Source organism: Chamaea fasciata, unplaced genomic scaffold (assembly GCF_029207755.1).
Source record: "Chamaea fasciata isolate MVZ Bird 193981 ecotype frontalis unplaced genomic scaffold, bChaFas1.0.hap1 SCAF_8, whole genome shotgun sequence".
Lineage (NCBI taxonomy): Eukaryota > Metazoa > Chordata > Aves > Passeriformes > Sylviidae > Chamaea > Chamaea fasciata.
In genome coordinates, this window is record NW_027094093.1 from 29,887,211 (window position 1) to 30,031,389 (window position 144,179).

Sequence of the window (144,179 nt, forward strand, 5' to 3'; positions counted from 1 at the left end):
CCCATCTCTGCTGTCCTTCCCTGGCTCATATCCTTTCCTCCTCACCCTCTTGTGTATCAAACAAACAAACAAACAAATCAACCAACCAACAAAAAGTTTCTCCTCTGCATTTGACCCTTCAGAAAGTCAGAATCACAAAATCTTTTTGGTAACACTGTATCACCAGAACACAGCAGCCAGAGGGTCACAATCCTTTGCTCAAGCAGGAAACTGAGACTCTCCAGACCTCCCATGGTACTTACCCACGGCAGTGCTATTGTGGAGGGGACACAGGTGACTCCCCCCGTTTCAGCTGAGGGGACAACCAAGCCTCTGTCACTCAGGAGAGACACCTCTCTGCTCACAGCTGCAGTGAGCATCCTGCCCGCCCCAGGGGCCGCCCATAGAGGGAAGCAGCTCACAGCACTTTCTGTCCCGCACTCCCAAGGGTCTCTCAGGAGGCAGATGGAGAGTGACATCCTTAGGGAGATGCCCCTGTCCTAGGAAACACAGCTCAGGTGGGGAAGCAGGCGGGAGCCCTCCAGGCAGGAGCAGACAGGGACTCATGGCAGCAGCAAAGCGACTGCTTACAAAGACAACTGCTTTTACTGGTGACATACAAGTACGTTGTACTTGGATTTCACACCAAGGCCTGTGCTCCAAGTTTCCCAGCTCCCATTCCACTTGCTTCCTCTCTTTGCATTATTTCTAGAGCAGCCCTGTGTGGGGATTTTCATTACTGTGCCTCCCCTCACAGAGTTCTGCAGGCAAACACAAGACAGATGCATCAAGAATGGGCAGAACAGGAGGCACAAGGAAACGTGGATTAGAGCCCTGCCCTGCCAATTGTGTGACAAGCACAGGGATTTAAGACAACTTCCTTCTGTGTAATCCTTTAGGCAACATTAGAAAGTGTTTCTCAGTTCTTGAACCAAGATGAACAAAGGAATTTCAGTAGTCAGGAAGAGTGATACAGGAAGATATCCTGAGCTGCAGTGCTCTGGGACTGCAGCCTAGCTGTGCTGGCTCTGCTGTGTGTTTGGCCACAGCCAACACTTTCCTCAGGCTCACCTGCACAAGGAAAACTCCTCACTGTGGCTCGAGCTCCAAGATTTGCTCTGCGTCTGCCAAGGTAGTCCCTGCACACAGCTGCCAGGTTAACACTGCTTGGGCTGATGTGCCAGATACTGAAATAATGTATTACAAAAAGAGACTTCACAAAACTCTATCTTTCCATTGCAGTTGGCTCCATCACCCCTGCTACATTTCAGGAACAGACAACAGTAGCAACTAAAATGCACTGACAAGACAAGGTCTGCTGGTAATGGGAAAGGTCAGAGAGAGCACAAGCAGTGATAATCCACCCAGTAAAGCTTCCTGGGACAGAAGCAACAGGATCAGCAGATCAGATGATCCACGCAGGTAAACATTTTCATATAAAAGCATTTTGTTGAGATTAAGTTAAAATGTTCTTCCTACCTGCTACAATTCTCAAGGCAATAGTTTTTGATGTTTACTGGATAACTGGCAAAGTGGAACGAGTTACAGGAGTTAAATCTACACTGTAACTGGAAAAATGCACTTTGCAAGTGTGCTCTGTCACCCACACAGAATCAGCCATTAACTGGCTGGTTTCACCTTAAAAAGTTGAAAGGATAAGAGGAGGAGAAACCTTCACAGTTTGCTATGATCCCCAACTACACAGACCACATGCAATGCTTTCCTGGAAAGACAGAAGTAAAAGAAACAAAGTCATTGCAAATTACCCTTAATTTGCCTTTCACATAATTTCTGTCAAATAAGGCAAAATGTTTTCAAAAGCATCTTCTCTTTACTAGATAGAGACACACATGAAATTCAGACAGCTGACTTGTACCAAGCATCAAATTTTGGCCTTAGCACTATGTTCCTACCTAAAGGAGAAGCTGTGCACAATTCACCAAATTTTAAATCCAAATTTGGAGGCCACTTGAGAGCTAAGATGGACAAGAACCACTTTCAAGAAATCAAACAGCAGCTTTCAGAATAGGAAAGACAGTTTTTTTACAAAAAAAAAAACCCAACATAACAAAAATATCAAAGAGCAATTTTATTTATCTTGTTTGGCACAAAACTTACAAGAACTGTTTTGTTCCCTTCTTAAATTTTAGTACAACTATCAAGGAAAAAAAAAAGGCATACTAATACATTTAATGAGCTGTACAGCAAGTGACATGTGGAAAGAGGCACCAGAAAGATCTACCAAAAATCAAAGTGCATGAAAAATACCTACTCTGAGCGCCTCATGGTATTGTATTAAGGCACCACTCTTTTAGAAGGTTCACTGAATACTTCAAGTGTGCAACTTCTTGATTTGGAATGTGAGAGTCCTTCAGCCTGTATCAGAACTGGATACTGCAACCTCTGGATGGAACAACGTTTCTCCTTGTAGATATTAAAGGAAGAGACCGCTTTGTGCCCAACATCATCTCTCAGCCAGGCATGTCACTGTCATATGCTTTGAAAAAGCCAACACAGGTTATCAGAGTACCAGCACTTTACTTCAGAGTTTTAAGCTGTAGTGTGCACCAAACCTATGCGTTCTTTACAATGGTTTTATAGAAAAGAAAGGTTGAAGAGACAAAAGTAACATGGGACATCTCAGTAAATACATTTAGATAGTTTTATCAAAAAAACATTTAAGGACTTTCTGGAGTATCTCTTTAAAAAAAATCTGAATAGTGTTACAATCCAAAATAATTAAATACACTTTTCAACAGATTCTTACAAAGCTTCCTTCAGAACTAGAAATTAAGTCTGACAAATTCCACAAGACTTCAGGAACTTTCAGTGAGGATGTAGAAAAAGCCCAGTATTAGACAGTGGTAAGGGATTTTCATAATTGGAAACATTTAATGCAAATCCTGTAACTTCAAATCATGTTATACAGGTGTGTATATAGATACACACGCACACACACACACTCACACACAGTGAAACATCATTACAAGGGCCAAACAGACACCTTGGTTCATTGTGGGTTCTGCACATCGCTGCTCTGAAGTATGACAGAAGCTGCACCAGGTTTATTATTTCAGCACCTTCATTAAGAACTATTTAAGAACCAAACCACTTCAGTTACAAGGTGCCAGAGGCCAGATTCACAGCAAGTGTAAACAGGTTTCCAAACAACCAAAGAGAAGTTGCATCTGCTTCTTACCAGCTTTGACTTTGGTTTTTCTGCTCAGCTGGACCATCAGTCTCCTTTACTTGCAGGAAGAAGTTTAGTAAGAAATCAGTGCCCGTATCAAAACTGAAGTGGGAATCAGTAAATGCAGAATATTGTTATCAAACCACTGTACAACACCTCTACTGTAGAGAGTTTCAAACATCTCAGGAGTTTGAGACTGCTTAACCTGAACTCTGGAAAAACATATTTCTCTATGGACATGCAAAGGCATTTAAATATGAACTCTAGGCATTACAATATTTCATTTTTTGTCGTCTTATGGTGTAGACCTCGAGAATACAACTGTGTACCCCATTATAAAACCAAAGCACCCTTGAGCATTAAAAATTCTAAACAGCAAGGGTTGGAAAGAAGGGCATCTGGAAGTGATCTACACATTACAGAGCATGGTGTTTCACAAGTCTCTGAACAGTTTAGTTCATACTTTCTGGGATAACTTTCCCAATACCTTTGTCCCAATACAGAGCTGTAGTTTTCAGTAACTCTTTTACCCCTGCATTATTTGCTACCACATATAAAACACGCCACAGAAGTGGCAGTCAGGGCTAAACATTTAACAACATGTCCTTTTCATCCTTTATTAACAATTACATTTATTTCATGATTTGTATGTAAGTCATGTAGCAATATAACATTGGTGTTATACACTGTGCTTCCGTTCTCTGGCACTTGGAGGAGGAATTCATTTCCAGATAGTCACATCTTGCTGAAGCATTCCTTTGCATTTGTCCAAACCTGAATTCCCTTTTAAAAGAACAGTTAAAAATCAATAGGTGGGAATATACTCTATTTGCAAACCTTATCCACAACCTTCTTCAACAGAAAACTCTACAAAGAAGTCCCATAGAACTTCACAGAAGAAGGCAGAGACCACATCGAAATTGGACCACACTGTCTATTTTATATCTATATCTGTATTTTAACATCAACATGTCACTGAGTTCAAGTAGGATGGAGTATGTAGGAGGTTTTATGGTAGTGACTTCCCATATTCTGTGACTGCCATGCTCCCAGTTACTGACAGTCTGCATCTGTCCCCCTGCTGACAGGACAAATACACTGGGCCAGCCTTTCCCAAGCCACACATACCTTTTTGCACATGCTAATCTGCATAACAGCATAGCTTATAAGTGCCTCCTTCAAATCATGATTCTTCTGCTCTTTGAACCGTTCAATGTCAGCCCAGGCACTTTTCACAAAGTCTCTGAAATTTAAAGCAACGATTTCTGTTAGTAAGTGCTTTACATGTTCCATCCTCAGCTCTGGACACATAGCAGAGAAGCTGTGTATGACAGAGTGCTCTGTCTTTCAGTCAGGAAATCAAGTCCTGCAAATATTATGCACCCCTCAGTGTCCTCATTTTACAACTGGCACCACTACCTAATTCTCCACCTTCTTTTTGGGGTTTTTAATCTAGAGTTTCACAGGATACATTAGGATGTTTGTTTGGTTTGGTGTTCTTTTCCCAGGAAGCATCACTGCCATAGAACCAGCATAAGTCAGAATATACTTTTTTCCTTCAGATTCTGTTGGGGTAACTAATTATCTTTATGCCAACATTCAGTACACAACACTGCATGTTTCTTTTTCAGTTGTCAAGTCAGAATCTTCATCTCCTTAGTGTGAAAATTCACTTGTTTGTCAGGATGTGACACAGTCAAGTACAATAAACATTTACAATGCAAATTTAACTTGGACAATTCACTTCAGAAATTATTTTGTTGGTTTGGTGATGTGTAGTCAGGTCTCCTTAACTTAAGTGGAGGCATATATCTGTAATTCATACTTTCATTTGTGCTGGACTAGCATTCATTCTAAAATTGCTTCCAGAGCTACAAAAGCACATCTCAAATACATCTGCCAAGATTATTAAGATATTGCATTTACTGAGTGTCTTGTTGTTTTGAACTATTCATGAACTAGTCTTATCTTTCCAGCTCTAATGTTAACATATCAGGAGATACCACGTTTACCCCTCGTGTTATATGACATGCTTTGAGGAAATCCCATTGTTGTAAGAACGTTAGTTCCTATTTTTCATTTTTGCATACCTAAAGAAAATTTCATTAAAGCACCAAGAAGCAGTTACCCAAACACAACTCCCCAGACCTTCTAATCTCCTTCAAACACGAGTAAGGTGTTCCCCATATGAGAAGTTGTAGGATATGGGCTCAGCACCCTAACACACAAACCAAACTAAATACTGTATTTGAAGCAAATCAGCCTTTGAGTCTCAGCCTATTCAGCTGCAGACCTCCAAGCCCACCTGCTAAATATATTACTAGTGGAACATAAAAGCATGCAAGTCAGCCATTAGAGTGGGCTCAGTAACTGGGAAAGTCATCAGGTTTTACATAAGCCATACACTGAGACCAGAAGCTAACTGCATGTACTGCACTTTATTTCACAACTTGCAGCTGACAGGAGCTTTTATAGACAGCTCATAAACACCAAGAATATATTAAAAACACTTATAAAATGCAAACACCTTCAAGAGCATTCAGTCAAGGACTTTTGCTAAGACAAGCCCTGTGTTTTCTCTGAAACAGTCAAGTCCATTTACCTGCCCTCCAGATTTTTAGACTTCAGCTGCTCTTCTCCTTCCTGTATCTGCTCTTCTAGAACCTTTATCTTGGCTTCCCTCTGCTCAGGGGTTTCTTGCCCAAAGAGCTTGCTGGTCATCCCCTTCAGGGAGAAGGTTCTCACAGTCTACAAAAAACAAGGATACTCTCTCTAGGTTTGGCATGTCCTGAGCACAGCCACAGGACATCAGGTGACTTTTATTGGCATTTGTGCTTACTATTTGGCTTATTTTTTGCTTTATTTTTCATTTCCTTAATTGGTAAGTAGCTCTGATGACTCAGACTAAGCAAAGTAGGGAGGAGGTAATTTGATGTTCAAACACTTTAAGGCTGACAAGGGGGAACTTTCAGAGCAGCCTTCCTAGTGATGTAGGAAGAGAAGAAAAAGCCGTAAAGGCATTCCATAAGGAACATCAATAGATCCAAGAGCAACATCAAAAATTCTAAAACTGTCAGTTACCATTTTCAGATAATATTTCAGGTAATGTTATCTCCCATATAAAATGGACTAACACAGCATACCAATAACACCCACTGTTCAAAAGACAAAGGAAGTCTTTCAGAATTCCCAACATTTTCATCTTTAGGATAGAGCTGTCTACAGATAAAGTGTTATTCTGCTCCAGTCATACTTACTGCAAGCCTTTACTTGCTCTGTATTCAATAAAAGAAGTTTGGCATAAACAGCTTATGTCACCAAGAACCAAGTTACTTTAAACCTCACATGTCTCTAGCTCATATGATACCACTTCTCAAAAGCAGCAGCCAGCATGCTGGTGCCATTTAAATATCATTTTAAGTAACTTGGCTCAAGTAAAAAATAAATTCAGAAAGAGGCATCTTGGAGAAGAAAGTGGAAAAAGACTCACTCCTGTTGCCAGCTCCTCACACTGCTGTTTCTTAGATGTTAAGTCCTGTGCAGCCATTTCCAAATCATACTGCATTAGTTCATGCTTCCTGCAAACTGCCCTGGAAAGTAAGTAATGAAAGATCTGTCACAAAATACTTTGTTTTGCTACGTTTCCCTCCATTTACACTTTACAAATAGCATCATGTTTTGTTTGTTTTTGACGGGAAGCACCTGTAATTATTCATCTAGCCTAAAGTCAACAGCCCTATCACAGACTGCATAACTCTGCAAATGCCATAGTTAAGCAGGCTTGGATCAAAGTATAAAGTTCTTAGTACAACAGCATTCTGCTTCTCTTTTTAGATTCATTCCAAGATACACTCAGCAATACAACCCTACCACCTCCTTAAGGACACCACTGTAAAACAGTTTAATTCAAAATACATTACAGAAATATCACAGCTTTACAGAAATATCACAAAAGATACACGGAGATGGCACCTGTCACAGCAGCAATCTGCCATTTAATCATAAAATTCATCACATTTTCTTTCTTAGACAATGAAACAAGCAACTGCTTTTAGACTCATACAGTGCCTTTCATCTGGAAAAGAGGAGTTTCCTCTGGCCACCTGCAGTAACTCCCAGTCCTGTGTGGGCTGATGATGCTACATCCGTACTCCACAGCCGGATGCACACTCGTCTCCCAGGAGACGCTGCCAGTGCTCCAGGTTCCCACACAGCAGCCCTCGCACTCACCAACCCAATTCTCTACTGCACCTCTCCAAGAGGTTCAGATCCAACCCCTGCAATGCACAATAGCTTTAGGCAGAGACTTGCAGCATAAAGCAATCTGCTTTTGTGCCCATGCTTGTTAGGGATGACTGTCTGACAAAGACTAACGTAAAACAAAACAAAAAGTTGGTATTTAAATGCACAACACTGTGCAGCAGAAGAAACTTATACTGGGCACTTTGAAAGTTCCTGGAATTTGTAATGGTTGTAGCAGCTCTGTTTAGCCTATCTCATTCGAAAGCTGGAGCTTTCAGCACACTGGGGCATTATTACACCAAAAGCCAAGGAAACAGTGGAACCAGAGGAATAAACAGCATTTTCTTTCATAGTATACAGATTTTAACATTTCTGTCTTTTCGCTACTGATCAGATCAGTTCCAATTTGTGTTGCCACTCACATGGCAATCAAGTACAAGTAAGCAGAATAAGAAAGAAGAACATGGAGACTCCACAACACAGAAATTTCCCCTTCTCAGAGAACACAAGAGGATACCAGACTAAATTAAACATCAACATCACATTAGAGAAAAGGACCACAGTTAGTTTTTGAGCTCTAGACTTCTGTACATACCGTAGTGCTTCTGCATAGAAGAGGTATTCCTTCAGCTGATCTGCATAGTGCTCCTCTTCTTCCAGTATGTCATCAATAGAAGCTGCGTATCTAGTGAAAAACAGCCACAGTTCAATGGAAAGCTGATTAATTTAACCTTCAAGGATACACAGCCAGAAACAAGGGAGAACATCAGTTTGACAGAAACAGCTGTGACAAGCAGCAAAGAACCCTTCCAAAAAGGTTTTTTCTTTGTTTTTAATAAAACTCTGAATCAGCTAATGTCAACATTCCCATGGGCCCACTTCTTTGGTTGTTACAACAATGAATCTTTTGACAAGTACAAAACCTATCATAAGTCTCCTGCTGAAGATGAGACAGCTTTTCTTAGAGGGAAAAAAACCCTATTTATTTCTTTCTTCAGTGGACAGTCAACAGGCAGCACCAAGACAAAAAAAAAAAAAAAAAAAAAAAAAAAAAAAAAAAAAAAAAAAAAAAAGACATGGTGCAAAAGAAATCCTTCAAGGCTTAAAGCAGCAAGGGCCAGGAATGTGAACATCACACCTTCTGAAAAGCAGAGGCTGCTTTCGTGGCTTGTTATTCAGCCTGAGTACAAGACAACTCACAGGGGTGCCCTGAACACCACAAAATTAAGTCCCTTGAGCTCCTTCAAACTCTATAGCTTTGTCTACTGTGTAAATCAGATATGTTAATTCATAACAACTGAAGTTTAACCTTCCTTTTAGGAAGAAATCTGAAGTACAAGGGCTTGGACCAAATCTGCAGCTTTTGCATTTGGTAGTTTTGTTATTTAGGCTGATGTCTCCTACTGGCAAAAAGCACTTCATTTTTCTAGTTGATACTGCTTATTTGACAGCATTTAGTTCTTGCTGACCAAGGTGACTGTCTTGGATAGATTTGCAGGGACAGGCCTACAGCTGAGAGGTAACTGCACATCTCACTTGGCACAGCCACAGAAATCAGACTCCTCTTTAGCCTCAGGGCATGTGCCACTGGAGATAACCAGGATGAATGAGAGCCCACACAAATACCTTAATCTATTCTGCTAACTCAGTCTGGATTCTCAGCTATGTGGCAATCTCTCACACATCTGCAGGCTCTCTGAAGTGAGCATATGTCCATTCTTCTCTAGCAACCAGCACAACGTGACCCAAATGCTAATTATAGCACCCCTTGGCTTTCAAGATTCTGCAAAATCTTTGCATTTTTCCTTTTCTCCCTATGCCTCTCCAGTAATTGGCTCTGTGCAAGAAGTGGCAGAGTCTGAAGCTGAAAGAGAACCAGTAGCACGAATTTGGGAAGTCTGCAAGTATGATGAGTTGTTTTGATGCTCTGTGAAATCAAAGACATGGCACATCCAAGAAACGCCCTACCAAGGCTCTTGGTATGAATAAATATAACATACAAAGTGGTCAGCAACAGCAGAGCAGTTTAATTAGAAGAGATTAAAGAACAGGGAGAACAAGAAGTCATATTATGAATCAAAGTAAGAAATAAGTCAAAACTGCTGAAAAATACACTTTTTCTCAAAATACCCTGCAGCCACACAGGTCATAAATGGCTTACCCTATTTTAAGTTCTGCAATGCAATAATTTTAGTACAGTGGTTAGATTTCTCAGGGCAGCAGATGGACCACATTTCATTTTCAAGTAAGATCTAAGTTTAGAGCAGTGCTAGAGCTCATCTGTGGCAGAGCAACTCTCAGAAAAGAACCTCAATACCAACTAAAAAATCTCACCAAACAAAATCCTACCTTACCTAGACAGGTTTTTATAATGAGTTTGGTTTGGGGGAAAAAATGTGATAAGACAAACTACACTTCTGACTGCCTAAACTTAAACAAACTAGGGAAAGTGTTAAGGAGAAACACTGCAGTAAGTTCTAAAGGTACGTGACATGGTATCACTCTTCATGTAAGCTGTCAACTAAACCCCAGTTTTAGTTTAGACTGGTTCAATATATAATGACAGTCTAGTTGATACAGAGATAAAGGGTCACTCATTAATGGAATAAATGACAGAAGTCAAAGATCTGGCATTTTTTTCTTTCATCTTTTACATGCCAGTTATAGCCATTCACTCCAACTTTCTCAGCATATTCCGTCACTTCAGCAAGCCTCATCTTGTAATAAAACACATACCCAGAGAAACTTTCGGGTGTCTTCTCCAAACTTTTAGCAGTTATGGATCATACTAACCAATAACAACTCAAAAGCTTAAATAAACATCTACTAAAGACTACAGCATATGGGGTAGATAGAGAAAAATTAAACCAGTTTTGAAGTTTAACATCTATATTAGGCAACCTTCTAGAAGTAGCATTTTGTTGCAATAAATTCTGGCCTGATGTTGTGGGAATGGTAACTGAACTGGTAAGTTACATTTTAAAGAGACCATAGATATGAACCTTACTGCTAGGAGACCACACAGGCCACTGAGTGAGTTCCTGAACCTCACAACTGCTGCTTCTTGCTTAACGATCATCACTAAGGGATTACTGTTGTACAAGACTGCCAGAGAAGAGGAGATGACAATGAAAGATACCTCAGACTTCATGCAGTGAGTAAAATTACCCAGAACAGCAGTTACCTACTGCCATTGATTGGGATCTTTAGCCCTGTGTTACAGACAGAAATATTAAATATTACAAGAGGGTTCAGCCTCCTGACTGAGAAATGAGACAACCTTCTTTTAATTGGTTATGCATTTCCAGGTGTTTGATTTTGGTATGGTGCATCTGAACCACTGAAAACCTGCATGTGATTCCTTAACTCCACTATATCATACCAAGTTTTCACAATCTCTTCAATTCCTGCCTACTGCAGTAGGTACCTAACATTGTATTCCACCCCTACTTCAACTGTTCTTCTTCTGAAAGCAGAAGACATTCTCCATAGCTTTATTGTCACCAGATCCCTCTGCCTTGAAAATATGACAGCTTTTCTTGTATGGAAACCACCCCATTAGACAAAACACAGAACTGTGAATAAACTATTCAGAAGGGGTCAAATTCTTAAAGATTTGATAAAAGCAGAATTACTCTAAAGAAGCTAAGACCATGGCTCTTCAAACCCTTCAACTTGGCAAGACCAGTAACAATTAACCTGTTAACTTGACACCCCCAGTAACAGGCAGTAGTACATATCTAAATCTGCCCTACAAACTAAACCTGAGAACTTTATTTCCACAGGAATTACACTTTATTGGTAAAAATGTTGCATGAAGTGTCAAACACCTTCCATCTCTTGCTGGAGCTGTTACTTATCTGTTGTGTGGGATTACAGAAGTGGAATCAGAGTGGTAAGAAATGCTTTTTCACTTGCTATATGTGACTATCTGAAAAGCAGAAGCCATGAGCTTAGAATACAACTCCTGTGAGCACTCCCAAGTGCTAGACTCTTATTTTGAAGGCTGTGCTTCACACACTCTGCCAAATGACTAAAGATGCAAAGGGAGAGGATTCTTTATTATACCCAGTCAGTGTTTGTTTCAAGAATTCACTGGAGTTTTGGTGCCGATTAATTAAATTCCTTAACTCCCTGTAATTAAGTCCAAATCTGTGTACCATCTACTGCATGGTACAAACTGCTGCTATCAAAACCAAATGGATCTCATCAGGTCTGTAGTACATTAAAGCTGTATTCCACCGGTTTCTGGCATAGTAGCTTAAAAGAAAAACTGGAAGGATTCCAAACACTTCTACGATTTCAAAATAATAATAAAAAAAGAAACCCCTCTGGTTCTCCGGAGGCTTTTTGAGCTACTTAATACAGTATATGGATGCTAAAACTGTGCCTGCATCCAAGGCACAGAAACTCTGTATACTTAAAAACAATGCACTCCCAACTTTCTTGGTACTCATATGTACTTTGAGATTGAGGGAAAAGAGAGGAAAGAGGGAGAGTTCCACATCTGGCTTACATCAAACTATCAGATATTCAGTCAGTACTTACACATCCATGTGGTGGCCAGCACTCTGCAGCCCATCCCCCATCTCCTTCTCTATTGCACTCCACTCACTGTAGGAAAAACAAATGAGAAACAACATCACACATGAAGGGTAAGGGAAGTTAATAAGCTGCATCCTGTATATAGGTTCTTTCCAGGTGACACCTGAATGGAAATTGCCTCAATGTTAGACTTGGTCAAAGTGTTTTGTTTTTCTTTAAGGAACAGCACTGCCAATGCGACAAGGCCATTTATGGTACTCTGTAAAACAACTGTCCCTAAACTCATTGTCACACATATAGTTAGTTTGGGATGGGTTTTGAGCATAACCTTGTTTAAACACCTGAAACTCAATTTCAAACAAACAAAACCAAACCACAAAGCACTTAATATAACTGGGAGAAGGGACAATGCTAATGGTGAACTTTCTGAAATACATTTTTGGCTCACCAAGAATATACTAAGCTTTCTAGACTTACAAGATAGAAGATAGAAGACTGTCATTCCAAAAACCAAAGGGTGGGATTTGACTTTTATAAGCATTTTATTCTCCTGAAACTATCTGTTGTATATAGCTTTATGTTTTCATAGTAGACTCCTGTTTAACTCTATCCATAAAGAAAAATTCCGATTTGCAATTGTCTCAACTACCTATTCAGAGGTATTATTTAGATAAAAAAAGAAACAGAACCACAAAAAAGATAGCAAGAGACTTGTTCTGGACATCCTAGCATGTACGCTGCCATTTTAATTGTGTTCTCAGCTTTGAGAAACCTTATGAGAATTCTTAGTTACAAGAATTACATCCACAACTCTTTTTACAAGGAAAAAAGAGGTTCTCCTTATATTTCGCATAATTTATGTGTAATGCATCTATTCTGTCCTTCACTTTTTCATAAACATTCCACTCTGCTGATGTTGATATTTGTTTGTCTTTGGGTTATTACAGAACTACACCTAATTTCATTTTAAACCCCCAATGAGAAAGACCATCTGCAATCCATTAACCCAGAGAATTAAATTTAGCACTTGAACAGTGTGTAGAAGCAGGAGGTTTCCCTTAACCAGAAGTTTAGATTCTTGAATTCTCCAGTGAGATGGAAAACTTGAGCATGCAATTCCCTCATATAAATCAAAAAAAACGATTGGCAAATTTGCTTCTAAAAGCTACTAAAATTGGATATATATAATTGTTGATTTTTATCCATTAAAAGAACCTAGAAGCTTTTTCAGAGACAACTGCATGAAGAGCAGTGAGTTACTTTCTGAAGAAACAAAATGCCAATGCAGCAGCAGAAGGCCCAAAGATCTAGTACACAAAGTAAAAAGTTGTAGTCTTCCACTAGAGACTCAGCTCAGCAGATCTGGAGATCTCTGCATGCAGCACAGAAACCTCATTAGCACTGCAATACAGAGATTTTCTAGACAATGAAATGTTTCAGATACACTTTTCAAAAGCATAACAACACAACCGAGAAGTGCCCTTCTCTCTTTCCATAACTATTTATGTATTTAAAAACTAGATGAACTCTTACCTGAACACTCTTCCGTAGTTGCCATGGACTTTATAGACACCATAAAGCCGGTCTGCTACCCTCTAAAACATTTTAGAGACAGGTTTTGGTCATCAACATTAAGTGCAATTGCTTTGTGAAAACCCACATACCTACTCCAAGCTAAAGCCCTAATGTTCTTACACAGGTAAACAAGATTAGGCCTAAATCTAACATAAGCCACAACTGAAAGAAAAAAAAAAAACAAAAAACCAGTATCAACAGCATTAAGTGCTGGAAGACTGAAGTCACAATCAAGCCTATATTGAAAAGCAGAATTTCAAGTCAACCTTTGGAAGTGCTCATTGATGGGATATGTCTGTGGAGACCATAATCAAGTTCCATTCAGTTTTTGATAACCAAATATAAGGCGTTCTTCATCCAAATAATGCCAAATTTATGCACACACTTGTTTATTTAATTTATAGATGGCAAGTCAGAAGTCCATCTTGACATAAATACTGCAGGGAAACCTTCAGTAAAATTCTAACAAGTGACTTGATTTTTCCACCCAGCTGAGTGAACTGAGGGAAAGGAAATGAGCTATCCATTGCAGAACTCATTGCTTGAGCTAGAGGTCATTTCAGCTGTTTGGAGTGCCAGTACTTGCTACAGCCAGCACTACAATGCTGGCAAAACCTCAGAAGAAAAGACACGCGTACACTCTGAAATGTGAGTTGTAATCCAGATAATGCCCTTGGAATCGTGATGTTCCAAGGAATGAGAGTGAAGTTCTACAAGAACAACCATATTTATTATTATGTCTGTCACAGCAGTAGTAAAAAGGAAACATAAACAAATTGCCCAACAGATCTCGCACACAGAACCCTGAGAAAACAGGACTGTCTGTAGAACACCACTCTTGAGAGTGATTAATTCTCTCAAGAACCTGAGTTTAGCAGAGCAATCCATTACTGTGCTCTCTGCTGCACACGTCCACTGAAAATTAAATCCCTGTTGAACATACTAAAAAGAAGTATCATGCTCTCATTATAGGAATTGTAATTTCCTATTTCCTTTTTGTGTCTTTAAAAAAATAACAACCTTCCACTCTCAACCCATAGAGTATCTTAATGCATTACATAATTGTCGTCATCATTAGAAAGACTATTATTCATTGCAGATCAATGAACGAGCCAGAAAAATAAAACGCATACTGGGAAGCATAAAGGATTCATACTACAAGCTCAGGAAAACAATGTATTATATGTCTGACCAGAAAACTGTGTTTTGAGGCCCTTTCCAAACCAAACATGCAGCAAAAGCAACTTTGCTGAGAGAAGCAGACGCCTCGATCCCCTGTAAAACACCTCCCTGCGATACGTGACCATCACAGGACAGGGCAGATTAGCAACATGCACTGTCAAACCCAACCACCGTATCTGGAACTCCTTCCCCTCCCAAATCTGTACAAAGTCAGTGCCCTCACCTCTTGCTGTCTCCTGCTGCACACTCCGGAGACAGACTCCCTCAGGCAAAACTGCCCTTATTCTAGAACGCATATACCACTTCCCTTGACTAAACAAGAAATACTGCCTTATAAATAAATCATACTATTTGTCACGACACACATGGGAAATACTTACAGCTCTGACTCGCAGAAGGTGTGATATGACAGACTGCAGTTCATCGCTGTAGTGTTTTAGCTCAGTAAATCTCCTGGGAGCAGGAAACAGATAGTACATCATCAGCCATCATGAAAGCAAGCTTTCACAGCATGCACAACAGAGCCACAACCCTGAGGCCAGCAAGACGGAGCCTGCATTGTGTTGGAGTGGAATTAGCTGAAGACTCCTAAAGAAGTGACTGCTGAGTTTAATTTCCCTGAAGTGAACAAAAATCCCAACACTTGCATGACTGCTCCTTTTTTAAGTGCAAATGATGAAGGCTCAGATCGAATTAAGAGATAAAATTTTATGAAATAAGAGTAGTTAGCTGAAGTTATTACATGAGTGTTTTGTTGTTAGTTTTTTTTTTAAATAGGATTTATGGAAGTACGGGTTAGTGAATAGGAAAGCTTCTAACAAATACAAAGCCAAAATCTGGTGAAGCATATTTCTCAATAAAAGCACATTTACATTTCTGACTTGACAAAGACATTTTACTTTCAAGCTGCCTGTATCCAGTTTTGGGCACAGCTTTTCAGGGGTTCAAGGAAGCATTCACAGTTACATTTTCCCTAAGGCTAATCCGTACAGTAACTGTAACATGAAATCCTATTGAGATTTGTACCTGCACAGGAGCCACGTATGGCTGAAGGCCATCAAATCACTACATCTCAACCAGGTACCAGACAGGGAAGCCATTGCAAGTGACACGTGCACACTGCTGGCTTGTCACTTCTGGAGAAGAGGCATTTTATCAGCCAGACCAGCAAGGTTTCAGAAGCAATTTAAGCTGATACTTTTAGCTCTTGCTAATAACAAAGGTGAATCATTTGCCACAGCTTTGCTAGTGACAGGTAACCAATTAAACCACAGCAACAGCCTCTTGTGTACACATAAACCTTCCCTACTATACCCAACTCTAGCTCATGACCTACTTTTGATACACAAGAATGTATTTATTTCATCCAGATGGGAAGCCAGAAACTTTACCTAAATTACTAAACGATCTGAAAATAAACACAGAAGAATGCAACTAGAATTAAGGAACGGGAGACTGAAATTAGTGTTCCAGGTTGATGTTCAAGAATAAAAAAAACTTTATCCCTCCTCCCACCACAGGCACACAGTCAGGCTTTGTATTTCAGCATAGCTTGTACCCAAGAGGTCTTACTGAAATAAGTCGGGTCACTTGTTTTGGGTGACCAAGAATGAAATTCCAGGGTTTTTCATTTAACACTTCTTCCTCCCCTGCCAGGAAGTCTTCCCCTAAAATATTCCCATCCTTACATTCAGGAAGTAAAGTTTTATCATGACTTCTAGTATTTTTGATTTCCAAGAAGCATTTTTTATAGTATTATGACACACACAGGGTTAAAGTACATAAAAGGATTTAAAAGTTAGCAGAGAAACTGTATGGGGAAAAAGAAATGTAGTCACTGATCTGCACAGTGGGATTTAGAGAGCAATCTTTTCAGTTTACACTTTATAAAATATGCACCAGGGCTGCATGTCAGACAGCTGCAGACACGTACAGTGAAGATATTTGAAATAATTGAACTAAAAACAAAAGATTAAAAAGCATGCCTACAGCTCAGGAAGACTCCCTTTTCCACTCCAGAAATTTATAATGGAAAGTTTTATTTATCCTGTTTTGCCACTTAGGAATGCTGTACTCCCTGAAGGCAAGAGTCAGGAACTTAGGAGGACTTTCAGTATCCTGGTCTTCAGCAGCAATACATCTTCTCTCAGACCAATTCTTCCTCAATAAAAAAAAAATAATTTTTAAAAATTACTACTTCAGAATCAAGCTGCGTTCTATTTTGTCTCATAAAAGTATAAACCAAAGTGCTGGTATTTTTTCCCAGTCTTCTGTGAAGGCTGAAAATTTTGCAAATATAATTTTCAGCAAAAACTGTTTTTAAGAGACTGGTGGTGCTGCAGATCAGAAGTTTATTTCTCAAGTAGCTTAAGTCCTACTCATTGCTCATGTAAAAAAAAGAAAAGTTACATAATTATAAAGTGATTTCCAAACAGAGCTCAGTGAGGCACACAAAGGGATGTTTACTTTCCAGTGTATCCTAACAGCAGAAGTGTGAAACAAGACATAGTTTTGGCACTCAGTAACTGAGGCTTTTTTAACTAGCACTTTTCACTTGGTTTTTCTGGTTCTGCAACATTAGCAACAGACCAGATACTCAAATGAGCTATTAAATAGAACTTGAGACACAAATTAAGAACTGATTGTGTTTCACTGGTGTAGGAACACCGGCAGGTCTCACAAAAATATCTTTTACGATAGTGGCAAAGAAAAAAATTTCCTTTACAGTAGACAGCACATCAGTGTAAGTTATTTACTTTGTGCATTTTAGTCAGCAGTAATCCTCCCTCCATCAGGGCAGGCAGTGCCGTGGTCCTGTTTTGAGAAGAGAGATACTACAAGAACAGAACTGTTCACTAAAAAACAAGCCACTTGTCTGAATAACTAGATTAAAAACAAACAAACAAACAAACAAACCCCCAGAGAGCTACTTTTAAAAAAAAAACAAAAAAACCCCAAACAAAAAAAACCAACCACACCTTAGGAAAGGCTTTAGTATTTTCTAAAGAAATATTCCACCAAAACCCAAAAGCTGTAGTTTTGATTGAAGCCCAGAAAGAGAAAGGATGAGTGCCATGAGGCCAAATCACAGAGGACTGCAGGAGACACAAATTTACCTCTGAGTACCAGAATACCATATTTTTATCACCATTTAATTCCATCATTGAAACTATAAATTGCTTCCCACAGGAGAAGGTTCAGTTTCCAGTCTACATTTGACCTCGAAGAGCAGCCTTGTTTCAGCTGCATGAAACTCCTCATGTTGCCAAGCTGATGGGTGCAGCTCCATGGCAATCCTGACTGGGAGCTGCAGCTATTCCTCACCTGAACCTCTCCTGACCCAGGAGCCTGAAAGCCTACACTCCACACAGCAGTCACACCTCCTGTTTCAGCAAGGTGAGCTTGCTGAACCGCTTCACCAGCCAGCCACACAAAAGCACCAAAGGTAAAGCAGAGGGGCCAGGCATCACATTCCAGGCAGCCTCAAGCACAAGTGTGCTGGGCAGAGCAAGGCACAGTGCCTCCTGCTAGAGCCACACATGCTACAGCAAAAGGCAAACAAACCACAACTTCTGCTCAGTTATTTATTAAACAGTTTGTATCCCCAAGTGCAATTTGGAAGTTATGGAGCTGGCAGAATACAGCAGAAAACATGTGCCATCTCTCAAGTGCTGTGAAGGCTCTACCAAGGCACAAACACTGGAGGACTGTTTTTGCTACAGTCCCTTTCCTCATGTTTTCCTTGTATTAACCCTTTTCCTGCTTTTCAACAAGCTACTTCTCACAACAGCTTTGCTTTCTGAAACACTGTTACCTCAAAAGATAACAAGGATGCTCCTTAAACAGTGTTGTCCACCTGTGCCTACAGTCAGACTTCTGGCACTTTACTTGCTGTGAGAGCAGGAAAAGATAACTCCTACTGGCCACAGAGGAAGATGATTGAGGATGAAGCATTCAAACAAGGGACCATTTTCACCTGCAGATACAGAGAATTGCTGCCTTCCAATCTCATTCATGAATGTTATCCCTTATATTAAACCCTGGCTCAAAGCTTTCTGGCTGCTACAGAAGGCCCTAAAACCATGCACAATAAAAAAGGAGGGACTGGACCAAATCCCAGGTTAAGTCTATGAAGAGGTTCAGAAAGGTGTGTAGCCTCTAACACCCTTAATACAATACCCACAGATTCTATGGAAAAGACAACAGAAAGCAGTCAGGAACAGGGGCTCTCCCCACAGAGCATGTCCTCATGCCACTGCTGGATAGCAAGTACACCCAGAAGGGCACTTTGCACAGGTCTCCATGGCCCGTGGATGGCAAACAGCAACATCTCTTGGCCCCATCACTGCACACTGATGCTTCTAAACTACTGCACAAGTAGAAACTCCCATTTTACCATCACATCACCAAGGGTGTGATGAACCTCCCACTATATACACTGACAATTCTAAGCAGGTTTTCCATCCAGCAGATTGCTCTAGTGCCTGTCCCAGAGCTCTGTGAACTGCAACAGAGTTGAACTGACCTCTGGACTTCCAAAAGCATCTGTGAAAATTGGCAGCTTGGAGAGAACTATGAACTGCAACACCAGGGTGTGTGCATCCAGAGCTACACACTAGCAGACTTTTGGAAAGAACTACTATCAATCTGTATTCTGTTCATACTTGGAAAGATTTCTTGAAAACAAATATTTAAGAGGTTCTTTTTCAGTCTGGTTTTGGGGTTTTTTTTGTCCCTTCGTTTTAGTCTAGCTAAAATGAAATACTTGTTTTACATAAAGTGATGGATTTTTTCTGAATGCTTCCTGCTTCTGGAGGCAGGATTTATCAAATCTTTTCACACTACCTCTTTACTGGGCTTCTGCTAAGACTTGGAAGCGCAGAAAGATAATTTTTCTTTTCTGAATTTATTCTAACGAAATAGAATATTCTGTCACCTGAAGTTATAGTTGTAACTGAAAAGGGGAAAGGGAGGGAAGAAGGATGTGGAATCTTACTTGTCTGGGTTTTTCACTCTGAATGTTGCATTAAGAGCTTTTAATCTGGAATCTGCCTGAAAAAAGGGGAAAAAAAGCTTTGTTAATTTATAGCAATTAAATTTCAGTGACAAAAAAAATCTCAGCCTTCTGTCAGCACCATTACAAAAATGTCCTGCCTTCATGGCATATTTAAATCTTCAAACATTGAACAAGTTGACACCAGCTGCCCTGAATGCCAGATATTTTTAATAAAAAGTCAAAAAACAATGCTATTTTTGTGAATATGATGTAAACAGTAACCACTAAAATAAAGTTGGTATAATCCATGTCCCACAAAAATAGTTCCTTCTTAAAATGCTGCACAAATGATGGAGTTAAGATACACAACCTCACATTCTTTTTAGATGAAGCAATTAGGTAACTTAAGACCATATGGACAAGCTATTTTATATTTCTCAAACCAAATAAAACCAGTGGTAGAGTGACCTCTATATGCTCCTTTACTACCAGGAACAGTTCCCCAGTGAAATCAAAATCTTATATATGTTGTTCTCTTACTTTTTATGACTTGCTTTACAGAAAATATGTAATTTGTATATCAGAATAGAGCCCTTTTAATGCAATGTTCTTCTCTATAGTAGAGCATATATAAATCTCTGCAGAATAAAATTCAATACCTAATTAAAAAGGTAATTGACTGCTTTAGTTTTTGAGATGTTGGTTTACCAATTACTGCAACAGTAGTATTGAACATTTCTAAGGAGATGGAGGGGTTTTTTTCCAGTCTATTGAATATTAAACCATGCAATGAGTATTTACTCCTAATGAGACACCAACACAGATGAGAGATCCCAGCCTCATCCACGAGGTCCACATCACTACAACTCTTCATTCTTACAATGCATTTTACACACAGCACACTCAGGGCTCATCTACACTAAAGAAAAATGCCAGTTGAGGGTAAATGGCTGGAGTTTACTTTTGATCAAAGCATCCTTCTCTTCAGTAAAATGAAAATAAATCAGCACACCTTGCAAGGTGTATAGATTTCCTGTAGTGTACTCCTTTAGCTAACAGGCTGGGCCACAGCTGCAAGCAGTCAGTTACTTCAGCAGTACTTGTTAGTGTTGGTACATGACAAAAGAATATTTTGTGCCTTGTTACAGAAAACTCAGAGCTTGAAGAACTATTTTGAATTTATCAGTGAAGGGAACACAGTGTCTTCATAAAACAAGAACAGAGTCCATCCTCTGGAGGCCTTGTAATAGCCTCTACAGATAAAACAGGCACAGTCTGAGACCGTTCCACCTCCCACTACATTTGGGCTGAGCAGAAGATACCCCATCCATAGCCTAGTGAAAAGGAGGCTCAGGGGAAACCTTATTGCTCTGCACAATTACCTGAAAGGAGGCTGTAGTGAGGTGGAGGTTGGTCTCTTCTCCCACATAACAAGCAGTAGGACAAGAGGAACCAGCCTCAAGGTGCTTCAGGAGAAGTTCAGATTGGAGGCCAGGGAAAATTTCTTTACCAAAATGATTGCCAATCACGGGAGCAGTCTGCCCACAGAAGTGATGGAGTCACCATCCCTCGATGTGTTTAAAAGATATGTTGATGTGGCACCCAGGGGTATGGTTTAGTGGTGGACTGGTGGCAAAGTCACTAACTTTAGCTGTTGTTCCAAAGACCAAACCACCAAAAAAAAAGTATAGTCCACAACCCAAATGGTAAGGGAACAAAACCCTCCTGACTAAGACTGACTGACAATAGGAGAAAGCAGGCTCATTGTCACCACTGCATGTGACACTTCTCTAAGGATATCTTGCAAAGGAAAGAAAGACAAGGCAGCATGGGGAAGCATATCCCAGATAGCACAAGGACCACAAAACACTGCAGGAGCTCCAAGACCCAGACTTTATACTTATTCAGAGCACTTCTGAGGCTTATATGTATAGCCTTGCATCTCCACTGCCACACCACAACAAATCAATACACAAGCCAGTTACATTTTGGGTTGCTCACACACACCTGCAGGTACCTCACACATTCTCTCACAGTACAAACATCACTTAGATACACTGACCTTATCAGAGTCCTTCCCTCTGAGCAGCTATTTCCCAAAACCCTGTAATTTATGTTGAAACAGCAGGCACCAAAGCCATTTGAGTGTGTTGGGGCAGCAGGCACATCCAACAGCTTTACACTTGGAAAGGACAACTTCCTACCCTACAGTTACAGGGCAAGTTTTTGTCTTTTTGCCACAGGCACACGTAGTGCTCTGAAGGAAGAGTTAAGTAGGTTCATACAAGCACTGTCAGGCAGCCAGCATGACCCTGACAATGCTCAACCATTTCAGTGAGGCTATTTCCTTTTTGCCAGTTGCAGCACAGTAACTCTCACAAACCACTTTTGAGCATTTACACCAGAGTTAGGCTTCTACAGAAACATCTGTCCACCCTTAAAACTGATTTAAGAGTAACATGCCACAAGCATTTTAGAGATGAATCACCCATCAAATGAGGTACAGCTGAGGAGTTTTCAGAGAGTTAATGCCTACTATGATCTTATAATCATTTATGTAAACTAAAGAGAGATGGGAATTTTCTCTTTCCTACAGGAAGGGTTAAAATCCCAAGTGACAAATCCCTTAAATTAAAAATCCCTTAAAAATTAAGTGCTGGGGTTGGAAGGGAGGAAAGGCATGATTTAATGATACAGCTGGCAGAATAAACAAAGTCTCCAATATCAACATCCAGCTACAGCATGCTACACTGCATTAATACCTAATTTAAAGTTTAGCTAGAGAGTTCAAACCCTCTCAGAGAAAAAACACATCCTGCTCAAATGCAGCAGAGGCAGCAGAAACATAAACAAATGGTCTAATTTCAGTCTAAAACATGCACTGAATAGAGGTTTTCCTTCCAGTGTAGTGCTAAATATTGAGAGTTTATACTTCAGATGCGGAATAAAGGGAAGATTCTTTTTACCAGGCTTTTGAAAAAGTTATTTTTCTTTCCTAAGGAAACTGGAACTGTAAAAGGGAAAACATACACAATCAAACCTAGAGGGAAAACAATACTTGCTCATCTCTCATTTAATCTACAATGTGGTTTCAGGGAGGAGGATATTCTCAGCATTCTGCTGAGTTTTCTTCTATAAACACACCACTGTGTGCTCTCCTGAACAAACCCTGCCAGTACAAACTTTCTGAACTCCTATGAGTGTATGCAGCCTCAGAGCTTTACATTGTTTGCATTATGAATACTAGTAGTATGCAAACCCAACTGTGATGGAAGGGAATTATTGCCAACTTAAGTTATCAACAGTAAGTGTCAGTATCAAAGCCCCTTGGACACTGAGGATAAGAGCACCAGGGATTTTCTTTAGCTCTCACTATTTAGAATAATTCTTCATAATCCACCAAGTTTTCAGTTGTGATTTCATGAGAGCAGATCACATTACAATGAAACAAAAAGCTCAGTATTTGTCCCCATATAGTAATTCTTCCAGACACAGCCCAGCAATCTATCAGCTTCTCAGATTCTTGACCTGTACAGACACACGACCTCAGATCATTTATTCCTGCAAGTCTTCCCCTAGTTTACCCAGCCATGAACTTGCTGATGTCAGTGAGGATAGTATTACTTCAAGACACATTCTGTTAAACAGTTAAGGGGCACCAAATCCGTCTGTCTTAGTCCCTTTCACCAACTGCTGCGTGCAAAGAAGTCCTACGATTCAGAGCTCTTTGCTCACCTTTTTTTGACACCTTGCACCTCTTACCAGACTAAATCTGACACCCACCTTTAAAAATGCTAAACTAAACAGAAAACACAAAACCCCACTGCTGTGGCCTCAAGTTCATTACTTTTAAAGCTTATAAGGATCACACTTTTACATTACCAGCAGAATTACATGGGCACGTAACAAGCCTGCCAGAGAACTTAACTGCAATCCTACCTATCACATGCCAAGATCACGGGTTTTTTTTGTAATCACAAGTACCCATAAACCAATGCCTTTAACTCATTCTTACAGCAAACATCCTTTCATAAATTGCCTAAAACATTTGCTGGAATATGTCTGTGTCACAGCAATCACAAGACAATTACAGTAATTACCTTCAACTGAAATCCAGTCTCATTCACCATTTCTTTCCATCCACCTTCCTAAAAACACAGGAGAAGAATGTTCAGTTAGAGTGATTTAAGAATGCTTCAGCTTTTGCAAGTCCCTATAAGAGCCTATATCAAAGGAGCTTCTCCAGTATGCCTGGCTTCTGCCTCAGGTACCCTCCCCCTGTCTTCTCAAGAATCTGGGTTAAGAATAACCAATCATTATGTTGTGCTTAAATACTAATCTCCCCCCAGAAACCCTCTTCTCTCAATTACCTCAATCTATCAGCTGGGAGCATGAGCCACACTGCTTTGGCTAAAGAAAAGTAGCTAACATATTTTGCCTCTGCCAGCATCTCCAAGGACCTTTGCAGTTCAAGGCAGAGACCAGAGAGCATACAGGTGACAACAGTTTGCAGTGCACATGCCATCACCTGGCTCAGATGTACTGGCCAGTTTTTCACTGGTTTCAGCACCCACACATTGGTTAATTCACGTACTGTACCATGGCAAACACAGCTGCTCAGTCCAGTATTTGGGAATCTCTCAGCAAAGCACAGAAAAAAGAACTATCCAACACCTTCTAAAGTTGGAAGCTGCAGAATGCAATGCTGAAGAGCTGACAATGGGACCACAACTTTTGGGACAATGTATTGTAGTAGTTTTGCACCACGAGAGATGAATGGACCGTGATCCAAACCACAAGGCTAAAGAAACCAGGGATATCCAAAGAGTGAATGGGAAGTCACTGCTGTCCCTGCAGCCAGCAGTATAGCACGGTAACTAGTCCAGTTTTAGTCCTATGGAAGAGCTCCCAACCAACATGCATTCCCAATAGTCTGTTCCAAAGAGGTGGAAATTCTCTCTTAGAAGCCTTACAACTTGACTGGAAAAAAGTCATAAGGTAGATTAGAAGGGCAACTGTACAACTGCAGGCTGCTGTCAAGAAGCTTTTAGCTAGACAAGCCTTTTCCACCTCAAGTTTATCCACACGATCTTTTCTCCTGACATAGAACAAGTTACGGGTCAAACGGAAAAGATCAAAAGGACATTATCTTAATTAAACAATCACTAAATAATGTATTCAGAAGTAACTTTACTATACCTGCATTAAAAATGCATAAAAGATTTTGTCTTGGCAAAGAACAGGATGTGAAGCCACACGCAACAAGAAGTTTTCCAGACCAATTCTTCTTCTTTCCACAAAATCTGGATCCATATTATCTGCTGATAGCTTATGCCAAACAAAGTCAGCCTAGTTAAACAGAAGAGTGTCAACAGTAAATTAAAAAGCAAACAAAACAAAGCAAGCCACGGTTTCGGTTTCCTTACCCTTTTTTCTGGCAAAGGTGGAACAACAATATGTGGGTAGGTAACTGACAAATAATTCCTCAACAACTCAAATTCACTGTAACGTCGCCACAGGGACTCCACTGGGGCACACTGTCCCTCACTCTGGGACTCAACAGCTCTGAAAGATAAAGCAGCAAATTTGAACATTATTGAGCTACCACCTACTCCCTCAAAAACCACCAGCGCAATTAGACCAAAGGCCCCAAGAATAGTAGTGATTACTGCATGACTTGCCCATCACCTAAAGCAACCTTAATTAATTTCGCATCTACTTACTAATTTAAAAATATTTATAATTTCTGTCTCAACTCACTCAAATTTCTTCCTCGCTCAAATTTGCTAGTAATACAGGAAAAGTCAATGCATTTACACATCAAAAACAAACAGGTAGGTCACAATCAAGTAAAGAGACACACGTGGCTTAGTCCGCACCACTACAGAAATAGCCCTGTTTCTCTTGGAACAGTGAAAGGTTCAAAGTCAGCCAAATTTCATTAGTACCTGAAGGATAAAGAAGACTGTAAGAAGAAATTCACTATTCAGTGGGAAAGTCTTCACATCAGAGGATAAAAATTGTCTTGCATACAACAGTTGATAGTTACAAATACAACTTTAAAAATATTAAGATATTTTAAAGGGTATTTTCAGAAAAAGAGCAAATTTCAAAGTACTTCTGATTTTTTTTTTGTTCAAAGTGACACATTTTTATATTTAAGGAATAAAAATGTAACGAACTAGCTAGAGCAAGCAGGCACAAAATTGATGTGCCTAAAAAATCCGTTCAAGGCTTAAACCAAACATGACCTAGCTAGGTAATAAAGGATTTTATGTCACTGTAAAAGGAGAAATCATTGGATATTGTAGGACTGGAAAGTAATACAAAAACTTGATTAGAAAAAATATTTTTCATACAAGACATTCAAAGCAACAGTAATACTTTGCAATATCATAAAATAAGCATTGGGTAGTAACACTTTCAGCAGTTAACATATGCCAGAACAAACACAGAGAGAGAATTCACACAAGGCACTTAACAGAACACAGTGATGTCTATATCTACTTTATTCTTCATTAATGTGACTAATTAGCACACAAAGCACTGGCATAAACCTACATGGAACAGTATTGACTGTTGAGTTTGGAAGGGACCTCTGCATTTCTGTGATCCAATTCCCTTGCTCAAAGCAGGATGTTCTGAGCTACACCCAAGTGGGTTTTGAGTATCTCCAAGTACTGAGACCACCATCTTCACCACACTGAGCAATCCACTCCCATGTTTGACAAACCTCACTATAAACAGGTTTTCTTACTTTTACATGGAATTTCCCATGTTTGAATTTGTGGGCACTGCCTTTTGCCTTCTCTTGGCACCACAAAAGGAGTCTGACTCCAGCTTCTTTACCTCCCCATCAGGTACTGATCCATAACTGCTAAAATGAGCTGTCTCTTGCATATCACTCTCAGCCTCTCCCTGCAGGTCAGACAATCCAAGCCCATAATCATCCTCACAGCCCTTCACTGGACTTGCTTCAGTAAGTCCACATCCTTCTGGTGCTGGAGAACTCAGAACTGGGAACAATGAATTATGAACTACAAGTACTTACTCATTTGGTACTTAGTAGAAGAGAGTGCTACATTATTTTTTCCAGCAAAAGTCAGGCTTTACAGTTCTTAAATTCATAAGAATTTTCTGAATTTTTAGAACATCTAAGTAGCACACAAATTATTGATAATTTTTTAAGCTATTCTTAACCTACAAGGTCAGATTTCTCATGATCTTACTGAAAAACAAACAATCCCAGTCCAAAGCAATACCAAAATTATTTGATACATTTAAACAAAATACAAGGTGTTGCTATTTGTGAACTCTCACTAGAGAGGAACAGTCTTGCAATAGGGTTTGGTTTAGTTACATCTTAAGGCAGAATAATGTCATACAGAAGAATGTAAAAGATACAAAAAAAAAATTGTTCCACCTTACTAAGTTAAAAAGTATCTACCCATGCCTTGGGTAAAGGACATTTATTCCAGGTGACTGAATTTATAGGGAAAAAGAGACTTCACAAATAAGAAGAAATAGGGATAAATTCATAGTATACAACACAAACTGTTGCAGATTAAAACCATTTGAGAGCGACTCAAGAGAAAAAGGTGAGCACACTGCTGACAACCACTATTCACACTTCCAGCATCCCACAGAATTCTTCCCTATTAGAGTGTTTTAATTCAATGAAGCTGCACCTGCAAATACTGAGTTCTGAAGAGGGTAAGCTCAGCCCAGCCTGGACTGACAGGCTGTGCAGCATTCCTCCCCACACTAACTGCTGCACCATTTAAATATTACAAGAACACTTCAGCTCAAAGCAGATATCTAGTGATTGAACTATGGATGAGTAAGAGGCAAATTTGAATACATAAGTAATTGAGCTATTATGCTTCAAAAGATTAATTGTTTAGTCAAAAGCTGAAGGCACAAACATTACATTCCTAGAGGAGAAACTCCCAGCAGGGTTTGGTAAACAATCTGGCCATTCAAGACACTCACATAAAAGTACTTCAGAATTACAGATCCTTTTTATCTTCAGCTTCAGCAGCCTACCAACCAGCTGCACTGACTTACACCATGGGATTCAAGACTTCCACATGAGTTATTGCCAAACCTTAAGAAAGACTGCTACCATCAACACATGATAGCATTATGGGGACCCTGCCTGAGAACAGGCTGCACAAGCAAACATAAATAGGGAGACAAGAAAACCAGGTCAGGACTGCCCTGAGAACCCAGCCACATCCCAGGAGGACACATCTGTGCAGCAGACACAGATGCTGCTGTGCCAGCCTTCCGACAGGAAAATGGTCCACTGTAAATCATGCTTATAATGCTCTGTAATTGTTTGGCAGAGTCAATTAGGAAGTAGGAGTAGCAAAGGCCATGCTGAGCCTTAACTGAGAAAAAAAAAATAAAACCCCTTTCTGAATATGCCTGCTTATCAGCTTTGTATTTGCTACAATTAATAAGAACTCATCAGTTATTAAAAAGAAACAAAACACGGTAGTAACATCTCAGTCCATGCACATTAAGCAGAAAACTAAATATTAATCAAAATTTTTAAAAGGTCATTTGGGAGCATGACACTTCAGCAGGAAAGGACCACAGCTTTATGGAGAAGCCTAGTCCTACATCAGCACAAACCACTACCTCGTTACTTGAAGTTTTATGCCCACACAGGGCCTCAAGAACTCCAGGAGGAAGGAAGCAGAGTAGTTCACACCACTCACTGCATCTACCCTGCCCACACTGAAGACACTAAGGAAGTTTACTACATCTAAAGCCTACTGTCAATTTATTTTGACAATTCACATCTGTGGACAACAGCTAGGCTTCCCCTAGTCTCAGTTAATCAAGCTTTACAACCCTTGTGAGGGACACAAAAATCTCACACTATACCCTGAAGAAAAACGTTAAATTACTAGCAGAGAATCTTGAAGGTCAAACCTGCCTGTGCAGTTAATTCTTTCTTAACTAGACAGCATCTGATACCGTAGTGTGCGTTAAGCAGCCTGACATTATTCTAATCTCAGATCATACTTGTTTCCTTTATTTTAACATGCATTTATTCTCAGTGTCTCAGAAGTGCAAACAGTGCCTTTTACAGCTGCTTTTATCTTCATCAGGAGGGCACCTAAGTAGCAGCTAACAAAGGAGCCATGCTTCTTTAATTAATTGATTTGAATACATTTAAGATATTTTGAAATTATTAGTATCAGCTGCAGATTCCCCCTTAGACCAAGGCTTACAGTAAACCCCCAGGCTGTGCTCTCTAGAGCACACAATGCTGCAGAGTGGGTAAAGGAGGGGAGCAGCAAAGTTCTTTGCAAAGCTGTGGTGGGAAAGCACTGCACAGCCCTCAGTTATGAGCCCGTGTCAGCACCATGGCCTTTTAAATGAGGTAATAGGAGTTTAAAACTGCATGGATGGATTTAGGACAGGCAACCAAGATGAGAGATTTTTTTTTTTTAATCACACCACAAATGTCTCCACCTGGTTACATATGAGGTCATAAAATATCACCAATTACAAGAGCATTTCCTCCCCAGGAACACCATTTCAGAAAGGAAGTAGAAATCCACAAAGGTACTCATTACACTTAATACCTTCACTACCATCTAATTTTTTAGACCATGTTATGAACTCCCCCATTAAATGCAAGTATTGCAGACCAGTTTCAATTAAGATTATAATCACTTGTTGACATCGAGTCAAACTTCTCAATTTGTTTTGGTTTTAAAAACACAATATAATACTTGTACAGTCTTCAGGCAGGAAAACCATATGTTTCCCCTTTAAGTACACTTTTAACAATGCAAGTTATTCATCGAACAAACCAACCTGCCTGAAAAAATTAAAAAGACAAAATTGAAACCTTCAGCTTTTACATTTATAACTGATGTTATCATAACCAATTCAAAGATTACATTACTCCATGTCTCATTTATTTGCCTTAATTCAAAGTGTCAGTGTGAAAACTTTAGTCCATCTAATTAACCTCCTCTCACTTCCCATTTAAAACTAATTATCTTAAATGAGCCATTAAATAATTCTGAATGCAATAAAAAGACAAATGGCTGTGAAGCACTAAATCAGACAAGAAGGAAATACACAGGTTTATTTCCCTGTAAAAGCAATCACCTCTTCAATGGCACAAGCAGTAACTGTGCTTTCAACCTTCGACCTTTCAGCGTAAGAGAAGTGACACTTCCACTCCCTGCAGTGGGCAAGGTTCACTGCCTGTGCAGAGGAACACCATGTTAGAGGGAAGGGCAACTTTTCCCAACAGCTATTTAGAAATAGTCTCTGTATTTAGAAATACACCTCTGTATTTAGGCCTCTCAGATGGCTGATGTCTAATAATTGCTCATCTACCTGGCCATCCGTATGACAAGGAGGCATTTCTCTTGCCAGAAGATTTTTCACAGCCAGGTGACTCTTTGGTTTTTTTAATACTGTCACCCACTTTACTGTATTTAACTAAAACATACAATTTTCAGGAAGATGAAGGATCGATAGTATCAATCAAGTAAAAGCCAACAGAAAACTAAGTTCTCAAATTCTCTGTCTTCTTTCACCTCTCAACTACCCCCTGTTTAAAGCTCATGCTGAATTTAGACTTTTTCCCTCATACCTCCCTTGGAGTACTTTGGACAAGTCTTCCTGACCCCCATTGGCCAAAATCTGCCCTTTACTGCTCTATCAGAAGACAACACCCCTCTGTGGGCATCCATCCTGTGCCTCTTCTCAGGAAACCCATGCCTGGGCTTTTCACCTAGCCCAGTGTGAAACAGGAAACTTTGAGAAGGGTACTGAACGAAAAGTAACAAAGTTAAAATGTAAAAACTCCTGAAATCCCCCAATGCAGCACTGCTATCACTGAACTGTGGCCTGGCCAGCCACTGATTTCCAAGTTCATTTCTCACACAGAAACTTTCCTTAGAAGTTCTCACACTTTGGACAGGCAATCCAAGGTCTTAACAGAGAAGAAGATAACACACATATCAACTGAAGTAGTGGAAAAATTCCCAAATACTGAAAACAGAAATAAGACTAGTAACTTCCTAGCCATACCGCAGGAGTGAAAACAAAATAAAATGAGCTCCCTTGTCAAATTACTGCAAGAAGTGAAGACTAGTAGGGCTGGAAACCAGGGTTCTGCTATTAAGTGGTCAGATACCAGGCTGCACAAACTTGTGCTACTTTTTCCTAAAGCCAGAAACATTGAAAGCAGAGCAAAAAAAATACATGCTAGTCATGATATTGCTTGATCGGGAAGGCCAGCATAGAAATCTAATAGTCACAGGGATGAAAGAAAAGTGAACTAAATGGAAGCGTCCTACTACTACAGAAGAAATTGTTTACTTTAAAGGAGACCAGGAAAAAAAGGAATTCCCTGTATGTCCTACAATTAAAAGTGCAATACCACAGAGCACTTTAGAGATGCTCTGCATTCTGATTAACTTTCAGCTCTGTCAAGAAAAATAACAAATACAAAGCCAGGAGTCAGCCTCAGGAGTTTATTCTGAGTTCTTGTAGTTCTATGCAGACTCTGATATAAGACGCAGGTACCTAAAATTCTAACAAGCAAGTCTGGGTTTAAGTAAGATCCTGGATATTTGCCACTTCTATGCTGAGCACATCTCAAGAAGGAATATTTAGCTACACATCTCAAGAATTTGTACTTGCCTTAATGCCATTTCCCACAAATAGGTAGAAATGACCTCTGTTCTCACAGGGAGAATATAAAAATTGATTAATTTTTAAATAACTGTATCGTTTAACAGAAGCTGTGAAACAAACTGACACCATGACTAATTGCATGGAAACAGCTCATCATAAAAAAATTGAATGAGCTAATGTAGAAAGGTCTAAAGCAAGAAGATGCTTTCAGGAAGCACAACCCTTGGAATTTGCTGACACCCTGCAGTCTACAGCAATGGAGTTCGTCTCAAAGAAATATATCTACATCAAAGTGTAATTTCACATTAATAAAAAAATCAACAAAAGTCACACAAAAATATGAGTCTAGCAATAAATCTTCTCATTTAAAAAGTACGTAACACCATCACTTGCTTTTTGAAAACATTTTCACCAGCACCAGTGAAACTTATGTGTTAAAGGTTTAAGCACTCAACTCCTGTTCTATAACAAATATACCATGGTCATAATTGTATCCATCTTGTGTCTCTTATTCACCCAGATAGAATTCCTCAATTCAAACTGAAATTAAATCCTAGATAGCAGTAAAGGCAGAACCCCAGTTCACATACACATAATGCAACTATTATTAAGTGGTCTTCCCTTTATATTACTATAAACAGTTTTATTCTTCAGCTACAAAATATCTTATTACCCACAGACAAATTACTGTGAAGCCCACCTACAGCTACAGGCTCAGCAGGAAGCACATTTATTAGCCACCAATTATATTTTTGCAAGAAATTTTGCCTTCTCAGCAAAAGGAATAGAGAACCTATTTTATTAGAGATGTGACAAACCCACATTTGCAATTGCTCTGTGACAAACATGTAATTGGTCTTGGTATTTGCTGACCACAGAGTAAAATAAATTTTAATGAAAGAACACAATCTGGCCAGCAAAGTACAGTTTTGCAACTATGAAAGAACAACTGGGAAAGACCAGTGGGAGCAACTCTAAAGTAATGCAAGGATGACTGGAAAAGGAGATGCAGTCAGCATGTTCTGGGGCTGTGTAAATCTGCCCCCAGAGTACACTTCATATCACAGTTAGGCCCCAATGATTCCAATTTTCTTCTCTTTTCCTTCAGAAATATCATTACAATAAAAATAACACTACTTACGTGAAAAGGTGTGATCTTTAATATCAATACACTACAGAAGTATTTTTAAGCATCTGAGCAACTGTCAAAGAGCTACAATATTTGAAAAATACATGTCTATTTTGGATTTTGTTCTTTAAGTTTAGCAAAAATACAGTTAACTTAACCCAGCAGGCCTGCAGTCAGTGTGACTGGTGTGTCCATCAGCTAAACAAGCTAAGAAGCCTTTTAACTAGCAGATAGAAGGCTTATGTGACAGTATTTCAGTTTGAACTCTTCAGTGCCTTTGCAAAATGCAACTGCTTTGTTTCAGTAGGTTTTCTTTGTAGAGCAGACAATTCCAACGGCAAGGCCCAAAGGTTAAAACTAGTAATAGAAAGAAGAGCTAAACAAAACTCGTAACCAAGTCTAATTTTGAAATTCTTGCTTCAGCTGAGTAACATGATCCCACATAATAAGAGTCATCTGTTACTGTTTGGGAAGTAAGGATAAGTTAGAAGGGATTTTAAAGTTTTGCTCACTACTCAATACTTGAAGTTGTGTGTTTGTGGTACTGAGAATGTTTATCATACCAGTAGTATTAATCTTGTTAACACAAGAAGATTGAGAGCAGTAAGTTCCCCAGTGAAAGTTCAAGCTAGCATGAAGAAAGGAAATAGTTAACTAACTCTAACCCTTAAACCTTCTACAAGGAGTGTGTGGTAATCAGATCAAGCAAAACACTTCAAATATAAGCTGAGCAATAAATTTTGATCACATGACTTAAGTGTGGTCTTAATTTATCTTCTCTTTCTCATCATCTCAAGCCCGCCTAACAGTTACTTTGGACCTCTCTCACATATAATCTCACAAATACACGTATAAATTTGGCCATCTTATGTCCAAGAAATAACCAAGCAGTTGTTGACACCATTTTAATGCAGCAAATTTCAAACACACATCTTTCCACCTAGCTCCAAATGAAGAACTACAGTACATAGTTACACAAAACCAGCGCTAGTACTGAACTGGAGATCAGCTGCCAAATTTTCACAGGAAAAGATCCACCAGAGTGGGTTGTTAACCACATAACAAAGCACAAAACAGCTAAATCTTCTCATCAACTGTACCTGGTTATTTTTAGGGGTAGAAGGAGGGAAAATCTGTTTAGAATGGCACATCCATGTACTCCTGAGACTGAGCTCTCATCACCCACCTAGTCTCAATGAGGTAAGCAGTGTATGTTTCTTGTATGTTCATGGCATTCCTCCCAGTCCGTTTTTCAGCTTCTGAAACCGTGATTTCCATTTTCTTTGCCAAACAGTCTTCCATCTTTTTAGAAGAGGAAAATAAAGATTCATGTAACATTAACCACACAAGGCAAAGGCTACTAACCTTGCCTCCCTTTCTCCCACACCACATTTGTTCAAATAAGACAGGTCTCTCTGGGATAAAGGCTTTGACAGGGCTTTGCTTTATACCTATGTTCTGTATCACATTTGCAAGTGACAACTGGAAACCTGCTTTAGGGGGAAAACAGGTAAGTCAACAAATTGACAACTTCAGGCACCAAAACCCAACCTGAGCCAGGAGGATACAGAAATAAAAATACTGTTCTTTCCAGGTAACAAAGTAATCCTGCTTTTAAAAACAAACAAGCCTCAGTACTTTCTATCCAAACACTTCCCAACTACCAGCGAATTCCTCCTCAGGACACCCGGGACACATGTAGCCACCTCACCCCTTTCACAGGAAACAGAATATATCCGGACCAAGATGTTTTCTTTTAATCTCTCAGAGGAGGATCGTTATCTTTTACACTCTGGCCGCCAGAAATCAGTAAGGACCACACGCCCACCATGGAAAGGAAGAGCTGCACTGAGCGGGGAGGGGGAGTCACTTGTGAAATTAAGGGGGGAGGGGGAGACAAAAACATAATTGATAATAATAAACAATAATCTGACACCAGGGACGAGGACAGAGGGTGCACAAAGCTCTCTGACAGCGGCCAGGACGGGGCTGCAAAGAGTACTCCGCAGCTCAGAGGGTCACTCTGCAGAGCTCTGCCCCGTGCTGCACTGAGCAGGGCTCGGCCCCAGGCAGCAGAGGATGGGCTCGTCCCACCTGTAGCCCCTTCCCGCCGCGGCGGGCAGCGCTGGGCGAGCGCCCGGCCCCGGTGCCCCTCGAGCCCTGGCGCCCTCCCCGCCCGGCGCGGGCAGCGCGCTCAGGAAAGCCCGGTGCTCGCCCGGCGGAGCAGGCCGTGGGCCCGGGGAGGGGGACGCTGCTCCTCCGCCACCGCCCTCCGCACCCTCACCGCGGCCAAGGGCTGCTCCGGGAGCGGGACGGCGTCGTCGTCTTCTTCCTCGTCTTCTTCCTCTTCTTCTTCCTCCTCCTCTTCCTCCTCCTCCTCCTCCTCCTGCGGGCGGCTGTCGCTCGGCTCGGGCTCGGTGCTCTCCATGGGGATCGGGGGCTCGGCCGCGGCGCTGCGCGCAGGCGCTGAGCCGGGCTCCGGGCAAGCCCGTGGCCGGTCCTAGAGCCGCGCCGGGCCGGGGTGTGTCCGGGGGCCAGGGCGGAGGGCGGCGGCGAGGCCGGCCGGCCCCGCAGCCTCCGCCGCCGCCCGTGCCCGTGCAGGGGCTCGATCGGGGGTGCTGAGGAGACGTCCTGCCCACCCCGGTGCCCGAAAGGGCTCGTTCGTGCCCCTGTGCACGGACGCCCCTCGCTGTGACTGCGCCCCGCTCGCCCACAGGCAGCCTTGAGCCTCCTGTCCCTGTCTGGGACAAAGCTTCCCCCGGCCCCTCACCCGAGCTCTTACAGCCGTAAATGTTTATTTCTCAAATTTGTTTGTGTCCTTGTTCCCCTCTTAGTTCTCAGGTCACCAAAGAGTTTCTCGTGAACCTTTCCTGCTTGTTTCTTGGTTGGTTGGTTGGTTGGCTTTTTTTGACACCCTGTGTTGTAATAGCAAACAACAGACCTTAAACAAAAAGTAAATTCCATATTAATGGGAAATAGTTCAGATGTTTTCACATCTTTCGTCTACAGCAAGATTTGTCACTTTCCTTTATTGAATCTCTTTCAGCAGCCATTAACTTTCCCACAGGATGTTTGTTAGCGTTAGGCAGCTCGGGTTATTTTTTTAAAGCCCACCAGCCTGTTATTTCCCCACTCACCCCTTTAGTAGTAGTGAAGGACTCGGTCGTGCCGTATTCCCTTTGCCTCACCCTCCGTGCTGCCAACCTTTTCCATCAGCTCCCTCCCAACAGTGGCTGGACATCCAGAGCTGCGTTCTCCTGCCAACCACCTCTGCTGGGCAGCACCCAACGATGTCTCATCCTGCCACGCTTCCTCAGGAGGGATTGGAGTAGGTAAATTCTGCTAAGTTCAGCTCTGGGGAAGCCTTTGACGTTATTAAATGAAAGCCCCAGCAGTCCCATCTCTTCTCACTCAACAGGAACAAATTTCCCTGTGCATTTCTGTCATTCCCTGTCTGTCTTTTTTGGGAGACATTCAGGAATTCCAGCCTTCAGCCCCCACAGAACATCACACACGGTAGATTTATATATATATATATGCACACATCTTCACTGTTGGGTTTCTTCCCTCATGATCCCATGGTGCCTACACAGTCCCTGTGGGACTGGCAAACTGGATGGAGAGGTTCTTCCTACTTATTCCTCATTCTTCAAATACCATTTTGGACACTCAGTGTCATTGTTCCCTGTTTTAACATATCACATCAGCCCTTGAGATTTCCCATTCTTGCATCAGATTCATGCCCTTTGATTCAGGCACTACATTCTTTATTATTCTTATGTAGCTTTCTTTCTTTTCCTATTCTTTTCAAACTGAGGTTAAAGGCCACTTTGGAGGATTACAGAGTTGATATTATGGGTTTCTTTGCTTTGCTTTTTTCTGCTTTGTGTAGGAAATGGGATTTTTTTTTAGTGTTGACCAGAGATGAATTTGCATACATTTTTCATCCAAAAATTAATCTTTTTCTTTCAACAACAATTAAAATAAATCTCAAAATCCCCTTTGAAGACCCCATGAATTAATATTTGGCGTCTGGTTTCTATTCTGTTGTCTTCAATGTTTATTCAACTTTTTCCTCAGATTGTTTGAACTGATACCTCAATCTATCCTTTCCCACCCCTCCACCACTGTAGCTGTATGGAGTTTCCCAAGCTTCTCCTCAAAAGGCTTTCCTAAAACAAAAGTTTTTTACAAGTATGTGAACTGTGATTTGTCCTCTGAATAGGACTGATTTAAGATTTGTTTTCTAAACCCAAGGTCCAGTTTAGATGTAAAAGCACGATTGCACGTTGTAAGACACAGTCTGTTTTTCATTAAGCTATGGTTTTCTTGTGTTTACTCAAGATGTACATCAAGATACATACCTTGTATCAATTACACTTGCATTTGCAGCATGTGCATACTGAAATTTTTCTGATCCCTATCAGTTATATAATGGAAATATTTATGTGGAACTCATGCAGGATATCATGCTTTGTACTAAATGTTTTTATTATGGAAACAATATTATCAATAAAGTACAGTAATATACTGTAGGTCTAACATTCTATAATTTCAGAAACTGTTTTCACCTTTGAATTGTCTTCATTCTACTAAAAGATGTGGAGAAGAGTTAAACATTATATAGTTAAATGTAGGATGAGGGTAGTGATAGAAGTGCCTAAATCAAGATGATTGGGAGCCTGGGGAGCCCTCACATACATTACAGCCTGGAGAGTTCAGAGGAGAGTGAGATGTCTTGAAAAAACTGGTGTGCAATGAAGAGATCTTCCATAAACTCCAAAGCCTCCAGCAAAGTCCTCTTCCTGAGCCACGTTTCCCCACCTCAGCCTGCAAAGTGGGATAACAGTATTTTCTCAGACCACAGTGCTGCTCTCAGGAGAACTACAGGATTTGTGCTACTTTGGTCAAAATAAGCTGTAGTGCTTCCCCCCAACTAGATACAACCACTCATGCACCCAGGGTCTCCCTGGGCCCCCTCTTGTCAGGATGTGAGTCCAGTCTCCTGCAGGTTAATCTGACCAGGACACTCTCCTGCTCTTCAGCATCTTCACTAGGCAGCATGTCCCTTGTTCTTCAAGTTTAAGAAGGCAAACTCCACTCAACTTCCTACCTACAAGTCCCTTCAGTCTCTGAAGCTGTGCTGACTCCCATTACAGTCTCTGGAAAACAGGAAACTCCATCTTTTCTATTCTGTAAATCTCTTTGTTTTAATCCTACTGTTACACTGGATAAACTGCTTTTTGATTGAAGAAAGCTAAGCAAGATATATTATGTTATAAACTGCCTTCCTGGTGTTTTTTGTAATGTTACGTGTTTTTATTGGATCTTTCAACAGCCTGTGTTGCTCCAGCAAATAATACACCTTAAAAAAAAAAACAAAGCACACATTAATGGGAAATATTTCAGATATCTTCCCCTTTGTCACAACATTATTTATCAGTATCTTCATTTCGAGTTCTTCATCCTTCAACTTCTTAGAAGTAGTTAGATTTAAAAGATAATAAAACCACTGGCAGCAGCCATCGTGCTACTGAGAACCAGAATGAAAAGACCTAAATCAATGGCTCTGCTTTGCATCTATCCTGCAACACCCACAGCCTTTCAGTAACCTCAGGAAGAGAGAGTAAACCAGCCAATATTCCTGCTGACTATGTATCCTGTACAGGATCTGGCTGTGCTGGTGCTCGAAAGCAGGGAGGTTCAGGACAGAGTAGATTCACAGAGCAACACCCTGGAGCTGAGAATCCACCATCCACACCACATGTATTTTAGCTGATAATTTTTAGGGTGCCTCTAGCCCCCTCCCAGGGACTGGCCCTCCTTCACAACTTCCAGTTTAGCTGCTATTGAAAAAAAAAAACCCATGTGTTCCTGCCTAAGTACTGCCTCGTAACACAAGCCAAAGCAGGAAGGCCAGGAGTTTCTCTTCAAAAGCACATTCCTGATCCATGGTTCAGGCTCCTGGATCCTATCATAGTTTCACTACCAGTAATAATAATACAAAAATCATGAGTCAGGCTGTCAAACTGCTCCTACTTCCCTCTACAGACTAATTCCTCCAGAACTGAAGGTATTTGCTCTCCAGAGGCATCCAGCAGCTGAAGTGATGCCAGGTTGTGCTGCTGGTCTTCAGAGGCTGATCCTTACAGAAGACCCTGGCGTCTGTCTGCATGTGATATCCTTGGTGTGTGATGGATGCAGCAGAAAACAGTGCTTGCTTAGGATCCCTAAGAAAATAGAGAAGAGGAATTAATGTCAAGGAACTGTCAGTAAAATGCATGAGTAGCTGCTTTAGCATGGCAGAGTGCAGGCGGAAAAGCGGATGAATTCAGGCTCTTCATAGATATATTTCTATCATCTAATTATCTGAGTGAAATAAGTACTAAGGTGTGGGAAAATCAGCATTTTGTTAATTTTCCAGAGAAAGAGTAGAGATATGGGTGACTTTTGGGGTGGGGAAAATCATCCAATTTCACTCAGTCTGAAATTGGTAGCAATGGTTTCCATCCCTTTCTGCAACAGGATGTCTCAGTCCACAAATAAAAACAAGAAAACCAAAACTAATCCTCATTTTTGAAAGAATCTGTACAAACACATCAACAGTATGAATGAAAATGTATTGGAAGTGGCTTCAAAAGCAGCTCAAAGTAAGCCATGAGAAAACTTCAAAGAAAGAAAGCCAGATGATTTGTGACAGAATTGAAGAGAAAAATAAAACAACAAAGCAACTCAATAACATTGTAAATGGTAGAGATGGATAGACCTTAATCTTGATGCAGCTTTGGTCAAGGAACCTGTTACACACAGTCTGTGAGAAATTATAACTTAGGCCAGTGTTTCTGGACTGTACAAAGACTCCAGTAATAGACAGGCATCAGAAAAGTCATCATCAGGCATCAGTCAGGCATGAGAAAATGCAGTTATCCTGTGTGGCTACTGAAACGAGCATCAGCTGAGAGGGTGGAGCACAGGGAAGTCGGCAGGGCTAAGGAGAAGGGGTTGTGGCAAAGCAGACAAGGCCACTGTGCCCAAAGGAGGTATGGCTGTGCCCCTCAGGATGCAGTGCTGGCTTTGATTGACTCCTCATGCTATCAGATCATCAAAGGTTACCACACCACTGCTGGGACAAGCTGTAGCAGGAGAATGGAAAATGCCAAAGGTCATCATGGTGTTTTTCCTTAGGTGGTAGCAGGGACCACAAGCCATAGCACCACATCCAAGACCTCAAACATCAAAACCCTGTGAAACTGAGGCAGTGCAAGGTAATGAGAATTTTTTCCAGAGAGTGATGGGCACCCTCAGTGCCACCAGGCAATGACTTTTGAATTTAGTTGACACTCCCAGGACTGGAGCCAGTGTCCTTGTGAATGCAGCTGGATTGGATCCACACTGCAGGGTGCACATCTTTCTCAGGAAACTGTTGCTGATGGCACAGTGAAACCAAGGTTTTGCTTATACAATGCTGAAGTGATGGCATTTCTGGGGTTTAATTAACTGCCAGGACACTTGGGGGTAGTACAGTATGAGCACACAACATGAAAACAAATCCATGCTCACAGATTTGTTCTCATAAGTAGAATCTAACTCCTGATCCTATCAGCTAGATGTTTTCCTTAGACCTGTCTTTTATTACTTCAAGGTATAAAACAAATTCTCCTAACAACAAAGACACTCACGGACCTCATCTGAAGCCCAACATCACTATTGATGTAAACAGATTAAAAAAGAGCGATGCAGATGCAACGGATATTAGTCCAGTCATGTAATTTGCAAGCAATTGAGAGGGACAGAAGGATATGTCCTGATTGCACAAGTAAGCCTAACACCTTTTGCTGTAGTCAGTCATTTTAAACCCAGCACCCTGCTAGGCTCTCTGGGGCTGAGAAAGCATGTAGGAGGTCCAGAGAAGCTCAGGAGCATTGTCCCTTACATTAGCAATGTCCAGGTCATGGTTACATGGTTCCCTTCTCTCTCATGGTTCCCTTCTCTCTCTCCCTTCACATTCCCGGTCACATTAAGGTGATCTTCACCCCTGGCAATAATAACAGGTTTGACTCACCTGAGCCTGGCACATGTCCACCATGAGGTTACCCTGTCCAGGGGTATTTAGTGCCTATATTGGAGGCTTCAAATCTATTCCTTGATTGCTGAGCCTTGCCTCCCACAGTGGAAACCTAGGCTGTTTGAAACCCTCCTTTAAACATATGCTATATTGTTTCAGGTGTCCAAAGTTTTATTTTACTTCTCTAGTAAATATCTTCCAGCTCCTAAATGAGAACTTTGGGAAAACTGCTCCCACAATGCAACTTAAAAATCACCCTGCAGAGACCTTACGTTCCTCAGCTTAAATCCAGCCTTCAGTGTGTCTTGAGTTATGAGGCTGTCCAGACCACTAATAGAGAAGCAGGGGAATTTACACCGAAAGGAATAAACAAGCCAACAATAAAAATAACCATTTATCTCTTCTTCCTCCCCAGTGTCTTACTCAAAAGGTCACTGTGTTCTTTCATGGAAGCAAAGCTCTATAATGTGAGTTTAGGCACTTGAGGCTAAACTCCAGAGTACTCACTTTTTGCCAAGTAACTTTGGCGGATTTTTAGTTTGAATTTTTTCCTTGGATAGGGACTAAGAAATTACCAGGTTCTCCAGAACAGAGCTGGTAGTCAGGTCAGTGGGGCACATGCTGAGGGGACCCCAGTTGACATATCATCATGGCAGCTTGTTTTGCCAGGCAGAAGGTCTAACACCATCTAAAAATATGTATAACTGTTTAGGAAGAGCAGGACATGCATTACTCCCCAAAAGTTTCCTCTTGCAGAGCTTCCTGTAGATATCCAACTGCCTTGTAAAGATGCCATTACATGGGACAGCTACTGCCTTTGCTCTCATTTCAGTGAGATCTGGGCCCAAATCCCTCCATAGGATTATTCTGCAGACAGAACAAAGCATTTTATAGGGTTCAGTTTGGCTCAGAAGTTGTTTGGGATTGCCTGGAATTTTGGAAAATGCAGATCCTACAGCTCAGGGTCCCTGGCTGCAGTGATATTGTGCAGGCATCCTGCTGCCTTCCCAGCTTCTGCTGCTAAAAAAAATAATACCCCATGCTTCTCTTGCACTTCCAAATCATACAGCATGTTTTGTCAATGTCCACCATTGTTTAAAGCCCCTCTGGACTCCTGCTGGGGTCACTATTTCTCTCCAAGTTTCATAGGCAGCAGGGGTTTCTTCCTGGTTTTAAAGGGGGCTCCCATGGATCATGAATAACCTGTGATGTTGCTAACACAAGCCCTATCCAGTTGTCTTGTAACACACACAAGAGTTCACATCTGAAAATCCAACTGCAGCCTGAGAAATCCATGGGCATTTTGAAATGCTCTGAATGTGAGAGAGGAGAGTTGGCCGGTCACTCCAAGAAACCACCGTGCACAAAGCAGTTCCAATGTGAGCAGTTCCAATGTGTTTGCTGGAAAATAACATGTTTCTGAAAGTTTGCTGAACGTTTGCTCATTCTTAGTGCTCAGAGGCCATATTTGATCTGTGGTCATTTGGGCCAGGGATATGCAGGCATTTCCCCATGGAGGTCAGGCTGAGCTGTCTTGCATCTGGGCATCCTCAAGCAAGCCAGAGCAGACCAGGCTACCCTCTGCAGAGGCATGTGTGTGACACCATGGCATAGGAGACACAGTTTATGTTTATCTGCTGTGCCTGTACCCCATCTAACACCCCTCTTCTTCCTCTTTAAACACAGAAGAAGGGAAAAGAGATGCCATTATTTAACACCCTAACTGAATAATTTATTTAAATTGGCAGAACAAATTGATGCAAATTATCAGCAAGATGGGTACAAAAAAAGGGTCTTCAAGTCCAATGGAGGAACACATTCATGGTAATGAATACACACACAAGCATGCCTAGGTACACCACATATCCACCTCAAACTGATTAATGAACCAAAAACTGAATTGTAAAATGGGTACATAAAAAGCTGGAGATTCACTGGATTGTAAGACAGTGTATGCATTAAAATTGGTCAATGTATTCTCAGTAACTATAAAATATTATCTTATTTTTTGGCCACAAAAAGCCTTAATAACAACATCTCTTTCTTTGCCACACTCAAATACATTGATCCGAAGGTTTGGGGTAGATCATAGGGCAAGGGTTTGAGGATTATACTCCTCCTTTTGCCACTGATTGATTGTGTTAACAACCAAGGCAAATCAGAATTCTGCTACATTTCACAGCTTCCCTTTTGTAAGTGGGATAATATTTCCTACAAGTTTTTGCAGAGCAGTTCAAGATCTTGGGGAGAAAGCAGATATTTAAATGTTCTGTGTTATTATTTTAGGCCCCGATTCAGGAAAACATATAACTATATGTTTAAATCCTGCTGCTTTAATGGGTTACAAGCACCTATTTTAGGCTAAGCTCACACTGATGTGGTCTTTCTGAAAAAGCTGCCTTAAAATTTTTAATTATGCCTATTAAAAATATAGCCCATTGAAGCTTATTTAAAAGATAATTTCTAAAACAGAGGGGGAAAGTAGTGAATTAATGGCAGCTCAGCATATTGAGGCATTACCTTTCGTGCTTTTTTCAGATGAAAGACTCATGCAGGAGTACCCATGCCTTTTTGATTAGACGCATGCAGCAGGCTTTAGGTCCCCTTCAAAGATCCTTGGGCCGTATGGAGCCAGGAGCAGCTCCACATTGACATCGGGGAAAAAAAAAAAATCAAACTCTTTTTCTCAGAGCCTGACTTCTTCCCCCAGCTCCCCCCTCTCATATTTGTATATACTTCGAGAGGAGAGTCAGGCTTAGTTTTTTTCATAAACTGCAGTTCCTGGGCGGACCCCACGCACAGCTGGGCTTTAGCGGCTGGATCCGCCTTCCCGGCAAGCCTGAGCCGGGAGCCTCGCAAAGAGGGGCTCCGGGCTTGACAGCAGGAACGCAGGAGACTGGCTCCACCGAGGGAGGATGAGTTGGTCAACGCCGTGAAGCTGGGCTTCTGGCTGCCAGTGGGATCCAGAAATGGGGTACTGGAGGAGACCGGGTCTGCTTCCCTTACTGCTGCTCTCCTTGTGTGAGTAGAAAAATGTTTCTGGTCAGGCAATGTTAAGCAACGTTCTCAGAGAGGTTGTTTATTTTTCTTTCCTCCAGCAAAACAGCTAATCTTTGATTTCTCCCCTGACAACAATTAGCCTGAGGATTGGAAATAGCAGGGAGTTCAGTTGAATACTCTGCTACGACTGCATGAGCTGCGTATTTCTCTTATGGCGAGGGGCAAGCGATTGCTTGGTGGAAAGTGCAGTGTGCTCGCTTGGAGCAGCTCGCAGATGTCAGTGTTTACAGTGCAAAAATATATATAGGTCAGCATTACTTGTTGGAAGTTCTTATTTTATTGAGGGAGATTAAAAGCAACTGAAGTGCACCGCTGAACGATCTGGCTTCGACAGTGTCCAGATGTGGCGAAGTTTGCAGCTCAGAACTTTTATCAGCCCTGGTTTATGCGCAGAATTAATCGAACTATTAAAGAAGGAAAGAAGTGGGGAGAGGGGGAGGAGAAGTGTCTTTGCAACAACATCTGGTTATTCGGCAAACCTTTCCAGCACTTACGTAAAGATTTCTTTGTAATAAGTGCCCTGTTTCAGTTTTGATAGCACTTCTTCAATACTGTAGATAAAACCCTCCAGCAGCGCTTGAAAATGTGCCCATCCGTGGTTTAACTTTTTCTTGTTTATATCTTGATGATTGTTTCATAACAGGGAATGGATTTGTATATAAGTGAGTGTTATATACACATCTCCTAAGTATGTGTGTGTGTCTTTCTGTATATACAGAGTCTATGTATGTGTATACAGGCATATATCCCTACAAAGTACATATTTATATATTTGTGCGGACACTACTTTTTAAAGTGAACTCTTACAAACACAGACCTGTTGCCTTTGCTATAGAAATTTCAATGCAACTAAAATAACTTTTTGTTCAAAGTGATGAAGGAGGAGGATTATAACTCCAGTGTTTTTGCCTCCAAGTGAAATCACTGGGGGCAGGGATCTGTATCTGCATTCACTTTACATGGGTCCCCCTATCTACAAGACCAGGGAATAAAGAATGATCACTCAGTAATTTGTATGTAGGCAAACAAAACCATGGGTGCAACTGTTGTAACAGAGAGAACCAGATGGGGAGATTTAGGACATAGAATCTGGTTGGTTTTTCAAAAAGTTACAGAGATCTATAGTATTCATTTTTGTAGATAATACCCTAAAGTGTGGTTTGAAATGTAGGATGCTATACTGATAACATCCTACTAACTTAATTCCATTTGGAGCAAGAATTACTACAAGTTATTATTTAAAGCACAGTCTTGGGTTGTTTTTGGTAAGAAAGAAGACCACTAATTATCCTTCAGAAATACCTAATTTTGGAGTTATTTAACCTATGGTTTCCTTTTTCTGAAAGGCAAGGTTTTAATCTGAAAGAAGCCAAACCAAAACATATCACAATTACTAAGTTCATCTGAAAGGTTACGTGAGTGATATGATGACAAAATTTGCCTCTGCACAGGGTAAGAAAAATAAGCCAGGGCTTGCTCTCTGTGATTCAGCTCACCAGTGATAAATGTTTTCTAGGACTACATCCACTTCCTCTGCATTTAGTGTTAAGATTGACCCTACAGTCATTCTGAGAAAGTAAAAGTACCCAGGAAACCCACTTTGCATTGAGATCAAAAGAGAAGGGAAGAGCTAGTTCCCCAAATTCCCCAAATTGATAGAATATGCACATTCAGTTGTTCTTCAAGCAACAAATCACATCACTTATCCAGCTTCTCTTTATAGAGTGACAGTGCAGGCTTGGTGGCAGCAGCAACGTCCTCCCCTTTTAGCACAGAAATTTAAGACTTGCCATAGAGAACATGGCCCACACTGTGTCTCTGTTATCCCAGAATAACTCGAGCTGAGTGTTTGTAGGGACTTTGCTGCTGTTCCTAAGACTTTACCCCAGGGAAGCAGAGACCCCAGCCTGTGCTCCATGCTGCCTGTCTATGCCTTTGGTCCCCAACATGACTGAATGGCCATTACACAGCACATCTGACCATTTCAGTTCATATGCAGTGGAAAAAAGGGCTCCAGTCTGACAGAACACTGCAATTCAGCTACTGGATTTCCCTAATTCTCCATGGCAAGCCCTACCAAGGCTTCCAAATATCTACCTTTAAACTTTTCCTTGGTGGTAGTGTTTGCTGGAGGGCAGCAGTTTTACATGGCTCTCTCAGCAGAAGGTGAAGACAGGAGCTGTAGTTTCACCACTGCTAACACAAACTCTCACACAGGTGAGCAGAGAATCCTTCCAGAACAGAGAGCTGGTGCAGTCCTGGACCTGGACAAAAAAATATGAGGATCATTCAGAACTGGAAAACTGTCACCCAGGGAGGGAGCTGAAGGCTTTGGGTGTATTTAGGTTGGCCAGGAGAGAGCTGCGAGGTGAGCTGGCCATCTACAGCCAGATCCTGGGAAAACATTTTCTGGCAGAGGGCTTCCTCTTTTATGGAACAGAGATAAAACAAGATGTACACACTGGAAGCTAAAATGGGGCACTTCTGTGTTAGAGCACAATACAGTAAGGTTGTTCCAGCAGGTAGTTACTCAGGCTTGGGATGTGGATGTGGATATTTGCTGCTCAAAGCCTTCAAGACTGCAAGCCTACTGCTTGGAACTCTATAACCTAGACAGAAACTACAGACTTGATATCAAGATTACTGTGTTGTGCACATGGAAACACTCTGGCATTAAAAGTAGGAATTAGGAGTTTTCTTGCCCTGTTTTCTATTAATACTGGGAAATTATCCCTCATGCTCCATCTGTCAGGAGCAGGGCTCACATCCGGACAAACAGGCATGGGGCTGAGCTCAGTCTCGTCTCACAGAGTGGACAGCAAACCACCACAACCCTCTAACCTGTGGAGACAGCCTCAAGAACATGAGCTAAGTGTCACTGGTGTGACAACAGCTCTCAGGACTGTGAACAGCCACAGGAGCCTGGCAGAGTCTTTGTGCATCCAACCTCCCAAAGAGGATATGAAACTCCAAATCTGCCAAGGCACGTAGTAGCATTTACCAAGGGAGAGCAAGCTATACTGCTTGGGCTCTGGTGAGGTTCCAAAGAAAGAGAAAGAAGATTTTTGAAATTAGGTGAGGTTGCAGGTCTGCTACCCCAAGTCCAGAGCTCCCAGTTCTGGGGTTTAAGTTTGCTTCCCCATAACTCTGTCTCCTGCTAAAAATGCTGTTCCGCTAAAATATCCTGACATTTTTTGCCAGGTCTCCTGGGCACCCTTTGCCATGGTTGATGACTCTACAGAGAGTGCCTTTGAGGGGTTATCTCCTGGTAGATGGTGGCTTTCTGAAGTCACATTCTCTCTCCTGCTTGCACAAACTGTTCCCCCAGTGAGCCTCTTCAGCTAAATATATAGAGTGTATAGAATACATAAATCAGGACAGGGAGCTCCAGGGCTGTCAGAAAAGCATCTCTGGCTTTTGATCTGCTCAAGAGATCTCTGACCTATCCCAGGCTCCTTAGGAAGCTTGTTCAAGAAGTTGGCCTCTTATTTCTGAGATCACCAGAGCTAAAACCAGAGGTTGTAGTGCCACCAAAATGCCAGCCCACTCTTCAGGCAGGGGATCTATTGGGATTGCACCCCAACACCAATGCATGCAAAATTTAGGAACACTGGGTCAAACCTGAGCTGGTGAGAGGACAAGGGAAGGAAAAAGACAAAGGAAGAGTCACCCTCCATTTCACAGGCACTTGCAGAAAGGAGCTTTGCAGGTCCAAGGATGAGCCAGAGCAGCAGGGCAAACCTCTCCTCCTCCCAGGCTAAGCAGCATGTGGAGGTGGGCACTGCCCACCCCAGGACACAGGGCTGCAGGGCTGGTTATGACAATTTGTGTCAAGTGGCACCATGTTTTGCTCTCACATATATTTAAGACAGCCAAAACACCAAGGAAGAAATTACTACCCTCAAAAAGCTCTGAGGGGCTACCAGAGCCCCACACTGGGTCGATATAGGTAGCTGGGTTGGGAGCAGGCAGGGAATCCCACTGCCTGAAGGAGAAACTTACGCATCCTACCATGAGGCTAAATAAGAACAAAGCTGCAGCAAACTCTCCAGTTAGGAAATAAAAATGGATTACACAAAAAAAAAAAAAACACCCTGACAATGCAGAACTGGAGTGCTCTGCAATGTTGCAAGTGCCATGAGACTCAGCAAGGAAAGCAATGGCTTATTTTCAATTCACCTTTACACATCTCCAAATCTGATGCTATGGTTTCAGTTCTTGACGTGAATTAGATTAGCAGAAGGTTAAGAAGAGTGGCAGTGTACAGCTATGTGAGATGAACAAAAACTGTTATTTCCTCTCCCCTTGCATCTCTAGCTTTTCTCGGACTTGAGACAGGCTAGTGATCAGTAAAGCTGACCATCAGTAAAGCTCCACTCTGTATTTTAATAGGGGGCTTTGTGGAAAGAAGTACTTTTTGAAATATTCCGTAAAACTCGAACAAAAAACTTGAACAACCAACAGAAAACTGATGTTTACTGGTATTTTACTGGTGTTATCACTATTTAATGATGGCCACAAAGACATTTTTGTGTCCTAGTAGTAAATAAGTTCAGCCAGCTGCAATAGTGATACTCGTTACTCCCATTAGAGACAGAGATCTGGAATGATGCATTCACTGAATATGCAGAAAGCAAACACTGGCATTAAAAACAGGTGACTGGGGGCTTTTATTCTGAGAAAGAATTCCGCTCTGCTGCCTGTAGTCCACAGCTTCATATTGCTCTGTGATTTGCTCTGTCGAGTTTATTTCCTCAGGACATTGTTTTCCTCTCCCCTTAGTGATAACTCTGCAATAACATTTGCTTTCAGCCATGCTCCACAGTGTTGCAACTTGCCATAAACTAATGAACTCTCCCATAGACTGTCGTGTTTTCAAGGAAGGGCAACATCTGATCCTTTTATTAAAAAAAACAGTCCCACCAAGGAGACAAAATCAGCAGCTCCCACACACTCTGGCTTTTCACATCCCGAGTTCAGCGCTGTGTGCCAAGTGAAATCCTCATGCTGGAAGGGGCCTCCATGCAGAAGGAAGATAACACCACTGATGGCTGCCTGCCCTATCAAACCTACATTATGTCCATGCTGGACCCCAACTGTGGGATAACATTTCCTTAGGGATCTTCAGGGGGGAAGTGAATGAGTGGCTGAAAGCTGTCTTGGCCCTGCTTGCATGCACATCCCTGAATTCAGAGTCAGTTCTTGTGATCCTGCCTCTGGAAACGATCTGTAGTGTACATCAGAGTCATATTTCTTCTTCTTCAGTTGGTTAATCTTTTTGTTACATCCTATGTAAGGGTTGAAACTCTGCTGCCAGCTTCTGGTAACTGTCAAAATTTTAGGAGAAGTGGGAGAGCCTGCTTATCATGTAATCCCCTCAGCAGCCCATGTTCCTACCAATTATGTGGCTCCAAAACTTAACCTTTCATGGAACTGTTGCACTGCAGTGTTTTCCTTTCCATTGATAAGACAGGAACAAATGACAGCTGATTTATGCTACAGAAAATGCATTGTGGCATGTGGGCCATTAATGTGTCCAGCTGTGACCACAGCCTGCCAGGCTGTGCTGGACAGAGGGCTATGGCCCATGTGGGCTCTAGAAGCCCAAGGACATGCCTAAACCCAAGTGCTACCCTGGACTCCACAGGGTTACTTGGATTCAAGATTAATTTTTTTTAAGGACCTTATCACTATTTGAGCTCAGTGATTTGAAGCAATCAGCCTTAGATCAACTACAGCCTTGGAGCATGCTGTAGTTGGGGGGCTGAGGTGCAGTTCCAGCAGTGGCAGCTGCAGAGTGTCACTTTCCAGGGTCCTGTGCTCCAGTTCCACCTATGCCTCTCTCAAAGTAGCCCACAACTCTCAAAGTAGTTGAAGCAGCATCCTATTGGACATATTCTGCTGCAAGAAGACCTCTCACCTTTCCACACTGGGGATGGAGGTGTTCTCTTTAGCTCCATGTCAGTTACTCTCCACTGGACCCAAAACTCCCGTCTTTGTGCATAAATAAAGAGCTGTTGTCCTGCCTGTGCAGCACAGGATGGCAAGTCCTCAGGCCATGCCTTGGAGCTGCAGAGTCCAGGCCTCCAGGACCACCCCCTAATGCATGCCCTGCATTAAAAGCAGCACAGATGTGCTTGTGCCAGCAATGGGAACCAGCACAGCCATGGCAGTCAGCAAACAGGGCTGGTTTACTGCCCTGCTTTGGGGTCCAGGCAGGGCAGAGCCCTGAAGTGATCACCTGAGCTGACACTCACTGATGTCTGATATGGCCCCACTATCCAAATCTCTCCTAATCTCTTCAGTTCCTGCAACATCCCTGTGAAGATGTTACCTCTGGGAACAACACACTTACATCTTTGCATCTGGAAGGCCCAGAAGCATCTGAAGTTCATGGCCACTGATAGGGGCCTTTTCTTCAGATCAACAACGGAAACCCCTGGGATTTATGATACTGATCCCTTCTCCCGTCAGCCATCCCAAACCAGAATGCTTAGCTCTATCCTGCAGTGCCATAATTCACCATGCACCCCCATCAGAAAGATGTTGCCAATGTGGATTCATACCATGACCAGCAGGTGTGAAAATCCAGAGAAAACTTTCAGCACTTTTCCTGCAAAATCAGTAATTCAGGCTCCTTCCTAGAAACGGTTCTTGTGAGTGCCATGACTAAAAGTGCTTCTGGTGCATTTACAATGAACACTGGTACAGATATTTCTTTTAAAAGGTCCTTTGCTGTTTCCAGGTGGATTGTTTAATAAACTGCTGTCCATGCAGAATGAACGCCCGTGTCCCCCACGAGCGTTTGACTGAGTTTCCAGTCAATGCAGCTGGACCACGATGAGGAACATCTGTTTGATGTTGCTTGATAAAACATCCTGCCTTGGAGACTCTGAACACCAGCATCCAGCAAGGAAGAAACTGAATCAGCTGCTGTCTTGCTGCATAAAGCATTTTTTCCATACTAGATCTATGCCAAAATTAGCCCCAAGCAGTCCATGATAGCAAACAAGACCCTTCTTCTCTACAATGGAAGTGACACACCGACCCATAAGCTCAAGCAGTTGAATGAATCATCTTCTTCAAATAGACCCAGAGTACAAGCATCCACAGAAATAAGACCAATGGATCCCCTGGGATCTCAGTTCCAGTTCTCATCTCCCAGTTCCTGCCATGCTTTTAGTATGTCAAAAGGCACTCAGGGGAAGAAAATGCAGACATTCCTAGCAGAGGCAGAAGCTATTAGCTTGGGGGTGAGGTCTCAGCAAACATTTACTGTGGTTTTGTATATGTGTCCTATGCTCACCTGTTGTTAAAACAGCATCATCATGTCTGATCCTTGCTTTGAAGGTTGAGTCTCCCTGGAACTGTGTTGCAGGACTGCCCAGGGGCTGGGACTTGTGGGAACCTTTCTCCTTCTCCTGCAAGGGGGATCTCTTGAGAGGCATTGCAAAGACACAAGCTTCCAATTTTTCTATGTGCAAAGAAAAAACACTTCAGGCTCTGTCAACAGGACTCTTGGTTCCATTCCTGAAAAAAATTCCTTTCCAAAACCCTGGTTCCCCTGCCCTCCTGCCATGGCTCTCTTCTGCTTTAAAAAATGGAAAATATTCAATTTGAATTCAACCCTACTGGACATTGCATTTTGGTAAGTTAAAGCACAAGCTCCATAAAATATATTTGTTAACAGGTGAAGAAAGGCATGAAAGAAAAGTACATATCATCTATTTACACACTAAGCACGGGACACTTCAGGAGAAGGTGGAAAATTTTTAGCATCTGTAACCCAGGCTAGCCTCAAGTTCCCTCTGACAGAACAAATTAATTATGTTAGATCTGCCCCAAACGAGGGCACAATTCGACCCTACATAATAATTTTAGCAGACATAAAGAACTGGCAGGGCTGGAACAAGTTGATGACAGCATATGGATGGAGAGTTCACAGAACATCTCTGCCCCAGCAGCTTGTCACACAGTACCTTGCAAGCCCTTTTTCTCCTTGGGAATCAAAGTAATATGAATGCAAAATAATACAAACTGGTCAGTCATAGGAAGTCCAACCAGAGATGAAGAGCAGCAGCTCCAGTCCAATGTCTCTTTGTGGGCTCATCAAAGACCTTCTAGCAGATGGGAAACCAAATGTGTGCCAGGAATTTCAAACAGTCCTCAGGAAGTTCATCTAAATCATCAGTAGCCCATTTGCACTTAAAACAGAGCGAACCCTGTTGCCCAAATGTGACCCAGATAATGTTTCTGACGTGTTTACCTATTTCGATGGTATCCTTCAATTTCAATTCCATCTATTCACAGAGATCCAGGATTCATGCAGAGCCTGAAAAATATACAGAAAATTGAATTCCAGAGCATAATATGATAATAATGGTAAAAAAAACCCTGACTGCTGCACAGTAGTTTTACTTGAATGGCAGTAGTTTAGGCAAAGCAATGTCTGCTATCGACTGGCCGCTCATGTGTTTTTGCTACTTGGTTCATTGCTGCTGCTTTTTCTGTGTAAAAGGGGGTCTCATGACTGCTGCATCTGAGAATGAGCTGCAGAAGCTGCAGTTAATTGGGATATAGGATAGACTGTTGATGCCTCTGCAGAAACAAGAGCAACAAAAATGATGGCAATAGCAGAGTGGATTTAGTTGACTGTTGCATTCTGCCATTCAGCTCTCAGTCCTAGAAGTGCTCTAAAATCCTCAGCAATTTCTGCAGCAACTTGCAACAAGATAAGCTCAAACCACCCGTGCATGGCCAGGCAGGGACTCCTGCTCCCAGGCAGTGTGGGAGGTGGGAGAATGGACTCATTTTTAAGACAAGAATTCAGACAAAACTGGATCACTGCAAAGTGCTCTTCAAAGGGCTGAAATCTCGGAGCCCTCTGAAAACATGGCATGCAAATCCCCAATCATTAGAAGGCAACTTCCACTGGGGATGTGCCAGCTTAGCCCTCTGTAAACCCCACTGGCAGCCCACCTGCCCCAGGCCGTGATGTGCTGATAGTGCATTGCCTCACCCTGCAAGGACCCAGATAAGCAGAGGTGCTGGCAGAGCTGCTAAAATTACTTATGAACTGCTGAAACTCAGCATTTCCCCACCTCCTCAGACCCTGAATAAGTTGCTGTGCTTTTCATCTGACAAAGAGGAATGGCACGTTCCCCTCACATGCTGTCTGGGCTGGTGGGAGTTGCTGTGGCAGTGGGGCCATGCTGTGATGCTGGTGAAGGTGACCACACTGTATCCATGGTTTTCTCTTGGCTGACTCCTGGCTGTAGGGTTTTCTCCCCTCCCAGGCACTTCAGGCTGTTCTGCTGGCTTGGCTTGCTTTCTCTAGGCTTTTCCAATACAACACAACGTGGAAAGGACAGCAGAACACAGGAACAAGAGAGAAATGAGGACATAGGTGCAATGAAAGGGACTTGTTGCCAAACAAGGCTGCACCTTCAGACACAGGATGGCTGCAAAACTTGGTACGGGTTGTAGCTCCCCTCATGTGACATTCATAGCCCAGTGGCTGACAAATGCCTAAAGAGATAAGCACAGATATTACTAGGCAAACTCACGACTGCTTTTGTCTGCCAGGGAAGGTTTTGCCTGGCCTGCTCATGGCTCTGGAGGTACTGGTCATAATTACACAGTGACCAACAACATCCAGCAGGTAGGGAGTAAAAAAAACCCACTCTTAAGCTGCTGTCCTGAGCAATGTGAGGGATTCCCGTGCTAACCTTCTGTTCTAATCCTCAACCCTCCTTCGAGCCGTCTTTTCAAGGAAGGATGCAGAACATCCCTGCTCATCTCACATAGGTGTAGTGGTGACACCCACATGAAGCTGTGAGCTTGCCCATATGTCTGTCCCATCCTGCCCCTTCACCTCTCTCATCTGTCCCTGGATCACAGCTTGGTGTCATCTTTATGTTCAAATGCCAGCCCAACAATTGGCAAATGATGTTACGTGGTCCAGGAGCTCAGCCAGATCTAATACAGCATTTCAGTTTAATTGGACTTAGCTTCTTGCCCTGGTGAAGCAGGTGCTTGGCTGCCTCAGGGACTTACTGAAAAATGATGCAAATAACATGCAACCAGGTAACGCCCAACCACCAACTTTACTGATATTTCTGTGAAGTATGTCAGTGAAGTGGATCCAAAAATACACACATCATTTTCAAACATTGCTGAAAGCGTCAAAGACACTGAGAAAAAACAGACTAAATAGTGCAAAGCCACTACTGTTTTATCCATTCCATGTTCCCCCATCCTCAGCTCAATGTTTCTGAATGCAAACTGGTGTTAATGGGAAAGATGTTGTCCAAAGCAAGTGCTCCTTAAAGAGCTTGACTTCAGAGTCTGATGGTAGTATAGTTTTTGCCTCACTTGATATTTACAGTCCTGTCAAAGCTCACCAAGAGCAGAGCAGCTTCCTTCTCACATTGGGCTGGGTCCTGCTGGGCTTCAGGACCTCAGGACTGCATGGTTTACTTGTCTGGTTTTTCAAACTTTAATGCCAAACTTTTTTTGGTGAGTAATTTTCACATTTTGAGTTCCCCAGCTGAAAGACCAAAAAATAGGCAAGTGTTACACATTTCAAGGCACAGCAGAAATCAACAAAATTGCTTAAAAATATTTAAGTAAAATAAACTTCATCTTACTAATTTTTCCTCATAACGCACTGTCATGTTCTATGTGCAATTTTTCCATAACTCTTTTCTAATGGGTTGCATGAGAGCTTGGATGCAAATTAACTGTGAGGAGATGGGAAAGATCCTCCAGGAATTGCTCTGCATGTGGAAATGAATTTCAGTTTAGCCACTTCAGAGCAACTTTTTTTGTTTACTTTCCACTGACATAAAATCAGCCACGATTGCATCGCATGCGGGATTGGTTAGCCGGTTACATAATGCTTAATAAATCCAAGAGAAATAATATAAAACACATCACCCAGTCTGGGAAGATTGACAGTAACTCAGTCAGTGTCACCAACCTGCCCGAGCCAGGCATCAGTGAAGCATCTGATCCAATGCTGGTGGGGATGCAGGGTTGTGCTGTTGCATGAAAAATGTGATTAAGAAAAATGCTTGTGGCACGTGTGGAGGCCTTGAAGACAGACAGATTGTGTGTGATGGTAAGGGTCTATCAAGAAGCAGAGCTCACACCCCTGCAGGGAGGGCAGCTCACCCCGTCCTGCGAGGCAAGGCAGGCACGTGCTCTCACGCCCAGCTCCAGCTGGATCTGCTGCTGTGTAAGGTATTACCTCACCCCAATAATGTTCCTCCAAGTACTTCGTAAAATCATAACGGCCCTGTAAACAAAAAGAGCAAGATTAGGTGATTAATTATTTACCACAGATTATTTCTGCAGTGGCGTGTGGAGGAGAGAGAGAACCTTTCACTGGTGGTCCCCGGGGAGTGGGAAGGAAGGGGCGTGACCCAGGACGGGGCTGCCAGGCTAAACACAAAACGGTGGTACTGATTTAAACCCAAAAAAGGGGGGAAGGGGGCGTGTAGGAAGACTGAAGGTACCTCTGGCCCTGCGGTGCCAGCACTCCGGCTCTCCCAGGAAAGCTGTCCAGCCCACGAGTGGTTTGCTCCAGGCACACATCGCTGCTCTGCCTGGGGCAGCTCTTGGCCTCCTTTCCCACATTTCCCTGCTTGCTCTGCTCCCCCGCTTTGCTTCTAGTCCCAGAGGAGACCTGCTGATGCCTTCACCCACGCCGTGGCTAACTTCCAAGAGAGGAAAAGCTAGGGATGAAGGGGTTAATTACTACAGGCGCAGCACAAGCCAAGCCTGTAAGTGACTCCCTATTGCTATTTCGAAAAGAGGCTGCCTGGAAAGGGAAAGGAAAAAAAAAAAGAGAGAGAGAGAGGTTTACTTTACAACCATCATTATTTCATCTGCAGAGTTTATACAATGGAAAATAAAAGCCAGGGTACACGAAGTCAAATCATTTCTGTTTCATTAATGGTATGGAAATCGTTTTGTTTTTATAGGAGAAAAACAAATGTGAACTTGATGTGTGTGTGTGTGTGTGTGTGTGTGTGTGTGTGTGTGTGTGTGTGTGTGAGCATGCAACTCCCTTCATTGCAAAGGGCAGAGCAGTGAAATCCAGAAATAAAAAATGACTCAGAGGCCGTAGGACCTATGAGTCAGTTGAGCTGTTGTTGTTTTTAAACACAAGCGAGAGCACAATATGGCAAATAATTGAGCCTGCAGCCCCCCGGCACAGGCATCCCCACTGGCCCGGCCGTCCCGCAGCACAGGCTGCCCCTCGCCAGCCCCCAGTGCTGGACACCCGGGCCCGGCATCCCGACCCCCAGGGACACAGAGGGCTGGAGCAGGGCTGTCCCAGCAGCAGCAGCAGCTTTGCGGGTCTGAAAGTGAAATCTGTGAGAGAAACTTGAGATCCGGTCAGAGTGGATGGAGGAGGCAAGTGGGTCCCAGGGCAGATGGAGGAGTGCAGGGCCAGGAGCACTCCCCTGTCCTCACCCAGACATCAGCTGACCGAAATCAAAGAGAAGCTGCTCCGGCCAAATTTTTCTTGCCGAGTGCGAGGCATCTCCTCACTGGTCCCTGGCATTCCACCGTGCCTGGCTGGCTTTGTTGGGGCACAGCCCTGGGGTACGTCAGTACAAAACATCCCCATGCCCCAAAAACAGAGTCATTGCACTGATACACAGAAAACATGTGAAAGGCACCCGAGAAATACCGGAGATTACCAAAGCAAAAGGACCGGCAGCAATCTGCAGAGCTTGTCGCTCCCCTGGGTGAAGTTAGATCATGATGTAATTTAAGCAGCTGAAAGAGACTGGAGAAGCCTGCTGGTATGATCCATACCCAGTTTACTTTGTAATGGGACTAAGCAGTATTTGCTAAACACTGTATTTAAAGGGATATTTTCACAAAGGAAAAGTAAGTGGTAGAGTAAGTCAGTTACCAGCCTGTTTGAAGAAGGTCCAAGCAAACCAGAAATGTATACTGCATGTCTTCCTGGCACTGGAAGAACTGGTGTCTAACACAATCAAAATCAGTCCTTTCCTATGCACCAGGAAAGATTTCTGGCTCATTCCTTGTTCCATACTGTACTCTGCCAAATGCAGTATTTATTATGTAGGACAATGTGGGACCACATACCTGAGGGTGGAGCCTGGGTTAGTCCCCTGATCCAAATGCAGCACTGATGCATTTCCTGGGAGAGCCAGTGGCTTGTGTCTTGCCGAGGCAAAAACTGGGATATAAAGTTTTTTCATCTCCATCTGGTCTGCTCCATCTCTCCTATGAAGATAAAGATGCAGTGTAAAACACATGGATGGAGAAGAGCAACCTGACACTAAAAACCTCTTTGGTTCAGCAGCTGAAAGCAGCACCAGACCCCATGACTGGAGAACAGGAGTCTGCTGGAGGAAACTGAGTTGCATCCAAAATAGAATACAGCACTTTGAGGTCTGGGTTCTGGGGAGATTCTGCAGCACAGCAGGATGCTGCAACAAGATCAGGGCGCTTTTCGACAGGTCAGATCTAGCTCAAACTGACTGCAAGAAATCTGGGATCACTGTTACACAGGTCATGCTGAACAACTTCCATGGGAACTTCTGACCTTGCACAGAACCTCCTGGAAATCAGGGCATAGGAATTACCCTGATGCCCATCTGTGGCACTGGTTGTTGCATCATGGAGGAGGCAGCTCAGGAGTAACCTGGTGATGGGGAACACCTGGTGCTCTTACATGGGTCAGCGAGAGAGCAGAGCCCATCGGCTCTGCTGTTGGATTAATGTTGGAAACAAAGTACTGCATATGAAAGGGAAGGAATTTGTTTGTTCTCATAATAATTTTATGAGAGGCCCTGTTATTGCGTACTTGTGTCATTAACCACGGATAAAAGTCCAAATCAGATCCTAAACTTGGCAGCAGATGCAGGACTCACCAGACTCACCATGGAGCCAAGGCTCACCCAGGTGGGAAAGCAGGTCCCAGTGCAGGTGGTGTTTCCATCAGGGCACCAATCTGGGGGTTTCCAGGAATAACAGGACTGCAGGGTTGAGTTAGAGCTGCTCCCCAGTCCCATGTTTAAGTGCACTGCTTAGAGAAAGCAAAGAGTAGCTTAACTAATCTCCCTGGCCTTAGTGTCTTCCAGTGCAAAGCCTGGGGATTACAGGTTGACTGATCTGCATGGAAAAGATGATGCAGGGAGCTCCCAGAGCCACTACAGTAACAGCAAGCTGGACAGCCCTCTTTGACTGCTGAAATAGTCAAATGGTCATCCTGGGGTGCTTGAAGATACGTGGAAAAGAGGGGATAGACCTCACTGCAGAGTGTTTCTGACCTAAAAATTATCAATTTTTCTTTGTCCTTGAGAAATACAAGCAACATAAAGACAATTATCACTGCAAGACAGAGCATGATCTGTAGGTCCTATAATGGAGGTCCTGTGCAGCAAAAGCCTTGGTCCCCTTCCACCTTGGGAAGGGGTGAGCTGGGAACAGGGATAAGTGTCCTAGCGTCTCAGTCCAAACACATTCCTTTCAGTTCATCTTGCTGTTTAGCTGTCCCAAAGCAGCATGTCAGGGAGAATACTTGAGAACTGAAAGTGTTCATTCTGCCCCTCAGTGAAAATGCATTTCCTGCCCTTGTCTGGGCTATGAGCTGCTTTCTCCTTGCCTGTAACAAATGTGCTGTGCCTGCGCCACCAAGCACCCCCGGCTTGCTCCTTAGTGGTTCCTGTTCCTTGGGAACCACAGTCTGGGGTAAACTGGAGCCAGAGTTAGGTGCTGGATAACCCACCTGCTCTCTGGGGCTGCAGTGGTAGGGGGGGCTCACAAAATCCCCCTCCACATTCTTACAGGTGAAGTCCCTGCTGGCAGAAAGCTCATCTGCTCCGGGTGGCTGCTTCTGAGACTGCTGTAATGGGACTGGGGTGAAATTCTCTCAGAGAGCTGTTTTCAATGACTCTTGTATGGGGAAGAGGGTGGGTTATTGACTACAGCAGTTGTTTCCATAGGCTTTGCAGGTGGCCAAGCAGAGGTTGTGGATGCCCTGTGGGTGATGAGAGGCTGGACGGCTGCCTTGACACACAGGAAAAAATATCCTGGTGTCCTTGGGTGGTGGTATCACCCCTGCTGCTATTGCAGGAGAGACACAGGCACTTCTGGCATCATTTTTCCTTTATTCCCTGACTTGAAAATCCCCTCATATTCTCTCAGTAACCTCTCTGGGGTCCCAGTTATAGATAGCAGAAGATTTGATCCTGCTCTTGTGCACAGGAGAACAAGCCTTCCTATTGATGGGAAGCCAAGCTCGCTGTGAGCCCACCTATCGGTGACTTCAAACCATCTTTCCAACTGTCGTTCCACAACAACTTTGACTAACTGTACTATTTATTGGCTCACATCACATCCTTATGGCTTCAATTTATTTTTGGAAAACTCAGCCCACATTTAATTAGTTTATAGTTTGTTCCAAGTTTTGCTTATCCAGCTTTTTTTTTCCTGACTTTTTTTTTTTTTTGAAGTTTGTATTTTGATGTTTAGCATTTGCCTTGGCAACATCTGGAACCCGTTTATGGAAGTGTATTGTTACTTTTACTGCTTGTGCAGCTTTATTAAATCATCCGACTATTAATATTGAAAGTGTTCATCTGGGTCTAATCAGGGCCAAGATGAGTGATGTGGCAGTTAAATTGTACCTACGAGCTAATGGTTCAAGGACACACAGTCCTGAAGAGCCTTGCAGTGGGCTTTGTGCTCTTCTTTTTAGCTTCCTAGGACAAGAAGGACGTGGAGGGGAGAAAAAAGAGATATTCCTGCTCTGACCTTTCTTGCAGAGCAGATAACAGAATCACAGCCTGAGTTAGTTTAGAACAATTTGTCTCCAAAGAATTTTGCCTGTTACTGCTGTATTTCTGGATCTTATTTCCATTTTTAACTCTTTCATCTGTCCTGGCTTCCCCTCTGCACAGCACAGCCAAGCCAAGATCCCCACCACATGCAGCAGTGCATCACTGGAAAGTCTGACATTCTGCTCTGAGATCTCAAGCAAACCCTAGGTATCAATAAGTAAATAACATACCTGGTGGGTATAAATATATAAATAACCAACCTCATCCAGCACCAGCAACATCCACAACCTGTCCTTTTGTAACTCCTCTGCAGAACCTCCAGGTATCCCTGGGGAGATGATGTTGAGCCAATCCCACACCAAGCCTGCTGCGAGCACAGCACCAGCTGTGGATGGATTGAGCTGAAGGAGTGAAAGAGGAACTATGGCAGTGACACCACCAGAGCACAGGCCTGGTTGTGGTAGGGCTTGGGTTTGGGGTGAGAAACCAGTTTACCTTCAATCCTCTGTTCCCATGAAATTATGCAAATGGAGTTTGTAGGGTGCGGTGGCTGTCGCTGTAGGTTGAAGGCTGCACACAAATGCTGGGCTTGATTTCTGTTCCACACCCAAAACCCTCATCCTCCAGTGGAGTTTTGCCTCAGATTCTGCAAGCCCTGCTGTGGCAGAGCAAGGCAGGGAGGTGAGGGTAGCTCATGCTGGCTGCAGGTGCTTCAAATCCCAGCTGAAGCCATGGTAGCTAACCCTTGAATCGATGTGGGTAACTGGATCTCTTGAGGTCACCCATAAAATCCCAGGGTGCCCCAATAGGGCCAGAGCAGCCTCATGGATGGAGGAGTTGCTGAGCAAGAGGTTGCGGGCAACATCTTCACCTACCCTGCTCCCTGCTCCCCGCTCCCCCAAAACCTAGCACAACACAATCCCTGCTGAGTTGCATTTTAAGCCTGGCATGGGTCATTTAAACTAAAATTTCCTCCTTCCAGTCTTCAGATGCAACAGGCTTTTCCTCTGCACCCAGGTTTTCCCTCCATCATTAACCTTGGCCCTATATACAAGGCCATGGGAGCTTGTAAATGGTTTATTTCTGTGTGGGAGCCTTCCAGCAGTTCTTTATGACTGTCGCAGGGAGGGGGGTCTGGGCTGGTGAGGGAAGCAGAGCAGGCACGTGGGATGCTGTCAGAGCAGGCTGCATGCCCTGGATTTGGGAGCAGAGAAGTTAAAAACCCCTTTTCGCTGCTGGGAGAGAATATGCATTGGAAAGGGTCCATGGGCTCAGCTGTGGAACACAGACAGGTCACAGATGTGACCACCAGGAATGCAGGAGTTCCTGTATGTTGCTGGCAGACCTGGGGGTGCCCATGGCTGTGCTGGATCAGCAGGGCCCTGCTTGCAGGGGCTGAGGCTCCCCAAGCCATAGGCAGGGATTTTGCAATTTTTTTTTTCTTCAAACTTACAGCTGGTGATGGAAAACTCTGAGGGCTGTGGCAGCACAGCAAATTATGAATGTCCTTTCCATAGGGGCTGGGAGCACCCAGCACTGCTGGTTTAAGGACACGGCAGCCAGAGAATCATGGATGACCAAAACCTTAAAAAATTAGCCACTGTAGTTCAGATTCATACCTGAACACTTTAGAGTGCATATATCTAAGTGAAAAAAAAAAAAAGTATAAATACATATTTCTACATAAGCCACTCGGTGGCTTTTTTTTTTTTTTTAAGACACTTAGCAGCCTTAAGACAGGAAGTTTAAATTTAGCTGGGATTTCTCCCTTAACCAAGCATGGTTCATGCACCCTTTCTATAAAAATAGAGATAATGTTATGCCTGTGAGATACAGGCCGAGCAGCTCCCCACAGGCAGCAGTTATTCCTGCTGCTGTGGCAGATCTGAGGCTCCGGGGGCAGGAGAGCATCCCGTGCTGGAATGGGCACAGCGGGCAATGGAGCCCCAGATCCTGGGAAGTCTCAGCCACAGATACTTGGGGAGTGGGGAGCAAACACATTTCCCAGCTTGGCCTCATTGAACAGGAAGGGGGAGGACGAGAAGACAGCAGGAGAGGAGGGAGCTGTCCCAGCCTGGCCGTACATCCCTCCCCAGCACCTCTCTTCCTGCCGAGAGGGGAATAAATGAAGTCTTCAGGCATACAGAGACACGGAGATCTCCCTTTTCCAACACCGAATGTACTCGGGATGAGGGGAAATGTTAATTTGAGCCTAGGTTGTAAAGGAAGAAGTAAATTTCCCCTTGATGATAAATGGTGGGGGAAAAGCAGAGGGAAAACGTGATTCTCTGCGGTTTCCCAGGCTTTCGTTCGGCGGGACCTGCCGGCAGCGTTCTCCCATCTCCTCGAGGCTTTGGGATAACACAAAGCACAATTGACTGGGCAACGGAGAGCAAAACAAAAGCTTTAAACAAAATGCATGGAGAAATGAGGTCAGCTGGGGCTCCTTCTCCCCTGGCTGTGTGACTCGCCGGGAATGGCCGTGGTTTTTCCCCGCTGAGGGCGAGCACGGCCGCGCTGACCTGCAGCCCCTCTCTGCCCGCAGCCTGCAGCGCCGGCGCCCGCCGCAGCCTCAAGACCAACCTGTGCAAGTGGTGCGACTCCACACCTCCAGCCTGCGAGGACAAGGTGTGCTACAGCAACTGCAACCTCAACTCCTACTGCGAGGACCCCTACGAGATCTGTGTGGCGATATGGTAAGAGGAAATTCCCTCCCCAGGGGGAGGCAGGGGGGAAGAAGGGGTTCATGTGTGTACCTCTGTGCTTGTGTTATTGCCTGTTGCAGTAATCCAGGACTTTCTCTTCCTCTTTCCTTGACTCCATTATAATTAAAATTACAATGCACAGTAAAAAAAAAAAAAAAAAAAAAAAAAAAAAAAAAAAAAAAATCAACTGGTCTGCCCTGTAAATAGTACCAGTTTGTTTTCTAAATAAATTAAGCTTTTGAGTGCCTGACACAAAGCTTGGCAAGTTTGCTGCAGGACCTATAAACTCCCATAAACCTCTGAATTTAACTTTACAAGCTGAACCCACGGGCAAACCAGCAACTCTGACCTCCAAACCTATGATGTCCTCTTGCATCAGGCAGGTGAAACCTCAGTTCACATGCAGGGGTGCAGCCAAGGTCAGTCCCCATCCAGCACATGGACATCTGAGCTGGCACCACACTGGGGTTAACCCACTGGGTTTAACCTACCCCTTTCCCATCCCCTGGAAAAAGTCCTTTTCTGCTCCTGCAAGAGGTGCCTGGACAGGAAACACAGTCTTGCATTTCAGGCCAAGCACACACTGCATGGTTTGGCCCGGAAGGGTGCCTCCCCCAGCTTTTTTGTCCCTGTGAGCAAAACTAAAAAAAAACATCCATTTTGGGTCTGCCCAGAGTGATTTTCCTCCACTTTCCCTTTTAATTTGGCTGCCAAAGTGAAAGCCAGCCAAGCACTTATCGCTAGGCTTTATCTCAACCTGCTAATTAGTGTGAATGCTGTATGCCAGCTTTCAGTAGGAGTTTGCCTCAAACTAATTGTTGCATTATGGACCTTTAAAAAGCAAAACACAACAAGGAACCCAAACAAACAAACAACAAAATCCACCCCCTGCCCCAAATTCCCCTGCACACACATGGAGAAGCCACCTTAAATCCTGGGTAGGCAATCCAGAGTGTTGCTGGGGTTTTCCCATTTACAGCTTACATGTACAGGAAAAAGCAAGGCCCCTGCAGCAGGAATCCCCATTCTAGGGAAGCAATCCCACTGCACAGGATGGAGGTGCACCCTGCATCGTGTATCAGATGGGGTGAGGTAGCTATGCAGTCAGAAATAACCTGCCAGCCCCTCCCAGCATCTCCTATCCCATTCTAAAATTCATTCAGAGAATAAAATCCCTGCAGGGAGGGCTCACCTCCGGGCCAGCCTTGCTGCTTGCTGCTCACTTGCAGAGGCACATGTGGATCATCCAAACTTGTCCTGAGTGGGTATCTCAGCCACAGCAGCAGCTTTGGCCTCATGTTCAGGTCCTCCAGGGGCCCAGCCTTGGCAGAAAGGATCTCACCCTCTTAGGACTCTTCGTCTGGGAGCTCCTCTGTCAAATTACCAGGTAGCCCCCAAAATGTGAGGAGTGCTGAAACTGGGGGACTTCACTAGGGAGACGGTGGTGAATTTAGGATCTTTTCTTGGCTTTTATGTCTGACTTCCCAGCTGACCTCAAAGACATTGTGAAATCTCTCCATACCTTCATCCCCCTGCTTTGCACCACCAGGTCAGGAGCTAGGGACTGTCCCTGGAAAAGTAATGAATGGTTGTCATTTCTTTTAATGCAACCAGGAGTAGTTGCAATGCTGCAGCCTCTCCAGGGCCAGTCATCCCCATCACCGGTCCTATAAGTACATGTGGATAGAATTGTACCAGAGCCACTGCAAACAAGTCATTCCCTACACAGCTTGAAAGAAACAATCTTAGAACCTGGTTTAGGGTGACGCAAAGGTGACACAAGGGCCAAACTGCCAGGCAAACACTGTGTCTGTTCATTTGTCACATGCAGGAGACAGGACAACGAGAGCATCAGGATCAGCACGCTCTGCCACAACCCCCAGCGCCCCATCGAAAACCTGATGGTGCCCAATTACAACACCTCACGCTGCATCATGAGCCACCAGCCCAGCGAGGACGGCATCATCTACATCTGTGGCTGTGTGGATGAGCAGGAGTGCAATGACAAACTCATCTTTGAAAACCACACCAATGGTGAGTGCTTTTGTTAATGTTATTTATGGGGGGAACATCTAGCACTGACAACAAATCCCTTGTATTTCCTGCAGAGTAGGAGATGCAATGGCAGAAGAGGCTCTTTTGCCACCTTCTTTGACATCGCTATACAAAATCAGTTAAAATCTCTACCCTGTTACTGAGTCCAACATTTTGTCTCTGGCCAAACCATTCTTCACAGCAATACCTCCAGCCTTTGTCTGCTGGAAACATCAGGTGATGGAAAATCCACCGTATCTCTCAGTGCCTTCAGCACAGGTTGAATCAACTGGGGAACCCAGGAGATGGTGTAAGCTGGTGTGAGTCAAAAGCTCTAAAAGCTTTAAATAAATCGCATCTGAGCAAATCCTGCCCCTGAACACACCCACATGGACTGCTGACAACCCTCATGGCTGTAACCTGAAGATGTGGAGATGCTGGGGCACAGGGCTGGGCACACAGGAATGCTTCCCCTGCTGCTCTCCTGGGAATTCCTGCAGCAGTGTTTCTTCTGGGAAGGGACAGCTGGAGCCACCTGAGTGCTGAGCACACACACGAGCGTGGCTTGGCACACTGCTGCACATGGCTGGAGATCCAATGGGAGCTGTAAATCCACAGGAGGGAAAACTTAGAGGCAGCTCATTTCTGTACCTCAGGGGGGTCATAGACCTTGGAAATATTTCCAACCAGAGCCTTTGAGGGCTTGTCTAAACCTCCCCAACTCCAAGTGGACCAGGTTTATCCATGTGTCCATCAAGAATCCAACCTGTAACAAAAGCAAAATAAAATGCTTCCAATTTTCCATAATCACAGAACAAGGAGATGCTGAAAATGAGCCTAAGCAGAATCTGCAAGCCAGTGGCATAGCTTTTCCTGCAACATAAGGAAAAAAGAAAAACATCACATGAAATGCAAATTCTCTGAACAAACAAGCCACTTTTATGGAGGCAAATAATGCTAAATCTGGCAGTTCTTTGCTGCTTCCCCAGCCAAACATAACAGGTACACACACTTCTAGGGAGAGATAGTCAGATCCCAAAGCTGATGCCAGGATATGTAATTTCACACAAAAATGACAACTGGCTCATTGGAAATGCCACCCCCAGCAAAGGCTCCATAACCAGCCTCCTCCTGTCAGCCAGTGTGGAAAGCCCTGGGAGTCAGAGCAAGACCACTGCAGGTCTTTAACAACTCTCTCCTCTTAGATATGGGCCAGCAACCAGCTTAGGCAAAGCCCAGGCTCACAGACCCCATTCTTTATATCCTTTTCTTCTGCTTTAAGGGATCATTTGCATTCTAAATATTAGCTCATGGTCATATTCAATGGTATTGACAATTCCTGAGCAGAGAAATATCTAGCAGAGACAAGCACTTCTCCAGCAGGTGTAGCAGGCAGATTTTCTTCTGTTTCTCGATTCCTTAAGCTCGGCTTTCAGGTCTGGGCTGCTGGGTGGTACTGCCCTCACACTAGGGGTGCAGAGGATTCCATCAGAGCTCAGTGACCATGTTAATGAACACACAGAGCCATCATTTCCAAAAGCTGTGCACACAGAAGCCCGGGTGAGACCTTGGGGAGATGCTGGGTAGGGTGGTGCATGGCAGGTCCTTTCCACCTGTGCTCCAGCTGAGGAAGCCCCTGGAGGTCCCCATCCCCTCAGCAGGGATGGATAGACCCATGCAGCAATGCTCAACAAGGTGTGGGTTTACAGACTTGTGGTTATTGCCAGAAGAACTACATCTGCTCTCCATAGAAGGGGTCTAAGCCCTGCTGCAACCCCAGTGTTTCAAAAGACTTCCATCAGGAAGGGGCATCCTCACAAAGGAATTTCCTCAAGTTGTGTTAACTTCCTCTTTTTGGGACTTGTGCATGCAACTCCCTTAAAAATATCTTCTTTCTTCAGAGTTTCAAAGATGGGATCCAAAGCATCGGTTAAATCCATTAAAGCAGTAGGTGATATCCAAGCCCAATACTTTCCAAAATAAACATATTCCTGAGTTAGTTATTGATTTATATCAGTTCGGGTTGATCTTGTGGTTTAAACCTGATGCCTATTTTAGAAACGCTTTCACAGCCTTGCAGAAATTAGCTGCAGCACATTTTTTTGAAATTTGCCAAGGAAAATAGCTAAATGCTTTGTTTTTCCAGAACCTGAATTATGATCTGCACACACTGAGGTCAAGCAGTGAGAGTTTTGCTTATGGAATGATTCTTATCCCTCTTCCCCTGGGTTATTATACTTGGCAGAAAAACCTCTGAGTAAGATTTCACTTGAATATCTCTACTGAAGTCAGCATGTTTATTCCAGGAATCATGAACATCAAAGGATCAGACAATTATATGTTGCGTGAGGGTTATGGCTTTGTGTGCGTGTCCTCCCCCTGACACACTGAAGGCCAACAGGGGGTTCAAAAGAAATAAAACAAACACAGCCATGCCTTGGCGATTGTTGGGGTTACTGCTGTAGCAGGCTGAGGAAGGAGATGCCAGCACTGGCCAACAAGTGCTGAAATGATGCTCCTGTGTGCTAATTATCCTGCAAAGCATCCCGGCACTCCCCTGGGCTGGGTGGTCCTGCACGCTGCCCACCCCCAGCATCCCTCTTAGCTCCACAGGGGTCCCGCAAAGCTTCAGCCCCAAGCCCTCTCAGAGAGTTGCTGTGTTCAAGCCTTGCCTCAGATTTATCATTGTTATTTCCAGCCACGCTCCCCTCGCCACAAGTGTAAGCAGCACCTGGGACCCCCCAAAAGCCCTTTGTAGTCTCTTGTGCCACACAGACCCATCCAAACGATTCTGGCCTGCGTCTTCTGTTGATAAATGGAGCTAAATTTGAGACCAAAACCGGTCAGTCCCCTTGCTAAGTGCCGACATCTGGGTTCTGTGTCGGGATGAGCCCTTGTGCGGCCCCGCAAAGGGCTGCGCTCCATTAACAGCTTTGCATATTTTCCTCCTCCGCGTGATGAAAACGAGCTGTGGCAGACCCGCAGCAGCAGCACCTCGCCTTTGCTTTCCTCCCCTCAGGCTACTCCATGCTGCAGAGCAAAGAGGTGATCCCGGTGGCTGCCATCAGCCTCCTGCCCCCGCTGCTGGTGGCGGTGATGATCACGGTGATATTTTACCTCTGCCGCACGCAGAAGCGACGCAAGAGAGCCAAGGCGTGGGGTGGGAAGCAGGGACAGCCCCCGGCGCTGCTGGAGCAGGGGAAGGCAGCCGAGCGGGAGGAGAAGCTGTCGGTGCTGATGGATGAGAGCCCAGCCGGCACCAGCCGTGCCAGCAGCCGCCCCGCGGAGCTGCTCCCCATCGAGCTGGACGAGATGGTGGGCAAAGGGCAGTTCGCGGAGGTGTGGAGGGCCAAGCTGAGCCACAGCCACTCGGGGCAGTACGAGACTGTGGCCGTGAAGATCTTCCCCTGCGAGGAATACTCCTCCTGGAAGAATGAGAGCCAGATCTTCACCGACACCAGCCTCAGGCACGACAGCGTCCTGCAGTTCCTCACTGCCGAGGACCGGGGCACGGGGCCCCGCCGGGAGTACTGGCTCATCACCGCCTACCACAGCCGGGGCAACCTCAAGGACTACCTCTCCCGCCATGTGCTGAGCTGGATGGACCTGCAGAAGATGGCTGGGTCCCTGGTGAGCGGGGTGGCCCACCTACACAGTGACTACACCGCCTGCGGCCGCCCGAAAATCCCCATCGCCCACCGCGACATCAAGAGCACAAACGTCCTGGTGAAGAACGAGCAGGAGTGTGTGCTCTGCGACTTCGGCATCGCCATACGCCTCGACCCCGCCCTGACAGTGGATGACTTTGCCAACAGCGGCCAGGCAAGTCTGACCCACCAACCTCTCCGGAGGAGCCTTTTCCCAGCCACCCCCATGTCCTGTGGCTGAAGTCCTCGCCCACCCCTGCTAATGTCTCTCTCCTCTCTGTGGCCAGGTGGGCACCGCCAGGTACATGGCCCCAGAGGTCCTGGAGTCCAGAGTGAACCTGGAAGATCTGGAGTCTTTCAAGCAGATGGATGTCTACTCCATGGCCCTTGTTTTGTGGGAAATGGCCTCCAGATGTGAAGTGGTAGGAGGTAGGAGCATTGCACCTGCTTTGTGTTGCTGTGTGCCTTTTTGCCCCCTTACTCCCACATCCCAGCTGATGGCACAAGACGTGACTTGGGGTGGCCCAGGTCCCTGCAGGGCTGCCAAGAGTTGGTGACAGATTCCCCTCCTCTGTGTGCTATGGCTTAAGCGGGGGTGGCTCAGTGGTCAAGGAGCAGGACAGGACCCCATGGGGACATCTGGTCCAGCCCCTGCTCAAAGCTGATGAGCTGCCAAGTCCCATGGAGCCTGTCCTGGTGATGCGAACAAACCAAGCAGGAAGAGCCAAAGCTGCCTCCCCCTCACCAACCATTTTTTCCTTCAGACAATACCAGAGAGCTTATGTTGCAATGAGGACTCACAAACCCCAGCCTCTGAAAGTAAGACATACCCTGTCACTTCCCAGAGCCACATCCTGGCGTCTACAACTGTGTGTAGCAAAACATTTCATTAACTCCCCTGGAGTTAGCCCATGCCTGCTGCAATGTACCTTCCTTCCCTATCCCACCTACTCACAATACAAGCCCATAGAACTGCAGGAACCCTCAACTCTTGGCCAGAAAGCTGCTCCAACTGCTCTGCAAGCCCCATGGTCTTGCAGCAGTGGGAGGCCCTTGCCAGGCTTGGATGCCCCTTTGTTCCCAAGCCAGCATTCCCAGGCCATCTCTCCCTGCTCATATCTCACCTGCATTCACGTCTGGGCAGGAGTTGGCAGAAATCAGTGTGGCCTCTCACCTCTGCCAACAGCCAGTTTCTCCTTGGTGTTCCACAATGTGGGGTTGCTCTACCAGAAAAGCCATTTCTCCTCTAACCCATTCCCTGCTTGTAGCAGAAATCTGGAGATTCTCATGTCACAGTCACCCCTCTCCCATCCCTCACCAGCACAGTCCTTTCTGCCTGCTCAAATTGTCTCGCCCAAAGACAAACCAAGTCCTTTGTATTGCATCTTTTGGGTTTGGGGAGGAGGTCAGATGGTTCCTCGGTGCTGTCTCTGAAAAGAACCTCTATGTGAAAACCCAGCACTACATTTCTGTGCTCAAATTCTCAATTGTTTCCAGATCTGGTTTTTTTTTTTTTTTTTGGAGACTATTAAAAACAAATCCATTCTCATCCAGTGGGCCATACCAAAACAAAGCAGGGAATGCATTAGAAACATTCTGTAATGTTCTGTTGCTTCCTTGCAGAGGTAAAGAATTATGAGCTGCCTTTTGGGTCAAAAGTCCAGGAGCAACCTTGTGTGGACACCATGAGGGACATCGTGCTGCATGGCAGAGGCCGGCCCGAGATCCCAAGCAGCTGGCTGGTCCACCAGGTAAGCTGGGAGCAGCTGGTTCAGAAAAGAGCAACACACATTGTCCTTCCTCACTAAACCAGCCTGGAAAATTAATTTTATAGTTAAAGGAAAAGTGGGCAGAACTCCTGGGATCTACTTTTAGCTCCACTGTGAATGGCTGGGCCCACACAAGTCACACTGGACTTATTTCCTCCTTGCACAAAGGCCACCAGCCACGGGCACAGCAGAATGTGTTGATCAATAGCCATGAAGCTGTGAATGGCAGGTGATGGGTTTCAGGTACCCTGAGGATATGCAAAATGGACCACTTCAGTGCAGCTCTTCTCATGAAACAGTAAATCACTGCAGTTCACCCCACTTCTCCCCTAAGCACCTTGTCTGGAAGGCTCAGGAAACACACTGTCCCTCACACACAGGTATCCACAGCAGGGACAGAGGGGAAGTGGGGCACATCCAGCCTTCTGCCTCCTTGGCTGTGGAGGTTTCAAGCTCAAAATTACCTTCAACGTGAGAGAAATTTCCATTACTACAAGGAAGACCAAACCAGGAAGCATCTCCTTCATGTGAAACACTCATGAAAAGTGAGTGAAGCTGAGAGCAGGGACTGAGCAAGGCTCAGGGCTTGTCAAGGGAAGTCTTTCACCAGCCTTCAGAGGGTCTGAAAGCAAAGCATGTCAGCACAGAGGGCATTACCCAGTGTTCTAGAACAGGAACATTTCAGCAGTGAAAAAATGTGCTCTGTTAAAACCACCCACAAGCACACCCAGAGCAACCAGCTAGAGAAACAGAGCTCCCTCCCGGCCCTGAAGAGTCCTCTGCCCCAGGCCATTGCTTTCTGCCACACACTGAGGACACTGAGGGGTAACAGGCATGCTGATCGTGACTTCCATATCTTACCTGACTTTGGTACTTCTTGAATTTCACGTCTCGTGGAAAAAGACCATCTGCTGATCAACACTCCCATTCACCAGAAAATCAAGCTCGAACATCAAGTCTGCTGGTTTTCAGAACCTTGCAGTGCTCAGTGCCTCATTTTGCAATATTCACCCGTAAAACACACCATCTCTGCTCCCACCCTGCCCTGCTGGCACACAGAGGTAGGCTTTGCTAAAAGAGAGAATTCCTTAACCTTAGGAGGCCACATGTTCCCTATACCGTCTCCTCTCAAAACCATGTTTGTCCAAAGACTCACAGCTGACCTGACTGCCCAAAACTGCAAACAGCATCAAATGAATCCATGGCTTCTGCAGGACCCCCAGGGAGTTTATCAGCCAGTTTCTGATTCAGCCAGTTTCAGAGTCCATTTCTGGAGCTCACCCAGCCTTTTTTGTTGACAAAGGCAAATACAGGAACTTCCATCAGCAGTGCCACATATTTGAAGCCTTTGAGTATTCATCTGAGACGTTCACCTCCCAGAGTCTCTGATAAACTTTGAAACTACAGAAAAAATACACAACGGCTTGCACTGTCAAAAATCACACTTTTGATAGAGTGTGAGCTTAACTGTGCTGTTCCCAGGGCTGAAGGGAGGCCGACTGCAGTACCCTCCCAGAAACAATGTTGCTGTAGTTGGGTTGGTGTAGCAGGCAAACAGAGCAAGGCTTATAAGGTGGGAACTTTTATTGGAGCATCTGATGGTCACTGAAGAAAAGCCACATCATGTTGCCGAAAGTTTTTCTCTGACTAATCTCTGCTGATCTAATAAACATCTTACAAGTGTGGCTTTACAGCATTTTCTAGGCATTTTGCAACCATTCTCCCTAGGATGAGGAATTGGGCAGCACCATCTGCTGGGAAGCAGCAGAAAACCACCGGTTTGTGCCACTCCGGGGGTCCAGGCTGGCTTCTCGTGGGAGGAAGTGCTGAGTGACACCTAGAAAGGGTGACAAGTCACTCATCTGAATGGGAGGCACCCATAGATGTTTCCACTAATGAAAATAAGTTTCCTGCAGAGCTCCAAATGCTACTTCCACGTTTCAACCATCAAGATTGCTCTCAGTCAAGTGAAGACCATGGTTTGATTTTCAGCAAGTGTCAGCACTAATTTCCCTGACAGGGCTGACTCACCCAATAGCAGCTTTAGGGCAACTGCTTGCAAGGCCCCACAACAAAGTCAGCTGAAAAAATTCATCCCCAGTTTCCAAGAAAACTTACAGACCCCTTAGGTCTGTGCTTCTACCTTGTTTCACACCCCAGCATATTAAAAAAAAAAAAAAAAAATGTTTTTAGGGTAGGTAAATTCCTGAACCTGGTTCAGAAAGCAGCTGAACAGACTGATGTACTGGCACAACCAGAGGCTGTTGCAGGACAGGAAGGAGCAGTGGAAGCTTAAGTCAATTATTGCCACTAAAAATACACTTGTACAACTCAGCATCCTTTGGAAACTTAGAAAAACAGATATCAAATATAAAATCCAAACTAAGCTCATTTTTTAAGCCAAACAAGATGCTTCAGTTATACCATTCAAAAGAGCATCATCACCACAAGGCAGACTGCAAATGAATGTTATGATGTCAGGGAAAAATAAGTACAGGAAATCTTGGATGTTCTGTTTGAGAACAGGATGACTTTAAAAGCTTCACCTAAGCTAGCTCACTTTTGCATGTAATCAATTACCCTCAAATCCTTTCAACTAAGCTAATAAATGAGTGACGTCAGAGGTGCTGAAACATACCATCTGTCAGTTTTGCTGTACAATCCTGTTCTCTCCAATCTGTGTCTATTATGGAAGATTTAGGACAATGAACCTTAGCAGTGAGCAGTGAGTTCTGAGTAAGGTACAGTAGGGCAGATGGAACTGATCCTACATCTCTGTAGGACTTGGATTTTCCTCCTGAGTGAGTCAATACGAAACTTTAGGGTTCTCTTAACTGCAAGTTAAGATATACATAAAACCCACTGAAAAACATGAAGCTTTATTTAGAATAATGATTTTTCCACTGTGTTCCAACTTTAGTTGACAATGATGCCAAGAGCAATAGCACATGATGGAATTACATAGGCCAGGGAAGGTTCAACATAGCTTCTGGTGCTAGCTGTGCTTCTAGCTAAAGAGGGGGAAAAGCACCAGCTGAATACTACCATTTATTTTGTCCCTAGGCCCAAAATATTGTGATTCTTTTCAGAGCCCTACCCAACTTGGAGGGGAAAAAAAAAAAAAAAAAAAAAAAAAAAGACAGCTTTCTGGGAGATGTAAGCAGTGTACCTGAGAGGAACTCCATATGCTCTGGAGTCAACTGGGAAGCACCTCAGGCCATCTCAACCAAAACACTGTTTTGTGATAAAAGAACAAGGTTCAGCTGCACACTGCAATGAGTGTTTGACAGAATGCCACAAAAACAAATCAGACTTAAGAAATTATTTCCAAACTTACCTTTGAAAACCACCTCCCTACCCCATCACCTCCCTCCAGGTGTAACAGGCAGGGCACAGCTCAAACTCAGAGGCCTGGGCTCAGCCAGCAGCCTAGACAGGTCACTGTCCACACCTCTCCTGTCCCTCCTGATTTTAGGATGCTCTGATCCAAACAGGCAAGGCTGAGACAGGAAATAAATAGGGGCTGAAAGGAAACAGGCTCTAAGTCTCACAGCCAACACAAGCCAGTTTCCAGGGAGCGTGGGGAATGTTTGGCAGCAGGTGCTGTGAGAGCTGAGGCTGCTGCTCTAACACAAGCAGTGCCAGTGGAAGCATCAGCACATCCACAGCTTACCAAGGCTGATTCCTCTTGTGCTTAAGCTTGGCCAAAAACAGCCTTTCTGCAGGAGGCTGTCAGAAGTGTGGTAAACCACTGAGACTGTGTTAGATCCCGTTCTTCCTGCCTTCCGCTCCTAATTTCAGCCCTTCTGACTGCAGGGAATGCGCTTCCTGTGCGACACCATCACGGAGTGCTGGGACCATGACCCCGAGGCGCGGCTCACCGCCCACTGCGTGGCTGAGCGCTTCAACCTGATGGCACAGATGGATTGTGATGACATCCTCAACAACAACATGGACAACGAAGCCAGCAAAACAGCTGCTCCAGGTGAGGAGCACCAGGACAGTGACGGCAGCAGAAACATTCAGTGACGCAGCAGGCAGAAGTCCTCATCATGAGGAACAAGAGGATATGGGGGAAGCATTTAACTCATGGGAGAAAAAAACCCTCACTGTTTTTCAAAACGGAACTAAGATCTAGTACATAAATTATTTATAAGATCGGTTTCCTCCCACAGATACAGTGAACTGTGGAATCAATATTTTGGTTAAAGTGAAACAGTATTATATGAGCTGACTTTGTACTTACTTAAAATGTATAATGATGCAAAGCATTCCTTTTATTGTTTTTTAAAATAATAATGTTTAATCTTTTATTAATATGCATCTGAATTCCATGTTTGTCTTTTTTAAGTCCTTCCATGTTGTCATACAAGTTTCTTTTCTAACTTATTCTGCAGTGATTAAAACCATTTTCCTCTTTTTCAGGGCCTACACACACACACACATAAAATCTGTTGTAGTAGGAAAAAAAGACATCATGAGATGTACTGCACCCTCTATGGAAGAAATGCTGACATCCAAGAAAATCACTCATGCAACATTGTGCAAAGATCCACAATAATCCAGTTTGTAAAAGCCTGATATGATGCAACTCCAACATACCTTTCCTCACTGGGGAATTCCTGGGTTAATTGATAGTTCAGGTGGGTGTGTGAAGCTTCTTTGAGAGAGAAAAAAGAAAGAAGTCACCAGTGCAGACATGGCTGCTTCACCCTAAAAGCTCTCTGTGCAAGCTATCTAGACAATCCTTCTCCCCATCAGACTAGTTTCCAGCCACCTGTAGCCAGATCTGTGCCACAGCAACAGCATCAACACATGGTGTTGGCCAATTCTTCTGGAAACTCTCACACCCTCCTGCTGGGTTACCCCACCTGGGGAAACACAATCAGACTGAACTGAGACCTTTGTTCCCAGGATCACCAGATCAACCCAGGCTGCCCCTATTCTGGAAAGCAATTAAGGAAAGGTAAGTCACACCTCACTCTGAACCCTGGTGCTACGCAAATCCCTCCGCCCTTGGGAGCAAAAAGCTCAGGTGCTCTGAAGCCCTGGAAGTCCATACCTGACACACAGAGGTGACTTGACCTACACAGAGGTGTATTTTTTGGGACAGCATCTGAGAGGAATACATTTCTTGCCACCACACAGCTGCGTGGATCAGCCCAGAAAGAGGGGAAGGGAGCAAACCATGCAACAGCCACAAGTTTTCTCCAGCAGAGGCTGCTCAATGTGGAGCAGGAAAGCAGATCTGCAGGACTGGTTTGGTTCTCTTAAGTGCTCGGGTATCACAGCACTAACTCATATAAAAACCTTTTCTTCTCTACCTATTGTTTCCACCTCCCTGGACTGTTTTTACAGCTGCTAAATTAAAAGCCTATTGTCTCTAAACACTTCAAAGAAGGACAGAAGGGGAATGAATTAGGTTGCACCAAATCTAAATAACAAAAAAAATTGCTTAGCTACCATTTATGCTATCTGCAACTGTGATCACACCTGTCATTCTCACTAATCTTCACCTGGCTGCTACCTCCTGACACCACAATTTTTCAAGTTAACCCTTTTCTCTTGAAGCACATCCTCCCCAGTTCCCCACAAATACACCTTTTCCAACCCACCCGACTTCAGCCTCATTTCTTTAATATATTAACCACTGCTCTAGCACAAGAGAAACAGAGCATGGGGCAGCTTTTCTGTCATGGAGATAAAAAACTACAGGAACACACCAAACTCCCCTCCAGGCTGTCCAATCTTTCCTTCTCATAGTATTTTGTGCAGAATTTCCAAACCAAGTTCTGCACCAAGTTGTTTGGACACACTGATGAATGTGTTCACTCGTTCTTCCAAGCTCAAAAGGATTTAAAAGACACTCTGACCTGTTCTTCCCACAGGTCACAGGGAAAGAGGGGGATCAGCCTGTGCAAACTAGACATTGAAGGCTGCACCTCTGATTCTGATGGCTGAAATCCAAATTCTCCTGGGGAGACAGTCTTCATCCTAGGCTGGACAGTTCATACTATAAATATGCTGAAAAACTTTATCTTTTCCCCTGCCCATGCCTAAAATCTTGAACAACCCAATTTGCATAGTGCATTTTTTTCCATGAAACACAAATCCATCAGGATTACACACCTGAATGCCTGTGTTAAACAGGGCTGACTTGTCACACTCTGTTTTCTATGAGCAGCAGCACGCTGCACAGCACCTCTAAAGACAGCCACTTATTCAAGATTCAAGATCTATTTATGATTCAGGGACCCTAAAACCAACCTGAGATCAATGAAAATTCTGCTCCTAACTTCCGTGAGGCCCAATCAAGCCAAGAAGACAGACGGTAACATAAGCCAATGTCCTATTTTGCCACATTCCCTGTTGGAACACACTGTGGTTCCAGCAAGTATCTACACAGGAAGCAGCACTGAGCCCTTCCCATTGCTCCAGAAGGTACAGGATGGAAACAACATCAGTTATGCAAGAGAATCAAATCTGGTCAGAGTTAAAAATACATCCATTACTCCGCAGGGTGTTTGCCACTCTCAGAAGAATCACAATTACAATTTAAGCTGGATATTCAGTGGCTAGATTTTTTTTTCTTTTTTTCAAATAGTTTTCAACTATGTCCTTTGTTTGTAGAAGCAGAAATTTGCATCCTAACTAAATCCATATCAGGAAGCATTCCAGTTCTGGTGATCACTTGAGCAAAGGAAGGGATTACCTTCTTTTCTTCCTAGAAACATCCCCATGGTAAAAGAAATCACTTCATGTATTGTATCAAAGTATTTCTTCAGCATTAGGTCTATTTTTACACAACAAAATTAGTAACAGCTTTCTTAGTGTGGAACCAACAAGCATACCAGATGAGGGAGGAAGAGAAATAACTTGACTAGTAGTGTTATATAAGGAACACAAATGGGTTTATGGTCAACGTGGGAGCTTTTCAGTCTCATTTACAGCCAACACCCTGACAAATCCCAAGTCAAAATTTTAAAGCTGAGTTTACTGACTGAGTTGTGAGTCTGTATTTTAGTTAGCCTAAGTTTGATCCCCGGAGTGTGCTCAGCTGAAAAATGTTTGGTTTTGCTCTGAACACTGCAATATTAAAAGCAGGGCCTTGCACCACAGCCTTTGCTGTTTGTTTAAAGCAAATGTGCCATGTGACATGGATAAAACTATCAAACCTATACAGTATTAATCTGTTTCTCTACCAGCCCCATTTTGGTGCAGGTACTGATGAACCATAGAAGAATTTCACACAATGCCACCACGATTCCTACCCCAAATCCTGGAACTGGCCAAGGAGCCAAATGTGCCACAGACCCAGAAACAAGGAGGAATTAATCCCACTATTTTATTTTTATTTTTATTTTTATTCCGGGTTAAACATGAAAATGCCCAATGGATATCCAAAATTATCACAACAGGATGGTTGTATAGAATATCACAAACAAGACAAGTAGGGCCTAAAACATTCCTCTGCTGGAGAATAGTTACCACTCAAGCACATACTGCCAAAATATCGCACTTTTGGGACCAAGGAAAGCCCAGACAGATCTCCAGCATGAAAGAAAACAACCACCTACTCCTTCCTGGTCATCTGATCTCTAGGAAAGCAGACAGAACAAATGAATCATTTTGTAGCTTTATTATCCCCCCCCCCTTCTCACAAACAGACTATGACTTGCATTGAGATCTCAGTGCATTTCACAGCAAAAAAAAAAAAAAAATGTACAAGAGGATCAAAACAGTTGTGCATAAACCCAACTTTTTTTTTTTTTTTGCATGATTTACAGTTTGTGTTGAAAGTTAACATGGTTATTTAAACCTTCTGATGCATTCTTACACTTGCATCTTCTCCATGGAAAACATCTTACCAGATCACACAGTTGTGAGTTCTCATGATGCTGGATCAGGTGCAGCCATTGCCATGGCTGGGAAGTGGCAGATAATGTTATATACACTGATTGGAAGACTACATCAGAAGAAAAAACAGATTAAGGCACCACTGTTGGAAAAATTAAGGTAGCTTGTAGTTACAACAATAACGAAAGCCATAGTAAGTACTATTCTTAATTGCCAGCAATTCTTAGACTTCAATAAAATAGTTATAAAAAGGAGAAAAAAAAAAAAAGGATGTTTGTACCTGAATACAGTTTCCTGATATCTGATTGTGTTTCAAATCAATACCCAGTCCTCAGCATAATCAGATGTTTGTTTGGGTTTTTTTATGGTAAGATGAAAAACCAGGACCTACAGTCCATGTATTCAAGGTCACATTTCACTCCTTTGTTCTGAACAACACCACAGGAGAAAAAACGAAACAACCCAAAGGACAGTTTGTAACACTGATACTTCATCTCTGAAACGATTAGATGGGCAGAGGAATTTTAATATAAAACTGTACGTTTTCTGTTCATTTTGAAAGCCTTAGTCCTCAGGAAGAGAAGTTGGAGGAGAAAAAACAGGCCAGATCTCATTATATTATAACTTGAGAAAAAACAGTCACTCAAAGCGATTTAATAAAATTAGAGCTGAAAAGTGTTCAAATTACTTTTCCAATTCAAGTCAATTATTTCAAGTATATTAAAACGTTTCAGAGGAAAAATTTCTCCATGGTTACACTTCTAATTGCTTTTATAAATCCATAAAAAAGAAAAGTAGTCTCTACGTACATCCCATATTCCTCCAATGCATGCACACGTTCTCTCCGGAGAAAAGGTCGTCACGATCCAGTTGTTTCTTAATACTGATTTCAGGGACATCTTCCAAACACCCTTCCAGTTTTTGCCAAGAAGGTTAATTACTGGGCATAAAAGCAGCAATTTTCTGTTGCTGTTGTCTACATGTGTACTGAGGAGGTTTCAGTGATTAAAGAGCTTGACACAGATTCCAAAAGAGTTCCTATGTCACTCTAAAATCCAACAGGTTCCTTCTTCTCTCAGGCAGCTTTTGCAATCAGATCTACTTAGAAGAATCTTACACAATGCAGATAAAATCTCTTGGATCATACAAAAAAACAAGTTGGTTGAATGTACCTGGCAGGTTTGTCTCTACAACTTGGATTTTTACCTTTTTGTTTCGTTTTTTTTTTAAATAGCTTTAAAGTGCCCTAGTATAGTTACTTCTTTATGCTCATTAAACTTGCACAATTACATAAAAAGGGGACACTCAGTGTGATTACTGTGTTCTGAGAGACAGAGGAAAAGGAGAGGAAAAATCAGAAAACTCATCTTAAAGCAGCTTTTTTCTAGTTACTGTCCGTTTGCTGAGTTTGTGCGGCAGAGACTGTTTTCCAGAGGGGTTTATGGTAAACCCAGCCATCTCCCTGCAATTTAAAGAGAAAGTATGGTTATCATATTAGACTGATGGCTGTGAACAGCAGAGGGACAGAGCTGGTACCTTTAACTCCACAGATTGAGGCACAGAGATCAGCAGTGCAGGCTGCTGATGCTGCTTCAGAACACGTGCAGGCTCCTGCCGAGCCACCGCGCTCTCTGGGAGTGGACTGCACTTGTAATTAACCCAGTCAAAAAGCCACTCTTCTCAACCATGTGATCCAAATTACTTTCAGAAGCCAAATAAACATCCAGCAGAGAGGCAGCTACCCAGGATTATCAGCTCTACTTCTACCCAAATGCTTACCCAGAAATGCAGTGCTCAGGATCACGTTTAAATGTTTTCTGAGTACATCTATATCCTGCACTAGCAACAGAATTTCATCTTTTGCAAATCTAACAATACAACTATCTAACTTTGAGCTAGTCGTACTAACACTGCTTTGGAGAACAAAAACCTTCATGGGAGCTAGTCCTGAACGTGACAAAATAAACCTGGAATATGTCCAAGAGAAAGAAACCTTTTAGCCTATGTTCCAAACCCTTACTAGATCACAATTATGGGAAGAGGAGGGGAATTACATTACTGCAGTGCAACAGATAAAGTTTTCACTGTAAGGAGAAACTAAACTACTACAGCATTAATTTTACTCAAGAACTCTCCTGTTGCAAAGGGCCCAGCAAAGGTCTCTACACAAGCAAGGTCTCACCACATGGATCACAAGAAAAGCCTATTTCAAAGTTAGCATACCAGCATGCCCCAATTCTTCTGGACAGGCTGCACCTCCCCTTGTTAAAACTCTTACTACCTTATTACTACTACTACTATTACTGAAGTACAGGTTAAGACACTAAATAAATAAGCCCTATCCAAAATCTAATGCAGAAGAACAAAAAAAGTGGTAAGTTAAGAATGAACTCAACTCCTTCTGGCTAACAGTACTATGTTGGGTACATAAACACACAACCTCAGCAAAATTAGTACTACTGATAATTTCCTTTGGGTATTTTTTCCATATGCCATTGAGGAAGTGCTTGGTAAAAGAAATGGGACCGGAAAACTGGACAACATTTTGATGCAAAATCCAAGCATTTACAAAGTGGAGAATGAAGTCACACCTTTACATGCTTAGGAATTCTTACGTCACCTTATTCCTATGGATCCCACAAAGCTGAACTATAAGATTTAAAGCCAAATACTCCATTCTGATAGGACACAGAACCATATGTGCCTCCTGCTTGCATAACAGTTCTGCTTCTACCTTCATCAATCGCAGATAGCTGCTTGGAAACTTACATCTTTAAGGAAGTATTTAGTACACCAAGGTGTTTCTGTTTCAGCACGATGTCTCTCTTCATTCCTCTGCCGTTCTTCCAGGGCTCGCTTGTGCTCTGTAGCCTTATCGATGTCTCCATCCCGCAGAGACTCTGTCACATGCTGCCACAGCCTCCTACAAAATAAACTGGTAACCTTACTGTTCCAAAGGCTTCCCAGCCAGCCACCTCAAACTGCAGGATCACCCTGGAACAGGAGCACTCTCTCCACTTACACATGACAAACCAGCCCCAGTCAGAGCATTGCAGTGCAGGTGAGGGCTCATGGCCAAGCCTTAGAGCTACACCAGCAAATGGGAGCAGTAGGAGAAGGGCTCTGAGGCTCTGGCAGTGCCAATCTAATGTCTGTTTGCAAACTCTTTAAAGCTGCTATTGGAAGTGTTATTCAACAAGCAGCTTCTTGTGAGGATGTCAGGAGCTGCTCTGTTGTGTAGCTGACGGGTAAAAACAAAACTAATAGGGAGATTCTGTTCTCTAGTAAGCACTTTGTGAACTCAGAAAACCCCCTCTGTTCATAAATAGGAGGCAAAATAAACAACCATGTGCCTGCACTAGGGTTTTGCACTTTATTTTTTTAATTCTTGATTTTTATTTTTAGAAAACATAAAAAAATCAGGATCAGGCTGCTAAGCAGTATCCACAAATACTATCTGCATTTGCAGATTTTCCTAAGGCACTCACCAGACTGCTTAGGACAAAAAGGGTCAAAGAAGAGCAAACACATACTCTACCTAGATTCAAAGGGGCCTTGCTTCTCCAGGGGCCGGACTCGTTTTCTTGTCACAGAGAGCTTTGTCAAGTCCACATATTTGGTCTCCCCATTGCTGTAGGTGAACTCAAGCACACTGTTCCACTCCCCCTGCACTCTGCACACCACCGTGTTTGTCATGTTCTGCTTCACTTCACCTGTGACTCTAGGAAAGAAATTTATTTTTAAAAAGCCATGACTGAAGAAACCTGAGGACTATTCCTTGCATAATCACTCAACCCTGAATGAGTTTGCAAACTTGTCACACTGCCTTGGAAAATGTTAGTTATTTGAATTGCATTTGTGTGAAGATGCTCAAAGAGCAAAGTGACTTTCATTCACTGCTCTAGTTCTCTTCATGTTACCCAGGAAACTCTGTTTTTGGCTTCAGCTTGTTTCAAGCCTCTTAAGGAAATTGAAAATGAAAAAGGAACTAACACAGACTGATTCACATAGAACAAGCAGTTGATCATTTCCACTTGAAGTATCACATCAGACTATAGTTCAGACTTAAAAAATAAAAACTAAACTTTCTATCAAGAATATATCTCACTACCTGCTGGCATTTCATCTGGCATCTTTACATTTCAACCTTCTCCTTATGTAGGTGGTCTCATTTTCTCATGTTGCTCACATAAGCAGCAGACACACAAAGGCAGAAAACAGGGTAGGAAACTGGGAATCAGGAGAACTGCTTTTGTTCCCTGTCTCTTCCACAGAAACCTCTGCCAATAAAAAGATGAGGAAAATGTCTTTTTGACATGCAGCATTTCATTCAAAGTGTTGCATAATGCTCAAGTATCATCATAATTACACACACTGATGCATATTTTTCTTCTCAACTTCAAGACCTGTACAAAGGCCTCCTGACACCCACTTCATCCTGGCCCAGTTTTTGAGCATTGCTTGGCAAGCAAATTGCCAGTCTCAAACAGAACTTTTCTCCTAGAAACAGAAATAAAAGGGTCTGTGCTCTGTGAAAACCAGACTTGAGACATTCTCACTTGTAAGCTGCTGCAGGATTCACAAAGGATACTATCCCTAGCTCAAGTTAAACTGCAGTTACCTGTACACAACCTCCCTAAAACTCACCACTTTCCAGCCCTCCTGCATTTCATCAGTGCTCACACAAAGCACAGGCTACATCTCCTTCTACACTCCATTGTGTGCAGCTGAGAACAGCTAACTTGCACACCACCAGCTTGCTCTGATGTCCTTTGAACAACTGCATCCCAGAGAGTGGAAAGCAGCACTTCTGTGCTCCCACCCTGCATGGTGCCACACTCAGAGGAAAAGGGAGCACAGGACACAAGTGCCACTTCGCTTCTTCCACACACACTGGACACTTCCCACTGTGCCTGCACCTACCCATCCTTCCCAATCCTAGCATCAAAATAGAGAAATTTATCTCTCAAGCAATGAAATGAGTATCACAGGTCAGACCTTCCAGCACAGAGACACAGGATGCCAGTCAAAGCAGACCTGCAGGGAATCTCCAGGGCAAGGGGGGAAAGCTCATAGCCAGCCCACAGCAGGAGACAGCTGCCAGGACTTCTGTCACGCCATAGTCCAGCAGCTCAAACCTAAATTAACCTCATGAGAAATATCTTTAAAAACCCAGACTGATAAACATACGCTGTTCACACAGTTTTCCATTATAAAAATTTAAGATTTGTTGAAAAAAAATCATGAGCAATAAAAGCACATTTACAATATGTTTTTTGTTGAAGTTAAGAAGCACCCACAATTACTGAAAACAGCAGACAGAGCCACTGACAAGTAAGCAACCTTAAGTTTGTGCTGCTTCTCCTGTGACTTCCACACCTCACCAAAGCTATTACACATGGTGGAGTCCCTGTCCTCCTCCCAAGAGATCTCTGAAAAGCCTGAACCCACAGGATGCCAGAGATCAGCCTGGTCAGACTCTGCAGTTACCTCTTCACAACTCTAACAGCTTGATTTTTCCCAAGTGTTGTGTGGTAACAAGACAATATTGACATCCAATATTTTAATCTCAATCTCAAAATTACTGCCTCTGCTCAGATGAAAGTAAACAAAGTTACATCACTCACTACTGAGGTGCAGTATTGACATGCTCCAATAAACTCTCATTACCTGTATTTCTCCAGGTTGCATTGCTCTGACACACAACCACTGCCAGCACTGCAGACCATAGTATCTGCCTGAACCTGCACTAGTGATAAAAAACTGCTGGCAATTATTTGTAATCTTGGCATGACTGATCGGTGTCTAGCTGTCCATTATCATTATCCTCTGTTTCATCCAGCTAAAGAGGTACAGGACCAAGAAGCCATCATCCAGCTGAGGTCTAACAACACAGGTCACTCTACAAAAGAATCTATACCATTGCCATAGCAACTCCTGTGTGCTCTGAGTAACCATGACAACACTGCTGCTCCCCATCAAGAGATTCTTTTGGCAATGTCCAATCATCACCATGTCAAATTTTCAATAGTTACAGCGCTTTGAACAGATCTCTCTTTAAAAAGCCTCTACATCTGTGACTAACTTCAGAGAGACAAATAACAAAACAGTTTCCAAATTAAATCACCGAAGTAAAAACTACATCCTCTTACGACACAAGAGTAGCTATTGCAAAGTGAGCCATGGGAAAAACCCCAAATGATGTGTCACTTTCAAATTGCACCAAGTGAAACAGAACTACGTGTAAGCTTCAGTTCTCCGAAAGTGAGATCAATCTCACTTCAAACAAACAAAATGTTCTCACCGATGCAATTTGCCACCGTAGAAGGGCTTGGTGTGAAAGTTAATACTTGCAGAATACCCAGTTTTTGCACAGTTAATGTTGACTTTTCCTCCCAGCTCTACCCAAGGAACAGTTAAAATTGAGCGGGCATATGCGCAGGGCAGAGAGAAGGTGTATTCTTCCCCATGTTCCAAGAGATGTAAGACACCTGTGTGAAGAAATGCAAGAATCTGTAAACCAGTACCATTTAAAAAAAAAGCCAAACAAGTTGTTGAAACAAATAGTCAGTACTACATTTGGCTACTTTTCCTCATAGCCCCTCACACAAAAAAAGAAAATTAAAAACTCACACAAGAGTGACATTTATTAGATTCTAGATACAAACATTTTCCTGGAAGTAGTAATTTGAGTAATGTGCCTTTAAGTTTCTTTTGGGAAAAGACATTTATCTCAATAATACTGTTGCATAAAGTACAATCCCATGCTATGCACATACTTTTCAGTAGTGCATATAAGGGCTGGTCACTCTCTTACTGATGGCTCTGGGGCACAGCAAGATATGACTTACGTTGACAAAAGGAAATAACAAATGAATTCCCTGAACTGCACATCCTGAGGAAGGCTAATACTCCTGCTTTCCTTTTCTATAATACACCTTACCCAATCTGAAGGCAGGTAGCAGAGACAATTCTCCTTACTGCACCTCTCTGTCAAGATAAACCCAACTCCTTCCTTACAGTAACTTTTGCAATAAATGTCAAGAATCTCATTAAATACTAGAATTCTTCTTTGGGTTTTAAGATTAGTGGGTTTGATTCCTATAAAGAAACCAAAAGCACAGGCTCTTCCTCTTGCCCTTACAAGAACACAGCACAACATCTAACTGCTGGTGTTTCTGGAGCACAGTACCCTGGAGTGTCTGACATCAGCATAAACAACATGGGAAATTCTGAAAAAAAGCTATGATTTGAGAAAGGCCCTACAAGAGACATCAGCTTCAGAAATTACCTGTACAGCCAAAGATGTGCCTTTCACATACCCTGTCATTCCCTTGGTCATTCCCTCGTCCAGAGTGTAGTTTATATGCAAATACCTGGAATCCCCAGGTACTGGACAAAATACACAGTGGACACAGAGTGGGAGAGGCTGTCTCATCTTGTGCAGTAAATATTAATAACTAAAGGAAAATTACAATTGGAGGGCAGTTACCCTTCTCTCTCCCTAAAGGATCCAATTTTTCCAGTTAAAGAAAATCAAAAGGTGCAGAGGAAGATTAAGTGCAATACAGAGAAATGCAACAACACTTCTATTTAAAAAATGTCTGATGCAAATTAATTCATAAATATCAGTTTGCATCACAGTAACTGACCTTTGGCTTAAAAATCAGTAATTTATTTCCAAATATAATCCTGATTTTTGGCAAAGCATAAACCTTTCTATTTTTTCCTCTCATATGAAAATTTGCTGTTTACAAAGACAACTTGTATCTTTTGAATATAACATCAAAACTGCTATCAAATTAATATTAAAATTTTTAATATTAAAATATTTAAAATTAGATTTTAACAAACTTCTAAAATGAACAAAGCACAGAATTTAAACTTACCCTCGCCAACCATCGTCACTCCTATTGACATTCCTAGGAATTTGCTTTTTGTCCAGACGTGGGCGTTGACACACATGTTCTTCTCCACACACTCAGCATAAAACCCTGAGACAGGAGGATGGTGGGACACTTGCTCAGCTACGAATTTCACCGTGTAATAGTCCGGCTCTGCTTGGCCATCCGGATCTTTAGGCAGAGTTCCTTGCTCCGAGGGGGAGTGAGCAGAGGAGTTGGTGCCAGCATCGGCGGCCACGCTGCTCTTGGGCATCCTCCAGGAGCAGTGGAAGGTCTCCCCGATGATGGGGTTGTAGGGTTTCTTGGCAATGGCTCCCTTGCGGCCCTCGTGGAAGGAGGTGAGGTAATATTCCACGAAGCGGATCATCCTCTCCTCGGGGCTGCTGCCGCTCGTGATGGCGATGAAGAGATCGGGGTGCGACATGAAGTCCGCATACATCTCCAGCAGCGACCGCTTCTCCAGAATGAAGGTGGGAAGAACAACCTGAAGAGAAAAGAAAAGCCATAAGGCACTAATAAGGAAAACAGAGACAGGCATTTTATAAGAGGAGTCCTTGGGAGGAGGATTCTGTCCTGTTTGGGACACTGCACTTCCAGAGTGCACTTTTTTTGTTCCTCTTGTAAGATGTGAGCAAAATACAGTGATCAGAAGTTCCAGGAAAACAATTTAAGAGAAGAAAAAAGCCCAATGAGTACTAGTGGGACTAAAGAGATTGAAAGGGACTGAGCATCAGGTAAAAAACTCGAAAACATGAAAGAACTGCAAAGAGATAATGTGTCCCATATACCTGTGAAGGAGAAAAGAAGCATGAAGGAACTCAAACTACAGAAAAGAAGGTTCAGAGCAGAAGTTAGGAAAGGTATGGTCTAATGGAGAGGAAAGCTGGGAAGCTATGCCAGCTCTGGACAGCTAGCAGAATCTCTCTCCACACAGCAACTAGGACAAGCATCTATGAGAAGCAGCATAGGATGCGTTGACCCTGCACCTCTGAGCAGAGGTACCTGATACTTTCACAGTTACATTCAACACCATAAAAACTAGCAATCGTGTCCTTCCTGAGCCAAGGGCAACCCCCTAAAGTGAAACCCCCCTCACATAGCTAAACTCACATAACTGACATAATTGTTACAAACAGCAACACAGAGTATCTCAACCATGGGATCAAGACAATCCATTTAAATCAGCGGCATTCAAAGAGAAAAAGCACAGACATAAAACCTAAGAGACATTCAAGTTAAACTGAATACACATGCCATGTTGTTGTAACACCAGCCTTGAGTATTAGGTGTCTTTTCACTTCAGTACCCTGATGTTGAGTACAATTCTAACAACTTCATTACCTGTTTTGAAGTCAGGTTTGTCCATTTCAGCGTTTTGTCTCCTCTGAAATAAACACAATTCTCCCCCCACAGCCAAAAGTCACAACTGGGAGATAGGCTCAACACTTGGTTCCAGCTAAGAGAAAAAGATATCCTAAATCCAATCTTCAATGTAAGTGCAAGACTGACTCGCTCAGCTCCTCCTTAAGCAGCAGGGGTTTAAGTCTGACCCACCGACAGGGCCTGTTCACACCATCTTTATTTTCCCTCTCAAGTTGTAAAACATAAGCTGCACAATACAAGTGTTTCTAGGGGCTGTGTAGCTAGCGCTCAAAAAACATAGGTTTAAAAAAACAATAATCCATAATTGCAAGAGAGTTTTCCTCATACCACGTCACTGTAAAACCCATTTTTTCATTTCAAAGTGCCTAGTGCTTATGGCAAGAAGTCTTTACAGGAATGAATTGAACATAAGCTGGTAGCAGCCTGATTTTCCCAGATTTGCTGCCCAAGTTGTCTAATAGCACCTGAGTGTTAATTTTTCCAAGCTGCTTGCTTTTGAGATCTGCACTCAAGTGTTAAATCCAGTTCTCTCCAGTATAACTTTATTCTTGCCTGCTTGTGAGCAAACACAGAAATGGGAATAGGAAAGAGGCTTAAACAGGCATCTAAAGATAGATAAGAGGGAGCCAAAAGAAAATTTCTTTTCAGAAGCAGCATGGACACTGGTGTACGGTTATACAAATTGTGTGGAAAAGCATTATCAAGATAGAAAAGAGATCATGGAAAGAAAGCAGAAAGAAAAATATGAGAAGGCTGTAGAAAACAGCAGGAAAAGACTAAGGTTCAAACACTGGAAAGAAAACAGTCCATTACAGGAAAGGCAATAAAAACACAGTAGAAAACACAAAACAAAGGTAATAGAAAAGATAGAATCAGCACATTTCACCCAAACCTGTCTCAATCTGATTGGGACCAGAAGTTGCCACTGGCCACTTTCGTACTAAACTCAATACTGTTCATTACAAGAGTTGAGTTTTAAATGATACTTCACTTTTACTGCAGACAGTCTTCACACATCAGTTACTTACTCTTGTTAAGTCCATGCCAAGTTTCAGCTGAGACAAAAGATGCAAGATAACACTGCGCTGCTCTTCCACTGCTCCTAGATCATCTTCTTTATCATCACAGATATCCTCTAGCTCCTCATCTGGATTTATTTCTTCAGGTTCCTGGAATAAGAGCCATAAACTTAGCTCAAAGATGTAACTGGCCAGACAGTAATCAAAAAGGACTTCATATTGTATTTAACTGTCCACGTGTGAAAAAAGACTAAATAAACACCTGCAGAGAGCTACACAATGGAATTTACTCCCAAGATAAACATCAGCTGAAGAATTTGAACGGATATAAAGATAACTCAGTGCAGATTCCATCTGGAGGATTCAGGCTCAGATTTCTCACCCTCTCTCACATGGGTGATGGAAAAAAAGAAAAAAAGCTTAAAAGAAATTCCTGTAAGTTTTGTGCACTCACAGAACGTCAAGCATGTAACACATAGACAGAAACAGCAAAACAAAAGCTAGCAGCAATTCCAACCACTTCAATAAGCCCCTCCACACTACGTCAGCCTTTCCAGTACTGCTGTCGCTACTCCAAAGGCTGTATCAGACTGTAGTTCCGAGTTCCATGACTACTGTCATGTCTACAAGCTGTGCTTCACAAGCATTATCACGTTGCTGTGAGGGCAAATACCTAACAGTGAAAGAAAAAAGTAACTTGGTGTAGTTTCAATACAATAACAAAACCCCCCACACACGGAACTGCAGGTGCAGGTGTCTGTGTAGCTGAAGCAGACAGACTAGAAATTATATCTGCACCGTTTTAACAACCACCACAGGGCAAGCAGAAAGTCAAAAACTTCAGGCAGGAGGGATGGTGGCATTCCTAGGGCTCTGAGTTGCATCCTCCTGGGGCAAACAGCTGGAGGGAGGCAGGTGCAGAGGGGAGAGGCACTGAATGCCACGGGAAGGCAGCAATATGCCTCTGCCTAAGCAAAGCCCTCTGTCCTGGAGCAGCTGCCCTGGCTCAAGGCAGATTTACAAACATTCAACCACCAAAACCAGGGACCAAACCCCCACACTGAGCTGAAATCCTGATGACAAGTGCAGCATCACAGAGGTGACTCCTTTCCAAGGATGTTATGCTGTTCTGCTCCCAGAAACAAGGGAGCTGAAAATACTTACGGGGATTGATAACACCAGTCATACCTCACATACATTAAGTACTCAAAATGTGACTAACTTAATTACTCAAAGGAAGGAATTAAGTGATTTTGTTGAAAGCTCCCAGTTTTGTTTCATCTTTTCTTTTTTATAACTTAGTAGTAACTACTCTGACCCATTTAAGAATCAATAAACGATAGCAATTGAAAAAAATCCTTTCCATTTCAATTTTTCTCTAAGACAGACCAGTGCTATTGCAGAGACATAAAACAGCACATTATCTTTTCACAGTTACACAGTCTCAGGCAAACAACTGTGTGAAACCAACTAGCATAAAGAGGATGTAATTATGATTTTCTAGCTTAGTTAGGAAAACATGCTCTTCATCATAATCCCTGCTGGTTTTTTACTTGTGTTTTGCAATTCAAATCCATTTTGTCAGTTATAATGATACAGACTGTAGCTGCAAATGATACAGACTGTAACTGTATTTCAAATGCATTAAGCCACCCTGCAGTCAAATGATGAGACTTGTTCAGATTAAAAAAAAAAAAACAGATGCAACAAGACCTAGAAAAGAAAGGGAGATGTAATAGCTGAAGACCAGCAATTTCATCTTTTGTCTGCTTAGGCAATTCTTCTTGGGCCTATTTTGAGTGTGTCATGAATTTCAGTTAAGCAGCATTCCCTTGTATTTTATCTAAAACAAGTAAATAATGAAGTTCAAAAAACCTATTTCAATGCCTTGCATTACCACCCCAATTGGCTCTCTCCACTAGACAGCAAAATACATAAAGCAGCAAAAATTTGTTGAATAAACAAGGCAGAGAGTTTCATTTACTGAACTGTCCTCACTCCTCCTCCTCCACTGCTAACCAAAAGTATGAGAATAACTGTCCTTAAATAATTTTCACATAATACGATTGAAACATTCCCAGGTATTCCTCCGAATAATTCCCCGCAGAAATGGGATGTCACATTACCTTACCCTTGTTAGCTGGCAGGGCTCTGCAATGGACTGCTCTTCTCTGACAGATGCTGGCTTGTTTATCTCTGCTGGGAAATTCTGAGCTGCTCCATTTTTGAAGTGGTTTGCCAGGGAGATCTTCGGTTCCAACCAACTGATTGTCGTTCCTGAAGCAAAGGAAAGTTTGCGCTGAAGCTTGCTCATCCTCTGTGAGGTCAGTGAATAGCAGTTTCCAACAAAAGAACTGTTTTTTATGGAATAAGCTGAAAGCAGCCAATTCCTCCTGCAGCCAATGCCTCCAGCAGCCACTAAACAAAGGTGGTGCAATGAGACACCACCTTCAGTGATCATTAGCACAAACACTGGGATTGGTAAACTGTAATACATGCAACTTGGACTGGAGAAACTAGTTGGTGTCATGAAAGGTGTAATCAGACACTACAGGAGGAGCCCAGTATCATGGGAATGTTAAGCAGCCCTTCCACGTTTCTTTAACTGGTACTAAAATAAAAAATTTAAAAAAAAAAAACAAACAAACCCAGCTTTCCACATAACAGCTTCTAAAACCCAGCTCTGTTCTAGACTAAAAAGACCTAAGGCAGAAGTTTTGTTGCCACTCTTTTCTCTGAAGAGGGTGCTTATCTTTTCTCAGCTGCAGAGAAGGCAGGCACACACTGCTGAATAAATAATAGATTTCTCTCTCAAAAAAAGAAAAATCAAAAAACAAACAAAAAAAAACCCAAAAACCAAAAACAAAACAAAAACCAAAAAACCCCCAAACAAACAAGACAACAACAAAAACCAAAACAAACAAACAAACAAACAAAAACGCTGCAGGGTTTGGAAAGCTATTACCCATCTGATGATTCCAGCATCTCTAGTTACTCCCAGTTAATTTATCAGAACGGGTCGGGTTCCTCATTAATAATACAAATGTTCCATTCTTTTTCAAAGGGTAATAAGTGTACGGGTTCAGTAAACTGATTCCAATCAGTTTTTACTGAAGAATACACAAACTGACAAACCATCTTGGCTGGGTTGCAAACATAGAAATTATTAGGAAACCTAAATTTCTACCACCAGATAGGAGTTCCCTGTGCTATACCATGACACCTATTCTACAGTGTCTGTTGTCTCTTCCCATATGATACACAATCCTTTATTTCCAGACCCCTGCTACCTGCAACTAGGTCACATCCTCAACCAAAACAGGCAGAGTAAGCTTAATTCAAATAAACAGTGGAATTTCCACCAGGAACATACTGGGGCAGGAAAAATGTCCAGCTTTGCTATTAAGACAAGATAACTTTTCCACAGCCAGGTAGCTTATTTCCATCATCCATTACTCACTAATCCACTACATCATAAGAAACAAGAATTCCTGACCACACTAAATTAAAGCTATTTAAACAGAAGCTCCAAAGAAGTAAAAAGAAAAGATGCTCAGAATATTGCTGTCACACCTTTTTGAAAAGCTTGTATTAAAAACCTCTCCATGACATCTGCTTTCTAAGCTGTAACTTTCAATACAATAATCTCTAACTGCAAGTTCTAGGCTGCATTTCATCCACACTCACTGCCTCTGTACTAGCTTGAATTTACCCAACAGCCTCCCTTCAATATTTTCTATCAGCTACACCTAAAATAACCCTATTTATTACATTTTCTGTTTAATTTTTGCTGTTAAGAGGGTATTTTTGAAAGATTTGTGCTACCAGCTGTGTTTTAACCTTTGTGAATGGACAAGATACCACCTTAAGAATTCTCTTCCACTGGAAAAGCATATACAAATCTGCACTTAGCTATTTTGCATAGGCACAAGCCATTCTCCTTACTTGTGACATCCTCCTCCCCTAGAGTCTTCACCAATTTCTTTTTAAACAGTTGTCAGCACTTCCTCTCTGGTACAGTGCAGACCTCTTGAGTTTTCACTTCCTACATTTTTCTTCAAGAGCTGCAAATTGTTGCTGCACACCACTTGTGACTGGAATTTAGGAAAAGTTGATAGGTGAAATAGGTTTCTTGTTCACCTTTAAGTTTGTGATTCAGAATATACTTCGTTGTGTTAGGGCAATATTTTCAGTCTTCTGATTGTTCTGGAGGTTTTTTTGTTCATTGGGGTTTTTTGTTTTTTTGTCATCTAACCACCTATAGCAAACTGGCATTCTTACATTATTTCTAATCCTTGGTTTTTAAGCCTGCCTCCACCAGTTGAACCAGAAGTATCCCTCCTTAGTGAAGAGGAGAAATCTATGCTAAATGGATTTAAAAAAAAAAAATTGAAAAGTTCTTGGCAATCCTTGAAAGGAACAAATCTATTCCAGTGTCTCGAGAAAGGCCACAGCAGGGGGGAGATGGAAGGCTGCAGACACACGCATTCTTTTAATGGTCTCTTTTTAACTCTGGCCCCAGTAATGCATCATCCAATCTGCTGATCCTCTCTTCTCCATCCATCTCCCCAGGATATCACCAGAAATCTTCAAGATTTGGACATGCTCAAGCAGTATTTTTAGATTTGGCCATAACAGGCAGATACCAACTGAATAGAAGTCAGTGAGTTAAGCTTTTCCCTGCATGGTTTAAAAACTAACAACCTGCAACGCCATTTGTCAAAAAACCCCCAAACCAAAACTATCTTCTTAAGTTATTACAGTGGTGCTCATTGGACCCTACTTATGTCCCCAGATACAAGTCAAAAAATTATTTTAGTAGTGCATATGTGAAAATGCCAAAACAAAAATACTTCAGATATGCATCTCCCACAGTTATGCATCAACAGTCAAAAAATTCACAGAGAATAGGAAGAGTTCTTCCAGCATAACCTCAGAGTTCAGACAAATATCTCAAGAGTTGCCATCCAGTTTTTTGTGTTTAAAATGAAATATTGAACTGAAATACAGCAAAAAATTTAATTCAATCCATTCACATATTCTCTTTTAATGCCTCCGGTGATTTCAGAATCACAAACACTTTTTATATAGTTTTAATAATTTTATATAACATTTTTTCATCTTGGAAGCTAAATTAATTACAGCTCTGAAATAATATGCCCTGGCAAAGCAGGCACCACAAATATGAGTGGAATACAGGACAGATAAGGAGAGAGACAAAATGTGTACTTTGTGAGAGAGAGACAAGTGTGTACTCTGTTACACACTATATCTACTGATCTGTTGTGCAAGAAAAGCATTTGAAAATCCTATAAACCTCACAAAAAGCCACAAAGTAAACACGTGAAAAAAGACACAATAAGATGCAGAAGAATTTACAAACAACCATGACCACATTCAGTTCCATACACTGCACAAGAATCAGGTAGAACAATTCCACTAAGCTCTTACTTGCATAGAAGTGATCAATTGTGCAGATGTGGCAACATATTTGTCTGCTGCCTGTGAATGCACATATTCCACACTCATGAGCAGGCTGGGGGGGGGGGGAGGGGGTGTTTGTTTTTTGGGGTGGTCAGTTGTTTATTAAAAGGGATGTTCTATTTTTCTCAACCTTTAAGCAATTTTCATTGCTTACAAGTCCATTCTGGCCTCAGAATAGAATACAACACTTGTCTTTAGACCATGGTTGAGACTAAGGTGGTAATTCAAAACAAGAATAATGACATTTAAGCAGTATTAGTAACAACCAGTGCAAATTCAGTGTTTTGTATTTTAATGCTTAATTGGAAATGGAAGCTACACACAAGTAAATACTTATAATAGGTATTCAGTGTGCAAAAAAAGAATTAAAAGAGCGTGACATTTGACAGAACTGTAATGGACACCACATATCCTAGAATCTGCAGTCCCATATAATTCCCCCTCCACTATTACAGTTATATCCCAAAGGCAGCCTTTGTGTTGGGGTGCCTTATATGTAGTTTATTCTGCTGTGAGATGTTGTACAACAATTAGATGTTACATTTATCCAGCTGCTGCCACAGACTCCCTGATGGAATAAATGATTTAAAAAATATATAGCCAACCTGCACAGAGTTCCACCCAACACAAACAAGTTGGGATCTGGAAAAATTCACAAGAAAGCAGACAGTCAGCAGTTTCCTTTGCCCATGTTCTAGTGGAACTAACATTTTTGCAAGAAGGAAGGGATTTGTATTTGTTACAGAGTTCTGCTCTCTGTGAGCACCTATACCCACCTGCTGGTAAGGATCCCTTTTGTTGAGAAGCATGTTGTAACTGGAGAATATGGAAACAGTCATTTAAGCAGTTCATGGTTGCCATGGAAGTTGCTTTGAGCATCAATAGGTCCTGATCCAAGGATGTAAGGTGACCAGAGGCAGGAAGGCATTCTATGCTCCTGATCAAGTCTCTCTGCTGGCCCTCAGCCTGAGACATCATCTGTCAAACAAAACAGCCACTTATCAGGTGGCAGAAGTGCTGTGTGATACCTGTTCAGATGTGCACACAGAGGATCCCAAATGGTTTCAGGACAATAACAGAACTACAAGGTAACAAATATATGTAACATTAACTGTACTTTTTTTTTTCTTGACTATGAGAACTACTACTACTACTACTACAGAGTCATTAAATGCATGATGAATCTATTCACAAAAATATATGGCACTTTATTAACAAGCAAAAGAATACTGAAGTGACTTAAAAAAAAAGGCAAAGAGGAATTTGAACAAAACACTTGTTGCAGTAAATATCAAACACTTTCTTGCCTAGCTGATAGGGATGGGGATGAGGGGGGAATTGCAGGATTACAAATACATAAAAAATATAAAGTCTAAAATCCTAAGGCATCACCCACATGCACTCTGTGTGAGAAGTAATTAAGCTCTGTGCTCTGCATAGCCTGGAACAGGATCTACTGTATGTGGGTACCAAGATTTTTTCACTCTGTACAATCAGAGGTGTAGTACTTTAACAGAGAACCTGTATTCCTCATTTTGGTTCAAACCATAAAGGATTTTCATTCATTGTCTGCACTGACACCACATAGATTATCACTATCTCAGCATTTACTTTGCAGGAAGGGAAGAAAAGCCAGCAGGATTTTCACCTTAATTCTGTGTTCAAATTGCAGCTGTCCTGCTGTCCTTGTTCCCCTTTCTCTCTCCCAAGCTCCTTTCTTCCTTCACACATAGCTCCACACCCCTAAATCACAGAATCTGCAACAGCACATCTGCCCACATGAGGTACAAGGGGCAAAGCACATCAGCCATCAAGCAGCACTTTCTTCTTGATACTCACAGAAACAAAATACTGACTTTGAATCACAGGGATGAAAGCAAATTCCTACACATGCTTGTCCCTTTTCTGGGGAGGAACAACAATCAGCATCCATGTAACTGGCCAGCACTACTCTGCAATCATTGTGTGTTCTGGTAGTGAAAGTAAATGCAAGGACAGATTTAGCAGAGCAGCAGCAGAATTTTTTTTAAAAAAATCTTTAAAGAAACATGCATTTAACTGCTATGGCACTAGGTAGGCACTTTTTCACTCCAATTATTTAATTCCTAATCTTAGCAGTATCTGACTGACTTTTTTTTTTTTTTTTCCAGTATTACTACCTGCAATCCCTTCCAGGAACTGCTTTTATGCAATACTTAAGGAACATGCATTTATCCAAGTTTATAGTATGTGATCTTTGGAACTTTCAAGGGCTTGGCTCCACAGCATGTGAAGGTGTGAATTTACAGAGCGTTGGTTATAAGTGACATTAACTGTGCAGAGTCAGCCTTAGCATATACCAAGAGCAACAGGGCAGAAAGCTACTAAAACATTTAGTTAGAGATAGCCTTGCCTATGCAAACACACCAGCTGCTATCACAACATGTGTCTCATTTCTCTCCAGTCACAAATGTGATAAAAGCCTTTGTGTGCAGTTCTTCTCCAACTTTGAAAAAGTGTGTTGGCTTAAAAAGAAGCCCCCACAAAAACCTCACAGACAATTAGTTGACAAATCACCACAATCCTTCTGGTGACCTTTACTGTTAGTAATTCACCATGTGGTAGGCCCCAAGTACTTCATTCCAGGATCAGGCCAGACAATAGGACAAGCCATGCTATGCTTAGCTATGAAGTTCAAATAGGCACATCTTCCCTTTCAAAGAACACACTTTGAACAGTCCTAAGGTTTCTCCTAATTATACACTCAGCTTTGGGGGGAAAAAAAAAATAGTGCCAGGAGAAGAAAAGCACAGTAACTAAAAAATCCAAAATCCTGGGAAAATGCACAGGCTATTTTTTTCACTTTGCAAAGACACAGACACCTGCATTTAGTGCAAGTCAGCAAAAAGAGCTTCTTAAATCTCCTGCTTTGCACAGTAACCACGTCAGCATCATGACACACATTCAGCCAAGAACAAGGGGCAGTTAAAGGGAAAGGGGCTGACAAGGAGACCCAGGTATAGTGGAGTGCATGGGAAAATCAAAGAAGGTCACATGTAGCTGATTCTTTGAAAGAAGTTGCTCTTTCCACAGCTTTTTAAAATGATTTTCTAAGGGTTCAAGCTGTACCATACTCAGGGGTAACAGGCAAGTACCTGACTTTCAGTATTTTAATTATATTAAAAAAAAACCACCAAAACAACACCCCAGGCATTGTATCTAACAAGCATTTTAACTTGAAAAAGGCAAGCAAACTAACATTCAGAAGAGCCAGTACTACTGAGGATTCTTCCTCTGTACAGGTCAAAAGTTTTCAAGTTGATAAATAATCATGCTGTGCCACTAAACTCAGTAGTAATCAAAAGAGCATGAAGAGCTTCCTGTGCTCTTTGTAATGCCAGGAAAAGTCATTCCACTTTATCCCAATTACAGGATGCAAGCCACTGCTTCAGTGCTCCAGCTCACACATACTCCTCTTTCCTCCCTGAAATTTTGAATGCCATAATAGTGTTTGAAAATTCAAAAAGTGAAAAAGCCATTTCTGAAACATTTTTATTTTCCTGAGTACCTGGCAGCACTTCACACATCTCTGCATTAGCACTACAGGAGACTTTACTGCTCTAAGAGGATAAAAACAGGATGGCAGCAATTACCCTTTTGCAAGACATCTGCAAGAACAGTCTGCTGTGGGAAGAGATTCACAGACTCTAAGGTTTAAAGAGGCAGTCACCTTGTGTAAACTACTGAATAATTGCACCTTAGTACCCGATATAAATCAGGGCACAATGACAGCATGCCACACCAGTGAAAGTATCTGCAACACCCATTTACTGGACTTACCACAGTGCTCAGGCCACATATTTTAAGGTTAATGAGGCTCACAATACACAGCACTCTTCTATTCCAGATTGTCTAAGTTCAATTTCTAGCTATTCATGCTCCCTGTATCTTTAGTTGCTAAATCAAAAAGCCCTCCATTAGAAACTTATTTTTGCCAAGAAATGTATCACAGCACACTAATTACAGTTAAACATTAAAATACTTATTAACATCAATACTACCACTAAATAACACAGGTTGGCAATGTATTATCTTTAGAGAGGCAAGACCCACACCGGAAATATCCACAAGTTAAAATCAACCAGTAGTCAGTCTGTTCTGTCAGTCAAGATGGAAAGGTAATTATTTCTGGATTTTTCTCCCAAAATACACTACACCTGAACATATAGTGAAAAAAGCAGGTGTCTGAATTGCTCTCTGTTCAGTCACATCCATCCGTAGACAATTTGCCTAAATGATTCAGCCTACCAGAAAATGGTATTAGCATTCTGAAATACAATCATGACCATCTTCTCATTAATCATAAGAGATATAAGCACAGCTTAGTCAGTTCTTCTGTAGCTTGACATGGGAAGAAAAGTGTACAATAGGATCATAGCATGTGCTATTATATCCCTTACAGATATTCCCTTGTCACTTGTAGTGCTACAACTTGCAAGGATGAGAACATGGTTTTACCTTCAGCATCAGGATACTACTGCAGAGTACAAAAACCACAGAATATACACCATGTACTTTTACAATTAGCCAGGGCAAGTTACTTATTCTCACACAGCTGAGCAATAATAGCTTAGGACATGCTACTGACAATGCATCCAACTAAGAACAGCAGGTTTCTCCACGACCTTACAAATAACATCACAGCTCTCTCAAAAAACTGTAAGGGAATTTAAAGCATACAAACCTCTCTAACATCTACAAGGTGATCTGGCTGCATAATGGGAACTCTTTTTCCCGTTGGCAATCTGTGATGTCCAACATTGAAGAAGGAAACTGCATTTTGACTGGGTCTTCTCTGCACACCAGGAGAATTGGCACTTCCTTGGGATGCAAGAGAGAAGCTGCGAGATTTCAGAGGAGGGTTGTTCTAGTAAATAAATAAGCATATTGAGAAACATTTACAATTAATCCTAATAACCAGCAAATGTTCTAATGTGAAAAATACAGCAGAACAGTTTAATTTAACTTTTTTAAAGAGCAAGGAAAGATGGCAAAGCCCTAATAATGCTTTAGTAGCAATTGCTAAATATTTTCCACTGTCTGCTTCTAGCTGCCCTCTTTCATAGTCTAATTAAGCACAATCTGTGAAATAAGATTGATCAGTAAGTATCACTTCTGTGACTTGAAGATCAGTCCTTGATCTGCAACAGCACCAGAAATTGACTCCTAACAGATCCTGCAGGGATAGAGCTGACATTTAAAAGAATGGAATTTCATTTAGAGCTATTAATTCAACTTATTTCTTACAACAAAACCATCTACAAGATGCTGATTGTAACTTAAACAAAATTTTATTCAGGTATCAGAACAGGTGTTATGGCAATCAGGAGATTCTATGAAATATACTATGTGCACACCCACCAAATGGTTAGCAAATGGAAACAACAGTACTCAGATACAATGTTGAGGACTTTTTTCTCAAACATGGAATTCATCCTAAACTTATGTGTGGGCTGCTGAGTGGTTTTTAGAAAAAAAAGGGGTTAAAGAAAAAAAAAAAAAAAGAAAAAAAAAGTAATGTTCCCAAAATGGAAGGGCTTCAATAACACTGAAGTTGTATTTGCAACTACTTCTACCACCTGATTTTTGCCCATGAGAGCATCAGTCATACCTTTCCAATAGCTTCTGTGTGATGCTGTGTGCATATCTGGAGCCTGCTAACCCAATGCTGCCGCTCTTTAGCATCAGTAGCTAATAAAAGCAAACCAAAAGGATTCTGTTAAATGAAGACATTTCAAAGTATGGGCAAAATCAACTGCTTAATTCTTAAAAACCACAAGGCTAACAGTGCAAAGTAATTTATTTTTAATCTAAAACTCATTTGCCTGTAATAGCTATAACGTTAAGTCAAGTATATACTTTCTTCTTTCTTTATGCTATTCTTAGTGTTAGAAAATTAGTTTTAAAACACCAAAAACCATAACTGCCCTGACAAATATTGTAAACTAACAACATGAAACATATTCCAGGAACAGGAGTAAGGCACTCCAAATTAGAAAATTACAGCAAGTCTTCAAGGGAAGAAATACTCGAAGTTATTAGCCTAGGTTTCTGCAGCTTCAAAACAGCCAATAAAATCAGAGAATGGGCTTTTATAACCACCATAAGATGGCTAACAAACCAAATGTTAGGAACAATTAAATTCTCTGTGACCATCACCACAGTACTCCTACCTACAATGACTTAGAAAACTTTGAATCAGCACAATTTAAGCACACCATACATGAAGATTAAACCCCATTCTACATATATAAACTCTTCTGAAGGTCAAACCCAAACATTATGGAACTATCCATAAATACAGACCATTTCTAGCTGAACAGTGGGATGCAAGTTTAGCACATAATTTTCATGGCAGCACTTTACCGACCAGGTTCACTCGCTTTGGCCCTGCAGCCAAGCCCAGCCAAGCAGACCCAGGTGAGAGCCAGGACTGTCCTCTAGTGGAAGGATCCCCTGCCCAAGAATCCAGGTCCTACCTCTTAGTTTATACTGCTCCCCACTGGCAGCATTGACTGTGAAGGTGTGAGAGTCTTCATCACTGGGTGAAATGACAGCTCCAGCCAGCTGCAGGGTGCCTCTGGGCTTCAGATGCCTAGACTGCTCATTCACAAAGTACTCCAGCAGGCCAGCATCATTGTTTAACACAAAATACCTGCAAGGATAACAGAGCAAATACACCAAATAAAAACCAGCTCCTTTTTTTTTTTTTTTTTTTTTTTTTTTTGGTGCAGGTGGTAGTACTGGGGGAAGTCAATACTCTCCTTACAAGTTGGCACAGATGGGATTGGGACTATAAGACTTGTGTCAGAAAAACCCCTAAACATGTGAATTATGTCCCCAAGGTGGCACAAAAATTAATTTCTTGTCATTTTTTTTTTCTCAGAGCGCAGGAATAGAACAACATGCCCATAGAAGAACATTATTGCAAGATTTGGTGACTCAAAAATTATATCCTGAATCATTAAGGCTCAATACATTCATAAACTACAGACATTAAACATCCCGAGACAGATAGGAATTGAGATGCAAAACCATGAAACTGAAGCAATTCCAGATTTTTTTTTAATGGAACTGGACATTATGCTTCAACTTTCACTTGAGTTTAATACTGAGTATATTGACATGAGTCATTCCATGCCAGAGGCAGCAGAGGTGGCACAGTGTGGTTCATTAAGGACTTGTCTCTCCAATACTAATTTCACTGCACTGTGCTGCTCTAGGAACAGCATTAAACAAGAAACCTGACCAGAGAATTTCACCTGACACAGAAAATCAAGTTATTCCAGGGGAGACTACATCCTGGGGAAAGGGAAAAGCCTGCTTGAGTTTGAATTTACAGTAATGAAGTCTTAATTTTTTTAAGCATTATCTGGCACAAAGGCGAAGACTCGGCAAAAAACACACACAAAAAAAATTTAATGGAAAAGGAGAAAACCTAATGCTTTTTACACACACAAACATAGTTATAAGCCACTAAATGAGTTAACTGCTTTATATTGCCTATGCCTTTTTATATTCAGGCCTTAATACAAATATTATTCATCTACACATTATTAGCTTAATGTATATTGAGAAAAGCATTAGATTCTTGCATGAAGTTTGCCTACTAGAAAAAGGGAAATCTAAGTACTAAAAAAATTTGAAAGATGTTCATTTGCATGCTGCAGAGACCAACATTGCTAAAAAGCACCATGAAAGACTTACCGATATTGCCAACCAGTGACAAGATTGGTGTATTTCATTAAGTAGCCACAAATATTTTCCATGTGATCACTATCAAAAGAGAGAAAAACGCAATCAGACAATAGCAAACACATTTTAGACCCTCCCAGCTTCTGACCATCTTTCCTCCCAGGAGATGAATTTTATGTTCATTTTTAGAATGTCACTATCAATTTAATAAAGCTACACTTTAAAGATTTTCCAGCATTTTCCAGCCTTGTTCCTAAAATAGTCTCTTATGACAATTGAACCAGACTTGCCGAATTCCAAAAAATTTCAAACCATAATTAGCTGTGCCAATTCAACAGGCACTTCTAGACACCTTTTTACAAGTTTCAAGTAATTAAAAACTTTGTATCCATTCTGCTTCTGGTTCCTGCTCAAAGTACAAACTTTGTACTTTTGGAGTCCTGAACAAAATTAACTTTCACTAGCTTATTAACAGACCCCTGGATTGCAGAGAGATTAAACAGTGTGTAGCTATTCCTACACCAGTGTGATGTTATTAATCCCTGGTGTACAGCACCCTTTCCCCTACACAGTCATGCTCCTGAACAGATGTTCTACAGAACAAAACATGCATCCAAGTGCAGGTCACATCAATATTCTGAAACCTAAACCAGAAGGCAAAACACCCCCTCCTCTGGCCTGACAGGAAAATCCAGTAGTTTCTCCTTCGAAGATTTGACTTGAACACCTACCAAAAACGAGAATCCATCAAAGGCACCTGGCATGAAGACTTATTATCACTATAGGCAAAATACATTACCATTTCTGAAGATCAATTGCCCTAAATAAGGTTTACAAGTACCATGGCTACAAATTACTCACTTTAAGACCACAGTTTAAAGACTCACTCTATGCTGTACGTTCCCACAAATCTAGAAATGCCACCCCAATGCCCTCACTTCACAGAAGGGCATAATCCTACACTGAAGAACACACTCTTGATAGACAATTCGGGTCCAGCATGAGAAAAAGTTCCTATTATTACAAAGAAGAACTGAAGCAATGGCCCAAATATCAGACAGTATTTGCTTCTTCAAAAGAAATTTGTCTCTAATCTTATTTAAATTTTAAATTAAAATTTCTGTAGGTTATAGTATGTTGAAGACTAAATGAAACTATTCAGAGTCCAACCCATCTTGGTTGCTAAATGGACAAAGCAGCCCCATGTCAGCAGAAGGGAAAAAGTGGGTAAAACAGAACTATGAGAGCCAAGGGATCATCTCCATTAGTGGGTTTTGGTTGCAAACATAGTTGGGCTAAGTACTGGGGTAAATTCTAAATAACAGCTGAAGTTGCTGTCTACACCTCATTTATAGACAGTATTACCAGATTAATTAGAAATCTGACAATTTGATAAATACAACACGTTACACTGTTCCATCTTAAAGGAAGCCATTTAGGGTGACACTAATGAAAACAACCACAGAGTAGATCACTGCCATTCAGTGATACAACACAAGCCAAGAGATACAAGAATGTTTGTTTTTTGAAGAAAAAACCAAGTTGCTGATTTTAAAAAATGTTACTTTTAAAAGCAAAAATATGTGTTACTTTTAAAAGCAAAAATATGTGTCCTAGCTATTACAGAAGAAATCAGTATTGCAGTAATATCCTGTAATGGAGACCAGCCAGCAGGACTGTCTAGGAATTTAATTTCTAATAGCTCATTAAGTGGTACTACAGACAAAAATAAACCCAAGGAGAGCAGAGGGTGTCGTATATTTAAAATGTACAGAGAAGCTAAAGGAGACATAATCAAACCCATCCTCTGCAGCCGCCTCTCATTTGTTATTATTGGCATACAAGGGAAGTGCAGTTTAGACTTGCTCACTGTCCTAATTTAGCTGAAAATTATGAGATTGCATAGTCATAAAAATGCATGAGCTTGGGTTTTAATCATCTGAAAATTGTCCCTAGTCACAGCTAATTGTTTTTCAGCTCTAGTGAATGCAAGCTACACCCTTGCTTTTCAGTAAGACACTGTACATAGCCCTGCACATTCAGGCTACAGCCACTGCACCCCCAGCAACTGATGTGCCAAAATCACAGGTACCTTTAACAGAACCCAAGAAAAATCAGAAAGGTAAGTTCAGACTGCAGTGAATGCAGCAGGACTATGTGTATGACCTATGGAAGTCCATTTATCTGACAAGAGTAAATTAAATAGCTTTGATTAAAATCATTTGACCTCTGGGGTTTTTTTGGGTGTGACAGATATAATAACTGATTTTGTCACACAGCAAAAAGCACTGTAGAAGGGGGTGCAGCTCTTCTGGTGATGCAGTTCCACATCCAAAGACCATCACATTTTGCCATCATCTGCATGTGCCTTTCCACTTGGATTTCCACTTTGTCTAGACCAAAACATCTCCAAATGCCTCCTCTTCAATAATTTATATCTCTAACCTCATCAGTCCCAGAGGGTTCAGCTAAAAGACTTTGAAAACAGTGCCCCATGGAAGTCTGAGAAAGTGACTGAGAGCTAACATTTCAACATTTGAACTAAGGTTTATTTTTAAATAAGTGAAAATTATATACACTAAAGAAATCTAACCCCACTCTGCAAATTGCAATTCACAAAAAAAGTAAATTCTATAACTGTACATAAACCCATGACAGAACTACAGTTAACCTCCTAATCTTCTTCTGCATGTATGAATACAGAAAATGATTCTCAGTATTATTTATGAGCAAGGCCAGGGATTGTAACTAAAGCACTTCTTCAAGAATTTTAAGATCAGTGCCTCCACAGCAAGAGTTAAACCAAGATATTTGTTGCTGCTAAAGCAGTGATGTAAGGCAGTTAACATTAAAAAAAAAATACAGAAACACACCCAACCTGAAGAAAACCCAGTAACACTTCATTAGTATGGAACTGACAGCCAAGCTCTACAGAGCACTACAGAAAGTTTGTAAAATGGTAGACTTTGAGAACAAGAGGTTGAGGTTCAAGCACTGGCTCTGCTCACAGATAACCACAGTTCATAAAACATGAGTAAGCCCTTACTGTTGTTTCATTGGAAAAAGTGCAGGCAAAACCTGTCTCAAAGCCACCAGTGTACTTCAAAAGCCTCCAAAATTTCCAACATAGGGGCTTTTGACTTCTAGAAAACAGATTTCAAAAGTGAACTTGACACAAAACACTGAGCAACTTAACACTGACAGTGAGGCCTGGCTCCCTTGGGTTCTTTCCTGATTTTCAAAATCCCTTTGCATTCACACTGCTGCCTACGTGCACGTACATGTACCTATGGGTACGTGTGTCTTTCCACAGCCAAGATGCTGTCGTTGCTATTTAAAATGCTCACCATGGTCTCAGATTGTCAGAGGAATAGCAACAGCTCAGCAACAATGAGTCAACAATCCCTAAAGGCCCTATTTCTGTCGAAATTCACATGTCCTGTCAAAGAAAGGAAATGTTGCAACAGACAGATCACGGTCTTAAGGATATGAAAAAAATTGATTTTAGCTTTTGCTGGACTACTTAAAGTGAGGGTATTATACAAATCACAATCCAGAAAAAAAATCATGCAGAACACACGATACAACATCTGAACTCTAGCCCAGCAACATCTACCACCTCCCAAAACCTGGGGTTTTCTTCCCAAAGGCTGAACACCATCGAACTTGACTGCGCATTTATCACAATGTTTAAGTTTATAAATACTGTGAGATGGACTGAAACCGTCCATATAAGCAAATGACAGACGTCTGTGAACAATTACACGTCAGTTCATATTCTTCCCACAAAATTATCCCTCCCTTACATCAAAGATGTTTACCACAAGCCAGATTTCTACATATCTATGTGCTACTAAAAAAAAAAAAAAAAGAAAAAAAAAGGAATAAAAGATTTACAAAGAACCACTGTTAGCTTATTTATCCTTCTCTAGTTTTACTTGTCCTTTCCTAAGTTGCAGCAGCTGTGAGTGCCTTGCACGGTGGTCTCCTGTCTGGGGAAGAAAGAAGACAGTGACAATCAGGCCGAATTCCCCTGTATCCTGTTTACGTGCAGCACCCCAGCTCTGGATGCAGATTCTGAGGAACAGTAGTCCCAGAATGACGTCTTTCAGGAGCTTCTGCCAAGACACCCAGGCTCACACCTGACAAGTGCTGGGCCAAGATTTTCTCTGAGAAGCAGCAGCAACACAAAAGCTTTGCCAACCTGTTTTCATACCCCTCACGTGTAGGTTTCTGTGAAAGCCCCACAGAAAAAAAAAACAACTAGCAGTGGCACAAAAATTACATTCATCAGGAAAGCAGTTACAGAACAGCTCCAAGACTGCCCTTCAGATGATTTTAATTTTGCTGGGACCCAGACAGCACCACGTGGGATGCTTTGAGCAGCCAAGTCTCTGAAGACCCAACAGCTGTCTGAAGAGCAAACACAGCGGCCAAAGGCTTCCCCACTGACTTGCGTAAGGCCTGACTTCAGGCAGCAGCTGAGTATGCGTAGATTTGCTGCCAGGAGGAAGGATGACCAGGAGTCTGGAGCCCATGAAGGTGTCAGGGAAGGCTACCGAAGGGGGATCCAGCCTCCAGAGCTGCCACGACCACTGTTGTGACAGTGCCTTTGGACCCTGCCCAAAAGAAGATGCACCTTTCTACTGAGCTCACAGCAAGATGCAAACCCCCGGCAAAATGAGGATTGTGAGGATTGTAACAGTGCAAACCAATGAGTGATTTCAACTATACAGTTTGGAAAAAGCTGTGACTATCTTCACTGAACTTGTTCATCTCTGTTTGCCCACACGTTCACTGTTGGCAGTGGCTTGCTTTTTCCTCACTGGGCACTGCAAAGTGCTTATCTACAGTGCACTGATTCCCCTCTTCCTTACACGGAGGGGTAGGCAGTGGAGAAGAGAAAGAGGAAAATAAATCCAAACAGCTATGTCAGCATTGGACACTCCGGGCATATCTTCTGCAACTGCAAGAAACCACAGCCAAGTTAAGCACACTCCAATTCCACAGCCCTGTGGTGCAGGAGTAGGTTCCCCAGTAAAGCCAACAAGGTGAGGCAGAAGCATCAATCAATTACCTCGGCTTTCCCAAACAGCTTTTGGAAGAAGGGAAAAGAACTATCCTTGCTGTGCATCCCACCAGCAGTGCTCTATAGTCAGCTGTGAAGTGGCAGCAAAGCTCCTGCTCTTCAGCTCATGTGTTTGATTATTCAATTATAAATCTAAAAACCAAAAACAAGTGCAAGGAAAAGAGGTCCAACACCATGACAAGAACAGGATCAACAGCAGATCCTGAGGACACTTCAGAACAACACTTGGCTCCAAGTATGCCAGCAACGCACACCCCCTCATTACATCCAAATCTTCTCTTCACATGCACTCCTGTAAATCCTTAGGAGTACAGACAAGCATTGGAAGAGCAGCATGGTGTTGCCACAAAAAAAACCCTGTGGCAGAGCCAAAATGAGCCATCAGCTGTCCATGATTCCAGCCTCCCTCCCCCTGGGGTTGAGGGGCTCTCCCACAGCCTACCCTCCCCAACCCCTGCTCTCAACACAACAGTAGTTGTGTTCAAATTCTGCCAATACTAGTTCTCAAAGGGAATGATAACTCAAGCTACCGGGTTGTTTTTTTTTAAAAACCATCTTAACTAAATTTGTATTCCATTCTCCTCTTTAGAGCATTAACAGCACAGGTCAATTACACACAAATGAAACTACTGTAACTCTTTTGTAGTGTAGCAAGTAGAAGAAGAGAGACAATATTTTATTAATAAGTAGCAAAACACTGTTCTCACATAATGACTATAAAATTGATTATTTAACTCCTTTATAATTTACAGAGCTCTCTAGCTCTCACAATACATCTGCCTAGAAGAAATTGCAGTGACATGCAGCTCAGCAATTTGTCTCATACACAGGTGAACACCTCAAAGTCAGCAAGAACTCCACTCACGGACAATTTATTTGTGGATTTGCGTCAGCGGAACAGGACTGAAGCTGCACCCAAGAGTCAGTAGCCAACCCAGCAGATTTTGCTGCAATGATATCAGTGGAAAACAAACCGTAGATTTAGCTAACATCATTATAGAGCTGGAGCATACAGAAAACAAGCACCCCAAAAGGTCTGAACTCTCCCCTTTAATGCCTCGGAAGAGGTTGCCTGCAGCTTTGCTACCCATTTATGTTACCAGTTTACATCAGCACACCATAATGGACAGTTTCACACATTACTGCTAACAAAACCCAAAACTCTCTCAAAATCTAGTTTCAGAAAGCTCAAGCAGTTAACTTAAAGCTGCTCTGCCCAATGAACAGTACTGATATAAAATATACAAGGCAAGCACTGATGGAGGATGATCTTTGCAGTTTTGGACAATCTGCTGCCTGGGAAAGCAGTGGGTCCTGGTAAGGACTATCCACAGAGACTGGTGGAGCAAACCTCTGTATTGTTCAGTTATACTTTGGCACAGCCCAACACGGTTCAGCTTACTGCACATTCCATCCCAAGGCATTCTGCTCTCCTTCTAATCTAGTAGCTCTTATCCCACCAGAAATATGCAGATATGCCCTTGCAGTTTTGAGATTTAAGTATTTATGATTATGCATTTTTAAAAGATTATATTAACAATTACACATTGCCATTCTGGACTCAGCAGCAATAAAACACCGAAATGGAAACACACTGATCAGCTACCTCAGATGAGCCTCTTGCTTTGTAATTATTTTTGAAACATTATTTGCAACACTTCAGGTTAAATATTGAGGATAATAACTATTACCACCTTTCAAGTAATTAAAAACACACTTAAATCGGCTATTGTCAATTGATGTTATCTAAATATTCATAAACACAAGCAAAAGCCTGTGTGGACCACCAGACTCAAGAAGCAATGGCCAGTAGTTTAAAGTCTAGCTGGCAAACAATTAAAAGTGGTGCAATTCAGCAGCCCTGAATGACATCTTCTAACTTTGAAGCTTTGAGCAGGAGGCTGAGCAGGAGGATTAGAGATTCCCCAGAGGCCCATCTCAACCCAAATTCTTCTATAAATCTTGAACACAGAGAAACTAAGCAAAAACACCCTTACATTAAAATTGAGGCATAAGACACCAGGAAGATTTAAACTCTAAATAAGAAAGCACACACATTAACTACCTATGACTATGACCATATATTAAGAGAGCAGGACTACTTTCTTCTTTGGTGCTTTAAGGGAGCAGCGATTCCCAGATAAGGAATTATTCAAAAGTGCTCCTTTTCATCATGCAGTGAGTATGAGGTATTACTCATTTGGCACTCGTACTCTAATAATGAGCTCCCTTGTGGTTTTCTTGTGCTTGCTATGGACATTTATGAAGGAGTTGTGTACTGAACAGTTAGAGGACAAAAACATTATCATTCCATTTGGATACAGGGAACTGAGGCACAATGAATTTTCTGCCTCTCTACTTTTGAGACAGATGCAGTCCAATTTTTATTTTATTCATACATTCAAATCATGGGTTCTGCTTATTTCAGCTGCAACTGTGACCCTGCAAAAGTTTCACAAAATCAGAGCCAACTGTTCCAAAAACAGTCCTCCAAGAAAAAGAGAAACACAGTTAGTTTCACCAGGGAAAGCCAGTTTGAATAATATATGACTATTACCACAAAGGAAGTCAGAGCCAGGGTCAGAAACCAGCTCCTTTATACAGCATCCTGCAGTTCTGCCCGGCAGATCTCTCGCTTCCTGATACATCTCCATGCAGCGACAGTAAGCAACTTTCTCGGTGCATAACAGGCTCTTTGGGAAACTAATTTGACAATATCTACACATTAACCAAGATTTCAAATATTTCCAGCCTCACTGAAAACTCTAGAATTCACAAGCAAGAAAGCAAAAAAAGAAAAAATGTTTATCCACAGCAGAAAGGTCCAAAGCAGGCTGTCAAATACAAGATTGGCAGTTTAACATACACAAAGGAACAGCATTTCTCCCAGCCAGCTTCAGCCTGCCCTCCCCTCCCATTTCAGCATGAAACAAACAGAAGAGAAAATCTGAAAAGGTGTAAGCTTTGAAAGCACCCTAAGAAGAAAGCTGTCTGGCAGCATTGCCAGCAGGCAGCGATCCCCTACAAGAATTCATCAGGGCTGGCAGGTGATCAGAGGGCAAGTCAAGGCAAGGTCTGTAAGTAAACAGGGGTCACTGCACTTGTGCCTTCATTTTCACAGTATGATGAGTACAGCACAGGAACCTTCCCAGGATAACATAACAGCAGCAGCTGGTGCTTTCTGCTTCTGCATTAAGCAATGTGATTAGGTCAGGCACATGCAGTTTGTTTTTCATCTCCTCTCTGGGGAGAGAATGTGTGCGGCACAGCATGATGTTGATGTTGTACTCCACTTAATTAACTCTCTGCTACATAATTACATTAGAAAAGGTGAAGTTGAAAAATACTCTTTGCACTTAGTGAAGGATAGACATTTGTAACAGCCATTAACTCCTGCAGAAATCTATTTCACGGACGGCACAAATTATTTCATATTTAGACACTACTCAAAAACTGGTGCTTCTTCTTAATTCATCTTAATTTGAACTCCAAGTGAACATCCCACTGTGAACATCAGTACACTGGATGCCAGAAGCAACTCCCCCATGTGGCACCCTGTCTGTCCAACACAGAGAGGCTCTGAGAACCAAGAGAGGGACAGTGCTCTTGATGGTCACTCACTGAGGAGCCACAGGGCTGGAGAAGGAAACCCAGACCTTGTCACCTGGCTCAGGAATTGGGCCCACATTCCCTACTAGAACATCAGTCAACACAAAGCTCCTGTTTAAATTACCCAAACCTATTTTCCCGACTGTAATCACTTACTACCCCTCACACCAAGATTTACTTCTCTTTATTTATGACACATCTGCTCAAACACCATTTTTCCAAGTTTAAATACATTTATGAACATGAAGGGCTCACCTGCCTTTTGGGAAGTGCCTGGGGCTTTAGCAACTGTAAAATCAGTTTGGTAAAAGATGACCTTAACATTTTGAAAACATAAAATGCATCCTGAGATGGATGTAACTGGCTGATCATTTTTAACATGAGCTCCTTGTCTATTCTAATGAGCAAATTACATAAAGCGCAGAATTTCTAAATTAGTGTTAGGAGCATGATATACTCTTTAAGAAAAGAGTCAAATGAGGATAAAGAAATTCAGGCACCAGGTTTTTCAGCCAGTTTCCTCCAGCATATCAAACAAATGTGACAGTGTTCCTAACTTGATTTTTAGTAATAAAAAGGAACACACAAAATTGCAGAAATAAATTCTGAATTTCACAGCAACCACTTGAGAAAATCATCTCTTCAGCACTCCAAAACACACCTCAAAAAACCAGCAACAAGTCAGAAAGTGAGCAGCATGGACTTTCTGAAGGTCCTGCAGTGCTGAGGTATCTCCACACATCACCAGAAACAGAAGCAAGGAAGGTCAGGAGTCACTTTGACACAGGCTTGGCATCAGAGCCACCAGCCAACCCAAAAGATGCCAGTACATCATCTCCCTTGGGAGCTGGCACCTCAGTGTGACAGTGCCAGTACGTTCTTATAACAGTGTTATCCTGAGGAAGTGAGGTGACCCACAAGAGCAGGGGAAAATCAAAACAGCAGAGCCCTTGCCAGAACTCCTTCCTGGGAGTGACACCACAAAATTACAGCCTCTCTCCCTCTGCAGCTGTGCACCACAAAGAAGGGAGTTACAGTTATTGATTCCAGCAAATATACACAAATTCCACCTAGAATGGCAAAGAATTTTGTTTCAAGCAACGCAAAAAGAAAATCCAGAACAGGGGAGGTAGGTAATATAAAGGAAGCACTAGGGGTACCACTCTTAAAGAGAACTGTCCTAGGATGACACTAACATTTTCATGAAGGTTTGGGACATTTCTTCTACTCAGCAAGCAACAGGGAGCATAGCTTAAATTCTGGCCTGCTCTCAGGAGCCAGTTGATTAGGTCAGCTCACAGCACCCTACTGCAGCCTAAGCAAGGATTTGATGCCCAGACAAGAACAGAGGACCACCAAGGGAAAGGCTTGCAAATCTTGTTGAACATGAGCTGCCATCACCTCCTGTACCTGTTTCTACCAAGCTGGTTCCAGCTTTAAAGACCAAACAGATGAAATTTATCCTCCCAAGATCAATCACTTCTTGGAATGTGGCCAGAAACGCAGAGAAACTAGGAACACACAGTACATCTTGCAACTAAGATTGACATTGGGACACCCCCAACACAAGGACCAGTACTGTATCAGTTTCAAGACACTTCCCTTTACTAATGCTAATTAGACCATTTTTGCAAGATAGCACGACTAAAAATCAATTGCTTCCACAACCTACCTCAGTTTCACATGCTTTGCTTCTACGTGTTTGAAGTGCAAAGCATTGTTAGTCATCCTCAACAGCAACTGGATCAAACTTAGAAACGAGCATTGCCTTTAAAACACATTTCCTACTGGATGATTTTATGAAAAAGTGTTCGTGACCATCTCAAAATGCAGAATTAAAATATATTCAGTTGTTCCAGTTACCAGTTCTTCTGTTACATTGTCACATGCTGGCCTGCTCAAACACAGAAGACTGAATTGAGGTCAGAACCTGTTAACTCCCCTTTTTTAGTATTTATGAAGATGCCTGCATAGTATCAGCTGAAAAAACTCTAAAACCCACAAAAGACTGACAACCATTTCACGTGTTTAAAAATTGTTATCCATTTGCATTCAATACCAAAAAACATTTAGTGTTACACTTTGGCAAAACTCTCTCTCTGCTCTTCCTCTCACTCTCCTACTCCCACCCAAAGCCACATGGAGTAATTCTGCAAGAGAATCTGTCTTAACTTAATAAACAAGCAGAAGCCACCCAGCACGAGGAACCCTCTTACTGGCCATTGTCACATCTAGCAAGTAAAAAAAAAAAATACTATTAGTCTAGGAAGTTTACTCCTTGAAGCTACTTTCATCCAAATTGTTTTCTATACTGACAACTGGGAATAACCCTGCAGCACTCGGGTAAACTCTCAGAAACAACAAACAAAATGTAACTCACTTCCTTAATCAAAGAGCAAAAGACAATCTGTAGCATTTTATAACTATACATGGCTAAATCCATAGTGAACAGATCCTAAAACCATTTGAGAAATAAGGAACAAAGGCAGATATCTACAAAAATTCAAGCAGAAGTGAAAAAGCAAATAGGTTTTGAAATAAAACTTGTAAGCTTCAAAATCAGCAATCATTTGGGAAATTCATGAACATATTACCTGTATTTCTAATCACAGGGGAAGAAATGCTGGGAATATTTTAATAGCAGAATTGATCTATGTATCTGAGAGTAGAACCACTACAAAAAATGTAAGAGGACAGCACATTAGCATGTCTCCAACCAGGAAAGACAATCTTGTTTCTCTAGTCAACCACAGTGCTTTGAACATTTCATTTTGTAGATAAATAAGAACCAGTGATTGCCGCTCACTTCTCTCAAAATTATCTGAAAGCCCCTCAAATCAGGCTGATAGGACTCGTTACACTTCTCTGGCACGTGTTCTGATCAGGTCTCCATTCAGCTCATACACAGAGATTCTGGTCTCAGGTTGTGAAACTTTTATGTTATTTGAATGACTACAAATCACATGCCACAGAAGCACCAGCCCAACCTGTCTCCTTTCTCACACTCTTGTTCACTTAACCCAGAGCAAGGCAAAAACCAAATGAAGATGGTCATAAGGTAAGGCAGAATTGCTGAGTGCAAGTAATTCTTTGTATGGGTGAGGCTACACTTATTTCACAGCTTGGTTACTGCTGAAAATAAAGAAAATATTACAATCTTAAACTACTTTATCAAGTAAACTTTTAATAATCTGAAGTTATACAGAAGTCTTAGCTCCTGGTAATTTTTTCTCTAAATGAAGACAGGGTTAAAGAATTTAGTGTGCAGCACAGCCTCTGAGGCTCTTTATCTACTTCAGCGCAAGTTAACACTCAGACTGTTCCTGACCCCAGTGAGGAAAATGAAGCCAATGGTTGGTCCTTCTCAGACACACTCTGACGTGATCATATATTCACAAGAAAAACAAGATCATTTCCTGTCAGATGGCTAGGAGAGCAGCTTCTAAAGAATTCTTAACTTCTATTAAGTAAAAAAATAAATTAATACCTGAATGAATGAATGAATAAATAAATAATCCTCCTAGCCACAGAAGAAACCGATCCAATACAAATTTCAGAAGAGGCACTGCTGTACTGGCTGCCTAAACTCACCAATTCACAGCCTACAAGCAGGAAGTTTGACAGGAGATTCAGCTGTATCTCCACATCACCTGAAGCGTCTGGCAGTCTCCAGCTGTCACTTCTTCACTATGATAAATATCTGATCTAACTCTATCACAGCAATTTAAAAATCTCCCTATTATTCCCCTACAGAAATATAAAGTCAGACTTCCTGCTTCACTTTTTATTTTCTATATGTTCAAATTACGCCACGGATGTGTGACCTTGCACCTCTTTTGAGAGATTCAGTTTTCATTATTTCAGGTTGCAGCAATCTTGGAGGATTATTTTTTATCCATAGCCTTAATTCCCCACTTGGAGCATTTGAGTATCAAGGACCTGTTGTTCCACTGTCTGACAACTCTGTCTTGACCAGATGCTTCACCAAACAGAGAGCTAAACCTCTGCATCAGACGTGGTCTATTGACAGCAAATACTTCAGGATCCTACTCCTGCCAATCTGTGAGACCACATATTGCTCAAACTCGGTGTTATGAAAGTAAAAGACCAAACTTCCAGCAAAAGTTCCCAGAAAATCTGTTTCTAAAACCCACACATTAGACACTGATTTATCACTGGGGAGTCTGTCTTTTGTCAAATACATTTTAGCACAGAAGTAATTCACAAAATGAAGACTAAGCTACAGCATCTCGTTCAGGAGGGCTTTCTAGGGAGACAGGGGGAAAGGTGATATTTTGAGGGTAATTAGATATAGAAACAAATGTAGGAGTAAATAATTGATTCCAAACAGAGCAGAGATTAACAGTGAGGTATCTCAAGTGTCCACAATAATTGAATTAATACACTAAATTTCTCCAAATGATCTAGAATGAAAACCAAAAAAAGACAGTGGTAGCTACAAGGAAAAAGAAGGACAGCGCCCACTCAGAGCTGTCAAGCCACCACAATGGCTAACACTCAGGGTCAGTTCAATTTTTGTCATACAAGCCATAGCACTGAAAGAAGAAACACAACAATTGGATGGATAATTTTAAAAAGTGGAATTTCACTGTACAGTGGCCACCATCACAAACACAGTATAACTAAGAAGACATCCAGGCAAATCAGACATCTCCTCCCTTCCACTGCCTCCAGTTCCACATAAAAATATAAAATATTTCCATTTTGATTGTGTAAACTAATTCCTGTGTTTCACAGTGAAACATGGCTAGAAAGTGTGTACTTGGTTACAACAGCAATTTTCATTAGAAAATTCAGTTCTACTTGAATCCCGAGTTTAAAAAGCAACTGGAAACAGTGGTTAAAACAGCCAATAGCTATTGACAATTAGCTTTCCTGACTTAACAGCCTGAAATATTCACCCTGAAATCATCACTTCTCTTTCCGGCACTAGTCGTCAGAAAAGTAAAACACCCATGACCCAGATTCTCAGCGGTGACCGCGCTGTTCACTCCCATTAAAAGCACCAGGGCGCTCCGTGCCTGCACATCCCGGGCCCGGGATATCTCCTCTCCCCTGTCCCTCCGTCCGCCTGGAGCACGCTCCGGCTCTGCGGTCTCCACACGCAGGAAACAGCAAGCCAGTCCATCTGGGCTGGCAGATGACGGCTCTGGAGAGTCTCCATTTGAAGGAGAAGTGTGCAAACTTCACGGAACAGCAGCATTTTCAACAGCAACATGGCAGGACTCCAGCCAAGGAGGAGAGACCCGGGAGCAGGGATTCGGAAATCTCCCGAGTGATGCTGTAGAGCCCGCCACCAGCGTGTGAGTGGGAATGTGTTCAAACAGAAAGCACAGCAGAAAAAAAGCATATGGAAAGCCTCAAGTCTCCCCAACACACAGGCAAATAATTCAAACTAATGCCGTGTGCTCAGCTTCTCCGGCTTTCTCTGCTCCTTTCCGCTGACTCGCCGAACCTGAGTAATCACGGCGATTTATGCTAAGCACAGCCGTTCTTAAAACAAGTTAGATAAGACTGAAACTCCGTGCACACACAGTTTTGCCACCAGTAACTAACAGAAAGCATCAATAAAAAAATTAATGACTGCCATTAAGTTCTTTAAAAAGATCTAAAACCCGGCACAAAGTTCGACTCTTTTTTTTTTTTTTTTTTTTTTTTTTTTGGGACGGCTGGAACGCGGCGAAGCGCCTCCAACAACTTTAAACAGGTCTCCACTTTCTATGAGGGGAAAAGAGGATCTGAAAGGCAGGAGCACAGGGACATCATCCCCCGGCAGCTCTGTGCTGATGGAGAACGGGAGCCGCCCGCCCGCCCGCGGGCACCACAGCGACGGTGGGGACAGGGACAGAGGGAGCCGCGTCCCCCGTGCCGCACCCCGCCGGTGCCGGGGGGGTTCCAGCGCTGCCGCAGCCGGGGCAGCCACGCCGCCCACCCGCGCTGGGGCAGCTCCGGGCCCGCCGCCCCTCACCGCGCCTCACGCCCACCTGTACTGCCAGCCCTTGTTGGCGCCGCGGGCGCCGCCGCTCCTGCCGCCGCCGCTCTGCCCCGCCGCCGCCGGCAGCGGCTCCGTCTTGCCCTCGCCCTCCGGCCCCTTCATGGCCGCCGCCGGGTCCGCGCCCTGCATGGCGCCGCGGCTCCCGTCCCTCAGCGGCGCCCCCGGCCCCGGCGCACGGAGCGAGCCCGCCCCATGCGGGCTGCGATGGCGGCGGCCGCCGGCACCCCCGCGCCCCGCTCGGCTGGGCCGGGCTGGCCGCGCTGGGCTGGCCGGGCTCCCGCACGGCCGCGCCGGGATGGGCGATCCCGCCCTAGCGCGGCCTCACCCGGCCCGGCCCCGCCGCCCCTTCCGGGTCAGCGCCGCCGCCATCTTTAGTGCGGGCAGCGCTCGCAAACCTTCGGAATCGCCTGAAACTCGCGTGTCACGTGAAAAAGGGGAGATTTTCCTCAAAGCGTTGATAGTTGATTGGGCTGTCAGCGCTCTGGGAGGACTCGCTTTAACAGGTTACGGAATAACGATAAAATTGTGGCGGGTTAAGGGTCGAGGATTGCCGGTGGTGGTACCTGACTGCAAAAACGTGCTCAAAGCAGCACGCGAATTCAAAGTAACATACTAACAAGCTCTAATCCCTAACGAAAGTTCGGTCGAGATAATCATTCAGCGCTCACAGAGTACGGTTCTTTAGCCTATAGGCGTCCCTGAGGGGGAGAAGGCAGGTTCACCCACAGACTGACCCCAGAAGTTACAATGGAGCCCTCCCTAACTTCTCTCAATTTCTTAATTCACATACTTCCATATTTTTCTATTCCTATCTCATATAATTTTCACACTATTTCTTCACATTCAGGTGGAGCTTGAGTGACTTAAGTCACACATCTCACTGAGGGGTGCTCATACCTTTGGGTGGGCATCAGGATAGCACCAGCAATAACCTTTGGATGGAGATATATATGTTTTGGTCCCAGGAGGGTGATTTTGCCACAGATACTGATTTAGCAGTGGGATATCTTCCTTTATGTCCCTTGGTTTTCAGCTGGAAAATACCACTGAGTTCCCTCCTCTGCAAGGGTCCTGACACTTGCAAGGGTTTTAACTTTGCCTGGCCGCAGTGTCTCCACTCCCCTCCACCCTCTGTTTAGTCCTCCTTGGATTGTGTGTGGGAGGTCAGGGATGCTCACCACATTCCATCCAGGGAGCAGCAACCATATTTTCCACTATAATTTCCATACAGTTATCTTCTTACCTCCAGTCATCTTCCCACATAAGAGCTACAGGAATTCTTCACGCAAAATAAGAGCGGGCTGACAGGAGTGAGGGATCCAAGCTGTGCCATACACAAGAAGGGTTGTGACAGCTGGGATCTTGCTTGAGACCCACAGAGCAGGGTCAAACCCAGCACTTCATGCACTGAGCAATGCCATGACATGGCCTTGAGAGGAAACACGTTTTTTCTTCCTGTTTTTCCTCCAATTGCTGCATTTTTCTTTCATGGAATGGTAGCATATCTAACTGGGAAAGATTGGTCTGGCTCTGTGAAATCTTTCAGGCCAGGCATGGCTTTTTGCCAGCTATAGCTTCACTGACTACAGCTGCATTATTTCTTAAAATCAGGGGCAGAGGATCCTCATTCTGATTTTAATCAATCTGCATATGAAGAGGAGGAAGGCAGAATCAGACATGACTGTGGTTAGTGAGGCCAATCCTCCTCTCATCTGAACTCCCTTCTCCGCTCTCCAGCTCTTATTATACACTTACAGTACTATAAACAACCATGTTGCAAAAGATGCTAAAAATTCCCTATGTGGGAATCATACATAGAAGCAAAAATTTAAAGGAGAACATATTTCAGACAAATAGTTTATTTACTTACTGCACCCCTCTAGTAGCAGCCTTTTACTTACCCCATGAAAGCTGCCCTGGCCTTCCTACCTCCTACCAGCATGTTTCAACTTTCCCAGTGACATTCAAAATGCCTTTGCCATTGGCCAGCAAATTATGATGGCACATTATGAGTATTGTGTCTTTAAAATATATTTATAAACTTTAACCTGGTTCTAAATTACCACATATCCCTCCCTCCCTGCCAAGCACACACACAGTCTCCTCCAGAAAAAAAGAAAAAGAAGACTTAAAAAGATTTTAAAAAAGAAGTCTTTTTTTCCTGGGAACCTACAGGTGAGCAGACCAGCAGAGTAACATTGCCTATCAAATAAAATTTTGGCCAGGACTGCACTCTTCTTGCCTTCCAAACACATTACCTCCTGCTCTGCCAATCCCTTGAAACTTTAATTGAAAATACATAATTTCAAGGTATCATAATGTATGCCAAGAACCCTGAAATGTTCCTGGGAAAACTTGAAGCGAAAGCAACTCGGGCAAGAGTTCCACTTGTGTGTTTTATTTCCCCCCTGCTCAAGGACAACCAGTCCCAGCAGAGGCACTGCTTCACCCGTGCCTGACCTATGCAACCATCACAGGTGGTCAGTATGATGTTCCTCCACACAGAACGTTTCCAACACCAGACAGGCCAGCTATCCTTAGTGCGTATGTCTGCAGCCCCTCAGGATTTGGTCCCTGAGCATGGGAAACTCAGGTTTGCTTCTCCTATGCATTTGCTTTTATATCTTAAAAATGTGCTGCATGTGCAGTACCAGAGGCTCTCGTAAGATGGCATTGATAAAATGCTGAATAGCACAAAAAGGCTGACAGCTAAACCACATTTGCTAAGAGCTTACACAGTTTGAGCTGCCTTTTCTCTTTAGTTTAGGATGTTACTAACTATAACTTGTGCTCAGTTCACTGCTCTCAGTCTCCTTCCCCGGTTAAAATTTAGTGGCTCAAAATAACCTGGATGCTACCCTGGTGAGTCCTGGGGCTCCAGCCTGCAGCCTGTCCAAGCCTCACCACTGCCTGGGGATTCCTGGGTCTGGAGGAGGAGATGAGGAAGAGCTGCAGATCTGGAGGAGGAACACGTGAATGGGATAACAAATGTTTATTGACATTTGTCAAATCGAATCCTTGGAGGCCCAAATATGACTACTAGCTGAAGGAGGTTGTATTTTTTCATAGCTCAAGCAAATTTCCCACAACTTACCTTTCTGTTAATTTCAGGAAACTGACCAGGATCTGATCAACACTAAAACAACTGTTGTTTATTTCTTTCAAAGTTTATAGTCTGGCTATGTATAGAATCATAGAATGGTCTGTCTTAGAAGCAACCTTAAAGATATCTTATTCCACCACACTTCCATGGGCAAGAACACTTTCCATTAGATCAGATTGCTCAGAAATCCATCCAACCCGGCCTTGGACACTTTCAGGGATGGGGCATCCACAGCTTCTCTGGGCAACCTGTGCCTGTGCCTCACTACTCCCTCAGTCAAGAATTTCTTCTAATATCTAATCTAAACCTATTCTCTTTCAGTTTAAAACCACTTAACATGCTTAGCATTTCTTCAGATGAGTATTGTGTCTTCAGCGCAGCAAGGTTCAAAGAGTAAACGCTCTGAATTTCAGCACAGTTTTCATCACCTGCATGCTTAAAATAAAAGTGGAAAATAAATTTTTTAAAATATATTTAATGATACAAATTTTTTATCACTCTCTTGTTGGTCTAATTCAAGATTTTTTTTTTTTCTCCTGGCTTAGTATCTTATGATGAGACCAAGTTTAACAGTCTTAAGTCTGCATCTGCCTCTGGTAGCTGGCCCTCAGAAGACAAATATATTACTGCTCCTGTCTGCTAAGGGAACTACATCCTCTACAGGCGTACGGGGGAATAGCATCAGTCCGGGAAAAGGAAAGCCAGAAGTGCAGCCTGTCTTTACTGCACGAGAAGTGCAACTTTTCATAATCATTGCTGAACCGGGGGAGCTTCCTGGCGATGAGAAAATGACAGAAAATTAATGTCACTGATGGAGCTTCATATTGGCACATTTTAATCGTACAATTGTTCTTGAGGTTAAATTCTTCCTCAAGGCAACTGATACTGTATTAATAGCCCGGGAAACAATGTTTCTGGTCTCTTCCAGATAATAAACAGGAAAGAACTTCCTATTCTTACTAAGTATAAACGATATCCACCTACTACAACTGTAGATTCCATGACACAAGAACAAGAAAGGAAATTTGGTTAAAATAAACAGCCTTTCTCCTTCAACACATTGAATACATGGCTAGTATTCTCCTGACTGTAGGTGAAAATGGTCAGTAAGGTCAGGTAAATGTAACACAAACTTTTTCACCCACCAGAGTACTTCACACTGTGAATATATTTTGACAGAATGTCTTAATTCTGGAGCTTTAGAGGCGTGACTGAGTCCCTGGGTCTCTGGTTTTGCTGTTTAACATGTGTGAAGCACTGGCTCCTGCTTTGAACAGTTATTCATCAGATCTTCTGTAGTCTTAAGGAGTCAAAATCTTTTTTAATCACTGTCAGTCATCCCTAATTTCCTTGCTGTTCTCTCAGTCCCTCCCTATGTGTCATATCCTGTTGTAATTCAGGTCCAGCTGAAAGCAGCACACTCACACATGACAGCAGCTTACATTGCTTACAAAGTTTCCGTCCCTGTCCACAACCCACTCACGTTCTTCACACTCACATTTGGCTCCATTTTGAGCAGCACACAATGTGACTTTGCACTGAGTCATGCTCCAGGGTCCGGCATTATCTCAACCCTACACAATCCTGACGTGGAAATGGAAACTGGGGCAGCACCAAAAGCTCGGGCTGGCTGGAAGCTGGGAGTGTAATCCCTGTAGCTTCCCTTCTGAGGGACACTCTCTAAGGGAAGGACTGTGCCCTGAGAACTCAGTGAAGAACAGGACTGAAGGGCTTTCCTTCTTGCCTACGGAGAGGCTTCTTTGGAGTTGCCGCCTCTAATGCTTCTGTATGCAGAGCATCCTGTCACAGCTTGCAGCCATGGAGCTGCAAAACTGTCAGAACCAATGCTGCTCTGCAGCCACCACACAAGAGCAAAGCCCACACCACCTCATCCTGCTCCACACCAACAAACGGCAATCAGTACGCTCATGTTGCCTTTTATCTCTTAGACCCCAACAGCTGCTGGTTCTGCCACCACCCAGCCCCACCACCTGGAACCCTTAAAGCACTTGCACTGTCTTGGAGGACTTCCAGCTCCCCACACAGATTAAAGCTTGTCCTGGAGATGCAGCTCAGCAGCAGAGTTTGAGACATTTCCACAGCCACACCATTGATGAGCCCCATGTTTCAAACCCTTTTCCTACCCTAGCATCACTTCTCAGCATGCATGGCTTTAATCTGGCCATGTGATGGAGCTGCTGCTGACAGCTGGATGTATGTCCTGGGTCTTCTCCAAGTGCCAACCCTCTGCTTGCTCAAGCCACACAGGGATGGCCTCCCTGCCCTTTTCTCTCCAACTTGTGAACAGGAATGGTGCTTTGGGTATTGCCTCACAGGCCACTGTGGCAGAGTGCAGGCTGTTCTAGCACAAAGGGCAGCAGCTGGGCCCTGTCACTTCTGTCTGGTCTTTCTGCACCATGGGAGGATTTGCATTCTGCCTTGCCTCAACAGGCCCCGGGTGACTCCTTCCCCTGAGCTCAAGGAGATCTTTTCTGCCACATCACTCACCCCAACAGAGCAGGAGCTTCCTCCAGATATTCCCCTACTCAAGCTCTTTGTGTGGGGAATTCTGGAATTCAAAAACACACATTTGTATGCTTAGGGCCTGGTTTCTTCAAGAAATGTAGCCACATCTGAGTCCATCCCAGAGGAGTCAGCCCTGCAGCACTGTGGGACCACCCAAAAGGTTCTGTGCAGGAGAGAGAGTTTGCAGGCTCCGAATGAGCCGGGCTGGGTCACCCTCCATGGATTTGCTGCTGGAGAGAAGTCCAAGGAATGCATATGCCCTTATCATCCTCCTGGGTCCAGGTGTACTCAGCAGGTGCAGGAGGGCACACGTTGTGGTTCTGGTTAAAGGCTTCCAAGTTTTTCATCCATCTCATGGCCATCTCCAACCTTTCCCTAGAGACTTTTTCTGCCCCACACTATGCCACAGCATGGCACTGCAGCCTTCGGTTGTTCTGCAGCTCACTGTTAAGACTCCTTTCTTCTGTGATTCTCTATATGCTGAAAAACAACTGTGTTTTTATTAATGTGTCATCTAACCTTAAGAGCTGCTGAGTAAGTTCAGCTCTTTGGCCCTTTCTCTCAGAGGCTTTTCTGTGCCATGCTTTACTCCTACACACTTTTCCTGCACGGTTTCTATGGCAACATGTGTATCTCTCCATCTGCTGTAGATCTCCATTATCATGTTTAGATGCTTGTTATCCCAGTCTCAAGTGCCATTTCCAGGTGTATCATCTTAACAAGTTCAGTTTAGAAACCAAGCCAAAGCACTTGGTAATTTTTGTGGGCAAACCTACATAGTCAATAATTTGGCTGCTGTGTTTCCATTTAAGCCCTGTTTGAGAGATACTGATACTGAGGTGTTCTCATCACTAGATCTCCTACCTGCACACTCTAGCTAATTCTGATTTAGTTCTTAATTTCCAAATTATATCCTTCCTTTTTGTTGCAGCCTGTGCTGTGTACAGAGTGGATGTATTTGGATTCTAGACAGTCTTTGTTGGTCTGTTGCCTGGAGTTTGATATCTATTTTATAGAAAATTAAGTTACCAATACTGTTTTTCCTCTGTCAAATGCATTTTTCAGTTCTGCTATAGTATTATTTCTTGTCCTGAAAACTTTTCTGTTGGATTACAGAAAGTCCTGAAGACTACAGATGGTTTACAATTGGCCTCTCAGTCTGTTCTGCTTGAATTCCTTAAATTGCTTGGAATTATGTAGATTTCTATACGGCTAATATCCAGTCTCATTTTCTGCTAAGTACCTTGTTGGAGAACTAACTTAAGTGTGAAAAAAGAAGTTCTTCCTAAATAATCTGATCAGAACCTGCAGAAAATTCAACTAAATGAAATGAGTGGAGTCAAAATTTTGTTGTTGATTTGTTTTCTAGATCCCATGAGTGAGTAAAAATAGGCTGCAAGAAGCCCATGTAGAAACTGTAAAACTGTAAGCAATTTGGGCTGTCAGCTTTTAGGGATGCAAACTGACATTGTTTATTTGTATCAAATATCCTGAAAGAGTCTGTTTGACAGATTATATGCTGCCTCAGTATAAATGGCTATTATTTACTACCTGTAATTAAAAGTAATTAGGCATAATAATTTAGTGTGTATATATGCATTTAAAACCATGTAAATCTTCTGTTTAGGATGTAATTCAGGGAGAGTTTATGTGCAAAACTTTTCCAGAGGAAAATGGAGAGCCCCATGATACCCAAGTAATTCCTATGCTGATGCAGCCCACCAGGCTGTCTAGTGTAAGGTGAAGGTCAGGCACTGCACTTGCATTTTGGTAGAGCTGAAGTGGTAGGTTGTTCACGGTCTGCAGTCCTCAGCCAGGGGAAGGTTTCTCTGGACACCCACAACAGGTGGGCTCCTCTCACACACCAAGGCTGACATTGGGAACCCTTGTTCCAAACTCCAGACCTACCCCAAACTTAACTCTGCCTATAGATTCACAGGTGAGAAAACTGAAGGTGTGGGTCCTGCTGACATCAGCCCACAAGGCTTGGAGAAATATAAAAACATATCTTAATTTTCAGCTCTTCTTTCCCTAAACTCCAAAGCTTGCATTCCTTAAGATGCTGAGGAGCAACACTATCTGATCATCACCCCAGGGAGTGCAAAATTCATATTCTGCTTCACTTTCAAGTGGTCACAAGATGGAAGAGGCTCCTGAATCTTACTTCTCTCCAAAGAGACCAGACAAAATAAGGCTGAATATGACCAGTAGCTCCAGATGCCTGCATAGGATGTGAACTGTGATGCAGACAGTGCAGGACATCTCAGTAATATGCAGAAAGTCTAGTGAAAAAAAGGAGAAAGGAGTGATAAGTAGAGAGAACTGTCATTCAAACATCCAAAATTAAAGGTACAACTTCAAATCAAAACAAACCAGACCTGCACAGGGAAGGAAAACAAGGACATAAAGGCTTTACTGCATGATTGCAAAGGAAATGAAGGAAAGCACTGACCACAATAGCAGCAGGGCAGATATCTAAAAGCTAAAGGAAGATATTGCTTCAGACTCCATAAGGAAAAAAATGTAACCAACCCCAGAGAGCAGAGGAAGCACACTAAAGAGGCTAAAGGGCGCGGATATAGAAATTATTGAGTAACACAGACACAAAACTTGAGAGCTCTTTACCCTTCACTTCTGAATACTGAATAATCTCTATCAATGACATTGTCAGGTTTTTTAGAACGAATGTTAGCCATGAGCAATAAAAGACATGAATGGAAGGAGTGTAGCTTAGGCACATTACATGTAGACCAGCTCAGTGTCTTTCTTTGATAAGATAATGGCATATTAGAACAAAGGAAAAGTAATAAATCTTATCAACCTGAACTTTGGTAAAGCATTTGCTTTGGTATTACCTAATGATTGGTTAAACTCAAGAAGGTGAAGTTTAACATGAACACCAAAAAATGATGAAGGAACAGAATTGGGAGTGAAAATTGCTAATGGGACTGAGACCAAAATAACAGAACTGGAGTAGTCAGTAAGCCTAAGTAATTTCATTAGCTAGCTTGATGCAAAAAATTATGAGTGAGATAATGAAATTTGCTAATAACAAATCTGGGAGATATTTTCAATAGAGACGAAATCCTAAAGGAAGAATTATATAATTATCAAGCCCTAATAACAGACATGGGAAGAAAAGTAACAGCATATAATGCAGGGACATGTACTGAGAGAATAGTAACATTTCTGCTGTAAATTTTAATTTATCCACTGTGAACAACAGAAGAGGAAGAATTGTGTGTGGTGTAGTAATTAGAAAGACAAATGGAGTCTTCCATGTAGCAAGCCCTGTATTTTCAGGATCAATAAACAAATAGATTAAAAACACTGGGTAAAATTCAGCTGAAGTTTTTGGGCATCATTCAGGTTATCAGTGTTCATCAAGCCTGAGTTCATCCTGGAACAGGTACAAAGAAGTGACATCCAGATAATCAGAGGAATATCAAAGACAGCATGCCTTGCTGAGCTTGGCAAAATGAATGGTGAAATGGGATCTGATTCCTCCCTGTAAATACATTTGAGGTTTTAGTCAGGCAGAGAGGGCAAATAAGCATCCGGGGAGAAGAATCATTTACATTTATAGACAGCACTCATGCTAGAGCAGATGGGCATAAGTTGGATATGAAACAGGAAGAAGGGCTCTCACTGTGAGAGAATAATGGTCTCAAATAGCTTCTCAGTAGGAGAAGAGGGGGCAAAACCTCTAACCAGTCTTAAGAGGGATATTGAGTTCGGCATTTCTCAGTCACTTTTTTTGGGATGTTCAAAGACTGCATTACCACCATAGGAAGAGCCACACCTGGCTTAGCAAAATCCCTTCTCACCCCCCTTTCCTGCACTGATGGTGAGGATTTTCTGTTTGCCGGGGAAAATGGTTCAGCTGTGTAATATCTGGGTCCTGTGCATTAGGTGTGGAAGATCAGGTGAGATTTGATAGGGGTGGCCTTGAGAGAGTTGTCTTTAGCCTCCCTTTATGGTGACTGGGCTTTTATGACTGTTATGCCCCAATGACTCACACATCAGAGCTAGCACTCCTGGGCTTATGTGAAAAACAAACATGGAGCTTCCATGGGAAAGAGCAGATCCTTTCCATTGCCTCATAAAACAACAGTCGTCAGCACCCGCCAGTGTGTGCTCTGTGGCTCCGGGGCTCTGGAATCTAACAAAGGACCCATTTCTCAGGGCCTCACACAACACTGCCACTGAGATAACCTTGACATCCGAACCTGGCATCTAAAACTCCCTGCAGACCATCTGAAACCATCCTCGGGGAGTGAATGCTTCCCTATCCATCTCCATGGAGCAGTAAGCACACAAATCCAGAGGAGAGTTCAGCAGCAGCACAAGTTATCTACCTCCACAGCCAATTAGTGTCACAGATGGATAAGCTAATGTGTGCACTCAGTCCCAGGCTGCATCCTCTGCTCTTCACAAGTGCTGCTGTATCCATCTGCCTTCTCCTCCCATGCCCGTTTATTTGCACCCACCAAATGGTCACAACGTGGAGGCCACATAAATCAGTCCAGAGACCAGCAAACTGTTACAGTTTTCCTTTGTAATTAAAAGCTTCCACATTAATTTGGAAAAAAAACACTACAAAGTTTGCAATACTTATGTATTACATAGAGCAGAGACGAATTTTGTGCCATGCATTAGTTGCAGAATTTGTGCTTCAGTGAGTATGTCCCCTCCTTGGGGCCTGGGGACTCACCAGGACAGAAGAGCTTGCAACAAGCAGAGGAACACACCAAGAAGGATGATGGCTACTCTTCACCTCCACTTTAGATCTTCTTCTCAAGGGGAAGGTGAGTTAAAGGGAGAAGAGAGTGAAGGGACACAGAGGAAGAAGCAAATCATGGTGAACAAGCAGGATGCTGCAAATATACCTGGAACCAGAGAAAGGCTCTTGTGCCTTGGCTGTGCTCAAACTTTGTTTGCAGGTAATGCATCTTCTTGCAGAATCCCCATCAGGCTTCACACATGCCCAGGGTCCCAGCTACACCTTCCTTTTCATCAGCCTATCCTGGTTATTTTCTCAAAATATTATTTTGGAGGATTTTTCCCTAGTCTTTTTGCTAAGTCCACAAACAGTCATCACTATCTGGATGCACAAGATAATTGAGCCAATGAAGCTGACAGCAGGCAAGATGAACATATGTGTACCTCCAGAAACACCCACAGGCTCCTCCAGTGCTGGCAGCCTCTATGAATCACAGGGTCAGGTGTCCACATCCCACAGAGCCAGGAACCCACTGAGCCAAACTCAGCAGATATGGTCACTGCTGAGCCTACAGCCCCCGGCAGAGATGGGAGCCTGGACACGGCAGGATGAGGAGAAGCAGGAGTGCAAGAGCAGGAAAGGTAGCATACGCGGTCCTTTGGCTCAAAAATGAGAGAAGCATGCTTTGAAGAGGTGACAGAGTGTACTAGAGGCCTGAGAGATAAAATGTAGTCATTTGTAGGGTGTTATGCATGATTAAACAACGTAAGAGAAAAGGACCAACACTCCTTTTTATTCTTCCTTGCAGACATCTTATATTTGATGTCCCATATTAAGAGCTGTGATATAGTTCAGGATTTATCAGCTGAATTTGGCTCTGCCAATGCACTCATAGCCTTTTCTTGGTGTGTTCTTAATGTGACTGAATGATTTACATCATTACCCTTTGTGGGGCGGGGTAGGTGGCATCTTGAGATGTCTTTCATTGTCCCGAAGAGCCCAACTTGTGTCCCTCTGCCACAGCCTCAGCCACGTTATCCACCCTACCGAAACCCTCGGTGGGCAGGAAGGTCCCACCCCACGAGAAGTGCAGGGCTTCCCGCTTTCCCCACGCAGGTCCTTATTCCCGTGCATTCCGGAGAAGGCACCATTTCCCCCATTCCCCCTTCCAGGGCACTGAATCCCCCGCTTCCAGCCGACGCTCGCAGGGCAGCGCTCGGCGCAAGGACCGACCCGGACAGAACGTCCGCCGGGGCCGCAGGCGGGGCCGGGGAGGACCCGGCGCTGCCCCGAGGCCGCCGCCCGCTCACGCCCGTCCCTCCCGCATCGCCGGGGGCCGGGCCGGGCGGCAGGGGCGGTGCTGGCGGGCGGGAGGGAACCAGCCTGCCGAGCCGAGCCGAGCCCCGCGGGCGGGACACAGCCTGCAGGATGTCGCCGCTTCGCGTCTGCATCGTCGGCTCGGGGAACTGGTGAGTGCCGCAGCGCGGGGGGGCTCTGCCTTTGCCCTCCTCCCTTTTTTTTCCTCATGTCTTTCCCTTTTCCTCCTCCTTCCACCGTTCCTTCCTCGGTTTTTCCTCCTGCCGCGGCGGGCGGGGGCTTCGCAACAGGTGCGGTACGGGCAGCGGCGGGGCCGGGGGCGCGGAGCGTCTCCATGGTCCTGAAACCGCGACCCCGGCCCCGTCCGGCCGCGGTTCTGGGCTCCTGGGCAGGAACCATCGGCTCCGAGAGATGCACCAGTCAATGGGAACTGGAAAGACACGAGGCTTCCTCATCACCCCAGGTGCGTGTGCCGCTTAGAGCCTGGCGACAGAATCCAGAGAGGCCCGGAGCTGCAGCTGTCGCTGTGTGTGCCTGCGGCAGGGCCCCAGCAGCTCAGGTTGAAGCATTCAGCAGTGAGAAGGGTGGTGATGCTGTTTGTGTTCCTCTGAAGGAACCGGGGCACAGGCTTCATTTAAAGCCACAGAGTATTGGCACCTTTCACTTTCCACCCTCCTCAGCATGTCCTTTTGTATCTTGGTGCAGACACAGCGTGGTGTTCAGGTCTCTCATTTATCCTCATTCTTAAGAATATGTTTGCTACTGCTCAGTCCTTTCCAGCCTGGACAAAGCACAGATCTCCAGAGCTCCTTGGGTCTGACAAGCCCCAGTAAGATCAGTAAATCCATCTCACAGGACTTTGCATCTTACTTTTCTTATGTTTTCTGTGCACTGAGCACAAACAACAGACCAACATGCATGTGCATGCATTTGTGATTAGCAAACCCAGCCTCCAGGTAGTTCTGGTGATTGTTTTTGTACAAGGAGAGAAAGCTCCTTAGGATTTTAAAAATATCTGACAGCTAGGTGGAAGTAATGACAGAAGAGTCAGTAATGAGGGAGTGGTTGCTTGTGAGCTGCTGAGAACACAGCAGAGTTAAAACACAGCTCTCTGCTTTCCTGCCTTGTAAAAACAGTCCACTGCCCTCAATGCATTCTCTTTGTGCATGACATCTCACAGATACAGCCTTTCATATGGAACTGCACAGCCAAGTCTTCTGGACCTCATTGTCACACTGCTGCTTTCTCTAGTCTCATCACTTGTTTCCTCAACTGCTGCTTTCACATGTTTTTTCAGGGAAGGCATCCCTTTTCCCTGCCACTTTCTCTTCCCTCACCTGCCTGTGCAGGCAGCTCAATGTCTCTTCCATGCCATCAACAGCCATGAATGACTACATGTTTGGAAGCCAACTTTTTTTTTACCTTTGTTCAGCCCACAGTCACAAACTTCGTCATCCTCTTGCTGCATCCTCAAGCAGGGGCCTCCTGCTTTTCCCAGGCTGTCTCCCTTCCCATGAGACATCATTTAAAGTCACTTAATTGTATTCAGATCTGTACTTGAGGAAGTTCTCTGGTTTTCCACATATACCTACAAACTTGAAAAGAGCTATACTACAGAGATACTGAGACCCCATTCAATACCATCTATTTACCCATACTGGCTGTCTGCCTTAGCCCACCTCTTACTTCTTACCATATACATCAACTCTAAAATCCTCAGGGAGGACATAAACATTGTTCTCTGATGTATGAATAATATCTATTCATAGCCTTGGTGGCAGAACAGGTTGTTTTAGTGCTACAGAGAAATACAATGTTTACCTTTGGCAAACATTTTTTTTCTTGTGCTTCTCATAAATATTTGGGCAGCAGTTCAGATCTCTGCTCTTGAGGCTTTCCTGCAGCTCAGAATCGTGGCTGACACGTGACACAGAAATGTTGCAAAAGCTCATGTCAGCTGCAGAAGTTCAGCAGGTCACAGGGACTTGCTAAGTCAACACTGCCAGGAGGCTCATGAGTGATATGGTTGAGCGAAGCAAGTGCTGCACTGCATTTTGTGGTTGCCAGTAGGTGCAGGAGGGTTTGTGTTTATCCACTGAGAGTTGCAAGTCCCATTCAGGTTTTCAAGGATTAGAGCTGGAGTCTGCATCTTGCAACAGAAAACCATATGTACTTGGTACTTAACTATAGAAGTTGTTTTTATGGGTAGGCTTGATGTGTAAGTTCATCATCCAGGTTGTGCTGGACAACCCAGACAATGAATTTATGTATTTATGAAAAAAAACCTAAACCTTTTTCTTGTTAATACACATTTCTTGTGTGGAGCCAAAATTCATCCTCAGCTCAAGCTCTGAAGTGCCCTCTGTTGATAGCAGGGCAAGAGAACCAGAACATAAGCAATTTTATAAATAATGTGAATGTATGCTATAACTGCATACCTTTCTTTCAAAACAGTAGAACTCTTCCAGTAAAGGTTCACCATTAAAACACTTCCCTAAATATTGTAATGGACCAAACCAGATCACCCCTTAAAAAATAAAAAAAAAAAAAACCCAAAACAACCAAAAAGCCCCAAACTAAATATCTAAATAAAAAAGCACTACAGCAGCTCAGGATATAGCATATAATCAGCACTGAGAAAAGTGAAACCTGATCTCAGCAGGATTTCTTTGTCATTAAAGATTCAGACCTTAATTACCTATTAATAAGACCTTATTAGTTATTGAGCGATTTAACATTATGCAAACCTGTTACATGAAAAATATGGGTGAATCAAGGAGGGTCAGTTACAAAGTGGTTTCCCTTTGAATCATTAACAGCACAAACCTACCTGGACTTTGTCTTTGATATCCCCAAGAACTTTATCAGTTCCAGAAAACACACTATAGCTAAGTCCTGTTCGTGCTCCTTGTTACAAGTGGGTCAGAGGACACGAGTGCTGCAACTGAAGCTTCTCTTTCACATGTGTTAATAAAGTGGCCAATACTTGAGAGATTAAAGTAGCACTAAAATGGAGAGAAGGAAGAGAGGAGTAAAAAATAATCACCCCTCTTCCCCAAATAACTTAAAGTTCATTAAACAATACTTTCAATATTTTCTGCGAGGTTTCTAATTCTCCCTTGCCACGTGAGTGTTTGCAAGGCTGCAGTGATGATGGGGGAATACAATTATTGTCTGACCTGAAATTAAAAATGTTCAGCATGACTCAAGATGAGTAAACTGGATGGTTAAAATATCCTCAGGCTGCAAGTATTACAGATCCTGTCACAGTGATAATTAGAACAGTAAGTAAAGAGAAACCACAGGTTGAAGGGTTGTTTGGTCTTTTTCTGAGCATTTAGGTCTTATGTAAAATACTTATTGCAACTGTTTGGTTATGGATAGGAAAGTGGGATGCATCTATTTTACATGAGATGCACAAAGACTGTCACAGCAAGATTGCTCAGCACTTATTTACCACCCGGATTATTTTACACTTATTGATCTCGACAAAAAACAGAATTATCTGAGGACCATAGGAGATTTTAATCTCAGCTAATGCATTTTTAGTGCTGTTGATGGTACATCACACTCCTGCTCTATAACCTTTGACAGTACTTCAGTTCCATTATTGCAGTTATATTTTTCCCCTGTTCTACTTTCTCTGTTTTTAAACTTGAGGAGCTCTTGATGAAGGGCAGTGGATAAAGATTTCTGATAAATGTTGCAAGCACCTAGACAGCTTTATAGGACAGGCTTTTTATGGGTTAAGATGTTTAAAGTAATTCATGTTTCCAATTCACAATAAAACTACTTTTCCCCTTTTAGTTATTTTTATTTTGTTTTAAAGGGGATCAGCCATAGCAAGAATCATTGGCAAAAATGTCCAGAAGTCCAACAGATTTGATCCCACTGTCAAGATGTGGGTGTTTGAAGAGATCATTAATGGAAGAAAACTCTCAGAAATCATCAACCAGGAACATGAAAATGTTAAATATCTGCCTGGATACAAGATACCCCACAATGTGGTAAGTCTAAAAAAAAAATAAAATCTCTGAATTTGTTGAATTTTTTTTTTATAAGAGAGGCAACATCTGAAAAAAAAAAATTAGGAAGCAATTCACTGCTTTGTTCTAGTTTGCCACCTAACTCACTCCACTCTAACTCCCTGGAATATAATTCAGTTCTGTGATTTCTGCTTGTCTTGTATGTCACGCACAACTTCAAACACCAACTGTGTCTGTGCTGGTATCACACCATCCTCCTTGCTGGCAGAGATGAGCACAACTCTAGAAATGGCAGGCAGAGATCTGTCTACACAGAGATATTTCAAACCCACAGCATCTTCTGGAAAAAACAGGCAAAGCTACTGTTCTTCTTTCTTCAGAAAAAGAAATCAAAAGCAGAGGCTGTGGCTTACAAGGAGATGAATAATGAGCTATCAGCTCATGGGTGATTTCAGGACAGCTGCACTTAATAAAGCTCTAAATTCCATCAAAAAATACAAGGTATTTATTTTCATGGACATTTAAAATACCAAGTTATACACCTCTACTTAAATTAGTCACTTTAGATAATTTACTGCTGCTGAAGAAAGTGAGGTGAGGAGGCTGTCCAAGATTTTGCCAAGTGCCACTGCTTTGTGAATAGTGCCACATTTTTGGAACAGTTGCAGTTGTAAGGGAAATTAAAACACTGCATGTAGCAGGTCTCCTTGCTTGGGGAGTGGTTATATTTAGTATTCCATTTTGTGCTGTGATTGCATCTTTGCACTCCTGGTGTTTGAACTTGGCACACAGCTCTCCTGGGTTACAACTGACTTGTCACAGTTATTTTTACAACCCTCTAGCAGATCAACAGGCTTGTCATCATCCCTTGAGGCCAGCCTCACCCTGTTTAGAGCAAAGCCTGAGGCTTCACCAACAAAAATCAGCTGGTTGCAGCAGAGGAACCCTTAGACCACCTCCAACTGAGAAAAAAAAAAAAAAAAAAAAAAAAAAGAAAACCAAACAAGCTGAGCTTTTCCTTGCATTGCTCTGCAGCATTTTGGAGACAGGAGCACAGCCTGTGCAGTGGTGCCAGCCTCTGCCCTGCTCCCACTTCACTGTTTTCCCAGAGAAGCAGCCTGGCTGGCAGCAGCTCTGGTTTTCTTGCTGGGAATCCTGCTTGCTCAAGGCTGCATGCTCTAAGGCTGCATCCAAGAGTGATGTTTTCTCCTATTGTAACGTGCTTCTAGCAGGCTTAAATTCACCTGCTCTTGCCTCTGTAGCCTCTGTAGGCTTGAATTGTTCTGAGTAACGCCAGCATTTGGAGGGAGATACAGCTGGGTAGTTTTTAAGCATGCTGTATAGGTTTTTGTAACTCTTGGGAAAATTACTGTATATTTAAATCAAAGACACATACTGGCTCAAAGAGGAAAATCTCTGCCTTTTGATATAGTTTATTCCTCAGTAACTCAGCTGGGGACCTATGGAAACCAAAGACTTCCAGAAGAGCCTCTGTCCCACCACCCTATTTTTCTCCTGTGCTCCCCAGTGCTACTAGCATTCAGTAGTAGCAGGAGTATTCTACTCATTCCAGAGTAATCATATGGGGTCGGTCAGCTATCTTCAGGAACTACATCAAGAAGATGAAGGGGCTTTCCAGCACAGCAAAAATTTATGAAGTATATCATCTTCCCCAGATTATCCACATAGGGTTAAAACATTAAAAAAAAATTAAAGATACAACCCCAAAACAGTTCAGCTGCTTTGGATATTTCAGAAGAGATCTGTATCTGCTTGTGTGGAGAGCTGGCAGCTATGCCACGGGGCCAGTTAAAATTAAGGACATTAGCACTGCATCTGCCATGGCTTTGGCATGATGTGTCTTGCAAGGACTGAGGATTCCTACCCGAGGCCCATTTTTTTTGTCACTCTTGTCCCAGGTGGCTGTACCAGATGTGGCTGAAGCAGCAAACGGGGCAGATATTTTAGTGTTTGTTCTGCCACATCAATTTATTGGACGAATCTGTGAGCAGATTGCAGGACAGATAAAACCTGGGACATTTGGGATTTCCCTGATCAAGGTAAGTTGTTGTCTCCACAGTACCCAGCCAATACGGAGTAAATAAACAGCTCCAACTTAGCGGCAGGAGCTGCAGCATTCAGTTGCATGCTCTGCATAAACACAAGCATTTCTTTCTGCAAGAGTTAAAACTTCCCCAGCTCTACCAGCCCTTCCGCTGCTCTCGTGGCCGTGGAGCGGGAAGGATGGGGCAACCTATCCAGGCTAAGAGTATCTGTCTTTGCCAGTCATGTTTAGCTTGGATCAGTTCCCACTTGGACCAGCATGGAGGTGAAAATAGGCAGAGGAAGGGATGCAAAAAGCTGGCACTGCTGCCAGAAAAATACTTTGAGACTACAGCCTCAGTGAACTCCTAACAGAACTCCAAGCCAAAGTGCCTCTTCCAAGTACATGCTAAAGCTGTTCTTGGCAGCATTAAAATGGCATAACAACCCTAATGATTTTGCAAAACTGAAGCAATTTCAACCTGGCATGAACTGAGGAATCTCTTTTTAAGGTTAAAGAAGTACCAGATTATCGTAATCTTAAAAGGAATTAATATTTTAAGAGAATGTCAAACTAAAAGCCAGAGGCAAAGCATAGTAATGCAGTCTTACCACTCCTTCTTTTGATTGCATTACAGGAAATATCCCACTTAAAACTGTAATGAAAGAAATGTAATTCAAGTTTTCGGACTTCAATACCAGCTCTTCTCCTGTATAGAAATTATCTCATAAGCAGCAGTAACGAGAAGAGAGGAAGGCAGGAGAGGAAGGAAATTTCTGCAAATTTAGCAGAAAAGACCCAAGACAGTTCGGTATGCTCTTTAACACCCAAAAACCACTCTGATTAATTCTTAGATCTTGCAAAAAACCCCATTTCTAATAGACTTAATTTTAAATGTCTGGTCCTGTACTACAGAAATTTAACTGAAAGGAAAAGTACAACATCAAAGAAAGCAAGCCTCAGGACAGCAGCACTTGATGTGAGGCCTCTTGCAGGATTACTTTGACTGTCACCACTTCTCCCTGGGCTTACCTTGAATTTGCAGTTACCAAAGTACAAACCCAGAGCATTTGTATTAAGGGCTAACACTAGTGATTATAAGACCCTTTTTTTTCAATTAAAACTGGAGAGCTGCAGGCAATAGAACACCTTCTGCTTTACCAGTGCTCTGCTGCTGTCATTTTCCTATTCTAATACCCTGGCTTTAACTACTTTTCAGGGGATTGATGAGGGTCCTGATGGCCTGAAGCTCATCTCTGACCTCATTCGAGAGCAACTGAACATAGAGATGAGTGTGCTGATGGGGGCAAACATAGCCAAGGAAGTGGCTGATGAGAAGTTCTGTGAAACCACCATTGGTAACTATTGCAAAGAGTCAATTGGAGCTGGGGTTTAAAGTCACCTGTGGCAGGATAACCTCTGGAAGAAGCAGGGGGATGTGACTGGTCCCAGGTTGTTCCCAAGTGGAGTAGTGCCTGCTGAGCTCCTTCAGGGAACCAGGATTATTTCCAGAGAGTTTGGTGCTGAAAGAATCAGATTCAAACTGGCAGGGGGTTTCAGTGCTGAGAGCTAATTTAATACATTGAAAATATCACATCTTAATTCTGTTTCTGTAGGAGTTGGCAAGAGCCACCTTTTGTCTGTAGAGCTCAACATGGAGTACATCAGCAGCTGATACACAATACAGTCTAGATAAAGAGTGTGATCAGAAGTTCCTATGTGCTCACACTCCCAGAGGTGTATTTCCTCATCTTAAAATTTCTCTGTTTGGAAAAGAAAACCCAGTAACATTCTGTTCCTCTCTCCCATTTGGACTGTTTGCCAAGACATGGCCTCAGATCCTCCAAGACTGTGTCCGACCTGATTTGGAAAGTTCATCTAGTAGTTTTTAAAACTCAGAGATTTTTAAAGTCAGTCAAAATTAAAGTTACATCCTTCTATAGCTAGGAAAGGCAAAAGAAAAAGAAATTGTGTTGCAATAACGTTTCTTTGCCTTGCAAATATTACAGTAATGGTGCAAACTGTACCAGCTGGGCCTTTGTTACTGAAAGAGCAACTAGACACAAATAGAACTAGACGTGATTAGGAGAGTTGAGCTTTATTAATTTTCCTGGGGGGGAATTTAACTTCTGCTGGCCTGGTTTGAAGCCATGATGTGATGATGACTGTGCAAAGAGCTTTGCCCCTTACTTTTGTCCTCATGGAAAGCCATGAACCCAGAAATAGCTGCCTCAAAGAGAACTGGTATTCCGAAGAACGAGAAGCAAACCTAAAGTTTCTCATAAGATGGTGAGAATCCTCCCAGCTATCAGAGTGTGGTGCCCTGGGACAGTAAAGCTCACAGCTGAGCTCCCTGTGAAGGAAACCAAGCTACTTTGTACAAACCTCAAGTGAAACTCTATTCAAAGGTCTTTGCCCAGCTGGCCCTGGACTCTCTGGATCAAGGAAAACCTTAGTTCCTTTAGCACTAAGGGCTCTCCTTGGCTGAGCACTGTAACAACATGATACATAACCTCTGTAGAATTGGTAGGAAAAAGGTTTTAGCAGTGCCAACCTTCAATTTCACCATCTGTGGATCCCCCTGTAACTGGGCAATAGTAATTTGTGTGCCATCATAGTACTTAGCAGTGACACAGGTTTACATTTTCAAAGCAGAAATTTTACCATTGTCCTGCAGAAAACTGTTTGTAAATAATGTCTTTTGTAAGGTCTGTGGTTGTACAAGCTTTCTCAGGCAGAAAGATTCATTAGGGGTTATCTACTTTTAAGCTCTTAAAACTGTCATTAAGCAATGATGATCAATGCCCTGGAGTTGCCTACACTTAACACTGGCATGCAGCAGCAAAACTGCTGTTCCACAGATCTCTGGTTTAGCAATACCTTGGGACTGGGATCACAAAAGCTGAAGTAAGTCCCTAGAAGCTTCTTTCAGATTAATTGTGTGCACTCTGAAACATTCTAAAAGTGCTTCTTCATCCTTCCTTCCCACAGGCTGCAAAAACAAAACACAAGGGGAAATCTTGAAAGAATTAATGCAGACCCCCAATTTCAGGATTACTGTGGTGCTTGACTCCGATACAGTGGAACTTTGTGGAGCCTTAAAAGTGAGTGTTTTCAAGCCAATATTTTTTATTTGGGCCAAATTCTAACCTCACTTAAATGTTCTGTAAGCCACAAGATCTAATTTGAGTCCTGTCACCATGTGAATGAATGAATGAATGCAGACGAGATGCATCATTCACGAGCCAGTTTTCCAACCTGGAAAATAAACTTGGGAAATAAATTTTCCAACCTGAGAAATAAATTTCCCCCAAAAGGGGAAATTCATTTAAAAATTAGTTGCAGGCAAAGCATTTCAAAATACCTGTATTTTTATCTTTATTTTACCAGAGGCATGCCTGTTTTTGAGGGCAGAGTTTAGTCCAGTGTGTTTCCTTGCCTGTGTGTTGTGAGCACACTAAAAGATCTCACTACAGAGAGTAGCTCCACTAATAATTATGTCCATGGTTTAAGTACTAACCTGCTAGAAAATTAACATCAGAAGCAATATTCAGTGTTGGCAGCACATCTGTGTGGCATTCAGCAGTGCCCACATGGAGATCCCAGGTGGGATCAGAAATTACACCAGAATCACCAAATTTCCAATGAGGGGACAATTCAGTGATTCAGAGTTTGCTTTTATATGAATTGAAAGTGACTTCAGTCTGTGATCCTTTTTACTTCTTTACACATTTAGTCAATTATACTACAATAATTCATTTTTCCATGGAGGAGGTGTATGACTGAGGAGGAAAGAATCAGTCCTGTTTAACTTCACATACAAAAATAAAATTTGTTGACATACAAAACCAAGCAGAAAAGATTTTTCTTTTGGCCACAGAGCAGAACTGGGGACAGAAACAGATGAGAGAGAGATGTTTTCTGTTTTGTGATAAATCATTGCACTTCTTGAAATCATTGGTTTGGTTTTGCCTCTGCTAAAAAAAACCCTAAAAAATTAAACATGTCACTGGGGTATATACATGTCTGGAGAAAACATGGCAATGGTAGCACTAGGTGACATATTACTCATAAACACTGAACTACATTTATTTAGGGATTTATTTAGGAGCTGGGAATTGGAAGGTGGGAAGGGAAGCATGCCGAAAAACGGTGAGGAGTTGTTAAGATGTTTAGGATCCTGAGAGATTTGTTTAGAGCTGTAGACAAGCGAAGTTCTGCTGAGATTTGTAGATAAGCCCAAAATTAGATCTACTGCAGCATCTTCATTGGATCCATGCCTGCTCAAATCAGAGACCCACAAAGAAAACCTAGAAAGGCATGACTCTGTGTGGGATATTTTAAATAGTTAAACAGAAAGGTCAGCGAGATCCAACTCGGAATGAGCGGAAAATCAAAACACTAATTGCATACATGCTATGTGATTGCAATATTAGTGTATAAAACACTGCTTTGGTTTTTGCCCATGGTAGTAACAGTAGATACTTAATAAAAATCTTCTAAAAGCCAGCAACTTTTATTCAACATTATCTGACCTGTTTCTTCATAAGATAAACTCATGGCCATTGGAAATTGACGCTTGTTCTGATGAAGACATATTTGTGTGGGGTTTCCTTGGAGCTCAGTGCATGTTGATGAGCAGCACACCTTGGCCGTTTCCTTCCCTCTCCTGTATTTTGCACTGGCCCATTTTTAGAACATCGTGGCAGTGGGCGCGGGGTTCTGCGATGGGCTGAGCTTCGGCGACAACACCAAGGCAGCAGTGATACGCCTGGGCCTCATGGAGATGGTGGCCTTTGCCAAGATGTTCTGCAAGGGACCAGTGTCAACAGCCACCTTTTTGGAAAGCTGTGGGGTTGCTGATCTCATCACCACCTGCTACGGGGGACGCAACAGAAAAGTAGCAGAAGCCTTTGCTCGCACAGGAAAAGTAAGAAGGATTTTGAAATATATTATGCTAACGCATGAAGAAGTCCTTCTGTGTTTTACAAATGCATCATTAATTGTTTACCTTTTTGATAACTGCTGGTATCACAGCAGTATCCCCTCTGACCCAAGTAATCAGTCTTCTCTCTTCTAGTCCATTGAGGAGCTGGAAAAAGAGATGCTAAATGGACAAAAGCTGCAAGGTCCTCAGACATCAGCTGAAGTCTACAAAATTCTGAAACAGAAAAACATGCTCCAGAAGTAAGTGCTTTGATTTAAAAAAAACCCCAACAAAATCAACAACAAATTATGAGTGATTCATAACCTCCTTAACTGTACTTGTGTTTAATTATCTTGTTCATTTCTGCAACAACAGCTTTCTACATCTTGGGCCACTGCTAGAGCCTGGCTTGACTCTTCATTGCCAGGGTCAGTTGAATGGGATAAGGGCTGAGCAGTGTTAGAAGAAACAAGTCACAGACAGAGTGGGTTCAGGGGATACTGATCAGTGCCTAATAGAAGACAGAGTAATGTGAGATCACATTGGAACAATGGAAAAATGGGAAAACAATCACAGAATATTCTGACTTGGAAGGGACCCACAGAGATCACCACCAACTCTTAAGTGAATGGCCCATACACAGGAAACAAAAGAAAATATAATGTAAAGAAGCCTCCCAGACATCCCCATCCCCCAAATAAGATTTAAGGCCATACACTGAATCATCCTGCAGAAATAATTTATGGGTCAAAGTGTTTCTTATTCTCAGTACACCACCACTGCAGCTTGCAGCAGTCCTGCTCTCAGCACAAAACTGAATTTGATTATCTCAGTAAAAATTTCAGGATCATATTCCTAATCAAAGTTTTTTACATGCATTGAACAGGTAATGTCTGCTGATATCAATGCTTTAGTGCCACAAATACTGCTGAGGTAAAAAGTACCTCTAATTCCTTGGGATGATGTAAGATTATTTATAATTTGAAACCTTTGCCTCAACTTACACAACAGAGCTAAACTTCCCTCCATCCCATTTCCTCTCATACATTAGCAGTACTGAGAAGTCAAACACTGCTAAATGAATCCTCAAAAACTTATTAGAGTTGGAATAGATACAGAAGATTCAAGTGGCATTATCTTTCAAAAATGAGAGAGAAAAGGAAAGCTCATTTTGACAGCAGCTTTAAATCACAGCTTGATCTAATAATTATCCTATAACTGCACTTTTTTACATACTCAGCTCCAAGTCATTCAGTGGACCCATTTTTTACCACATAATGACTAAGACACCTTGTAAAAGGAAAAGAATCCTTTAAGCCAAGAAAAGAAAATCATTAGACATTTTCCTTCTTTTTAGTCCTTTAGATAGCAGTAATGACTGCAAATAATATATCCATTTTGCACACAGCAGGACAAGAGGATAGGCAATTCAAATTGTTTTTAAATAAACAATACCGGATAGGCATTTTGTTTCCAAAACACCTTTTATCTGCTGTCACTTCCATGATTTGCCCCTCTTTAGCTCCTCTTCTTTGCCTAGTAGTCTTCCATAAAGACAGCAGTAAGCTAAAATTATATTGTAAAGAGAGGCAAAATTTTTCAACTTTCAACAGAAAAAACCAATTCTTTCCATTAAAATGGAATAGAAATGTTCATATAGACTTAAAAAAAAATTTAATTCCTACATGCTTCTTTCAGGTTTCCATTATTTACAACCATCTACAAGATCTGCTATGAGGGTCGATCAGTCCAGGATTTCATCATGTGCCTGCAGAACCACCCAGAGCACATGTAGAGATCCCTTCTCTTCACCTGGCTGAATTCTCACCTCCCTGGGACTTTTGTCCATTCCATGGCAATCGAAGTAGAGAAACAGGTTGTGTGACACTTGCTGTAAAAGCAGCAAAGAATGTATTTCATTCCCCTTGTCCTGGGGTTAAAAAAATCTGCCTTTAATTTCAACATTATACCTAAGGAATAGGAAAAAAATGGAGAACTGAACAGTATTTGATTTGAGTTAGTAATGTGGGTATTTCCCAGTAATTATTTTCTGGTTGACTGAAAACAATTCCCCTTGTAATTTCTACAAAAGAGCTAAATAGCTCACATAAAACTCAACATTTTGCCTACAGTTACTTACAGAATGGCACAAAACATAGAAAAATCAAAGAACTCACTCAAACAGATAAATTATAGTTTAAAAAAATCCAAGAGCAGTTAGATGCAATCACATGGGCAAATGCTGGATTTCCATAATTCCCCGCAAACACAAATAACATTTTCTATTTTGGGACATTTAGGCCTTCCTTGATTTTGTTTTCCAGTATAAGCTTTTTTGGGAAAATAGGTACTATTACTGTGTTCAGACACACCTGAATGTTCATCAGATGCATAAATAAAACAGTTTAAGGGGTGGGGGAAAGGAGAAGGGGTTTGGGATGAGCATATTGTTCATTTCAAATCTGGGACACTAGGAATCCTCAGTAGTAATCTGACCTTGATTAAAATTTACTGCATTTCTTGAAAATATAAAAAAAAATTCCAGAATAACAAAAGAATATTTTATTAGCATCAGATTTTCTCAGCAAATCCTCATCATTAATTGGTACCAGCTGAGAGGGGAGAAATGCTGGTTGGCAAGGTGATGTACCCAGGGCTTAGCTTGCAGCTTGTGTACTTGCTGATATTTTGACGGGGCAACCAGTAACAGTGACAAGCCCTCTGTGATACTTGACTTTTTATACGTGTGTGGAAAGGACTGCTGTAGACGCACAGAACTCCTGTAAAGTGGCATTTCACACCGGGCTGCATTTCAGCTGCACCGGCAACCTGCACTGCTCTGACACCAGTGCAGCTCCTGCGCCTTTCCACACTGCACAGCCGTGTCCTGATCCTGCTCCAGCAGCACATCTGACACTCCAGGAGAAAGATCTCCATCTGCTTCTGAATTTTACACACAAACTGGGTTCACAGACCAGGAGTTTTTTTTATTGTGCTACCAGTGGTGTAAATTTTAGAAATACTGAAGTTTTTAAACCTTATAGCTGTACTCGGGTAACTTTACATACCCAATGTTTTTCAGAGTTAAAACCATTGACAAAATGAATAGTGGCACATTTTATAAGCTTTAATCCCCTTTTGAAATACTCCTATTTTGAGAGAAGGCAAACAAAAAGGAAGAGTAACCTACTTTTGCTGTGCTTTATCAGATTTTTCTGAAATAGCAGAGGAAGGGAAGTTTTTTAAATCTATGTACTCGCTGTCATATTGCTTAGAGGGAAAAAGTGAGCTAATTATAAAATAATTTCAACTCATTTTAGAGGAATGATAGGTCTTTCACATTTACCAGAGTAATATATATATAATAATGTATTGTAATTACAAATATATTGTAAAAATCTCAGTCTCACAGCTAGCAAAGCTAGCTTGGGTACCAAAAGCAGTGGCTGCAGCATCCCTGATCCTGCTGAAGAGCAGCAAGGGTAGCTCAGCTCCTCCTGCTCAGACTCCAGTCACACCCAACAGCTCGGGGCTCTGCAGAGCAACACCAACATTCCTGCCACTGAAATGGGAATCATGTCGCCAAATCCTTCACACAAAGCAGGGAATTTATGATCTTCAATTTCAAGTGGAAAAATACTTACATTGCACAGTTCTGAAATATCAAATACATGAGGATAGGATAGAGAATTCAGGAACCTCCTTCCTTCATCATCAGGCTGAATTTCTGATAAGTCATGTGTGAGCTAATAATAACATAAAATATTTTACATTCAAAGTGTATCAAGTAACAGTTTAATAAAGTGGTCAATATGCAGACTTGATGTAATTTAATTTTTCAACATTCTCACAAAATAAATTACTGTTGTAATAGTGGTCCTTTATTGCACTTACTCTTGCAGTTAATCATTGTCAGCTCTCAAAGAAAAGGACAAGAAGAATTAATATTCTACAGATATTTTATTGAAGAACAGTTTTTCTTCTGTTGCACAACATACCTTTTTTAAACAGTAAAATATGGAAATTTTTACTCCATAAATAACACAAATTAGCCCTTATATCTCAGTCCAGCCAAAATCTGTGTAAAATAGTTAGTTCTATATTTACATTCTGTACCAAAATAAGAAACACATGTTCAAGGTCAGCCAGTTCTCTCAAAACAGTTGTTTTATCTCCAAGGTAAGTTTCACATTAAAAAGGCAACATTTGCACTTTGGAAGTCTGGTAGTGTAACATCACGTTACTCAGTGCACAAACAGCCTCAGATCCTGAAGAACAGTACATACATGCAAGCAGGCATCCACACATCCAGACAAGCTAAAAACAGGGGTTCAGTCTTGCAGGGAAAACACCTTGAGCTGCTCAGCTGCCTGAAAGTCACTCCTTGGAAATGTGGGGAAGGAGGGATATACACCTCCCTCTCTACTGAATATCATCAAGCAGAAAGATTTGCAGGACAGGAAGATTTAAAACAGTTGTGGATATGTCTGTTCTCAGACATCAGTCTCCCCAGTTTATTAGTGCTCAGCAGAAAGAATGAGCTGTGTTGGACTGACAGTCAATTAATGGGGGATATAACTCTCTTTCAGCAATTAACGTACATCAAGGGCCGTGACAGTTTCCCAAGACCTCAACTCATTTCAGGAGGAATGAATTGCTGCTTTTCAATGTGATTTTACTTGCTGCATTCTGCAGCCAAAAGCTATCCTTCCTCCCTACAATTGCAACACCAGAAAAAATGTGTTCCTAAAATACGACTTGCTTCAACTTCTAATTGAAATTATTTGAACTACTGGGATCAAAAAAGACTGCAAGACTAATTTACTTCCCTAAGTAAACATGGAATATTTTTTAAAAATTATAAAGTTAAAACTGTGGACACTATACACTGAAAATGTTTCTGTTACAGATGAGTAAACTCATGCATCTCACAACTTCCGGGGCTCCTGCTGCCCAGTCTTCTCTGGTAGAAACACAAAGGCTTAAATGGGCTGTATTTCCAAGTTTTCATACTTCAGAGATGCAATAGGAGGGACTGGTCACATGTGGTCAGGACACCTAACACAGCAAACTTTGCATTTATTGAAAAGAATTCTGAATTTTATGGCAGAAACTACACTTAAGGCTACATAGCTTAAGCTACTATTTTAGCTGTGTTCTATACTCAAAAATGGCTTATGCTTCCTACTGCAGTAATTTTACTCTTAAAAACCTGAGATGATTTTACTTAATTCATGTTAAGATCTGGAAGTTCACAGCAGGCTAAAAGCTGAACGCAAAGACAAACAGAACTGAGGTAGTCAGCTTTACTCAAATATTCTGCATGACAGCTATCAATTCATTGCCACTTTAAGTTGACACATTCCTTGGCAGTTCCAACGAGGCTACAGCTGCTAGCAGCTGCTAACCCACTGGTGGGATAGAAGATGTTGCATTTTTCTGACTAAAGTACTTTCTGCACCCGACCCCCAAAATCGTGTCCAGTTCTGCGGTTCACAGGCAGCTGAAGGGCTGCACGACAAAGAAATTACAACTGAAATCTCAGATTATTAAGGCAGTAGCAGTTTTACTTCACTGGATTCACTGATGCAGCTACTTAGCAGGTACTGGTAAACCTGACCAGAAGAGCTTCAACAGGCTGATAGATTTTCCCATGCCAATACAAAGCACTACATCCCCTTTCTTTAATTAATGCATACAATTCAGAAGTAGGTAAGCATCAACTTTCTAAGCCGTCTTTCAGTCAATTCTCAGGAAGAGAGAGTAAAAGAAGAAAAGCCCTCAAGATAAACAACTGTGTAGAAGATAAAAATATTCAATTAAATATGACA

At 42.6% G+C, this 144,179-nt stretch overlaps 5 protein-coding genes and 1 long non-coding RNA gene across 7 annotated transcripts in view; 2 read left to right on the forward strand and 4 right to left on the reverse strand.

The window, feature by feature from the left end:
- Nucleotides 1–2,044: 2,044 nt before the first annotated feature.
- Nucleotides 2,045–34,981, reverse strand: SNX4 (sorting nexin 4). Of its 2 annotated transcripts, none has more exons than XM_066190299.1 (14): nt 34,802–34,981; nt 33,704–33,819; nt 25,136–25,274; nt 24,909–25,037; nt 23,810–23,857; nt 19,710–19,765; nt 15,094–15,166; nt 13,490–13,551; nt 11,960–12,025; nt 8,007–8,096; nt 6,660–6,759; nt 5,772–5,917; nt 4,298–4,412; nt 2,045–3,952 (listed from the first exon to the last, which is right to left on the reverse strand). In XM_066190299.1, the coding sequence occupies exons 1-14, from the start codon at nt 34,943–34,945 to the stop codon at nt 3,905–3,907; spliced, it is 1,332 nt and encodes a 443-aa protein (XP_066046396.1). In that variant the 5' UTR covers nt 34,946–34,981; the 3' UTR covers nt 2,045–3,904. The 2 variants fall into 2 exon arrangements, with proteins under 2 accessions (XP_066046396.1, XP_066046395.1); XM_066190298.1 differs by having other exon boundaries at nt 24,909–25,058.
- A 3,515-nt stretch (nt 34,982–38,496) lies between these two features.
- LOC136293480 (uncharacterized) lies at nt 38,497–54,195 on the reverse strand. Its single transcript, XR_010722156.1, has 4 exons — nt 54,046–54,195; nt 51,909–51,974; nt 50,949–51,116; nt 38,497–38,747 (listed from the first exon to the last, which is right to left on the reverse strand). It is a non-coding gene; the product is annotated as an uncharacterized lncRNA (long non-coding RNA).
- LOC136293479 (TGF-beta receptor type-2-like) lies at nt 43,427–74,246 on the forward strand. Its single transcript, XM_066190300.1, has 7 exons — nt 43,427–43,603; nt 62,018–62,168; nt 64,009–64,211; nt 67,231–68,033; nt 68,146–68,287; nt 69,482–69,609; nt 73,444–74,246. The coding sequence occupies exons 1-7, from the start codon at nt 43,552–43,554 to the stop codon at nt 73,654–73,656; spliced, it is 1,692 nt and encodes a 563-aa protein (XP_066046397.1). The 5' UTR covers nt 43,427–43,551; the 3' UTR covers nt 73,657–74,246.
- Nucleotides 74,247–76,955: 2,709 nt separating this feature from the next.
- OSBPL11 (oxysterol binding protein like 11) lies at nt 76,956–116,004 on the reverse strand. Its single transcript, XM_066190301.1, has 13 exons — nt 115,712–116,004; nt 101,021–101,089; nt 99,793–99,968; nt 98,925–99,004; nt 97,998–98,180; nt 94,051–94,252; nt 89,922–90,067; nt 87,800–87,940; nt 85,374–85,872; nt 83,789–83,975; nt 81,023–81,205; nt 80,254–80,407; nt 76,956–78,946 (listed from the first exon to the last, which is right to left on the reverse strand). The coding sequence occupies exons 1-13, from the start codon at nt 115,849–115,851 to the stop codon at nt 78,869–78,871; spliced, it is 2,238 nt and encodes a 745-aa protein (XP_066046398.1). The 5' UTR covers nt 115,852–116,004; the 3' UTR covers nt 76,956–78,868.
- Nucleotides 116,005–127,451: 11,447 nt separating this feature from the next.
- Nucleotides 127,452–142,165, forward strand: LOC136293484 (glycerol-3-phosphate dehydrogenase [NAD(+)], cytoplasmic-like). The gene is made up of 8 exons (XM_066190303.1): nt 127,452–127,543; nt 131,221–131,398; nt 133,297–133,437; nt 134,641–134,779; nt 136,413–136,525; nt 138,118–138,351; nt 138,502–138,608; nt 140,047–142,165. The coding sequence occupies exons 1-8, from the start codon at nt 127,503–127,505 to the stop codon at nt 140,141–140,143; spliced, it is 1,050 nt and encodes a 349-aa protein (XP_066046400.1). The 5' UTR covers nt 127,452–127,502; the 3' UTR covers nt 140,144–142,165.
- A 6-nt stretch (nt 142,166–142,171) lies between these two features.
- LMLN (leishmanolysin like peptidase) overlaps nt 142,172–144,179 on the reverse strand; it is a 15,460-nt gene continuing 13,452 nt past the window's right edge. Inside the window, exon 17 of the mRNA XM_066190302.1 lies at nt 142,172–144,179. This exon is cut by the window's right edge and continues 2,291 nt beyond it. The gene's annotated coding sequence lies outside the window, so the exon portion shown is untranslated.

Excerpts from the sequence above, each read along its gene's own strand:
- LOC136293484 (XM_066190303.1), top strand. The coding sequence starts at position 127,503 with ATGTCGCCGCTTCGCGTCTGCATCGTCGGCTCGGGGAACTG. Across the intron at positions 127,544-131,220 it reads ATCGTCGGCTCGGGGAACTG|GGGATCAGCCATAGCAAGAA; the intron begins GTGAGTGCCGCA and ends TTTGTTTTAAAG. Across the intron at positions 131,399-133,296 it reads ACAAGATACCCCACAATGTG|GTGGCTGTACCAGATGTGGC; the intron begins GTAAGTCTAAAA and ends CTCTTGTCCCAG.
- SNX4 (XM_066190298.1), bottom strand. The coding sequence starts at position 34,945 with ATGGAGAGCACCGAGCCCGAGCCGAGCGACAGCCGCCCGCAGGAGGAG. Across the intron at positions 23,858-24,908 it reads TTTATGCATTTTTAATGCAG|GAAGGTGGATGGAAAGAAAT; the intron begins GTATAGTAAAGT and ends CTGTGTTTTTAG. Across the intron at positions 12,026-13,489 it reads AACTACGGAAGAGTGTTCAG|TGAGTGGAGTGCAATAGAGA; the intron begins GTAAGAGTTCAT and ends TTTTTCCTACAG.
- LOC136293479 (XM_066190300.1), top strand. The coding sequence starts at position 43,552 with ATGGGGTACTGGAGGAGACCGGGTCTGCTTCCCTTACTGCTGCTCTCC. Across the intron at positions 62,169-64,008 it reads GAGATCTGTGTGGCGATATG|GAGACAGGACAACGAGAGCA; the intron begins GTAAGAGGAAAT and ends TGTCACATGCAG. Across the intron at positions 68,034-68,145 it reads ACTTTGCCAACAGCGGCCAG|GTGGGCACCGCCAGGTACAT; the intron begins GCAAGTCTGACC and ends CTCTGTGGCCAG.
- OSBPL11 (XM_066190301.1), bottom strand. The coding sequence starts at position 115,851 with ATGCAGGGCGCGGACCCGGCGGCGGCCATGAAGGGGCCGGAGGGCGAG. Across the intron at positions 83,976-85,373 it reads AGTGACGATGGTTGGCGAGG|GTGTCTTACATCTCTTGGAA; the intron begins GTAAGTTTAAAT and ends TTCTTCACACAG. Across the intron at positions 80,408-81,022 it reads CAAGGCCCCTTTGAATCTAG|GAGGCTGTGGCAGCATGTGA; the intron begins GTAGAGTATGTG and ends TTTATTTTGTAG.